Genomic DNA, 144179 nt, shown 5'->3' on the forward strand with positions numbered 1-144179 from the left:
CCAGCCCATCAGCCATGCACCCAGTCAGCCACTTACCTAAGCCCCCTCTCCACCCCGTGCCCCTCTCCTTGGTATTTCCTACTAGCTAATGTAGGTAGCTTACCACTCAGCTTTTGCAGATCTCTTTTTTAGGTGCCTAATTCTCTCCATGCATTGTATGGTGAACCTGGGTGCCTAGCTCGGGGCTGAGAATTTCAGTAGCTGGCAGGGCACCTAGGGAGTAGGTGTTTCAACCCTGGGTTGAATAACCGTTAAGTCCCTTTGGGTATCTGGGCCTTCCCCACTCTATGCCTCCTTTTCTCTATCTATAAAATGAAGATAAGAACACTTTCCCACTCACAGAAGGCTTAATTAGTTCCAAAAAATGTCTTTTAAAAAGGCCCATTTGTTCATACAAAAATACACATGAAAAAAAGCATACTTACATTTCTACATGGGGTAGCACAACAGCAGGTTGCAAAATAGGCACTTGTACAAACAGATGGTTATTTTTGCCCCCATTCCTGCAAACACATATATGCTTTATTTTAAGCAGGTATGTAGTCCCACTGTTTTCCAAATCATGGTTCGTAGGAGGGGGGCCTTTTTGTGCATAATGACATTGGTGCTGAATGGAAAAGTGATCCTTCTTTTTACAGTAATGGTGTAAAGTGTTTTGAGACCTTTGTATGAAATACACATGTAATGGTGTGTGTTAAAGTGGCCAGGGCTTCTATACTTATCCAGCCACATAGCTAACATACCCCTTGCGATTAACTGCACTGCGTATTAGGTACCTACCACTCTACTGCATCACAGATCAAAATGTTGACCTAGCAATTATTTTGGGAACTTGTAAGCACTTATTCTTGGAAGTGCTTTTGCAACTACATCTTTTTGGGTGGGCAACTGGGAATTTTTTTGTCACTGTGATTCCTGTGTCTTACACTACCATTGGCTCAGCTCCACTCGTACTAGTAATGGGGAGAGAGATACCATAGACAAAGCATAGGCTGGTCTACCACAGTACCATCTAACCTTGTTTAAGGGTTGCTGATAGACTGAATGAAAATGTTCTTATAAGGAGAAAGAAAAGGAGTACTTGTGGCACCTTAGAGACTAACCAATTTATTTGAGCATAAGCTTTCGTGAGTACTCCTATTCTTTTTGCGAATACAGACTAACACGGCTGTTACTCTTATAAGGAGAGTTACACCTGCATCTCTTTTGTATGTCAACAGTGCCATCCTGCGGTAGACTTATAAAATTGCCTTGCCACTTCAGGCAGGGGGAATGAAAATGAGAATTATTAACAGCTCTACTTAGGAAACCCTAAATTGTCTTTTACGTTTGCAAAAACCGAGCAGTACATTCACTTTTCCATGCTCAGAGGTTCTTTTTACAAGCTGTTATTTTTCATTAACCTCCTCCTTTGCTGTGGGATGCAGTTTGAGAGGCTATTTTTTCAAATACACATATGATATGAATTCCAAAGCATTAAGATAAATAACACTGGCATAGAGCTAAACAATAAATCACAACACAGGGAAAGAGCAGGTGCAGAGTACTAAGCAGGTGCAGCTGCAGGGCCTTACTCCTGTCAGTGGCTAGGTCTTGTAAGTAATATAGTTTTAATAAACACTGTGATTTGGACATCAACGTGGCCATGAGGTTCTTTCATATTACACTTGTGGTGTAAACAGAAAAAGACCCATGTCCCTCAGTGTGACCTTGGGTAAGTCATTTAGGCTTTTTGTGCCTCAGTCTCCCTGACTATAAAATGGGAATAATGATACTTACCTTTGTAAAGCACTTTGAAAGTTTCGGATGAAAAGTTCAACATATTTGCAAAGTACTCTTGCTGTTCCTGTAACCCACCAAATAATACTAGTGCAGGTGCTCATCCTAGGAATGGGAATATTCTGGGATTCTGAAATCCCAATCAGAGTTTATTCTGACACTTTATTTCAAATCTAGTTTTAATGACCATATTCAGTGCAACCTCCAACTCCTAATGATTTATGAGGTGCTGAGGCCCATAGGGGCTGTCCATAAATTACATAATACCCTTTTTGGTGATTTTTTTGAGACCCAACCCTTGTAACACTGAAACAAAAGAGGCAAAATTGAGGACCTACCTACCCTTCCTGCATTAGGTAATTTATAGACAACCCTATAGGTTATATCTACACTTGGACCTGGAGGTATAAATTGCAGCTCAAGGAACATACCCCTGCTAGCTTTGATTGAGTAGCCCACTAAAAATAGAGTATAGTCCTGGCAGGAAGGGTTAGCCACCTTAAAGATGTGCCTTGTGCCTTGGATAGGTATGTACTTGGGAAGGCGATCCTCCCCAGCAGGTACACTCTATTTTTAGCACGCTAGCTTGATCAGAGCTAGTGCAGACATGTCTCCTCGAGAGGGAATTTACATCTGCTCAAATGTAGACATACCAATTGCTGCCAGATCCCCACCTTGTGACATAAAGTGATGCAGAAACACTGTTCACCACTTGATGGTGCCAGCTGCATGGGGAAAACAAATACCCATCTGGCTTAACACGGCACACACTACTGCAGAAATTAGGCTTTGGTTGGGAATTAATCACAGCCGATGCTCAGGCTACTGCAATTCAGGATGAATTAAAACTTTTACAAGCTGACTTCTCTACAAGACAATTCCACATGTGCTTGAGACGCAAAGCATTAAGCTGCATGCATAAGAACTCAAATGGTTACTGTGATAATTGAGCTATTTCCTAGAGTACCTGATAGTTTGTGTTAAAATCCCTGCTCCAGGGAGACAGAGCAGGCATCCAGCCATCTCGGTGATGTTCTGAATAAACACCTCAGAGAGGGATTTGCTAAACTACTTACCAAACAGCTCCTCCAACAATCCCCATTGTAGTGAACTGCATTTGTGCTACTTCATGTAAGAAAGGAAAGCACAGCTTGTGTCAGTGGAGAGAGATTTTGATTGACACCTGCTAATGCAGCCTGACTTGGAGGGCTTTTGAAATGTTTTCTCCAAGAGCTAGTGTTTGAATAGTTCCACTCAGGTTACAAGGAAGTCCAGGCAGAAGGGGGATCAGAGAGGAAGTAGGGCCCACAAGAGGCACTCTAGTTAAGGGTCCAATGTTTACAGAAATTAACAGTTCAGCTGTGAGATTTCCACTTTCCTGCTGACGCTTAGCAGGGACTGTCTTAGTCTGGGAATAACCTCTGTGTTTTCTTTTTCACTATGGACCCAATCCTGACATCCCTGCTAATTTGTTACTCAAGCAAAAATCTCAGTGATGTTCTTGCTCCCCAAAACTTCCATTTCATTTCAGTGAGAATTTTGTCTGGGTCCAAATTTGAGTCAGTTTATCAGGATCTAGTTCTACATTTGGTTTGGATCATTGTGAACAATTTGCTCTGCGGTGGCTCATTAAACCTATTTACTGGGGCACGGTTAGCATCCGTTATGGTACATGGTGCAATTTGAACCACTGACTCAGGAGTAGCTGCACTTCTATAGGCCTCATCACTCTTGAAGCCAGTACTCTTAAGGGGCTCTGGAGTTGGGAAGTAGGGAACCCTCCGACCTCTTTGCCCAATAGCAAGAAAAGTGCTACTGTGTCTTGTATGAGAAGATTTAGCTAAATAACATCTTAGGGAGCACTGTCTAATCAGAGAGAGGTAGCGTGATCCAGAGGAAAGGGCACCTGACAGTGAATCAGGAAATGTAGGTCTCTCCCTGGCTCTGTCTGCTCTGTGATCTGGGCAAGTCACTTTGCCTCTCAGTGCCTCATTTTCCCCATCTGTAAAATGAAAATGGTGATATTTACTCTTATTTATAAAATGCTTTTAGATCTCTGGATGACAAGTACAATAGAAAAGCTAGGTATTAATAGCTAGAGAAGGAGGCGGGGATGTTAAACTCTTGGGACCTAATGACAGTTGTGACACTTTCTCACTATTTTATTTAGAGTACTTTTTTTAGGGCCCAATTCCCAAAAGTGGGTGCCTAAGCAAGATGTCTGAATCCCTTGTTTGGATATATTGTCATTTAATCAGGGCTTGTTTGAACAAAATATGGGATTTTGGGAATAGATATAACTTTTGCCACATCTTCTGATTGCTTTCCTCAGTCTGCCAGCATCACAGCAACCTTATCTTGATTCAGCCTCAGCCAACTAGTCCTCATCCCTGCCCCAGACACCATATAAAACACTTGATTGCATCAACTGGGAATCGGGAGATATGGAGATATGGGGCTGTTGGTCTTCAGCATAATGAAAGCACTATAGCCATGTTTCCTGACTAACCCTCAAACTGTCCCATATTCCTGTGGAATAAGGGTATGTGTGGGGACAGGGAGAAGGAAGACAAGCTGGAATCTTGTGGAAACGCAGAGAGAGCACCCTATGAAAGAAGAGCAATTTGCATGTGCAGTCAGGGTTGTAGGAGTTTATGTAGTTATGGCAGGAATCACAAGGTGGTGCTGTTACACTGAGGCTATGTCTACGCTTGGAGCTGGGGGTGTCATTCTCATCTTTTGCAGACATACATGTACTAGATCTGCTCAAGGTAGCACGCTAAAAATAGCAGTGTAGCAGAGGTACCATGGCCAGCGGTGAGTGAGGGTTGCACTCAGGGTGGCTAACTTGTGTCATCGCTTGCCGCTGCCCATGCTGTCACAGCTACACTAACACTACAATTTTTAGCAAGCTAGTTTGAGCAGAGCTAGCATGGACACGTCTGCATAAGGTGGGAATCAAACCACCAGCTCCAAGTGTAGATGTAGTCTTAGTCTGCCAACATCCTGTTTTTAGCACATGAGCAAATATTCAGTTTTGGGAAGACTAACTGGGTGGTTAGATTTAGTTATGCAAGATTCTGTGTAGGGGACTGGTCCTTGAAGAGCCTACTGTGTGAGCAACAGGAGAGTTTGCTCTCCTCTTTGCTCTCTGATCAGAGTCAATTCTTGAGGCACAGCTTCTTCCTGGGAACTAGTTATTGGTGTTGGGGCTGAGATTCCTAAAAAAGGAGATTGTCTGCATGCTTTTTTGTGACCACCTCTGTTCCAGACCTGGTGTATATCACAGAATCATGTAGTAGGGCTGGAAGGGATCTTGAGAAGTCATCTAGTCCAGACCCCTGTTCTATGGTAGGAACAAGTAAACCTAGACCATTCCTAATAGGTGTTTGTTCAACTTGTTTTTAAAAGCTTCCAATGATGGGGACTCCATGACCTCCCTTGGAAGCTTATTCCAAAGTTTAACTACCCTTCTAGTCAGAAAGTTTTTCCGAACATCTAACCTTGCTGCAGATTAAGCCCCTTCCTTTTTGTCCTACCTACAGTGGACATGGAGAACAATTGATCCCTGACCTCTTTATAACAGCCCTTAACATATTGGAAGACTGTTATCAGGTCCCGCTGTGCGCTCCCCCCCCCCACAGTCCTCTTTTCTGAAGACTAAACATGCCTAGTTTTTTCAACCTTTCCTCATAGATCAGATTTTTTAAACCAGGGGTTCTCAAACTTCATTGCACCTTGACCCCCTTCTGACAACAAAAATTGCTACATGACCCCAGGAGTGGGGACTGAAGCCTGAGCCCGACCAAGCCCTGCTGTCCCGGGTAGTGGAATGGGTGGGTCAAAGCCAAAGCCCCACTTCCCCAGGCAGGGGGAAAACTGAAGCCCAAGTGCTTCAGCCCCATGCAGGGGGCCTGTAATCTGAGCCCTACTGTCCAAGGCTGACACACTCAGGTTTTGGCCCCAGACAGTGGGGATCAGCCCCTGGCCCCAGCAAGTCTAAGTCAGCCCTGGTGACCCCATTAAAATGGGGTTGCAGCCCACTTTGCGGTCCTGACCCACAGTTTGAGAACCACTGTTCTAAACCTTTTATCATTTTCTTGTTCTCCTCTGGACTCTCTCCAATTTGGCCACATCCTTCCTAAATTTGTAGTACCCAGAATTGGACACAGTACCTCAGCTGGGGCCTCACCAATGCTGAGCAGAGTGGGACAACTACCTCCTATGTCTTACATACAACACTTCAGCTAATACACCGCAGAATCATATTAGCCTTTTTTGCAGCTGCCTCACATTGCTGACTCACATATTCAGTTTGTGTTTCACTATAACCCCCAGATCCTTTTCAGCAGTACGATCACCTAGCCAGTTATTCCCCATTTTGTAGCTCTGCATTTGATTTTTCCTTCCTCAGTGAAGTACTTTGCACTTGTCTTTATTAAAATTCATCTTGTTGAATTCAGACCATGTGAATAAGTGAAACAAGTTACATGCAGAAAATACCTAGAATCTACATCACTGAGTTATCTTCCAGTGGGTAGCTGACCTGCAAGACCCTGGTCATCTGCATTCATCAGAGAGGTTACACTCTTGTTAGAATGGGACATTACACTGGTGTCAGAAGAAAGGGCAACAATATGATTCATATTGTCTGCACAAAATTTCAATCACAAAATTGGAAGCATGGTTATGTCTGGACTGATAATGTAGGCTTAAATGTCAGGGTCCTTCAAAGGGATTAATCCTGTGAATTAGGGTGGCATGATTGGGTCCCACATTCTTCTCCCCAATGTGTAACCCAGTGGAGAAATTAGCTCTGGAGCTATAGACATAAAAAAGCAAATACAAAAGTTTAGTCACGTAAAGGTGCAGACACTCTCCTGGAATGGCTCTGCATGGAATTAAAACTCATCTCAGAAACAAGGGGTCTCTCAAAGGAGGATCTTGTTTTTATTAACTTCATAGTTAAGCCTCGTAAATTACCAGGTGCCACCTGGAGCAGAGACCTTTGTATTGTGTTGTGGTTGATGGTAACTTGTGGTTAGCACCAGAGCGGTACTGGGAGATGGGAGGGACAGGGATAGGGTGAGACAAACAGCACTGCAGTGAGCTTTAAAAATCAGAGGGGAGAGGGGGAGAGAGAGAGATTGAGAGAGATCTTGATGTTTGGAACCAATTGAGCAGACATACAAACGACTCTACACACTGGCAGTGAGAGAAAGGTAGGCTAACAGTCTTAACTGCAATAACCCAGCTGCTTGTGAGACATACAAGAATTGATTCAACTATTTCACTGTATTAATGTACATGTCATTAATCTGATTTTATAAACTTTCTCCCAACAAGTAGCATCTCACTCCACAGACAGTCCCCCTCATTTCAGTGGGGCTACTCACAGAGTAAGGTATTACTCAGTGTGAGTAAGAGCATGACAATCTGACCCTGTTTCAGAAGGACCTGAGATATTCTGAGATGGCCAGAAAAGGAATTTTCTTTTTCTTTCCAAGCTAAAAAGAGGTAACATTAAACACAGCTGTCAGATCCAGTTAAATCACCAGTGTATTTGATGGTTGGGGAGTGGGGTTCATGATGGAGGATTGTTCAGTGCAGCCCAATTAGAAAAAACAGAGCAAAGGCAAATTTCTAGTAATGTCAGGAAAATGTTCCCAGAATTGAGGTCTGTGGAGTAGTCTTCCAAGGGACCAGGTTCAAGCTCCATTGTTTAGGAGCTGGAGAATTAGACTAGATAAAGTATTTGATTAATAGACTGTAGGCAACAATCCTGGACTAGCGGAATGGATGATCAAGTGACCTAATAGGGCTTCTTTGTCTCTCATCTCTTTAAGACATATTTGCTGAAAGGAAACAAATGAATTTTTGAACTTTTTCTCAGCAGGGAGTAAGAGCCATCTGCTATATTTGAGTTGCAGTTTGACAGCAAGGCAATGGTCTTGGGATCAGGTGTGGTACTAAGATGACACACCATACTAGGGTGGGACAAGGAAAGAAGGTATTAGCTACTTTGCATTGGATTTGGAACATACCTATTGCTGGCTGGTTCATCACAATAACTAGTGAGCAAACTCAGGAGTGTGATTTCAGAAAAAAATTATGTGATGGAAAGGCCAAAGTTGTATATAGAACATTAGATGTGATTATATTATATCCTGCAAAGTCGGGGGGGGGGCCAAAAAGTGGAAGACATAATGGAGCATATTGACCCCTGAAAAGTATTTTAGGTACAAACTAAGGTCAGGGGAGGCAACTGCCCCTCGTGGCCCCCTAGCAAATGATACCCCTGAGCAAATCTTAGGGGGCATAGCTTGTTGGCTGCTCTCCAAAGCTGGAGAGGTGCTGATGATGCAGCTAGAGACACTGAGAATCTCAATGAAAGCCCCTGTAAACAGGTTTCTGCTTTAGCTGCAAAATCACAAGACCTAGGATCATTTTTAGTGTGTGTGTAATCAGTAAAATGGAAATAATAATACTTCCCTATGTCACAGGTATGCTGCAAAGATAAACTGACTAATGTGTAAAACGTGCTCAGATATTCCATTGACAAATGTTTTGGAAAAGACTATAGGCAAGCAACAGCTTTATATGTTACTTGCAGAATAAATATTGACCATTTAACTGATGAATAAGTACTATGCAGTAGCAGGATAATTAAATAGAAAAGTAGTATGTGGTTACAAATTCACTACATGATTATGTCAGTCTTTTATAAAACAGACAAGGTGGGTGAGATAATAGCTTTTATTGGACCAACTTCTGTTGGTGAGAGAGACAAGCTTTCCAGCCACACAAAGCTCCTGAATAAGGGCTCAGTGTCACTTAAAAGCTTGTCCCTCTCACCAAATGAAGTTGGTCCAATAAAAGCTATTACCTCACCCACCTTGTCTCACTCATATCCTGGGCCCAACATGGCTACAACTATAATTTTATAGCACAGTTCAGATACCAAATAATTCACAGGTTAGTTGGCCAAATCCTAAATCCGTACTCAGGCAAAACTCCCAGCTTCTGCATTTGGCCTTATCAAGCTAGGTAGTGCAGTATTCCCAGGTAAAACCTTTGGAGGTACCACACAAGTAACTCCATGATATTTAGTGCATTGTGAAGTAGTCTAATACGAGACAGGCCGGCCTTATCTCTGGACTGACAATCACCTAAGGAAAAGACATTTTGTAATATTTATTTAAGGCAATAGAGCAGCTCAAAGGACTGTAGGAGAATAGGGTAAAACAGTGAAAGACAAGAAGTCATTCAGTCCCTCGGCAGGCAGCAGAGTACAGCTCAATAGGCAAGCAGGACTTTGTGGGGCAAGCAGGACACCGCTCTGCTGGTAGTAGATTTCGACAACTAGGTCAGCAGGGTCCACAGCAGGGTCCAGTCAAGCAAGACAGCAGGTACAGCAGTCATACATCTGGGTACAGCTGCACCAGATAGTAGGTTACAGTTTTATAGATAGCAGGGTACAAACAAGCAGGACAGCAGGCTATAGCCCAAAAGGACAGCAGGGGATGGCAGTGCAGGCGCTCATATTCAGCATTGTAGGCAGTGGGGCACAGCAGTGCAGGCAGGTGGATATAGCAATGCAAGCAACTTGTTCTCAGTGGGATAGAATTAAGAGAAGCTGGAAAGAAAACAAACCCTTAATTTGTTTGCCAAGGTCCACTTGAAGGATTTTGAAGTTAAACTCTTAAGGCGAGAGCTGAGCAGGTTGACATGTCACTCTGGATTAGGAACTTAATCAGAGCCAGTAATCCTTTCCAGCTGGCCTTTGGAAGATTGTATTGAAATATTGCTCTATTGAAAGGTTATATTTTTTAAAAAGAGATAATCTCAGAAACATAATGCAGGGAAGACAGATCAAAATTTCAGACACTGAAAAGAACTTGTTCTTGTGTCAGGCATCCTCAAAATAGATACAGTGGTCTAGAGTTTTAGAGAGCACTATAGCTAAGTGAAGATAGCGCCTTTATTTGAAACAAATACTGTAAGGTTAAAATAATATATTCTTAAAATACATTTAACTTTGTTTCTGTTACTAACTGCAACTTGAGTATTAAAAGCAAAAGAAATCAACAAATCTAAATACTTTACACTGTGCCATTTGCTTACTTTGTGCACTTCTCCCACCTGGGCATTGAAAAATAGGCCGGTCGGTTTCACTTTTGTTTCTAGTCAGTGCCTAGCCAATTTCATTTTCAGGCTCTCATCCACTAGCATGTTGTTGCAATGTTTGAATTGCAAGCCACTCTGGGGAATATTTATTTGTATAAAATGTCATGTTTCCACAGCAACAACATCAGTGGTGTATTTGATGATAGATTGTTTTTACAAAATGTAAAATTTGACCAGACATTTTCCATTGTCCAAACCATGTAACTCTTCCAAATAAGGTCGCAGCTCAGCAAGGTATTTAAACACATGCCTGTCTTTAAGCATGTGAGTTGTCCCTTTGGGGTGGATCCTCAGCTGGAGTAAATTGTTATGGCTCCATTGACGTCAGCTGAGGATCTGTTCCATTGAATTTAAGTCGTATGTGGCTAAGTGCCTTCTGAACTGGGCCCCTAAATGAGGTCATGATTCTGCATTGGGATTGGCTAGCATGGAATGCCTTTAAAGGAACCACGCACTAGTGATCCCACTCCAGGATCAGGGCCTAAAAAGTGAAGTGGTGGTAGTGGTGTTGACAACTTAAAAACATGGTATGAGAGATGCATATTTCCACTTTTAGCCTCTGGTTTAACTCAATTCCATATAAGCAGTGATCATAAGTCATCAGATATCATAGTCCTTACTCACTCAAATAGTTCCATTGACTTCAGTAGGACTACCTGTGTGAACATGGATATAGGTGTGAGCAGTAAAGGTTGGAGGATTGGATGCTGCTATCTGTTAGTTGTTAGCTGTCCTGTGGTGTGTGAAGTGAGTTGGTGGTCTCAGTGCACTTTCTATGGCCAATTGTCCACATCAGGATCAGGGCTGAGGCACATAGTAAGGCTGTGTGGGGAAGTGTACAGTGCCCCTACCTATGCTGCTTCTGTCCTGTAGATAAACAGAGGGACGGCCATTTTTAGGGATCTCAATCCAGTACCTGTCATGAGCACTCAATAGTTTAATCCCATCCCCTTCTGGATAAAATCAGAGTATGCATGTTAATCAGTATGACTGTGTATTTTTATTACACCCAAAATGTGTAAGGTGCTTTATGAACATATAAGTAGATAGACCTCACCCAAAAGAGTTTATAATCTCAATAGGCAACATACAGGCAAAGGAGTGTTTGGGGTCAGGGGAGTGTAGAAAGCATAGTGCAAGCATCCTTTACGCAGGCCTGCCAGTGTACCTTACTTCTCAGTACCCTTCTCCCTAATTCCATTTCCAGCCTGGGCAAAGGTTACCAATTGTGCAGTGTTGTATGGCAACTTTGCTGTGTGGGTAAATATCTCAGTTTACACTGAGGTCACCAAATTGATTTTATTTGTAACTAGAGGTACTTGAAAACTGGTGAAAATCTATTGCATTTGCACACAGTCCCATCCATACTTTAATGTCTCTCCCAGTATCTTTAGTCGTACCAAATGTGGCTCTCTGAGGATTAACAGTTGTCACACACTCAGATCTTTACAGTAAATGTGGCAATAGAATCAAATATTTTTCATCCAAAAGCCTAGGCTCCTACCACGTGAACTAAAGGAAACTCTCCTTTAGTTGTTAGCTGTATAGAGCCTATGACACACAGCAGATCTGTTTCAATTCTGTCCAGTAGAGGGCAATGGCATACATACACTAGCCATTTCATTACTCTATTATTACCCCCAATTTAAGATGGTACTATGTTGTAACCTGTGTCTGTTTAATTCAATCGTGGAATTCGTTTCATGGAAACATTTGCTTATTTTACAATATGGGCGAAATTTACTCCTGAGTCCTGAGTAAAGTGGCAGCACAAAGCCTATGCAGCACATAAATCTCACTTTAAACCCTGATCTGTGGGCTTAACTGGGTCTGAAGTGGTGCATAGGTCTTTTGCTGGCCCTCTGCACAAGGGTGAATTTTATTCTTTGTGATTGTCCAGATATCTTATTGGCATGAGATAATTTCTATCTACTATGGTATTTCATACTTTGAGAAAGCATCTACCAGTCATTAATGACCATAGATTTATGCCTCTTAAAAGCCACATGCTTCGTACATTTTCACCATTGTTCGTTTTGGAGTATTTCACTTACCTACAGTGCTCTCTTTTTCCCCCTCAGGTGATCCAGTTCCTGCCAGAATGGACGTGCTGACGTCACCAAGCATGGGCCTGCACACCATACCTGAAGAAATCCAGTACCCGTATACTAAATTTTCTGAATGGAAGTTCAAGCTGTTTAAAGTGAGATCATTTGAAAAGGCACCTTCTGGAGACAACCAAGTGGAAAATAAAGAGAAAGCAGAGAAGGAGGCTTCTTTGGACAATGGCACTCTGATGCAGATGGATGTGGCAGTTCCAGTGGTAGAAAAGCCACTTCTGGCAGATACAGACTTAAATCACAACAAGCAGGCTCTTGAAAAAGATGCTGACAGCCTGAAAATACAAGAGAATGCAGCTCATCAAGCAAACCTGCAGCAGCTCTGCCGCATCTGTGGAGTTTCATTTAAAACTGATCGCTACAAGAGAAGTCATCCAGTGCATGGACCAGTGGACTGTGAAACTCAGGGACTTCTGAGAAAGAAAGAGAAAAGAGCAACATCTTGGCCGGATCTGATTGCCAAGGTTTTTAAGATTGACGTGCGAGGAGATATCGACACAATCCACCCTACTCGGTTTTGTCACAACTGCTGGAGCATCATCCACAGAAAGTTCAGCAACGCCCCATGTGAAGTGTATTTCCCGAGGAATAGTACCATGGAGTGGAAGTCCCACTCCCCAAACTGCACTGTTTGTTATACTGCTCGTTGTGGGGTCAAGAGAAAGAACCAGCCATCCAATTTACAGCTGGGCAAAAGGCTCAAGATCATTGCAGAACGTGCCCGAAAAACTAAAGGTGTAAAAAAACAAGTACAGGTGAACAACAAAAACCTTATGAAAAAGATTGCCAACTGCAAGAAGATACATCTTAGCACCAAACTTCTAGCAGTTGACTACCCTGCAGATTTCATTAAGTCCATCTCTTGCCAGGTCTGTGACCATATTCTGGCAGACCCAGTGGAAACGACATGTAGCCACTTATTCTGTAGAACCTGCATCCTTAAGTGCCTCAAAGTTATGGGCAGCTATTGTCCCGCCTGCCAATACCCTTGCTTCCCTACCGACCTGGTGAGTCCAGTGAAATCCTTCCTGAACATCCTCAATTCCCTGGCTGTGCGATGCCCAGTGAAAGAATGTGATGAGGAGGTTTTGCTGGGCAAATACTGCCATCATTTGTCCAGTCACAAAGAGGTGAAAAGGAAAGAGATTTACACGCACGTAAATAAAGGTGGCCGACCGAGGCAACACTTACTCTCATTGACCAGGAGAGCGCAAAAGCATCGTCTGAGAGAACTTAAGCTTCAAGTCAAAGCTTTTGCTGAGAAAGAAGAAGGAGGTGATATAAAGGCTGTGTGCCTAACTTTGTTCCTGCTGGCTCTGAGAGCAAGAAATGAACACAGACAAGCAGATGAGTTAGAAGCTATAATGCAAGGAAAGGGATCAGGGCTTCACCCAGCTGTTTGCCTGGCAATCCGAGTCAACACCTTTCTGAGTTGTAGCCAGTACCATAAAATGTACAGAACGGTAAAAGCTATAACTGGGAGGCAGATCTTCCAGCCATTGCATGCTCTCCGCGCTGCTGAGAAGGCACTCTTGCCAGGTTATCATCCATTTGAGTGGAAACCCCCTTTGAAAAATGTGTCCACTAATACAGAGGTGGGAATTATAGATGGACTGTCAGGCCTGCCACACTCAGTTGATGACTACCCAGTAGACACGATTGCTAAGAGGTTTCGATATGATGCAGCCTTAGTTTCTGCCTTAATGGACTTGGAGGAAGACATTTTGGAAGGCATGAAAGCACAAGACCTGGATGACTACTTGAATGGCCCATTCACTGTTGTGGTGAAGGAGTCTTGTGATGGGATGGGAGATGTCAGCGAGAAGCATGGAAGTGGACCAGCTGTCCCTGAAAAGGCAGTTCGATTTTCTTTCACACTCATGAACATCACTATAGCTCATGGTAATAAAAATGTAAGGGTCTTTGAAGAAGTCAAGCCCAATTCAGAGCTGTGTTGCAAGCCCTTGTGCCTTATGCTGGCTGATGAATCGGATCACGAGACTCTGACAGCCATCCTGAGCCCTCTCATAGCAGAAAGAGAGACCATGAAAAGCAGCGTTCTGCTTCTTGAAATGGGAGGCATCCTCAGAACATTCAAATTCATCTTTAGGGGTACCGGGTATGATGAGAAACTTGTCCGTGAAGTGGAAGGCCTTGAAGCCTCAGGCTCTACTTACATATGCACCCTTTGTGATGCAACCCGCCTGGAAGCCTCTCAGAACTTGGTCCTCCACTCCATAACAAGAAGTCATGCTGAAAACCTGGAGCGGTATGAGGTATGGAGGTCCAACCCATATAATGAATCTGTTGATGAGTTACGTGACAGAGTGAAGGGTGTTTCTGCCAAACCTTTTATTGAGACTGTTCCTTCCATAGATGCATTACATTGTGACATTGGCAATGCGGCTGAGTTCTACAAGATATTCCAGTTTGAGATAGGTGAGGTGTACAAGAACCCTGACATATCTAAAGAAGAGAGGAAGAGGTGGCAGTCGACTCTTGACAAGCACCTTAGGAAGAAGATGAACCTGAAGCCCATAATGAGGATGAATGGAAACTTTGCTAGAAAGCTTATGACCAAAGAGACAGTGGAAGCAGTATGTGAATTAATAAAGTGTGAGGAAAGGCATGATGCACTAAGAGAACTGATGGACCTTTACCTTAAGATGAAACCAGTGTGGAGATCTTCATGCCCAGCCAAAGAGTGCCCAGAACTGCTGTGTCAGTATAGCTTCAATTCACAACGTTTTGCTGAGCTCCTGTCCACAAAGTTCAAGTACAGATATGAGGGCAAGATTACAAATTATTTTCACAAAACTCTTGCTCATGTTCCTGAAATTATTGAAAGAGATGGCTCCATTGGTGCCTGGGCAAGTGAAGGGAACGAGTCTGGGAACAAATTATTTAGGCGTTTCCGAAAAATGAATGCCAGGCAGTCAAAATGCTATGAAATGGAGGATGTCTTGAAGCACCACTGGCTGTATACCTCTAAGTACCTGCAGAAGTTCATGAATGCCCATAATACATTGAAAAGCCAGGGCTTCACAATCGATCCAGGGCAGAGTTTTGAAGACTCTCTGCCATTGGAAGACTCTTTAGAAATGACTGATTCTATGGAATTCTAAACAAAACGATAATTTGAATTGGGTTTGCAATTAAGTCTTCCTAGACAGGGTGCAGTAAGGCCTGCAAATATCACTTTTACACTGAGTGTTAAAGGGAATCTGTCCCTGCTCAGAGGAGTTTGGTAAACATCTGGATGGTAGTTTCCAGAAAATGGTAATGCAGAGAAACTGGTTGGTGTCATTTTCCAGCCATTTTGTGAGGTAAAAGTGGAAAGAAAGGTGATTAATTTACTTTGGTCTCAGATTATTGTTTAATAAATAGCCAAAGTGAATCAAAGTTTTTAGACTATGTGATATGTGTGAAATGAAGAGGATTCGAAGAGTTATGACAGTTACAAAGAAAGTGAAGATGGTTTTTTTTCTGTTTGCATCATTGCATTTTATTTACTATTTAAGAATAGTTTTCCTTTCTTTAATTGATGGCCTTTTGCTTCTTAAAAGTAAAGATTCAACATGGAGACATTTAGACAACCATTCTGAAGTACAGAGTCAGTATTTTTTGTATAACACATTGAGTCAAGCTCCAAAGGTTGACCTCACCAACAGTTTAAAATATTATTATTTTATTTAACATTTATATTGTGGTAGTGCCTAGAAACCAGTCAGGTGTGGGGCTCATTGTGCTAGATACTGTACAAGCACAGAGAAAAATTAGTCAGTATTTTAAAATAATAATTATAACCTAGTCATTTTGTTCTACAATGCAAGCTTGTGCATAAGCTTTGAAATCAGACCTTAAAATGAAATATTTTTTGTCTCTGTACATTGTATACTTTCAAGCTTTGTTATAAACTTTGCTAACAGCTGGCACCCACAAGGCATTTTGTTCAATAGGCAATCTGTACTTCCAAGATTAGATCCTAACCGGTGTATATCATCTTAGCTCCACTGGGTGAAATCCAATGAACACACTGTCACAATTCATATTGACTTCAACAGAGGCAGAATTTCCCCTATTGACCTTAATGAAGCTACACTTATATACAGCAGCCAAGGATCTGGCCTATAGTGGTTCCCCAGTTCTGTATATTGCTATTATGCTCTTCTATAGGGTATATTTCACAGACTAAGGGAACCTTTTATTGTGTTCTAGTCCTGGTTCTGATATTGACACTGCTGTCTGGAGCATGTCATTTAATTTCTCTGCCTCAGTTTCCATTCCTATAAAATGGAAATAGTTTTTACCTATCTCACAGGCAAGTTGAGATAATTATTTAGTCAATAATGGTGAACTGCTTTGAAAATGAAATTGCTATTTAAGTGCTAAGCATTATTACTTCAATATTTAGACAGCTCATAAGAATAGTTTACATTGTACTAGGGGCATCATTTAAATGGTGGCAATTTTCTTGTACACTGATATTGCTAGATGCCTTATATATATCATAAAAATAGATCAGATAGCACAGAAAACTTGACTCTTACAGGTGATAAATATCCAGTCTTTAATAGTGACCATGGGTAAAATGATTTTAACATATTAGTTGAATATTTATTAAAAATGTTGTGAAATTTGGCAACCAAATTATTCCTGAACATACTCATTAAATTAAAAGCATAGTTTTATGACCCTGATGTGGCAAAGCACTTAAACATGTGAATTGTCCCATTAAACTCAGTATGTCTACTTGGAGGATTAAAGTTAAGCATGTGCTTAAATGCCTTGCTGGTTGGGGTCCAAATTTGGGAGACTGTTTTTTAATTAATTGAATAATATTTTTTTTAATTATAAAATTAATCAGATAAATTCTTCAGGAAATATAATTCAAAAGTACCTAAGTGACTGGGAGTTATGCTCCTAAACACTTATGCTCTTTTGATAATCCCACACTGAATGCTCATTACGCAATGATTAGCTGAGGTATTTTAATATTTGGAGAATTATATATGACACAGGATGAAATGCACAAATAACTACTGCACATGTTTTTTTTTTTAAGCAATTCAATTCTGCTTTTATTTTCTGTTTTGACGTTACGTTGGCTCATTGGCAATTAAACTGTAAAGAGCTAATAGTTTTTATCTTTTGTAGTAGTTTTTAGTTGTGATTATATACTGTATCTTTTAGAATTTGGTATTTACCATATATAGACAATTTATAGGGAGAATTAAGTGCTAGTAATTCCTAAATATATTTTAGTGTTATTCTGACTGATTATTCTGATTTTATTGGATACAATATCTACTTCTCATAAAAGAGTTTTATAATTTAGATTTCACACTTCATATCATTTCCTTAAACAAACTTTAAGCATTCCATCAGAACTTTGGGTTGCCAATATTTAATACAGGGTTTTTTGGAAACTACATGCTTCCAAATAATTTTTCAGAAGTACTGCAAAAAATGGTGCCTTTTATATATGTTGCAGTATAATTTGCCATTTATAGCATAGTGCTGATTTTGATCATTTTAATTCTTTTTCTTCCCAGATCAATTTTTTAACTCTTTATAGACTATAACAGATATTTTCCATAATGTATAAATGTCAGTTTTACATAATGTAGCAATCTTTTCTAATACATTCAGAAACCAACTCAAACAATATTTTTGGTTTGTTTTGGAAATATTTCATCATGCAAATATGCTGTATCCATTTTTTTGCATGTTTATTTGCTGTGATTATCATATACCGTGTATTTTATACTTGAATCTGTTTCATTACCACAGCGCCCAATCTAGCAACCCTCACTCATGGTGAAATTCATCCCTTTGCTGAGGGCCAGCATAAGGCAAATGCAACATTTAAGACTAGTCCTTAAAGTAGAGTTCAAATGGGATTTAAGTAGTGTATGCTAGCCCTCTGCACAGGAGTAGGGTGACCAGATGTCCTGATTTTATAGGGACAGTCCCAATTTTGGGGGCTTTTTCTTATATAGGCACCTATTTCCTCCCACCCCTGTCCCGATTTTTTACGCTTGCTATCTGGTCACCCTACACAGGAGTGAATTTCACCCACATGTAGTCCTTACTCACACATGTAGTTCCATCCAAGTCAGTGGGCCAAATTCTGCTCCTTTTGCGCAAATTATCTCAGTACTTTTACTGAAATTCTCAAATCAAAAAATGACTTCAACAAACTGCTTATGTAAAAGCAAGTGGGTTTTGACTCATTGACTTCAACAGGACCAAGCAAGGATTACTCATGCACTTAAGGATTTAGAAGACTGGGCACATACTCTGGGAAAGTTCAGTACACGGAACAGTACATAGACTGGGACTTAGGAGTGCAATGGAATTTAAACATATTCTTTTGTGAAATAACCATGTGGAACAAGTTACACTATTAAGCCAGCGAGACGTATTACAAATACTAGCAACTATGTATAGTTTGGCTGGCATTCATCAGAAAGGCAATTGTTATTTTTATTTTTTATAACGAACTTGAATTTAGTTTCATCTCTTTTTTCCGTTGTTGTCATGTTATTTAAATCAAGAGACTTTCTGCTTGAGAGTGTTGAACTCATTAAACCAAACAATTCAAATGCTAAACACCTGCTGCAAGTGAAGCTTTTGTACACAGAGACTAGAAAAACAATAGTACAGACACACAGGCGTGCATCTGAATGCAAGTGATTCTTGATTGCTAAAAGGTGCACTGTGTTTTCTCTCCATATTTGAGAAATGACCTATCATTAAGCTGTTTGATTTTGAAGTGGCTTTAAACAAGTGGAGACACTTGTATTCATTTTATGCTTTCAAAAATCACATTTTTTTCTACTCTAATAATTAGTGTAAACACCTCAAATGATTACTTTGTGGGCAATGGTTTTCTTGTTGTGAAAACTGTATTGAACTCTTGCTGTTTTTTATACAATCAAATTCTATATCTTCCTTTGTTTAAAGTTTCTGTAAGGATTTATTAAAGGCATATTCAGTTGTTGTGCTGTGAAATGTTGTATCTACGGTCCTGATTCTGGTCTCAGACCATTTTCCCCCCATAGGATAATCGCCATTGACTTTAATGGAATCAGTCCTGATTTATGCTGGAGTAAAGGACTTCAGAACCAGACCCTAGATATTTGCAACACCATAATTTCTGATTTGAATAAGATGTTTTCAGTGCATTGTAACACAGCATTTGTCTACGGTTTTTATTGTTACTTCTTGTATCCCAGTTTCTTTATTTTTAAAATTGGTTTTAAATAAAGTTCTTAGAAATAGACTTTGGATTTGTATGTCTCAGACAGTTTTTTAGCTGTGCAAACAATTTAATGACAATCACCTTACATTTATTCAGTTCCTTTCATTCAAATCATGAGTATTTGTCAACATTTACATTATAGTAAAGCAAAAAGCCCCAGGCAGGATCAGGGCCCTGCTGTGGTAGTCGTTATACAAACACATATGAAGATTCCCCCTGAAGCCCAAAAGCCCACTCCAGCCCCTCACTCCATAGGGCATTGCATGCACTATAGCACAGTTGAAAACTCTTTTACTTTTCTTGGAATCTCCTACTGCTTCATTTAGAAATGACATCTGATCTCTGTTTAAATTCATCCACCTTGCTCTGACCATGTTCAGCCCTTCTTCAAGTCTCTCCACTGGCTTCCTCACATCCTCTGCTTCAAATTCTAGCTCCCCGTCCTTGACTTCAAAGTCAACTGCAAAAATTAACTCTCACCTACCTCTTAGTTCTTGTCTCTTTTCACTGCCTCCATTAACATTTGACACAAAATGGTGGGTGGAAAAATTGAGGCCATGTTAAAAAACAGCCCAACGAGTCTCCTGTGATTTTGGATTAGCTTAATTCCTTGGCTGGGTTTCACTTTCCACATATACTTATAGCATCAGAATCATGGGGGAACCAGAGGATAAAGAGCGCTTGTAAGGAGGTAGAACCCCTTTCATCTCCAGGGCACTGGTTCAAATCACCAGTTGATGTTTGGTGGCCTGATTAAATTTGACCTGATTTGCAAAGGTTTTGAGCACCAGCAGCTCCCAACAACTCTGGTGCTTATTACCATTGAAATCAGGCCAAATTGTTCTTAGTACTGTCTACATCATACAAATATCAACATCTTAAAACTATACCATTCAGAAAGCAGTAATTGGCCCCTGTGGCAGTCTCAGGAGATGGACCAAGAAATGAAGATGCTTGGAGTTTGAACTACCTTCTCAACCTAAAAGGTAGTCATTGTGATGGTGTAACATGCTAGCTTTGTGTTTATGAGTACACCACAAAGAGACTAAGGTACCTACTACTGCTATGAGGTAAAGAAGTTTATTGGCTCATGTGGTATAGAGTCCTGTGTGTCGGCCTACCGCCCCCACCCTACAGATATAGGTGAGTGTCAGAGATGGAGGTTTATAAAGTAATTGGGGCCTATATTTATAAAAAAGTGACTAGTGAGTTTGGGAGTCTCAATTTTTGAGGCCCAAACTGAGATGCCTTAATGGCAATGGGGCCTGATTTTCAGAGGGCTGGTGCTTAGCAATTTCTCAGAAGTCATAGAATCATAGAATATCAGGGTTGGAAGGGACCTCAGGAGGTCATCTAGTCCAACCCCCTGCTCAAAGCAGGACCAATCCCCAATTAAATCATCCCAGCCAGGTCAGTTCCCTTTAAAAAATAATAGAATCATAGAAATGTAGGGCTGGAAGGAACTTTGAGGGGCCATCTAGTCCATCCCCCTGTAAACCTAGGCCATCCTTGAGAGGTGTTTGTCCAACCTGTTCTTAAAAGCCTCCAATGACTGGGATTCCGCAACCTCCCTTAGAAGCCTATTCTGGAGTTTAAATATCATTATAGTTGGAAAGTTTTTCCTAATATCTAACCTAAATCTCCCTTCCTGCAGATTAAGCCCATTACTTCTTATCCTACCTTCAATAGACACAGAGAACAATCAATCATCATCTTCTTTATAACAGTCCTTAACATATTTAAAGGCAGTTATCAGGTCCCCGCTCAGTCTTCTTTTCTCAAGACTAAGCATGCCCAGTGTTTTTAATCTTTCCCCATAGATCAAGTTTTCTAACCCTTTTATCATTTTTGTTGCTCCCCTCTGGCCCCTCTCCAATTTGTCGACATCTTTCTTAAATTGTGGTGTTTAGATGTTGCTTGTAATTATTAGAATTGGGAGCACTGGCTGTTGGGAGTCTGAAAGGACAGGAAACAGGAAGGAGGCGGGAGGAGTTGAAGAGGCTGAGGGAGAGCTACGGAGGTTGCAACAGCAACTTGGTAAAGAGGTTTCCACTTTAAAAAATAAAGTCCTGTTGAAGTTTGTTAGTACCTTGCCTGGCTACTACAACATAAATGTCTCAAGTGAGGTACCCAAAAGTGGAGGTACCCATAATCACTAGTTATTTTTTTAAATTATGCCTGATTGTTTTGTCTGTAATACATGGATTCTTTACAGAAGATTTAAGGCACCTTGGCAGAAAGATGTGCCTTGGAAGCCTGCACTACCACTGTTTGTGCTGTACCTGTTCTACAGATAGAGGACATGTCAGACTCCAGGTCCCTTTCATAAGCACTAAAATCCATGAATGAGTCTTTTGAGAGCCAATAGCAAAATCATGTCTCAAAATGATATTGCCCATACTTGTTACAAAACACAGAGGTCAGATAGATGCAGATGTGAAAGAGGTTTACTTACCTATACATTAATATCTGCTGTATTTTATCTTCTTAACCAACCCTATATGAAGAAGGAATATTTTCTATTGATTATCCATCTTTTGGAATGAATCAGTACTTTTTCTGAGCACACATCTGCTTTCCAGTGGCATTGGAGACACCACAAAATCAATTATGTTCTCTAATCTTGAATGCTATGTTAAGCATCTTCACAAACATGACTAATGACCACTGATCTCTTATTTCAGTCCATCTGGGATATTATATTTTATACTGCTTATGACTTCCTTTTCCTGCAGTATTTGTATTTTCTGATTTGTGATTTGATACCTGTGAAGCTGCCTCTCACATCAAAGCTGGACTCATGGTTTCACTTACCAATTTTCTTCTCTATTTGAAATAAATGCATATTTTAAAAAGGCACCACACAAATATACAATTTATTAGTACAATGGACTGCGTCACTGGCTGAACAAGAGACAAGGCCAGCTTCTGTGCTATTTTTCTCAGAATGCACATCCCGGGAGTGGAGGGGCACAGGGCGGTGAGTAAACAAAAGGTGGCTGTAAGCCATTTTTTGTGCCTGGCAGATTCTAGTCTTCCATATTATACAGTGCTCTGGAAACTGATGTAGACTCCAGTGTAAATTTCAGCAATCCTAGGGGCTATTTTAAGATATTGCAGCCTCTTCATGTCTGTCAGTGGGCTGCTATGTAGTTCAGAATAGCCTGAGCACAGAGAACTTTGGCCATGACCCCTCCTACCATTAATCATTCCTCTGATGTGATCTCATGCTGCAGGATGTGGTGGTGGCAGTGTGGCAAAAGTCATCTATGCCACCACGGTGTGGGAGTTATTCCCTGGAGATTGTTTCTGGCCGTTTATGTCTCCAGAACAGTGTGGCCTTAGCAGAGTAGAGTCTAACCTACAGAATATGGATGTTGGCAGCCAAATTTCTACCAATTTTCAGGGATATTTTTCATGTTCTTTGGAACAACATATTGAGCTTAATTCTGCTCTCATTTATGCTGGCATGAAAAAGGAGTAATATCATTGAAGCCAATGGAGTTACACTAGTGTAAAATTAGTATGAGAGGAGAATCGGGTTGACTCACTTCTGAGTTATGACCCTTTCTGCACTGCAGCCCCTAACGCACTTAGAAGCTGGAAACTGACGTTTGTTTATTGTAGATCTTTGTTTTCCTCTGTTGCTTATGTGCATACTGAATGTTATTGTTGGGTTGGACATGAGTGTCCCTGGTGACTATAGGGTTGCTCAGGAATGTTTGACTACATATACTGGTTTGTAAGGGTTGAACGTGGCCAGAGCTGCACAGGTTGCTCAAGAGTGCTGGTCTGCTCATGTTGTTTTTCCTTTTTATCCAAGGGCCAGACATGTGAATTGGACTATGAACACACAGCTCTAGTATTGTAGGCTCACAAGTGTTGATCTGATGATACTGATATTTTTTTAAAGTGAACTGGAACAGTAACGAAAATAAAATAAAATAAATTTAAGACTTATAGGGACTTTACAAACAGGTAATATAAGACACCACAAAAAGTTAATAAAATATTGGGCCAGTCAACCTTGACAGTGACTTTTGCAATCTGAATTCAATCTGCCCATTTTGCTTTGAGCACACAACGGTATTAGTTTCCACCCCTCACAATGGCCTGTTGGCAAAATGAACTGCTATGAATTACAATCTATATTTCAATACTTTCACACACTGCAGAGTCATCCTGGGGGTGAGGGCTGGGGGTGGGGGGCAGGGTAAAGAAATAGCAGGGTAGTAGTGGACCCAAAGGAAATCATAAAAGTCCTGTTCAATGTGAGGAACTTCTTTTGAAGTCAATGGGAATTCTGGGCATGGAGCAGCTGCAGAATCAGGCTCTTTATCAGACTTCAGATAGGCATCTCAGATATATATACAATAGCAATTATAGTCATTGTTTGCAAATGAAGACAGAGCTATTTCCAACCTGAGAGTCACAGTACTTAGCTACCCACATAATAGGTGGAAACAAACGTAAAGGCCATTTTTATTATAAACTTTATTAGTTCATTATACATTTTAAAATACAAACACAAATGGCAGGCTGAACAAATTGATCTTTTTTAAATGGGGAGGGCTTGTCCATGAGCCCCACCTTGAAAAATGAAAACAAAACAAATATTTAGGCACCTAAATAAGTGGCCTGATTTTCTGGTGAGCTGAGCTTCCACAATTCCAGCTGGTACTCATCTGTGGCTGCCCAGCACCTTTCAAAATCAAAATTAGGTCCAAAATTAGGTGCCCCAAAACAGAGGCTTCCCAAATTAGAGATCCCTTTTGAAAACTGGCCCTTGATGCCTTCATATTTTTGATACAATGGGCCTGAACTAACACTGCATTACTCCAATTTAATGAATTAAAATCAGACGACTTAAACTGATGTTAGATTAGTGTAAAACTGGAGCAATGCAGTCATGAATTAGACCTTATATTTCTAGTTCTACTGATTGAATAGATTGATTTGCAAAAGGAATATTGGTAACACTGTGCTTCCTTTTGGACCAGAGTCTAGATCATTTTTTACACAGGGTAGTGCCTTACTCTTCAAATGTTTTCTTTAAAGTCAATGGGGATATTTATGAAGTAATGTACTATTCTATTTGAGGAAGGCTATCTGAATATGATCCTATGTGTTTGTATAGTGCCCAACACAATGGGGCACTAATCATGATTAGGAAAACTGGATGCTACCACAATACACATAATAAACATCGATTTGTGAGCTACAGTAAACTGAAATAATCTAATAATTAAAATTAATAAAATAAAACACCATTAGAAGCTCTAATATTAAATTCTGTTGCCACCATCATTAACTATCTTTGGTTTGTGATTTCTTCATTTAATCCTAGCTGAACCTTAATCATTAGCTCAAATCTACTCAAATAACCTCCGAAGAAAAGATTTTTTCACTGGAGTTGCTATCTTCATGGATGTTTTTCTGCGCAATGGTTTCATAGGTTGTTTTTTCACAGGCAGAACCTTCTTTGGGGTTTGCAGCCCTCTAGCAAGATCAACATGCTCATTGCAGAAGTACTTGATATTTGCCTCTGAAAGACGTATGAGCATGCCCTCAGATAGGTCCATACACTGAGCATGGACCCAATGGCCATCTCCATTGGAACAGTAGATCATAGCTGGCTTGTTGAGTTCAGTCGAATAGAAAGGGACCCAAGTGTTGATGTCAATGTCACAGTTGGCAGAGCAGGTGATCCAGTAGCCTGTTTCTGATTCATCTTCTTCATCATCTTCATTATAGGTGTCAATATCATCATCATCAAAACTATTGGCTTCGGCACTAAAACAGAACTCCTCTGAATCTTCAAATGGAGTGGAGTCCCCTGGGTCTTCTGTAGATGTCTGACTGCAAGTTTGTGCAGCCTCCTCCTCCTCATCTCTTGCTCCTCCACATCTCAAAATGTAAAAGTAGTTTGCATCTGAAATTAGCTGCTTGTTGTCCCCCGGTATACCAAGCAATATGGCCCCATTACCCATATCACTACCAAACCATATCTTGCAGTGTTTAATATCTGGTGTCCACTCTGGGGTCTCCCTTTCCACAATCTCTATGTTGTTATCTTCTAAAGTGATTGTATTACAAAACATCCTCTTCTGGTTGTCACACTGGTAGCCCCCAACCATGACAAACTCTTTATCGCCAGTCTGAGTCACAAGAGCACTGGAGACAGAGATCCCCCCAGGCAAGATGGTGCAGCTCACAGATGGGCTGCCTAGTGGCAGGTCAATTTTTAGTCTGTATAAGTTGGGGGGTCTGATGTTATTTTCAAGAGAATGACCCCCTAGGATGTAGATGGTATCATTTCTGGCAATGGAGACATGGAAAGAAAGTCCATCCTGAAGCTCTGGAAGGATGTATGAGGTACAGCATCCAAACTCAAAATCAACCAAAAACACATGGGGCATACAGTCTACTACACTATTCCATTTTTCTGTGGTTCTTTGTCCAAGAGGGATATATGACCTTCCCCCAAATATAACACTCATGCTTTTACCTCGGCTATGAACTGTGTTAATGGTATGACCATATCTGGCTTCAGGAACATCCCCAACTAACTCTTTCTCAGTGCATTTAAAGGTGATTTTCTTGCTAGGCTTGCATACTATACCCATAACATAAATCTTATCAGATAGTTCATTGTTTGGCGTTTTCCCACCATGGATGACATACTGGCATTTCTCAGACTCTGTTCTGCCCCTGACAGCGCAGACAGCAGGGTAACGGAGAGGGGGAAGATAGCAGGAATCCTTAGAGAAAAATGCAGGCTTCAATTTGAGCTCATTTTTTTTTAAGTCAAGGAGAAAAACTCCAGTGGGGCAAGATCTCTTTGGCCAGCCTTTCTGTCCAAAAAAGAAAACTTGCCCATCAAAATTCAGCAGAGAAAAGCCTGGCTGAATCAAGGATGAATTATTAATGGCTGATATCATTTGCAGGGACATTATGTCTGGTGATTGCATCATGGTACCGTCAATATCTGAAAAAAAAAAAGATATAGAAAACCACATCAGGCACACTTTAAACAATGTCAAGGTGATCAGCTCGGTACCTGACTGACTGTAATCTTGGACAAACCATGTCAATTCTGTACCTCAGGATCCCCACCTATAAAATGGAGTAATGATATTTACTCAGCTTTGTAAAATGCTTTGAGATCTACAAATGAAAAGCGCAATATAAGAGCTATTAAAATCTAAATAAGGAATTATGCCAGAACTGGGTGAATATTGTAAAAAATTAACCCCTCTGAATATTTGACTGCATTTGTGACCCTTTTCTGTGAACTTACTAGGTAACAAGTATAACAGAGGGAATGGGGAGAGAATGTTCACTGAAAGGGTGAATATTGCAGAATGTTCGTGAAAGGCAAATTCTGAATTAGTAATCATGACTATCTGAACCAGAAACAGTTCTCAGAGTCATGCCCAGTCGGAGAACAGAAACATACCATGTGACTTATGTGTTCAATTAAAAGTTTGCATTTTGAATATCAACCCTACTTATAGGTGAGCTATAGACCAAGAATTAGTCACAGAAATTATTTGGCGCAATATTTTGAAAAACAAATTAAGCTGAGTAAATCACAATCTACAGAAATCTCCCCTCTCCACCTGAATCATCTGCAAATCAATTTGTTATGAATTTATTTGCTAGACTCTAACTAGGGTTGCCACCTGTCCAGATTGTCCCAGGATCATCCTTTTTTTAACATAGCAGCCCTTGGAAATCTGAAAGAGTGCTCAGTACATACTCCCAACTGTCCAGTTTTGTGGGCTCAGGATCATCCCAGGTGTCCTGTTTTTTTTTGTACCTAGTGCTAACTACCACGTCATGGTTCACTGCATCAGCTTCTCCAGGATGTAGTTTCAAATTATTCTATAATTCAACAAGACTGAGCATAAACAAAATATTTCCTTAAAATGTATTCACAGGCTGAATTTGGTGCTTGGATAATAACTCTGGATTGGACTCTATAACTTTTGCATATGTTAAGTAACATTTACTCCATTGATTGGCACTACTCACTTGAGCAAATACCACTTGTGTGGGTAAAGGTGGGAGAACCAGGCCCGCCCTGGGCTGTTAGTTTGATCTTTAAATGGACACCATCTCTACTAAGTAACTAATCTCAGCCTGTTGGTTGGTTGGTTGCTGAGGTCAGGTTTTGTTGTATTTAATTACTGCTGATACTTCAAATGTTAATAAAGAATATTTCCCCTATTTGTTCACATTCCCAACCCCAATAGACCTATAGCAGAACCATTCTGTACCTACGCTGGCTACCAGCCGGGATTGCTTTTGAAGAGACACTTGGAGTCACAGCCCTTCTGGGAACTGTAGTTCTTTCTCTCTCTTTAGCTTCAATCTCCCAATAGGAACTGCCCGGCGGAGGGAACTACATTTCCCAGCAGCTGCGTGAGCCGGAGGACGGTGCCGCTTTGCCGTGGCCTCCGCAGAGTGGGTTTCAGGTAGGGGGTTGTCAGAGCCGGGGTGTGAAGGGTTCAGCTGCAGGCTCGTGAGGTGAGAGCAGAGGTCTGGTGAAAGCCGTGAGATGGGAGCGGAGGGAGGCTGCAGACCGATCTGGGCTCGGGAGACGCGCTAGGGCATGGGGGTGGCTAGACGGGGCGGGGGGGATCCCTCCCGGTGTTTGTCAACATCATGTCAGGGGCAGGGGCGGCTGCTCGACCGCCTCCCAGCTTCAGATCGCAGCGTGCATTGTCCCGGAGGCAGGGCAGTCCTGTCTGCTTTGGGCTCTGTTTCTGGCTCGGATGCTGACCTGGGACTGGGGGCAAGTGGCTGGGCTGCCTTTGTGCCTTAGTTTCCCCAGGGTAGCGTTCGCGAAGACATCACACTGCAGGCTGCACCCCTGGACAGGCGGAGGGTGTATCTCCTCTCCATTTCTCTCCCTGAAACTCCTAGTACACTCCGGGTGCCACAGAGACTGGTTTATTTTCCTTGCCCTATTTTGCACAGTGCACGTGGCAGAGCACAAAGGGGGCAGAGCACAAAGACCCTCCATATAGTTTGGTTCAGCAGTTCTCAACCAGTGTCCCGGGCCCCCTGGGGGGCCACGAGCAGGTTGAGGGGGTCTGCCAGCCAGGGCTGGTGTGAGATTCACTGGGGCCCAGGGCAGAAAGCCAAAGTCCTGCCACCTGCGGCTTAAGCCAAAGCCTGAGCAGCTTAGCTTCACGGGGCCCCAGGCAACTGCCCTGCTTGTTACCCCCCTAACGCTGACGCTGGTTTTTATATGCAGAAAAATAGTTGTTGTAGCTGTGGAGTTTTTATAGCATGTGGGGCGGGGGGGGGGGGGGCTCAGAAAGAAAAAGTTTGGGAAGCCCTGGTCTGGGTTACAAAAACTTAAACACCAGTATGCTGATGGGAAAATCCAGTTTTGTAGGTTTTTCCTTTTTCACCCTAGTCATATTGTTTAGAACAGGGATCAGCAACCTTTGGCATGCTGTGTGTCAGGGAAATCCGCTGGCGGGCTGGGATGGTTTGTCTACCTGCAGCATCCACAGGTTTGGCCGATCGCAGCTCCAGGCCAATGGGGGCCGCAGGAAGCGGCACGGGTCCAGGGATGTGCTGGTCACCGCTTCCCGCAGCCCCCATTGGTTTGGAACAGCGAACTGCGGCCAGTGGAAACTGCGATCAGCCGAACCTGCAGATGCTGCAGGTAAACAAACTGTTCCGGCCCAACAGCAGATTTCCCTGATGGGCCGCTTGCCAAAGGTTGCCAATTTATTGTGAATTCTCAAATTTCTCAATGTTCAAATGGATTTTCTCTGAAAAATATTACAGTACATCAGGTCTTTTGTGTGTATGGAGAACAGAGTCATTTTTGGACTGCCTGGACTTAAATGTTTCCTTACTCGCAGACTCCAGATTATTGAATAGGGGGCTGTGAATTGTAATCCGCAAGCAAGCATTTTATTTACTCTGCCACAGGTATCTTTCTGATGCCTGGATGGGCCAATATCATGTTTACGCCAAACTCAGTCCATATTCTAAATCAGGGATCGGCAGCCCCAGGCCAATGAGGGCCGCAGGAAACGGCGCTGGTCAAGGGATGTGCAGCCCCCATTGGTCTGGAACAGCGAACCGCTGCCAGTGGCAGCTGCGATTGGCCGAACCTGTGGATGCTGCAGGTAAAACTGTCCCGGCCCACCAGCAGATTTCCCTGATGGGCCGCTTGCCAAAGGTTGCCGATCCCTGGTTTAGAATATGGACTGAGCTTGGTGTAAACATGATAGTGGCTCATCCAGGCATCAGAAAGATACTTGTTGCAGAGTAAATAAAATGCTTGCTTGTGGATTACAAGGGAGCTGTCATGGGCTTCTGTGAATTTTTCTTTATTGCCCGTGACCTGTCTGTGACTTTTACGAAAAATATCCGTGACAAAATCTTATCTGCCCTTGTCTCTTATAGTTAAGGCTAAGTGGGGTGGGGGCAGAGTTATGTAGGCAGTGTTGCCAAATCTTGTGATTTTACTGTGATTGTTATGCTATCTAGTATTTTTATTAAACCCCAGCTTCAGGTCACGTGGTTTGATGAGAATCTCAGTTTTCATTTTAAAAGAAAAAGTAAGTTTGTAGCCCTCATAGTCGGAAGAAAATCGTGAGGGCGTGATCTGTGTGCACGCTAAAGGCTCAAAAGCCAGAAGAAAAATAAAAAGAACCTTGAATATATTACTTTTTAAAATCTTATGATTTTTTGGGGCTTGAGTCATGATTTTGGAATGCTTGGGACTGGCAATACTGTGTAAAGTGTAGAAAGTGGTAATAAGAAGCTTGAATTTGATGTGGTTGAGAAGGGAGAATACGTGGAGGGATTCAAACAGGAGTCTGTCTACATGAGGATAAAGAATAAAGGTGCTTTTTAAAACTGAGTTGGCTGAAATGATTTGAAACATCCTGTCGTGCCTAGTGGATACAGATCTGCATCTTTAAAATCATGTTGTGGGGGTTGTATTAGAACCTAGGGTGAGCCTGTGTTACCAACATGTCCAGCAAAAATGTCTTTGTTTTTTCAGAAATATCCACTGAAAAGCTTGGGATGTATAGTTTTCAGATAACTGGTTTTTTTCCTTAACTGTCTCCTCTTTGATTATAAATGCTGTTTGATTGGTCACCTAAGTCACATGATAATGTTTCTGCTCTCCAATTGGATGACTGAAGCAATTTAAACAGGAGAATAATGAATAACAAGCATTGCTATTTAGTATAAATTTTCAAATATATAATTATTTGGGCTAAAATTCAAAAAAAGTTTAGTACTCATAGCTGTTTTCACCAATACCTGGTAGCTGTCTGGATACTAAGTTGCAAATAATGAATGATATGACCCCATGAATCTAGTGAACCAACTCAGCTTCTAGTCACAAACAGATTTGCAAAGCACTTTATATGCTGTTTGAACAGCTTTGATTAGCATGTTAGCCTGCTGACTCTCTAGAGTCTTAATTGGTAAATGCTCCCTCTGCTGTTTTCTCGAATTCTCCCCTCACTCTGCAATCACTGGCATCTTGGCAGGAACACAGGTGCTTAGTGCAGGGATTAAAAACTACTTCACAAGATTACATCTATTTTCCTCTCTGATGGTTTTGCCATTGCAGCATTTTGTTCAAAAAGATGAACCTAGGGCCTTCTGAAGGACCTCGATCTAACCCCACAGCACACACCCAAGACTTGTAGGCTGAGAAGCAAATGTAACTCCTCAATTCTTTAGGATCAGATTCCTATCTGGACCCCCCAGACAGCTCTAGTCTAAACCAACCAACTACTGAGGCATGTAGATAACATTTCTCAAAGCTTTCTCTAACTTTGGCACCCAGAGTTTGTTTGGGTAAAACAATAAACGTATTAGACCTACCTGGCTGATGGAGGGTTTTTGCTTCCTCCTGAAACCTTTTGTTTGTAACGGGGATTCGAAAGCTCAGCACTTGTGGAATCTTCTGTGACTGCACAAAGAGGGGCTGTGGCATGGACAAGCAGGCAGGCAGAAGGTATGTATGCTTAGCTTGCAGATGTGCTCCTTAGTACTCCTCTAATGTGGCTAACTGTCTGTGACCGTTTTTTTTTTTCTTCAGATGGTGCAAAAAGAAATCCATCTTGCACCTTTAGAAGTTTAACCTGTTCATGCCTAGCCAGCTCAGAGTGACAGTAGACATCTGTTATTTAGATTGTAAATTCATTGGGGGCAAATGCTGTTTTTTATTTGATATTTGTACAGTGACCAATCCAACGGGGTCTGATTTTTGTTGCAGCTTTTGGATACTACTATGTTATAAAGTCACTGCTAAATTCAAAGACAACGTTTGGAATTCTAATATCTACAAACTTAAACAATCCTCAACACTTTGATTGGAATAATTTTTTTCCCCTTGGAATTCTCAGGCTATAAATAGATTATGACATTGAAACTGAGTAAAAGAAGTAGTAAGTGCGCGCAACCCAGTAAGTGAAGGCTTAAACTCTGTTTCAAAGCCCTCTGAAGTCAATAGAAACTTTTCCATTGACTTCAAAGGACTCTGAATCAGGCTCTAAAAGAATATTAGTACTCTGCACACTTCTGTGGCACTTTTAATCAGAGTTCCTCAGAATCCTTTTCACACAAACCGTAATTAAGCCTCCTTACTCCCCTGAGAATAGATCCCTTTTACAGATGGAGCAACTGGGGCTCTGAGAGGGTAAGTGACTTGCCTATATGATCACTCAGCAACTCAGTGTTCGCAGGAACAGTGTTCACAGCTGCCTCACCAGCTCCCTTCTGTGGTTGGCAAGGGATCATTTCAGCTACCACTGAAATACAGCAGCCTCTGAAGGTGGGACACGGCAGCTGTTTTACATCACAGAGCAACTCCACACAACAGTTAAGAACAATCTGGTATCCAATTAGGGTGACCAGATGTCCTGATTTTATAGAGACAGTCCCGATATTCAGGGCTTTGTCTTATATAGGTGCCTATTACTCCCCTCCCACTGTCCCGATTTTTCACACTTGCTGTCTGGTCACCCTATGTCCAATTGAAAGTGCAGTGGGAATTTAAATGGAAAGAGACTGAATTGGAATTTGGCCAGGACATCAGGGTGAATACACTTTTGTAAAAAGTGCCAGGAACCTTTAATGACTATAATGCAGACATAAGGGTGGCTTTATGTCTCACCTGATATATGGCACCTCCAGCAGCACAGTGTCCTGTAACATCCATGTTGATACATTGCTTCAGTGCTGACACTCGGAGGCCATCACATTAGTAAAGATGGACTTGAACCACAATGTTGAGATCCAGAATCGAACTTCCCCAAAATTCTGGGCTGTTCAGATCAGGTTCATTTCTATTCCAGTAGCACCTAGATGAGATTTGTCAGTTTTCCATCCAAGTATTGACCCAGCCTGACCCTCTTTAGTTTGTCTGATCAGAGGAAAAGTTGGTCTGACTGCAGAAGTGGTGCACAGATGTCAAAAGAAAATGTCAATTTTTTTCTAGTGCCTCGCCTCATATTTTAGATTCATTTTACTCTCCTTGTGTCAGTTAGTGTGTCTTGTCCTTAGAAAATGCTTGTCTTTCTGACATGATTAATTTGGCTCAGAGGAAAGGGAGGTTAAACTTTGCCTGCAACAGAATGCTAATTAGAAGAACTGCCTTACTGGATGAGAACAATGGTCTTTTTAGTCCAGTTGCCTTTCTCCACCAGTGATCAGCTCCTTCAGAGGAAGGGGGATGAAATCCTGCAATAGGTAGTTTTAGAGTCACCTGTCCACAAGGGAAATCAGAAGAATCCTGTACACATTTATGTGTGCTCAGTACACTCAGATTCCTAACATGAAAATGTTGGATTCTCCTCCTGAATTTGTTTGGCAGTTAAAGGCATAGCACCATACAAAAACTGTATCCATTTAATAGACCCATTCCTTTAAAAATAGTATTTTAATAAAATGAATTTAGATAGCAGGTCTTTCCCTGGTTACTTGATATCCTGGACATATTGTTTCAATTGGTTTATTTCTTCTACGGGAATTCCTTTGAAATATGTCTCTTACATTTAATACATGATCCTTCATTCCAAATGATTCCAAATTGCTTTACAAATTTCAAAAAACATCTGCCAATGACATGCAGTCACCTGTGAGGTGGAACTCATCAGTTGGCTAACCGTGCACTGCAGTAATATACAGCAGTTTGCTATGGAGAGTGAAGAATGTCTCTTATTCAATTGTCAGAGGGCTGTAGAGCTGACACTGGCTCTGGTGAAAAGTAACATGGTGTCCTGAATGACCTCAGAATAGTGCCCTTTAACACTATACCTTACTGGGCATCAGAGCTCTCCCTTGGGTATGGCAAATTGGGGTGACCACTCCGAGCCCCGGGCTTTGGGGGGCCCGGCGGGCCGCCAGTGCAACTGGCCATCGCCGGGTATGGTCGGTCCTGGAAGTGACGGATTCATCACTTTTGCTCCAGGCCCTGTACCTGCCTAGGGATGGCCCTGCTAGGCATTCAGCACTGACATGGGTTATGTCTAGACTGCCTACAGCAGCGAGTCTCAGAGACAGACTCGTGCTCCTGGCACCGGCGCTATGGCACTAAAAATAGCAGTGTAGACTTTCGGGCTCAGGCTCTGAAGCCCAGGGAGGGGGGTTGACCAAGCTCCAGGCCAAGATTCAGTGTCTGCACAGCTATTTTTAGCTCTGTAGTGGGAGCCCCATCAACTCACGTCTATTGACCCGAGCTCTGAACTCGCTGCTGTACTGTTGCTCACTGTATAGATGTACCCAATGTGAAAGAGTGCCCAACTGCATTCCCAACATTACCTTTTGAAGCAAATGAGGTTTCTTTGGAGGCCTCCCATACCAGAGCTGATGAAACCCACCAGTGCTTAGTCTCTGAGATCTGAAAAGGTCACACCTCATGGGACTGTGACTGCTGGTTTTAGAAAAAACAAGTTTGCTGCACAAGAAATTTACCCTTGTAGCCAGCCCAATTCTTTTCTTTCCCTAAATAATCTTTTAAGTAGGCAGCACTGTTAAAGCCATTTGGAATGCACAACAACTAATTAGGCACTGAACTCAGGCAAATATTTCCACAATCAAATGAGAGCAATATGGTTGCTTGCAGTTAAAGATCTTAGATAGCAGGGCATCTGCAAAGATGAGATTTAGGGCCAAGTATTATTAAAGCACAAGCAAATCCCAGTCAAGTAAATGGGTGCTGTACACATGTGCATCTAAAGACCTGCTCCTGCTCCCACTAAAGTCAGTGAGAAGCTTCCAGTGACTTCAGTGGGATCAGGCCCCTAGCTCTTGAAAATAGTTTGAACTGAAACAAGAAACATCCAAGAATCATTTGAAAGTTTTTCTCCTTCATAACTGAAACATCCATGCTTTGAGTTCGTTCATATAGTTCAGTTGATCTGCACCTGCTCATAACCAGAGGCTTGCTTAGGGTCTTCTTTAAAGTTTATTCCAGGAGCTGCTGTCTAGTTGCAGGTGGCTGGGGGTGGGGGGAGGAGGTAGGTAGGGCAGGATTGTAACACAAGGAGGGGCGGGAGTTTTTCTGTACAACTGTAGTGTTGCAATCCAACCAATATGTGAAACTGCTATAGAGGAATGTAGTTTTTAAAAAGTTGTTGCTCCTGTCTTGAGAAAGTTAGGGATCCCTAAGCATGACCCCTCTTATATCTCTTTTATTCTCTGTTCTCTTGAGGTACCATGCTGTAGTGACTATTATGATATATGGAATCAATTTAAGCTCTTCTTCAACAGGAAGAAAAAAGCTACAACTACAGACAAACAGGCTTCCATTCAGCTTGAGTTCCAGCTTTGTCTCTGTTGTTTACCAGGGACCACACCCTGTTTGGAACTATACAGCACATAGGACCATCTAGTGGCTGAATGATTTACTGTGAGTAAACATATTACAGCGACTGCCATTCTGGCCAAGGTGGATGGACCACAGCTTTCCGAGGAGTTTGTCACTGAGGTTCTTGAGCTGTCCAGTAGGCAGGGATAGGACTGTGAAATGCAGGGTACTTATGACCCATCTGTCAATTGCACCATGTTATGAAGCACACTTGCTTAATTTAGACTAACATTTACTTCTTCCCTACAGAGACCTGATGCTAACTCATTGTTTATTTCAATAATAATAATATTGTAGCAAATCCATAGCCACCTAAGACTTCATGGTGACCTCCATGCTGATCACCATTGTGACAGTGCGGACAGAACTCAGACACTCTTGCTTCAGAAGCATAGGCTAAATGAGAAATGTCTGTATGTGTTAACAGTATAGGGTCCATGAGGCACACTTCAGCTGTCCTGATTCTATGCAACAGAGGACAGTGGTACATTATCCTCATTAAGGAGGTCATAGCAATATCTATATCCAACTATCTATCTAATAATCTATGGGATTTCTATGGTATTCATGTCAAAGGGGTAAATTGTGACATTACAGTCTGCCCTGTGTAAGGGACAGCATATCGTTGCACAGCCACTAGAGGAGCCTGGGAGGGACAGTGTTACTCAGGGAGGTACGATCTCCCTTCTGGTCATACTGCTGCTCTGGGGAGGGAGTAAACGGCATTAGGTCTATACCTGCTACAGAGTATGTTTCCCAATTTGCCAGCTTAGCTATGTAGCCAAGGCTTCATCTATACCCCACCATGTCCCGCCCAACTTCATGAGGAATGGAGGTAACAGACTTTCCTGGCCTGATTCCCCTCCTACGCTGCTGCATGCCTTGCTTTCCTTTAGCCCCTATGGTGCCACCCTAGCCAGGCCACAATTCAGCCCAAAGGAAGTTCCTTGCATGGAAGTTTTGCTGGTGCAAGAGCAAAGTTAGTAAGTTTTACTGATGAAAGGTGCTATAGAAATGTATGTGGCTTATCACTGTCATCTAGGCTGGAAGAGAACAGATTTTGGTTTTATAATCTGGGTATCTCCAGGAGCTTTGGAAAACAATGATTGAGTCCGATACAGGTAGTGGAGTGACTGTGTAGGGGAATGGATCAGGCACTATACAGTGAAAACAGAGCATCAGACATTAAACTAATACAGTTGTGGAGCCTGAGACATTCAGATTTAGATGATAAACTCTTCAGGACAGTGACTCTGTCTTCCTGTATCTCACCATGCATCTAAATAGTGCTCTATAAATAACTATACTAATTAATTACTTGTTTTGATTGAGAATGATTGTTGATAGATCCAAATTCCCAGCATTGGAATGTGACTTTTCCTGTTGTATGAAAATCAAAGAGACTATACCACATAATGCAGTGGTGGAATATTTATTTCTGAACGGTAGAATTATGTAGGATTTTTCTATGTGTGGTTGGGCACTGCTGCTTTTTCAGTTTACAAATTTGTAAGTTCATTTTGCTTTCACTGGTTTAAAAAATATAATGGCTTTAAAAATCATAATGAAGTACTCAAAAATGCTGTATAAAACAAGAAATCCATGTTTCATAGCTACTACATTTTTCATTGTTTAGTAGAATTAATAACTGTGTAATTGAAATCATGCTAATACTCAGCCAACTTGCTTCTGGGATTCACTGCAGACATTTCTGGTCTGGTTTATACAGCTGAGAGGAAGACTACATTTTGGGAAATAAAATTGATTCTGCACAATCTGCTGATGATCAGCAAGTCTTAATGAATGATAGCTTGAAGTGACCTCATTACTGTAACTTGGATGGATGAGCAGGAAAGGAATGCAAATTTTTCTAAAAGAAAAAAATTGGTTTCTGCTTCATCATTTTCAGAAATTCTTATTCTGTTACTATTCATAAGAATGTAAAAACAACCATACTGGGTCAGATCAATGGCCCACCTAGCCCAGTATCCTGTCTTCTGACAGTAGCCAGTGTAGATACTTCAAAGGGAATGAACAGAACAGGGCAATTATCAAGTGACCCATCCCCTGTCATCCAGTCCCAGCTTCTGGCAGTTGGAAGTTTAGGGACACCAGAGCATGGGGTTGCATCCTTGATCACCTTGGCTAATAGCCATTGAGGGACCTATTCTCCATGAAATTACCTAATTATTTTTTGAACCCAGTTATACTTTCCCTACAGAGCTTCTAACAAGTGGAAAGAATTCAGGAGTCGTTGACATCTGCTTCCCCCAAGGAGCAACTTCATAACTCCTTTGATGTATTGGAGGGACCGCCTCTGCGGAGAAAAAGGATGATATCAGTCACCATGGTCCATTCAGGCCTTGTTCTCATTATTAAGACTGTCAGCAACAGCAACATTCCACTAGGAATTGGACTAATTCTCCAACATATTTTACATAGGCAGCCAAACAGCTGTCATGCAACAGTGCCTTTTGGCTGATACCAACCTGAGCTAGATTTGAACTGGTGACCTACCAGTCAAAGTTCCCCCAAGCCAAGGGCTCATCAGGCTGGTGTGATTCAGGCACATTCATGTCATAGCTAACAATACACAAGGGAGTGATGTAGCCAGCATCATGTCCAACTGCCCTAGCCCAATAGATCAGGTATCTGTTTTACAGCTGGGTGAACTGGTGGTGGCCTTTCACTGTGAGATTGAGCAAGACTCACTCATGTCTCTCAGGACTGTCATTGAGCATCTTACCGCTCAGCCATCCTCCTTTGGAAGGCTCTGTATGCCCCTATTCTTCCTTCAGTGTGATTCTCTCCTCTGCAACACAAAAAATTGACTTCAATCCCTGCCAACTTTCTGGTTCTGTGTTGTCTCTTTTCCTCTAGATTGGGTGGAGGTACCACAGCGTAACAAATCCTTAAAAAGTTGCATCCCGAGAAATATGGCACATCAAATGTAGAAATCCTGAAGGATTCTCAAGCATCAGGAGATCCAGAATGTTAAGCTAAGGGAAACTCAGTTGCTTTGTTGATATGAGTTCAGCTCGGTGCCTCTTGTATATTGTGAATTGTATGAATGCACTAGCCTTTCGCTTTTGGAGAGAAGGGTTCAGATATGGGTTAGCTCAAAAATGAAAATGAGAGTTTGCTGGTCAGCCTGGTTTCCCTTGTTTGCACCACAAAACTTCTGCACAGGGCTGACACAGTCTGAAACAACTGATGGTCTTTATTTAAGAGAGACACGGGACTGGTGTAGAAGGGATGCAGCAGGAAGCCACAATGGAGTAAAAATATGCCAGTATGAGAATGTAGGTAGATAGTGTTGGGACAGTTTTCCTAACACATTTCCAGTCATGTACAACTTGTCAATTTCAAGAATGGTAATAGTCCAAGTCTCAACCCTTATTATCCAGACCCATGCAACGTAGAACCCCAAACTTCTCCAGAGTGACTAGAATTAGAATGAACAGATCATTTGGGTGTAGAATCCACACGCAAAGCTATCTGTATATTTCATGATCTGGAAAACTGGAGGTTTTTTATGATTGATAGAACCTTATGCTTCTATAAAGAATCCACCTGATTCTTCCTAGTCACCAACTCCTAATGTTACTAGGCCTGCAGTAGACCCCTGGAAATTTAGGGAAAGTTTGTATCCAGATTGAAACACTACATCTTGGGCCTAATCTTTAGTTCAGGGATCAGCAACCTTTGGCCCACGGCCCACCAGGGTAAGCTCCCTGGTGGGCCGGGCCAGTTTGTTTACCTGCCGTGTCTGCACGTTCGGCTGATCGCAGCTCCCACTGGCCGCGGTTTGCTGCTCCAGGCCGAAAGGGGCTTTGGGAAGTGGCGGCCAGCACATCCCTTGGCCCGCGCTGCTTCCCGCAGCCCCCATTGGGGATTGGGAAGTCACTGATGAACACAGCTGGTGTCTTAGTTTGGTAAAGAGTTACAGTGACTGGGCAACAAAATGGCAGATGAAATTTAATAATGATAAATGCAAAGTAATGCAAATTGGAAAGCGTAATCCCAACTATACATATAAAATGATGGGGTCTAAATTAGCTGTTACCACTCAAGAAAGAGATCTTGGAGTCAATGTGGATAGTTCTCTGAAAATATCCACTCAGTGTGCAGCAGCAGTCAAAAAAGCGAACAGAATGCTGGGAATAATTAAGAAAGGGATAGCTAATAGGACAGAAAATATCATGTTGCCTCTATATAAATCCATGGTACACTCACATCCTGAATACTGTGTGCAGATGTGGTCCTCCCATCTCAAAAAGGATATATTGGAATTGGAAAAGGTTCAGAAAAGGGCAACAAAAATGATGAGGGGTATGGAATGGCTTCCGTATGAGGAGAGATTAATAAGACTGGGACTTTTCAGCTAGGAAAGAGACGGCTATGGGGTGATATGATTGAGGTCTATAAAATCATGACTGGTGTAGATAAGGAAGTGTTGTTTACTACTTCTCATAACACAAGAACAAGCGGTCACCAAATGAAATGAATAGGCAGCAGGTTTAAAACAAATAAAAGGAAGTATTTCTTCACACAACGCACAGTAATCCTGTGGAACTCTTTGTCAGAGGATGTTGTGAAGGCCAAGACCATAACAGGGTTCAAAAAAGAACTAGATAAAGTCATGGAGGATAGGTTCATCAATGGCTATTAGTCAGGATGGGCAGGAATGGTGTCCCTAGCCTCTGTTTGCCAGAAGCTGGGAATGAGCGACAGGGGATGGATCACTTGATGATTACCTGTTCTGTTCATTCCCTCTGGGGCACCGGGCACTGTCCACTGTCAGAAGACGGAATACTGACCTAGATGGACCTTTGGTCTGACCCAGTAGGGCCATTCTTATGCTCTTACCTTATGTTCAAAAGTTGGGAACCACTGGTCTAAGATACTAGCATATAATAGAGCAAAGGGTCATTAGGAGAAATTGGCTGTATTCCCAGCTTTACCACTCGCTCACTGGCAAATCACTTTAACTCACTGTTTGTAAAAGGGGGATAATATTTCTTGGCACCTACCACCCAGGAGGGTTGTGAGTTGAATTCATTCATGTTTGAAAAGCACGTAGAGATCCTTAGCTAGAAGGTGCTGCAGAAGGGCAAAGCATTGTCATTCGTATTTAGATCTTAGATTAACAAATGAGGTTCTTTCATAAGTTCTTACAAGTTTTAGCCTTTTGCACAGTGATATTTACTTAGAGTAGTGACTCTAATAACTGAAGAGTGATGAAAAAAATAAAAAAAAAGCATTGCTTCCCCTTGAAAACCACTAGAATTTGCATAAACCACGTTGTCCGTCTGGTAAATGATTGTCTGCTCGGTCAGTGCCTAGAGTGGTTAATATTAGCTTGTTTTTAGTGAAACTTAAAGTTCTGTGTTTTGGGCTCTATGTGTTTCGGTTTATTTTAAACTTCAGAACAATCACCTCCTGTGACAATCAACAGCACGACAGAGTTAGATTTCACGGTTATTTTGATGCTGTGGTTTGGATGTTCTGGGTTTGCTTTAACTGCAAATCCAAAATAAAGGGATAAATAAACGTAGCCCCATTGAGATGAACGGTAGTATTGCCATTGACGTCAGTGGAGCAGGTTTTCACCTCTAAAGTTATTTCTTAACGCCCCTGAAAATTAACAACCGCATTTCCAAAAGGCAAGAAGGCATGGGCAGCGTGAAAAAAATTGTGCATAATTGCACGCCTAATATGCATACACATCTATAAAAATTGTGTATACAAACTGGGTAGTTACACATGCACAGCTAGGCTCCCACATGGCCACTTGAGTGTGGGTCTGCCGTAAAATGTAGAAATTACTGTATGCATGTGTGCACGCTAGCCTGGATTCCCTCCTTTAGGTAATCGGGTCCCATATGTACTGAATTTCCATAATAATAATACATAGCACTGTACAACATTAACTTCAATGTAGTTGAAATGCAACTGTCTCAGGGGCTGTCACTTTCCCTATGCCCTATTGAAAGAGTCAAGATCAGTTGGAATGCTGCAGCTGTCTAGCCAGAGTGTTAAATTCCTGGAGACGGGCAGAGCATTGTCCATGGAGGTCCCTTGGCATTTATTCTTTGCCTTCCACAATGTGTCCCTTCTGCTGATTGGGGCCTTTGTGTTCTACCTCAATACAAATAAATAATAATGTAATATCACATTCTTCCAAAGCTTGGTTTAGTGGCTTTGAGAATATAGTACAAGATGCACCTATGAAATGAGCTGGTGGATTCAGTCCAAGTTCCCTGTGTACACATGTCCCTATCATTAAAATCCAGCACCACAACTAGTGCTAAGTGGCACCCTCTCAGCAAAGAAGGTAAGGGTTGGACAGGCAGTATGACTGAACTACTTAGACATAGTCCCTCCTGAACAGGATGGAAGCACTTTGGTAGGACGTTCTGGGAGATACAAGCACTGTTGCGCTTCCCATGTAGTACCTGTTCTATGGATAGACACTTTCTTTCTCCCAGGATTCAGATAGGCCACTACTTGTCATCTAAATGTGCCTGAAATAACTATGGCTCTAATCCTACAAAAGCCTTTCCCTGTGCCTCCCAGGAACCCCAGTGAAGGAATCACGGCCTACAGAAGGAGAGAAAAAGCTGATTCTCTGAATTCCAGTGCTTACCTGCTCTATGCTAACTAGAGAAACTCCCTCTGAAGTTAAAAGACCCTCTGATTTGTTTTCTGCCTGCAGAATAAAAAAGGCTTTGTTATTATATATAGTTCTCCCTTTTTTCATTGCAGAAGAATCCGCTTAGAACAGGTATGCCTGTTTGACTGTCATGGTTGTGGATGATGGAAAAGCAACCGTCAAACAACAGTATCCTCCAGCGGTTTATTAATAGCCAGGAGCAGACATATGAAGAATTTCTCAGCATGTTCACTTATCTTTGGAAAGGTATGTCAGCTTCTAGAGTTTCCCATAACAAATTATATTGAGAAAGGAAGAGAGAGTGTAAGCATAAAGAGAAGCAGTGTTATCTAGTGGATAGGGTGCTCTACTGGGTTCTTGCCTGGGTTTTGCCACTGGTTCTGCCACTGACCTACGGTGTGACCTTGGGCAAGTCACTTCAACTCTCTGTGCCTTAGTTTTGTTAGTGCCACCTTTTGTTTGCCGTATCTATTTAGATTATAACCTCTTGGGGGCAGGGACTGTCTCTCTCTCTGTATGTACAGTGCCTAGCACGATGAGGTCTCAGTCTTGGTTGTGTTTTTAAGATACAGTGCCGGTGGAATTCACAACCATACTGCTACCCACAACTTTATGTCACTTGCTTTATAGGCTGTTGGTTTTGACATAATGCTAGATGTGTATTGTAAAAAGTTCTGAATCTTTGTTGGGCATGCAGTTCCGTGAGTTTAGGAAGGTAGAAGATTGCAGGCTGCTTGGAAGAGTGCAGGCTAGACTTTCCAACCCTGGGTGACATCAGTGGAAGGTGTGGGCGTTCAGCACCTCTGAAATCAGATCATTGTTATATAGGTCCCCTAATATGGATTTATTTCAGAGTAGCAGCCGTGTTAATCTGTATCCGCAAAAAGAAAAGGAGGACTTGTGGCACCTTAGAGACTAACAAATTTATTTGAGCATAAGCTTTCGTGAGCTACAGCTCACTTATGCTCAGGTGCCACAAGTCCTCCTTTTCTTAATATGGATTTAGTTTTCCCATGTTTGAAAATTTTGACCACAAAGTATAGTGCATTTCACTGAATTCAATTGCCGGTTGGTTTGACTTTCTGATTGATTTGATCAACCCCTCAGGAACAATGTTAATAAAAATAGCAAAACTTTGTTCCTTTATTTTGATCAATTTTGACCACATTAGTCAGATTTTATTGGGTGATTCAATACCTGTCTTGAGTTTATCACTAATAAGGAGGGGACCAAAAATTTGAATGCACGAAAGATAAAGAACCCAAGGAAGATACACAATAATAAAAGATGCCTTGTGACTCATGGTTAGGACTATGATTTTGGCATGGAAATTATTCAAATTCGTGCTTTCCATGGCCACTGTAAAGTTTGTGAAATCTTGGAAATGGCTGCTAAAAACACATTTGGCTGGGTCCCCAAACCAAATGGTGTTTCGAACTGCTGCACAGCGGCGCAGGTTCAGCCTGTCTGCCACTCCATCTCCATGTAGGAGGGGTGGAGGTGGGGGTGGGGCCAAACCTGAGTGGTGCCGTGACCCAGTAAGACAAGTCACAATGCCTGGTGCGGGGAGCTGGGCCCAGCCCTTCGGTACAAGAGCTGCTGCTGCAGGGTGAATGTGTGATGGGCTCTCTCTCCAATCCCTTACCCTCTGGGTCTCACCTTTCACTATCTGCACTGTATTCCTGTGTATGCTGTAGAAAAAAACTATATTGTTTGGTGACCTTTCTGGGACTTACTGTTTTTTTTCCTCCCTCCTCTCTGCTGTGAAATTTACTAAAAATTTCCTTACTCATGGTTGTGTTATTCAGACACTCTGATTGGCTTATTAATGCTGATTACATGTGTTCTGCAATCTGTGTTATGCACTGAGCTGGTCATATGGATAACTTAGATGGACAATTGATAAGGAAGGATTTGATTATGGTGAAGGAAGACTAGTGAATGAAAAGCTAAAGTGTTTCTTCAGACATTCATGCTTTCTGAATGAAGTAAGCATAGCTGGTGGAGCTGAAACAGTCTTCGAGATCCAAACACCCACAAACTCTAGCAAAGTTCAGATCTGGATTCAAACTCTATAGCTCAGGCTCGTCACTGGTAAAAACTGCACCCCTGGGTTCTTTAAATTAGCCTTACAAAATGAGTATGTCAATTTAATATTCCCCAATTACATTGCTCTTGGCCACAGCTTTCTATTAAGAGTGATATTTTCATCTTATTCCAGAAGCAGAGTATTTTCCAATTACACCATGCGGCATGCTCCATTGATTGGCACTCAGAACCCTGCTCTGTCCTTGTCTGTCAGGCAGAACTGAGTGTCATTCACAGGCACGAGAGCAGAAAAATCAGTCGGGGAGTGGAAACAGTCTCAGCAGTGCTTCCATGCCAGCCTTCCCACTCCCAGAAGACTAGCGAGAAGGTGAGACACTGGCGGTATCAGATAAGAGGGTTAATACTAGGGTCTGGTCTGAAACAAACTTCTTTATGTACAGCTGTTACACTGGGGAGAGCTCAGATCCAAGACTCAGGGTGCATATCGCTTGCAGAAAGCCACAGCATGTACTTCATTCACCTTGGTTCTCAACACGGCATCTGGCTCTAAATGTGTGTATAAAACGTATCTGAAGTTCTAGCTGAAATAAATGATTGTACCAGCCCAGGAAACTGCATTTCTAAACAAAATAACTTGGGTTGCTCCCCCCCCACCCCTTTCAGAATACCCAGAGGCACCGGTTCACATTATAAACTAATGACCTGCAAAAATTCCACTTAAAGCACAAAGCCTTAAGAGCTGGAACAGTGCAAAAATGCATTTTAAACTATTTGAGTCCTATTTTCTTTCTTTGGAAATCAAAATCGTGAAAAAGAGCCATTTGGATTTAATGAAAAGGGCAACTGGGGTAGCTCAAGGTATATCTGACAATGAAGCTCAGAGCTTTTCGCTTCTAGGTCAGCACCAGTTCAAGTCCCTTGTTCGGCCAGATGTAAAAATAAAAGACTGCTGATGTTTTGCACATTTATTTGTATGATTAAATTTGCATGCACTATAAACGTGATTATACTTTTGCAAACCAGGCATGTACATGTGAAAATTCCTAGTTTGTGTCTGCAGTCTCAGTAATTTCACATATACATTTTTAGACCTCTAAGTATCTATTTACATACTCAAATATGCCCTTGTGTGTGCAAATTGAGATACTTAGGTATACACACATTCTTAAAATGTGGACTATGGACTGAAGGGTTAATGTCTAGCTATTCCACCTGGAAGCAGGCGGGGCACACCCTGACTGTCTCCTAGGAGCAATGCACACATTGCTCTATCCAAGGACAAGGGCTAGATATGAACCCTGAGAACTTGATTGTTTGGACAGCAACTGTGGGAGGTTTTTTTAGCCTGGGCTCAAGGCCTGAGAACCAGGATTGTAGTAGATAGAGGATGGTAACTAAGCATATGAATCAACGTCATACATTCCTTTGTGTAGCAGTGTGTAATGCTTAGGGGGAGAAATATAATAAAAGGAGAAGGTGGAAGGCAGGGGGGGCAGAACAGCCCATCTCCGCTGACCAGCCTGCTTGCTTGCAAAAAGCTGTGTTCTGTCTCATCACTGAACCGCAACAACTGGCGCCCAAACGTGGGGCCCTCAGCACTCACCTCGCCCGGCAAGGGTTTCAGACGCGTCACTCATCCACTTCGTGGATCCCGGTGAGTATTTTTCATTGTGGACCGTTGTGGGTTCCAGCCCGGTGCGTGCGACCAGCACTTAAACAACATGGCATGGCACCAGGGGCTGTCGAATCCCATACCAGAGTTTCAGCTGACCTTGGAGGAGACCGCGTTGCCCCCCGAGTCGACAACGGCGGGACGGAAACGGAGGAGGCGTAACGTCCCAAGCCAGCCCGTGACAGGGGGAGCAGTAAAAGCATTGGTCGCCACGGCTCAACGAAAACTGGCAGCAGATCAGCAGCCAGAAACTCCTAAGACTTTGTTTGTGGCGATTCTCGCCCAAATCACTGCTAATTCTGTGATGATTGTGTGCCTTTTGTGCCTGCTATTTTTTGTAGGGGTTGGCTCGGAAGCGCCTCCCCCGTTACAAGCCCGAAGGAGAATAAGATACTGCTCTTTGCTTATGCTAATCTTTTCTCCCAGTATTTTAGCATGGCTAATTGGGGCCCGGCCAACTATACTCTGCCTCGCACGGCTATATTCCTTCACACACCGTACCCGGCCGGGGCTCACAATGTCACCTGTGCGCGTGTAGTTAACTGCACTAGTACAAAGGTGCCATTGGGCTGTCAAAAAATTTCTCAATCCCTTTTAAATTGTTCCCATGCTGTTAATGTTTCATATAATTATGGCCATATCATCCTACCATCAGGATGGGTTTTTACTTGTGGTTCATGCACCTTTAATTATATTCCTGCAAATTTAAGTGATGGCACCCTTTGCTGTCTTAGTAGAATGATACTTATATTGCCTTTTGCTGGTTACAATTGTAGTAAAAGAAGTGTATCCCTTTTAGATGATTATATTGCAGATGTTAAGCTTTTGGTTATTTTGTGTTTGTAATTATTGGGCTTATTTTTTGTTGTTGCTGTGTACAATGTATTCCTTCCTTGTTAAGATTTTGTAAAATTTTTGCCCTGGAAAGCTCCCCAGGTTATGTCCTTGTCTGTCTGGGAGTTAAATAGCATGATAAAACAAATTGGCGGCTACCATGAGATGGCCAATTATCAATAAACAAAAAAGGGGAGATGAAGGGTTAATGTCTAGCTATTCCACCTGGAAGCAGGCGGGGCACACCCTGACTGTCTCCTAGGAGCAATGCACACATTGCTCTATCCAAGGACAAGGGCTAGATATGAACCCTGAGAACTTGATTGTTTGGACAGCAACTGTGGGAGGTTTTTTTAGCCTGGGCTCAAGGCCTGAGAACCAGGATTGTAGTAGATAGAGGATGGTAACTAAGCATATGAATCAACGTCATACATTCCTTTGTGTAGCAGTGTGTAATGCTTAGGGGGAGAAATATAATAAAAGGAGAAGGTGGAAGGCAGGGGGGGCAGAACAGCCCATCTCCGCTGACCAGCCTGCTTGCTTGCAAAAAGCTGTGTTCTGTCTCATCACTGAACCGCAACAATGGACATCTTTTTAAAAACAATTTTTCTTGCAAGTGGTCCCCATCTAATGGCTCTTTGGTGGTCAGACTGCTGGGAAATTAGGGGAACAAATCACAGAGAGTTACTTGGGTCCCATTGGTATCTCAGGGTGTCTGTGTGTTTAGATACTTACTCATGCTGATTCTTGTTCATGTGCATGGGGTCAAACTGCCTTCCTGATTTGGGGTCAGGAGAAAATTTTTCCTAGAGGTTTTTTATTTTATCACTCAAGCATCCTGTAAGGCTCTGTCTGCCTATTATTAATACATTATTTTGTCCTTATTTGCTAAGCATCAGTAGCTCCAACAAAACACTGAAAAATGGATAATCTCTGTCCCTGGGAACTCATGATCTAAACAGACAGGCAAGACAAAATACACTGGGAGATCCAGAGGAAGGGGCCTTTCGGCAAGTATGTCACCCAGGAGTTTCCCATTGTATGCATGTAGGGGTCATCTCTTGGTTTTGTATTCCAAAACCTGTTTCTTGGAATTGTAGAAAGCGGAGTATTAATGGACCTTGGTACTTCCTATTTTCTATGGCTATGATAAAGGCTATGATCCCAATAAAAGGAAACTAATATTTTATAATACTGTCTATATATATATCTGAATGTGTGATGTTACCCTCTATTGGCTGCTCTACAGGAAGGGTAGAGGATCTATTACTACTCCTAGTTAAGGAAATTCTCCTTTAGCTCAAGTGGTCCAGGTCTATAGTTTTGGAGTGGAAGGCTAAGATTCTTGGCCTGTTTCCACAGTTTTGTGTGATTTATGTAGTGGTAACTCTGTCTGTTGTAAGTAGCCCATGGAGCCATGGTAACTTGCTTGGGGAAAAAGCCAGGTGTTTAGTACAAGAAATTAAAAATTTTTAATTTTGGGATTCCTAAGCAGAGCTAGCTTGAATCGATATTACTACATGCATACTACTGGTGGCAGTGTGAGGGTTCAAGAAACCAAGTGTCATACCTCACTTCTACCAGATCAGATAACAACAGCAGATGGTTAAATGTCATTTAAAAAAGAGTGAACTCAGCATTTTAAAGGTCAGCATTCCTACAAAAGATGACCTAGATTTTTTTAATATATCATCTTTTAAAAAATTGAGAATACATGGCAGCACTCCATGCTTAATTGGTAGAGATTGTAATCATTTTTATTGACCCCTATAGTGGGTAGACACTTGAAGGCTAAATTGCAGTTCCAGTAAGTCCTATGGTTTTCCTGTGAATTACTGTCCCAGGTATCTCCTTCATCCTAAAGATAGCATTAACAAGGGGCATGTAACGTTTAGGGCATTGATGGACCTTCAGACAGGCAATATAGTCTAGTGGTTAGTTTGTTTCTGGTAAAAAGAAACTCCTGTGTTTTCCTTGAAGGGCTCTCAGAAGCTTCAGCATGGGCACAATACAACTGCCTGCTTATATAATGGGATTTGAGTAAATCCATAATAAAGGCAGTGGAAAGCAACATTCTTTTATAGATAATATTTCTTTTAACGTATTTGTTTATATTTTTCCGAGTTTCATTGTAACCTGTTGTGCTCATGCTAGTATATGCATTTCTTTTGATTCGTTTGCACTTAAATTTTTAATATATAATTGATGAAATAGAAATAAAAAACTAACATTTATTTCCAGGCTGTAGGACCTTTCTATCTTAAGTTTCAGTGCAGAGCAAATATTAACAACAATACTCTGATAGTGCAATTGGACCCATTTGGATGGACTTTCGTGGCTTGGCGAAATCCCCTTGATGTCAGTGGAGCTCTGCGTGGGTACAGAGATCCAGTTGCAGGATCAGGGCCTGAGTTAGAAGCATGCGAAAAGCAGGTTTACAATAGAACTGGTGACACAGCTGTATTTAGGTTGGAAGATGAGTGATATTTTCAATACTGACCATTCAGTAGAGCTGATTTATGCCCCACATCTCTTTCAATTTGAGCAAAAAAAGTCACATATTTTAACTGCCTTTTCCAGCTTTAAAAACATGTTTTGAAATCTGCTGGTACAAAATAATAAGACAGCATCTGCTTGTTTTTCTAACTTCAGAGTGGAATGGGAAGTTCACTAGAGCAGAAAATATCTTCTTCCTCCCTTCCACAGAAACACGGAGAAAAATTAGAAATGGTCCAAGCTGCAAAATTTGCATCTGGATTTTAAATCACTCTTCTGAAAATGTGGAGGTGTTTTGATCCAGCATCTGGATTAGCCTGTTATATATAGAGAGGCTGTCAGTAGTTAAATTCTGATCTGAATTTGAATTTGAGGATGTTTGGATACTGTGTTTAAGTTTAGTCCATTATAAGAACAAGGAGTCCTTGTGACACCTTAGAGACTAACAAATTTATTTGGGCATAAGCTTTCGTGGGTTAGAACCCACTTCACCAGATGCATGGAGTGAAAATACAGGAGCAGGTATAAATACATGAAAGGATGGGGTTGCTTTACCAAGTGTGAGGTCAGTCTAATGAGATAAATCAATTAACAGCAGGATACCAAGGGAGGAAAAATAACTTTTGAAGTGGTAAAAGAGTGGCGCATTACAGACAGTTGACAGGAAGGTGTGAGTAACAGAAGGGAGAAATTAGTATTGGGGAAATTAGGTTTAGGTTTTGTAATGACCCAACCACTCCCAGTCTTTATTCAGGCCTAATCTGATGGTGTCCAGTTTGCAAATTAATTCCAGTTCTGAAGCTTCACATTGGAGTCTGTTATTGAAGTTTTTTGTTGAAGAATTGCCACTTTTAGGTCTGTAATCGAGTGACCAAAGAGATTGAAGTGTTCTCCGACTGGTTTTTGAATGTTACAATTCCTGATGTCAGATTTGTGTCCATTTATTCTTTTTCATAGAGACTGTCTGGTTTGGCCAATGTACATGGCAGAGGGGCATTGCTAGCATATGATGGCATATATCACATTGGTAGATGTGCAGGTGAATGAGCCCTTGACGGTGTGGCTGATGTGGTTAGGTCCTATGATGGTGTGCCTTGAATAGCTATGTGGACAGAGTTGGCACCGGGGTGTGTAGCAGGGTTTGGTTCCTGGGTTGGTGTTTGTGTTGTGTGGTGTGTAGTTGCTGGTGAGTATTTGCTTCAGGTTGGGAAACTGTCTGTAAGCGAGGACTGGCCTGTCTCCCAAGATCTGTGAGAGTGAGGGATCGTCCTTCAGGATAGGTTGTAGATCCTTGATGATGCACTGGCAAGGTTTTAGTTGGGGGCTGTAGGTGACGGCTAGTGGCATTCTGTTACTTTCTTTGTTGGGCCTGTCTTGTAGTAGGTGACTTCTTGGTACCCTTCTGGCTCTGTCAGTCTGTTTCTTCACTTCACCAGGTGGGTATTGCAGTTTTAAGAACGCCTGATAGAGATTCTGTAGGTGTTTGTCTCTGTCTGAGGGATCAGGGAAACTGCGGTTGTATCTTAGAGCTTGGCTGTAGACAATGGATTGTGTGATGTGGTCTCGATGAAAGCTGGAGGCAAGTAGGTAAGAATAGTGGTCAGTAGGTTTCCAATATAGAGTGGTGTTTATGTGACCATCGCTTATTAGCAGTGTAGTGTCTAGGAAGTGGACCTCTTTTGTGGACTGGTCCAGGCTGAGGTTGATGGTAGGGTGGAAATCGTTGAAATCTTGGTAGAATTCCTCAAGGGCCTCCTTCCCATGGGTCCAGATGATGAAGATGTTATCAGTGTAGTGCAAGTAGAGTAGGGGTGTAAGGGGATGAGAACTGAGGAAGCGTTGTTCATGTATTTATACCTGCTCCTGTATTTTCACTCCATGCATCTGATGAAGTGGGTTCTAACCCACGAAAGCTTATGTCCAGATAAATTTGTTAGTCTCTAAGGTGTCACAAGGACTCATCGTTATTTTTGCTGGTACAAACTAACACGGCTACCACTCTGAAACCTGATACTTCAGTCCATTATAGTTATTATATGTTCTATAATTCACATTCCAAGTATAGGGGTTTAATTTGGATCTTTGATTTTTGATCAGATGCATTAAGAAAACTAAGTCCTTTTTGTGTGCTAATAGAATGACACCCCCAATGCTGTCTGCAGTGCTGTTGTAGCCTTGTTGGTCCCAGGGTATTAGAGAGTCAAGGTGGGTGAGGTAGTATCTTTTACTGGACCAACTTCAGTTGGTGAGAGAGACGTTTGTCTCTCTTCTCACCAACAGAAGTTGGTCCAATAAAACATATTACCTCACCCACCTTGACCCTCAACACTGTTGTTTTGATACTTTTGCACCCAGCAGCAGGCTGGCTAGCAGAGGAAGTTGGAAACTGACCGGCCACTTTTGTGCTTCCAGGTGGCATTTAAGAGGCATTTTCTGTGCTGTTGTGATCAGGTTACTTTAATTCCCCAGTGGATGTTGAGTGGTGTAGTTAGTTCACACTCCATTTAGCAATATCTGTCTGCTTCCTTTTTTTCGTTAACCGCGTTTAAAAAAAACAACAAGTTTAGACTTCAGCATAAGTGGCTATGAAGGTCCTTTACACATGTGAGTTTAACAGCATGAAGCATGGCTGAAAATAACACAAGGGACAGCAATAAATTTACTTTAATTTAAAAAATGGAACAATAGGATGCCATTAACCCCAAGAGAAATTTGTAGTAGGCTTCGTGTGAGTGGTTTTGCCAATAAAAGCAACTAGGCAGTTCAATAAAACTAATTAAATTAATCTGTCATCCCCAGGGAATTTAAGCAGGGCATGAAATAGGGAAACAGCCTCAATTCAGAGCTTTTTATTGATGAGTTTTGCTGGATCATTGGAAAATAATTGGTGGGGAGAAAAAAAGGCTTGCAGTTTTCTATTGATCATAAATTCACTGCCCAAACTCTACGTAATCTCTTTCATCATGGTGTAAAAGCAAATATCATACAGAGTCCTGAAGTTAAAAAACAGCTATGTGGATACAATGGGCTGTAATAGATTCATATTGCAACAATAATAGCTTATCTGTCCTCTGACTGATTTTCATCCTTAGATCTAAAAATATTTACCAAGGGAAGGTAAATAGCATTATCTCCATTTTACAGACAGGGAAACTGAGACCAAGAGTAGGAAAGTTATTAGCCTAAGTTTGCAAAGTGGGTCGGGGCAGATTTAGTGTGGTAGCTGCTAATGGCCATTGAATGACACTGCCTCTCAAAAGTGCATGTCAGCAATTGTTTCTTGCTGTTGTGTGGGATTTCTACATATTATAATCAAACAGTTTTTAAAAAAAGTTATTATTTTGTTTTAAATTGTAAAAGATAAAACATTGCTAGCTTGGTTGCATAACTGACTTTTTTCTATTTCCAGAAAGAAAGTTTTAGAGCAGATTAAGTCATTTCTGGTTTGGATATTTTGCTATAAATCTTTCTACTGTTTTATACATTGTATGGTTGTGTAGTATGCCTATTTATGAAATAGTAATACATAGTATGTAACAATAGATTGGTCTGCCAGAGCACTCTTCCACCAATGATACCAAAATGCTTTGTACATGTCAATTAGCTAAGCCTCATAACAACCAGGTGAGATAGGGAAATATTATCATTCCCTTTTACACATGGGCAAATAGAAGCACAGGGTAAACAAAATTTCCCAAAGTCATATTGTGGATCTGTGGGAAAACCAGGAGCATAATCCCAGTCTTGTGCAGTAGACACTAGACACACTGGCCAAGATTTCCCAAACTAAATCAAGGTGTCTCAAATTGGGCACCTCAGAATTGATGAACTCCAGATCACTAATCACTTTTGAAAATCTTGTCTGTTTCTTCTTTTTATCCTGTTCCCTGCTTGTCTCATATTTTCTATGATAGTAATTGGTATGGGAGAAAGAAATTGTGTGGAACTATTAGTGTCAGGTGATTGGGCCATTTAAATTTCATCCAATTTCGACAATACATGCAATGCTTAATGAAAACAGCTGAGATATCTACCAGTTTATTGAATTCCACCTTTATGAGATCTACATACAACTTTTCAAGCCAGTCTCTGTTCTTATTTGAATATTGTTAGCGTATCACTCAACCGTTCTACTGTCTCTCTTTCCTTGGCAGTTCCCAGTGTATATACATGTTTAGCAGCTAGGAATTGTGCTGGGGAAGCAAAGAAGGATTCTAACTTCTCAAGTAGAGCTTAAAAGCTTGTGGTAGGCTTTGTTATAAAACAGAAAAGTTAATTTAATGAATGCCTTTAGGAACCAAAGACAAATACACCAGGCTTCCTGCAGTCAAGGTGAAAGTAAAGATCTAAACTGTGGCTCTGTCAGTCAAGTTTAAGAGAAGAAGTGGTAATTACCCTTAGGTGTCCTTCATCTTCTTCTGAGAGCCTTTTTCTTGATGCTCCCTGACAGCTTTGTGCCCAGTTTTCCCTAAAGAAAGTTTTCCCCCTCTTACTGTGTTTTTTTTGGAGGGAATTAATTATTTCCCCACAGCTGGCCCACCTGCGGTCAGGTCAAGCAATGGTAAGATCACCCTGTAGACAGAGGGAGCAAGCTAATTTCTCCCAGCCAACTTCTGGAGAGAGTCTATATCCCAACCACATGTGCATATAAACTCTCAAGTCCAATGCAAATTGTACAATATATACCTTTAAGAAGTTGCTCCTGGGTTTTTTCACATAGTCAAGTCACCATTCACTTGATTTTTTTAGCCAGAGTTACGTATATGATCTACTGTTTTAATCCTGCCTGGGCCAGATCCTCAGCTGATGTAAGTTGATGTAGCTCCATTAATAGAGGAGCTACACCGATTTACATCAGCTGAGGTTCTGACGTAATATTTTTGTCTTGGATGTTTTGAACCTTTACAGAATTGTTTTTGGCCATTGTTGTGGCACAGACGTTTGTTTCTGTGTTGGAAAAGGTAGGATCTTGCCCATTCAGGAAGCTGAAATGGTCAGGTGAACATGTGCCTTGTGATTCAACTGAGTGGATGCATATTCAAATATGGAAAGTTTTTAGCAACATCACTGTTGAACCGTGGAAGAAAAATATATTTTTTTAAAAAATGGTCAGATGAGCAAAAAAGTGGCACAAACAGGAAATGTTTCCTCTACAAAGTCCAAACACTGACAACATGCAAAGCAAAGCATAGACAAGGAATTATTTTTTAGATATTGTATTTAGGTTACATAAGGAAAAAGGAGAAACATTGATACGGTAAGAGAATAGTTAGGCATCTGCAAATTTAGAGCTGCATTTGTTACACGGAAGTAGTGTGGTACACTAAAATAAGGTAGGTATGTCAGTAGTGGTTGAATTGTACCTGCCAGCAGCAATTAATTTGTTATTGCAGGACGATAAACAAACAAGACAAAGAACCTCAAAAGGAAAGGACTAAACATAAAGCACTTGGACAGAACAGTCAACGTCTAATACTTAGGATTTGATTCTTTATTCATACCAGTGACATTCAGATGTAATTCCAACACAATCAATTGGCCAGATTCATGGAGCACTGATTTACACAAGCTACGGGTCTGGGACAGTGGAGTCACACCAGAATAAAACTGGCATAAGTGAAAGGAGAATCAGACCCTTATCGGTTGCAGTAGAACTTTCAATGAAAATCTGTAGCTAAGTAATCTTTGCTGTTTGCCTATGATCTAGTCTGGGTAAGACCAAAGGAGTATGAGGGAGAGGTCTAGAAGGGCCTGATTCGCCTCTCATTTACACCAGTATAAATTGGGAATAACTCCATTGAAGTCAGCAGAGGTACACTGTCTTAAAACTGGTATCAATGAGAGGCAAATCAGCCCCATAAATGTCCTTGTTATGGAAGGAGGAGATATAATATATGATACAGAGGGGACTAGTCAGGAAAGATCCCAGAAAAGATTCCCTACAGTATTATATTGATTGTTGGCTCTAGTCTTGTTTTAAAATATTTCAAGCTATAGGGCTTTTGTCATTCTTCTTTGGCTACTATTTAATTTAATAGATTTCACTGTCAGGAAATTATCAGATAATCCTGATACCACTCTTCTCTGACTTTGTGATAACTGATTTCACTATTCTTTGAAATAGGTGGGTGACCAGTGGACATCTCTAGGAGAAGCCAGTCCAAATGGGATGACAATTATTTTAAACAATACAAAGGTTGGATAGATGGGCAGAGAGAGCACATCAAGTTGGATACACTTCTCTGATACTAATGTGTTTATAAAGCCTGGCACCTACTTCTCAGAGATACCTGATTATAATTTATGTACCTCACATACTTTAAGGCCAGAAGGGATCATCATGATCATCTAGTCAGACTCCTAACCATTGCAGGCCACAGTACCTCACCCACTCACACGCCTGAATTAGACCCATAACATCTGGCTGAGTTACTCAAGTCCTCAAATCTTGATTTAAAGACTTCAAGTTAGAGAGAATCCACCTTTTACTCTGGGTTAGACTAGCAAGTGACCTGTGCCTCACGCTGCAGAGGAAGGCAAAATTCCCAGGATCTCTGCCTATCTGACCTGGGGGAAGTTACACCCCAACCCCAAATATGGCCATATGTGGACAAGACCCAACAGCCAGACACTTGGGAAAGAATTCTCTGTAGTAGCTCAGAGCTCTCCGCATCTAGTGTCCCAGCTCTGGCTGTTGGAGATATTTGCTAGTAGCAGTTGTAGATGGGCCATATGCTATTGTAGGGAATCTCATTATTCCCTCCCCCCTATAGACTTATCAAGACTTCCTTAGAGGTTCATATTTTGCTTTCCCACTCACCCATTCCTGTTTGTTGTTTCATTGCTTTAAGATATTGGCAGTGGAAATTATGAAAAGTAAAACCGAGTTTGGAAGACTTTTTGCAAGTCAAATACATGAATCTTTGCATTATTTCAGGCGTCCTGCTTTGCTACTTTTTATTGTTTTATTTTGGGCCTTTGAGACATGTTATAAATGCCAGTGTGGTATATTTGGGTCTTGGAAGGTAGAGAAATATGGCTGTGAATAATGAGTCAATTATTGCTTATCCAGGGGGAAGGCAAACTGATCCTCCCACTGGCTGGAATGTGGTCCCTCCTTCTTCCCCCATCTCCTTCACAAGGAAGGACAAACAAATGGCTGGCTTTCAGACCACTGACAAAAGAATTTAGCCAAAATATGTCTACAAAATGTAGTTTCTTTAGGTTTAGTCCAGTTTATGATGGAATGTTTTTAAATTACTTATTTATAATCTCTACTGCAACTGCTTCAGGGGAGGCCCGTTACTGAGATGAATGTGGTAAGGAAGCTATGGACTGCTCTAGCTAGTATGTACAAATCAAGAGTAAATCTCACTAGCCCAGGGGGACTTGTGCCCTAGGCTACCACCATAATGTTAAAATCAATCCCCAATTTATATGGTTTAGCCTCATTACAGACATAATAGCATATCTTGTATTTTGTTTGCAGCATGCATTTTCAGCTGCCCTGGGTTGCTTGGATTTTTTTCTTCCCTGTGACTTTTGCTTCCTTTCCAGTCGTGAATCTAGCATCACATTGGTTCTGTGAACATTTCATCAAATGAAATGGAATGGAAGGGCCTTGGCAACAAAAATGTTATCTGACAGTACTTCACATGACCCGAGTGCCTGACCTTTGGTTTGGGGAAAGGGACAGTGCTACTGGTTGGTTATTTGGAGTTGGGAATACTACCTGTGGAGATGAAAGGCCTGTATCTGTTGAAATTACACTTGATTGCTTATTTGTTCATTTGATCTGAATAGATTGTCCTTTTGAAATCAAGGGAATAACTGTGCCCCCAGAAAATATATAATCAACATAGTATAATGAGCTTCTGTGTATGTTTTGTGGATTGGAACTGCTCTTCTATGTATCATAGGCCCTATAAGGCTAATGAAGACATTCCTTTAGCTGAGGTTTTAGAGCTGAAGACTGAGTTCTATCTTCATTGCTTCCATGAAGTTCTGAGAGGCTATGCTCTACAGTATAGTAATAATACCTAGCTCTCATACAGTGCTTTTAGTCAGCACATCTCAAAGTGCTTTGCAAATGGAGGTCAGTATTATTATCCCCATTTTACAGATGGGGAAACAGAGGCACAGAATGATGAAGTGACTTGCCCAGGGTCACCTAGGAGGCCAGTGACAGAGCCAGGAATAGAATCCAGGTCTCCTGAGTTGCAGCACAGTGCTCTATGCACTAGGCCACATTGCAGTTTCATACGTTGATATGGATTTGTACCAGGAGGATCATAGAATGTCAGCCTTACATAGCATGGGCTTAATCCTTCTTCCATTGAAGTCACTGAGATTCTTCTTCATTGACTTCACTGAGAATTGGATTGGACCCCTACTTTTCCAGTGTTACATTTGTTGCATTTCTGAAACAAGATACTGGTTGTCCTGGGGGCCCGATAAGAGTGATCAGCTGGAAGTTTGCCTGGTATCAAAATAAATTAAGATACCATTCCTGCAGAATAATGAAACATTAAGAAACCTTTGGAAAAACTTTTGTTTCATGTGTATTAAAATTGTGACCTAGAAATGCCCAAAGAAAGCTCTCTTTGGTCGAGCCTTCTTGTTCCATGAAACACTCAGTTAGATTTTGTAAAACATATGTCTTACACTTCTTGCAAAGCAAGAAATATTAGGGGTGAGATGAAAGAGTGGCACAAAGCTCTGATGAAAAATAGAAATGAAAATGAGATGAGACAGACATTTATGTATCAAATTTATGTTGCCAAATGCATAGACTTGGGAAGCATCTGGCTAACTAAGTAATCAGAGCTTCAGGCCAAACTATTCTGGGGCTCACCAACATCCTTTTGTGACTCGATAGCTCTCAAAAGGAGTTTTTCTCTTTCAGTCCTTAAAGCAGGCTGCTTAACTTTTGATCTTTTTTTTTAAAAAAAGTAAAGCTTTTCCAATTACTCAGCTTTCTGTTTCTGTTATTTTGGGGAAAAGAAGGATGCCTTCAGATAGAAACCAACCATCTCATTTGTAGGATATTTAGGAGAGGTCTTCTAGTGAGATACAAAGTTGTTTCATTGGCTTGAAAAAAGGGATGGTCGTGAGGGGAATAAGTGGCGAATGCCCTTGTGTCATTTTTATTTTGTCTTTTAAAAAAGAAGCCGGTGGAGTTGTAAAAAAGCAGTGCAAAGTCCAGTGTCCAAGCGGGATATATAGGCAGTAGGAAACACTCAGAGAATCTTGAGCCATACATTAGCGGAGAGAGAAACCTTTCTGTTATTTTACTCTGATGTGTAAAGTGCAGCTTATTTCATTAATTCCTAGTAATATTGGCCTACTACTGCAGCCTTTACTTATATGAGTGAGGACTGCAGGGCTGTGGCCATGGTATTGTCACGATTTGTATACAGTAATGACTGGAGCACAGAGGTGCCCCTGGGGATTAATAATTAACTGGGAGAGTTGATTTCTGAGTATACTAACCCTGAGGCCATCATTAAGTTCTTGGAAAATGCTCCATCCACACTGCACATTGAGTGGTGTTACAATGCATGAGTGATTGTAAATGCATGAGACATGTATGTAATCGTGCCTTAGAAATGCATTGCAGATTGCTTCTTGTTGTTATTAGAAAATGTAATTTTCAAATTAAAAATAAGGCAGATAGACTTGTGCATTTATTATGCATTATGAGCGTAGCTGTGCTCTTGGCATGAAGTGAGACATCCATTTGTGCCTGTTGTTCTAAAGCCATTTAATAATTTACAGTGTAATTTTTTTTATAGAAAAAAGCAAAGTCACACTTTACTATTTTCCTCTTGGCAGCCTCCAAAATATTTTTGTAGTGCTGCAGGAAGAAAACCCTCCTATTGTTCAATGCACGGTCAGTCGTCAATAAGCCGGTTATTAAACAGGTCCTGAACTCTCAGGAATGCCTACACTGAGCTAGCATTGCTGAAATCTGGTTAGGTGACACTGCTAGCTAAGTTCTATCTCAGCAGGTGCACCACAGATACAGGTGTTGGGATTTTCAGAAGCACTCACACTTGTCCTAGCTCTGCTCCTGTTGCAATTGAGGAAATTTTCAAAGGTGCAAAGGGCCATTAGGTGTCACCCATCTACTAATGAAAGTCAAATGAGTCATTTGTGTCTTTGAAAATCTTCACCATTAGTGGTAAGACTTCACTGGGGGCAGAGTGAGGCTAGTGCTGTGTACTTTTGAAAATCCCACCTAGAAGTCAGAGTAGCCATACTATTCTAATCTAACTTTCAGTGCCAGAGAAGTCCTCCAAGAGAACCAGCTTCATTTGAATACATCCCCTTAATCTTTGCACGCAGGAACAAGACCAGTACTAGCATCCTGCTGACGGTTGTCTACTAAAGAGCAAATGTTTCCTAGTGTAATTTCCCCCATCCAGTGGGGTTTCAGGAATGCTTTGGAAAACCAAACCAGGAATGTGCCAGTACAGAGGGTGATCTGCACTCTGCCCTGTAAACTATCTTGGAGGGATCCCAATAAGCACTCACACATGGCTCAAATGAGAGGATTCTTTACTAGGGCTGCCAAGAAGGAAAGGATGCAAATAAACTAGGTACAATAGCTTAGTTGCATACAGACAAGGGTGAACATAGTAATTCCCAAGTTAGCCTTTAGGTAGGTGTCCAGTACAGGGTAGAGTGCTAACCTTGTCCCATGGGGTTCCTCAAGCGTAATACCTGTGGTGTCTCTTCTAGTCTGTTCCTTTATGAGAGGGCTTATAGATTGCTGTGGCCAGATCTCAGTCCCTGAGATGTGTCACTGGGGCCCCTCCACATTGTCCTCCTGTTATCCAGTTATAACATTTGCCTCCTGCCTCCTTCCTGCCAGCTGTTGCACTGTGTGTGACAATAGGCTACAAGCCCAGAATCTCTTGTCTGTATGTCCTAGGACCGAGACAGGCAGAGCTAACAGAAACATTGTCCATAAAGGTGCTTGAGTTCCGCAATTCTGTTGTCCTGGGAGACTTCAAAAACCCACAGTAGCAATGACTCTGATGAAGAAACCTCAGAGCTGTATTTCTTCTCTAGCCACAGTGGGATTCTCCCAAATGGTCTCCATATCCACATACATAAGGGTAGAAGCTTGACCTGGCCTTCATTCTATAGGAGGAGATAGGAGGTACAAGAACTACTCCTATCTTGTATGGCAAGAAGATGCTCCCACAGTATAGGGATATGAAGGAGGAGAGGGAAGTTACTTAGTACATTGGGTGGGATATGGCCTTCTGGGTGCAGGGAGCAGCATGAGAAATGGCCAGTGGGATTTTGTGTAAGCAGCTTCCACACTTGTGCATGTATATGCGTTAGATTATTGAAAGTAGACATATAATTGCTGGAGTGTGTACTGGTGTTGAGGAGCAGAAGTCACATTCTGGTCTGAGTTATACTGGTGTAAATCTGATGTAACTCTGTTGCATTCCATGTAGTTACTCCAGATTTGACTGGTATCAGAGAAGATTCTGGTTCTGTCTGCACTGGTGTTTACTTGCCAAGTGAGGGCATGTGCACAAGTGTGTGCCATTTTGCACAGCATATACATGGTGGCCAACCCCTGAACAAGTACCCCAAAGTGTTTAAATGAAGAGCAAAGTAGCAACCTTCATTAGGAACTAGGCTTTTGTCTTTCTGTTTTTCATTCATTGTGCTATTTTATCTAGTTTTCTGAACAACATATGAGACTGCACAACAGTAGTGAGTACTTGAAGAACAAGGGTAAAGGGGAGTTACTGTGTTTTACATATACAAAATGTTTATTCAATTTTATGAAAAAGACCACACAATACATGTCATAACACACATGCATGTATCTTAAACTCCAATTATGAATGGAAAATGATATTGAATAGACAAAGGAAGGAGTTATAGTAATAATGCTTGTTCCAACAGGATACAATGTGCATTTGTTATGCATCTTTCTTTTTTCTTGGAGGGTGTATTATGTTTTCTAATGCACTATGATTTCTCCCTGCAGAAGAGGTGAAAATGAAAAGCCAAGTATCTGAAATGGATTCCATAGAAAATACATTTTCGATGCTTGAGTTGTCAAACCAAAATAAACAGAATGTCTCTCCTGTAAGAAACAAAGAGCCATCAGTGTCTCTCTCATCACAGACTCTGGATGAAGACCAGGTAATGAGACTGGCATCAGTCCACAGAGGCAAACATTAAATTAAAGAGAAGATAGGCAAAAAATATTCATGCATAGAGAGGAAGAGGCTCTCCTCTGGCTCTGAAGGCCCTCAGAGAGTGAAGCAGAGGAGATACACTGGCTGAGTGGTAGTGACTGAAAGCAATATCTGATCTGAAGCAGATTCAGTAGAATCCTATGTCAGGTGTGATGCCCTTAGAGGCACTTGAGGGGAACACACCAGCCATTTGCTCTATCTGTAGAGCAGCTGTAGTATACCGGGGTGTCCAGGCTCCTGCAGGGACCACAGTCCTGTGCGAATGAAACTCAGATAGGAGTTTTAAAAGAATCACAGTCTTTCAGGCCCTTGCATAATACTACTGATAACAGAAGCTTTGTGCTGTTTCTCTCATCAAGAATATGGTTCCATCTTTGGATAAACTGCCTTTTGGTCTCTTGTCTTAGCCACTTGGGAACTGGCTTTGTGCCTTGTAAAGTGCAATGAGACCTCCATGATCTCTTAGTTAATAGAACATCCTAATATTTATCTTTGTTGCTATAGAACAAAAGTTTCAGGCATGATTACACGTTTTTGTCACATTAGTAGTTTAAGAAACAAATCCAGTAATAACTGGATGCACTGGAAACATTGCTACAGTAATAGCACAGAGCATTCGTAATGCAATGAATTGGCTGCTGTAACCTTTACACCTGCCTTCAGGAAAAGAACAGAGAGAGAGACTCCCATTGAAAACATTGCTTCTGTTCTAAACACTGCTGTTGTCCTTATTTTGATTGCTTATTGTGTTTCTCCATTGGACCTAGTTCGGATATATTTAAGATGACAGGTTCCCTATCCTCTGTTCAGAAGCCATTTCATTCACTCTTTTTTTTAATTCTACATACATTTTAAAGGACCTGAACATGCAGTCTTTTTGCAAGTGTAAATCAGTGGGAGCTTTGAATGTGATCTGTATTCTTGCTTCATTTTAATGCATGTAAATATCTCTGCAGATAATGATGGGTAAAGGCTGGAAAGTTGGCTGCTCTAACCAAGGTGACCTCAGTCTGGCAAGAAGAGTGAAGGTAAGATTTGCTTCAGTGCTTTTCAAGGTAGGAATTATAAGCAGAACACATGTAATCTCTGTTTAATGCACTGACTTACAAATTATTTTACTTGGGGTGGGGAAAGTGTCTGGAAATGCAGTGTTTGCTTCCACGATCATTCTGAGGGAAGGAAGAACTCTAGCAGCACCATCTAACCAGTTTTTTTCTGTTAAGTTTATATGTTTAATGTAAGAGTGTGCTCTTTGTAAGGGCTTAAATTGTAAGGGGCTGGTTGGAGGGATTGGTCTTGAACTGGATGAGATGATTAAACCTTTTGCATCTCTAATTTCTCTGTGGTTCTGTGCTGTAAGCTCAGTGCAGTATGGGACAACTCTCCAACTCAGCAATGCTACTTCAAAGGAGCATAGTACGACTGTGCTCCAGTGTTTGCTCTGGTTTCCAGTTCATTTCCAGGTGTAATTCAAGATGCTCATTTTGACCTACAAATCCCATTCTGGATTGTGTCTCTTCCCTTCTTTTAACCTGAGACTTGAGGTCAGTTGAGATGCTCTATCTGACAATCCCTGAATACGTTTGTCTGCGAGTTGGGGGAAAGGCATTCCCAGTGGATGGTTTCTACTGTGAAAGTTACTCCCGACTTTGCTCCTACTGAGCTCAGATTCATTGACCTTCATCCCATGTTGCCAGGGCAATCCATTTTTCCAGGCTTTTTCTAAGGAGCTTGGTTGAGTGGAATGGGAGGGGAAGGTCTCTGTTTTTTAGCATGAGGTTGAGTCATTTTGAGTTTTTTTTGTAATGTGTATGTAGAGACTAGACTGTTCATATGTTCAGAGTTGCAGATAGGCACATTGTTTATTAGCATAGTTTTCTACATCTCCCATCTAAGAAAAGCAAGTTCCAAGCCCAAGGAGGAAAAGTTTCCTGTCATATCTCTTGTATATATTATATATTTAATCAGTGAACTCATTTTATCATTTATAGGTGCTTAGGAGGGAATTCTATTTTGAATGCTTAAGAAGGTTTCAAATGGGGCAGAGGACTTTTTCTGGCCCTCTACACCCCTCAGCACAGAGGGTGAACTTAATGAGTGAAATTTTTTCAGATTTGAATATTTATAAAGTTGTGCCTGACCCTTATGTGGGCAACACTGTAGGGTGGGGAGAATCTTTGTGCCCCCTCCCACTATGCACCCATTGAGAATTTGAATGATAAAGCAATATTCTTACAAAGCACTTTAAATATGCCTAAGACATTTTAAAATGGCCATTGTTAAGGCTAAACAAATAATTTAAAAAGTCCTGATTTAAGTCGGAAAAAAATTAATGTAAGTTGTTTCTTTGCTTTTTTCACTTCAGCCAGTTTGAATACTGAAACTGTAATGGTCAGTTTCTCTTTTCTTTAGAGTCAGTTTCACTTTCTGGGTCTCATGCAGTAGATTTCCAAGACTGCAGAGTAACATTTGACTCTTACTCCATTTACAGAGAAAAATGGTTTTACATTCTTGTAAGTTATGAAAACATTGTTGTTCAAATTAGGCATACTAGAATTTATGAAACATATTTTTCTCCTCCCGAAAACCTAACGTTGATACTAAACTATTTGTTAGTGTTTCTTTAACTACTTTTAAAAATACAGAAAGGATACCAAACATTTCTTTCTTCCTTTCAAATAATATTTTAATAAACTTTCAAACTCCTGTAAAAGCTACAGAGGAGAATGGAGAAACTGATGTTGACAGTCATAATTTTTGCTTTGCTCCAAGTTGCAGTGAGAACAATGGAAAGAATAGACTTCATTTTATTTGTTCAATCTTTTGGTTTTGGGTCTTTTCACAGGTGGGCAATTACTTGGATTTGGAAGATTTTGACACAGATGATGAATTTGGTCAAGGGACATATAGTGGTATGTTTCTTTTCCTTCGCTCTGTGATTGCTCTCTGTCCCTAGTTTCTCCATAATGTCTGGAAGAACCTGTTCTATTCCCTGTTCTAGGCATGAAACCTCTGAAGGATTTCCCTTGCTTTCCCGTGCGCCTGAATGTATGAATTTTCCTTCCTCTTTAGATTCTGAATCAGGCTGTGGTTAGGAAGAAATAACTCACGCCTTCACTCTGGAAGAAAATATTGAAGTCATTTCTTTATCCAAGGTTGTGAGGAGTTCAGTACAAGTGTAACCCCTTGGGGTTAGAAAGCATGGCCCCTTTAAATCTTTTTCCTAACTGGGGAGAGGGAGCAGTGAGAGAAAGGAGGGAAACTCCAGGTGGGGCTCTAGAGCTTGAGAGAGGGAGAAGGGCTGCAGCAAGCAGGCCCTCGCAAAGTGAAGAGAGAGAACCTGCCTGAAGCCCAGGAAGGACAGGGCAGCCGATTGGGGACACCCCAGGACAGGAGCCAGGAGGAGCACTGTGCCGGGGGGAATCGCTTGAGAAGGACAGGCCAGAGCTGGACCCAGTATCACTGCTGCCCAGAGCTGCATGGGGCTGTGAATACTGGGGCTTGTGACTCTGCATTGGGAATAAGGAGGGAGGCTGCTAGCTACTTAAGTGGGGAGGTGGTCGTGCTTTGTGGCTTTGCAGAGAGTGGCAGAAGAGGGCACTGGAGGGGTTTGTTGGGGAAAGTTCACTGGTGCCAAAGATGACCAGGAACACCAAAGACTCAGCACTGGACTGGAACTTTGCTCAGGACTCCTGAACTTTGTATGCATACATATAGCACAGTCTGAAAGGGCAGACACTGAGCAACCACTGGGCCTGTGGGGTCTTGGTTTGGATGCAACCCTGTTCTACTGTTCCCCCTACATATTCCCTTGTTGTTTTTCTCCTCTCATCCCTCTGTAAATAAATATTTCCCTTTGTTATATCCCTTGTACTTTTCCGGTGTGTGTGTGTGTGCACTCTCGGGGATTTGGAACAGGTGCCCCTGGGGTGGAAGGGATTTTTCCTGCTGCATTCCTGCGCACGCCTTCTCTTGGCCAGAGCTGCCTGCAGAGCAGACTCCATCTTGGCCACGAGGTTGTTAAAGTTACACAAGTAACAGCCTAAGATTTATTATTCTGGCTACTGATGAATGGTATTTTTTGATAACTGTTCCTGAATTTTTGTCCACACTTATTTTGTCCAGAAATCATTTTGATTTTTGCAAAATTTCTCAACAAGGCTACCAAGAGATGCAGAATCCTGAAGTTCTGTATGTTTTTACTATGGAAAAACAATTTCACTCAAATGTGGACCCACATTCACTATAAATATTTCATTATAGTGTTAACATTTCACAAAGTTGGACCCATGTTGAATTTGTAGGGACATGCCCCACAAGATTGCAAATATTTCATTGCAGATATTTCATACACCTATAGTAATTTTAGCCCCCTTCCCCCCCCAAAAAATCCTACAGGCTCAATTATGCTAGCGTCTGTCCTAGATACTTGTGTGTCCCCCACCACCCACCATTACCACTGTGCTTCAGAGCACCTTACACAGTCTTTAACATATTTATCCTCACAACACACCTGTGAGATAGGAAAGTGAGGCACAGATAGACTATGCAGCAATTAAACACCCATGGCTGGCCCAGGTCAGCTGACTCAGGCTCACAGGGCTATAAAATTGCTGTGTATAGCTGTTATGGTTTGGGCTGGAACCTGGGTTCTGGGGCCACAAGAGGGGGGAGGGTCCCAGAGCCCAGGCTCCATCCCAAGCCGAACATCAAAAATTGTTTAGCCCTGCAGCCTGAGCCCTGTGAGCCAGTCTGTCCAATGGCACTTTTATTCCACCGTAGGGGTACCTTACGTGTCTTGCCTAAGATCACACAAAGAATCTATGGCAGAGTATGGAATTGAATGGAGGGTTTTGAATCCACAGTGAGTGCTCTAACTGCTTGACTATCTTTCACTTCTCTGTGTGTACAGAGCTTCCATTGAAGCCAGAGGGCCTGCAGGATTGGGCCGTCAGTCAGGAGAATATGAGGTCTGGCTTTAATTCGCAGAAGAAAGCAAATAAAGAGTTAATGTTTCTTCCTTCACCCCTGGCATTTCAGAACACAGGCTCTGATATTGCACTCCTACATTAGGTCCGGATGGCAAAGGTTTCTATTCAATGTGATGGTCCTTAGTTCCCTCATTTTTCCCTTTATAGATTTCTAGGACTCAAGTCTGAATACTCTATCAAATTCTAAGTATATCTGTTAAAGAATTAAGGGTTCCATGACTGCAGTGAGTTTACTCTCTAGGCTGCCTTTTGACTGGAAACCTGAATTCAGATCTGGTTTATATCACTAGTGAAATGAATTAAGTCAGCTTAATCTAGTCCATAGTGAACACCTGTATCTATTTCAGAACAGGTGACAAGGTGATAGCTCTGAAATAATTGGCAGTAGGGCTGTAGATTAATCGCAGTTAACTCATGCGATTAACTCAAAAAAATTAATCGCACTGTTAAACAATAGAATACCAATTGAAATTTATTAAATATTTTGGGATGTTTTTCTACATTTTCAAATATATTGATTTCAATTACAATACGGAATACAAAGTGTACAGTGCTCACTTTATATTATTTTTTATTACAAATATTTGCATTATAAATATGATAAACAAAAGAAATAGTATTTTTCAATTCACCTCACACAAGTACTGTAGTGCAATCTTTTTATTGTGAAAGTGTAACTTACAAATGTAGATTTTTTTGTTACGTAACTGCACTCAAAAACAAAACAATGTAAAAATTTAGAGCCTACAAGTCCACTCAGTCCTACTTCTTGTTCAGCCAGTCGCTAAGATAAACATGTTTATTTACATTTACGGGAGATACTGCTGCCTGCTTCTTATTTACAATGTCATCTGAAAGTGAGAACAGGTATTTGCATGGCAATTTTATAGCTAGCATTGCAAGGTATTTACATGCCAGATATGCTAAACATTCGTATGCCCCTTCATGCTTCGGCCACCATTCCAGAGGACATGCTTCCATGCTGATGATGTTCATTAAAAAAGTAATGCGTGAATTAAATTTGTGACTGAACTCCTTGGGGGAGAATTGCATGTCTCCTGTTCTGTTTTACCCACATTCTGCCATATATTTCATGTTATAGCAGTCTTGTATGATGACTCAGCACATGTTCGTTTTAAAAACACTTTCACTGCAGAATTGACAAAACATAAAAGAAGGTACCAATGTGAGATTTCTAAAAATGCTACAGCAGTCGAACCAAGATTTAAGAATCTGAAGTGCCGTCCAAAATCTGAGAGGGATGGGGTGAGGAGCATGCTTTCAGAAGTCTTAAAAGAGCAACACTCAGATGTGGAAACTACAGAACTCAAACCACCAAAAAAGAAAATCAACCTTCTGCTGGTGGCATCTGACTCAGGTGATGAAAATGACCATGTGTCGGTCTGCTCTGCTTCAGATCGTTATCGAGCAGAACCCATCATCAGCATGGACACGTCCTCTGGAATGGTGGTTGAAGCATGAAGGGATATATGAATCTTTAGTGCATCTGGCATGTAAATACCTTGCGACGCTGGCTACAACAGTGTTATGTGAATACCTCTTCTCACTTTCAGGTGATATTGTAAACAAGAAGTGGGCAGCTTTATCTCTTGCAAATTTTAACCAAACTTGTTTGTCTGAGCGATTGAATGAAGTAGGAATGGGTGGACTTGTATGCTCCAAAGTTTTACATTGTTTTATTTTTTAATGCAGTTATTTTTTTGTACATAATTCTACATTTGTAAGTTCAACTTTCATGATAATGAGATTGTACTACAGTACTTGTATTAGGTGAATTGAAAAATACTGTTTTTTTTTACAGTGCAAATATTTGTAATAAAAATAAATATAAAGTGAGCACTGTACACTTTGTATTCTGTGTTGTAATCAAAATCAATACATTTGAAAATGTAGAAAACATCCAAAAATATTTAAATAAATGGTATTCCATTATTGCTTAACAGTGCAATTAATCACACGATTAATTGGCATTTCTCACTCATGGCAGATCCAGCACTAGAATAGCACAGATGATGGTCAGGAGTGAAGAGCACTGGCAAAGGTGTATAATAGCTTGCACTGCAGCTTCCCACACTTGCCTAGCTGTATCATGCACTATCAGTCATTTTTGTGAGCATTAATATTAATCACATACATTTAAAAACACAGAGTTAAACAGATTGCATTTAAAGAGGTTGAAAACTACAAAAATGATCATCTGCTTGCCCTGCCTAAAAATAGATTTATGGTAGGAATACAAACTATGTTGGGTTAATTTGGCAACTGCTGCTTTTAAGGGTGATTATAAAATAATGGTACCGTTCTACCTTCATTACTGCAGATTTATCACTGGGCTAACAGTTATCCTTTTATGTGACACTTGATTTGGTTTGCAGTAGCTGCTCTCCTCAGCTTGTCCCATGAGAAAACCTTCATTGCACAATACCCTTTAATGCAGGAGTAATCCTTATCAACACTCAACAATCTACAGTGTACATAACTGCACATAGCAATGCTCTGACTGCTAGACCTCACTGACTGGTTTGTATCTTGTATGGTAAAACCATCATAATAAGCCTAATGAGAATGAAGGTATTGTCCCCTCTACTGTAGAATACACACCTGTAAATAGTGTAAATCTTAAAAAAATTGTTAATCAACACAAGACAGTGCAAAAAGCATAATTGATCGCAGGTGTTAAAATGTCCCAGTTCAACCAATACTTTTTTTGGGTTTATCCTGGAAGAAATCACACTCTTTTTCTTTCCTTTTTTAAATTCTGAGTCCAACTAACCTGTCCTTCCAGGGCTGGATGTAGCTGCTGCTTATGAACAAAAGAATTCATAGAAATACAATGGCCTCTATAAATCAGCTGGCCAATGTATAAAAAAATTATAGTTAGTTTAGTTAGACAGCAGTCTTGCAACTGAAAGCCTGGAACTAGTGCTTTGAATTGTGGGAATTTGACATAACTCTGGTTAGCCATGCAAATCTCATTCCCCAAACCATAGCTTTAACCCACAGTGTACAGACAGCACATGCATGGTGGGCCATTTAATCTCTCTCTTTCTCATTAAATTTAATCTCTGACTGTAAATAGCTTAAAGCAACAATACAAAGGATCAGGAATTCTCATGGGACATTGAGAAATACCTGGTTTCCATACTGTGGCAGCATAATTCATTTTACATCTAACCTTTTTCAGGAGTGTTGACAAATCATTTTCTGCACTGCTCCAAGAATGGCTCAATTACTGGGTCTTCTCTCAGTAAAATGTAAAATTAAAAAAAAATCCTGTACGCATAACATCGATAAAAATCTTAAGGACACAAGTAAATATAAATGCAAAATGATTCTGAGTGCTGTATGAGCGGAACAGCATCAGAAATAATACCACTTAGCACTTATATTGCACTTTTCAGCTGTAGATCTCAAATGCTTAATCATTATCCCCATATTACTGATGGGGAAATAGAAGCACAAAGAGGGGCTTAAGTGATTTGTCCAAAGTCACTAGGAGAACCCTCCCCACTTCTAGTTTTAGGGCCTTTTCATGGACCACACCCTCTCCCAGTTAAGCTTAAGCTTTCTATATATAACCTGATTTTTAGGGGTTCATAACTTCATGGTAAAAATGCCCTCCAAATACGAGCTCACTGGAACTTGGCATTCTGTAAAAGACAGTCACTGTCACTTCCAAAACTTCTTTTAAAGGTGATGTGCAAGAGAACTAAAGTAAAATGGTGCGTACACACAGAGACATATTCAAATAATTCCAAGAGATAATAAAAGAGCTATCTGGCTATTGATAGATAAGATTTGGGTTTAAAGAGATTTTATTGCATGATGTGATTCCCCCTCCCCAGGGCTCACCGTCTTTTAAAATCTCTATGGAAAATTAGTGACCAGAAAAAACAGATTTCCTTGTAATAAGTGAATCAGGGCACATATATGGAAATATTATTTTTTTATTGCTAAGGGCCACTCCCAGGTTATGATGCATGAGCTAACACTGCTTCAAATAATTCTTGGCAGTGCAGATTATAATGGCTCTGAAGCCTCATTTCAATTTACTGGGGAGAATGTTCCACGTACTGGGATGGGGAATCTAGTGTGTGACTCATCTAGAGCCTGATCTTACCCCATTGAAGTAAATGGGAATTTTATCATTGACTTAATTGAGAGCAAGACCAGGCCTTAAATACAATGATACCAGTATCAGAGGCCTGTCAATGGGCTACTTGTGTGAATAAAGGTTTGCAATATTGGGCCTTAGGACCGGCAGCGAAGAATAATACAGTATCCTGTTGAAACTGCAGGGTAAATACTGGAATGCAGAAGGGAGTAATTTTCTAAGGCCCCAATTCAGCACATCCCCATTCAGCAAATTACCTAAGGCCTGGTCTACACTGGGGGTGGGGGAATCGGTCTAAGTTACGCAACTTCAGCTACGTGAATAACGTAGCTGAAGTCGACATACTTAGATCTACCTACCGTGGTGTCTTCGCTGTGGTAAGTCAACAGCTGATGCTCCCCCATCGACTCCGCCTGCGCCTCTTGCTCTTTGGAGTACCGTTGACGGAAGAGCGCTCGGCGGTCAATTTATTGCATCTAGACTAGATGTGATAAATCAACCCCCGCTGGATCGATTGCTGCCTGTCGATCCAGCGGGTAATGTAGACAAGCCCTAAGTTTGTGCTTAAGTAAGGAATTTGCTGAATAGGGATGTATGTAAGCATTTACAGAATGGGGCCTAAAGGTCTAATTGCAATACACTCATATTGAGTGGCATCTTCCTCTGCAAATAGTTCCATTGGAATCAATGTAATGGAAGAGTAACAAACTATTCCACATGGGTAAAGGTATCACAACCTAGCACTGAGCTGGTTTAGGACCACAGGACATATAAACCTGATTTTCAAAGGTGCTGAGTACCCACAACTCCAGCTGAAGACAATGAGGGCAGTAGGTGCTTAGTACCTCTGAAAAATCAGGCCAGATATCATCAGTTAACAACCACTTTAAGTTTTTCTGTGGGTGAAACGGATCATTACCCATTATTTTACAGAATCCATGCTTCCTTGTTTCCATTTTGAACTGATATTTACATGCAATAAAACAGCTTGGGGAACCAGATTCAGAGTAAGTACTGTGAGGTTTTTTTAATACATGGGGGAAAAAAATCCACGAATAGCTTGTTGTTCCCAGCCGCTGCAGTTTTAGCACCACTTCAAGACTGTTTCACATGATGCAGCTCTCTAGGGCTGACAGCCCGACACTTGAGAATCAGAGGAGGTAGAAAGCTTAAAAGCTCAGTTTCCCTATTTATTTACCAAATCTCCTGACACCCCTTAGCAAAATATTTTTGTCAGGTGAGTTCTGAAAGTGGTAACCTACTTGGGCCCATCTATAGTTAAACATGGCGGGCTATAATGAAGATAAACAGTCAAGACTTTGAATTTCTTCACACTTGTGAGTTCAAACCAGATCCATAACATTAGCTTTTGTTTTTTTTAAGTTTAATTAAAATGTCAATGCTACATAACTACCTAAGAAACTGGCTCATTTAACAGTGTTCACTGATTTAGCAACCACTTGCTGCTGATCCATCATAACACCGAAGACTAAAGATAAGAGAATTGTTCAGTTTCCGAATCTGCCCTGCTGTGCTGTGTTGTATGTTACTAGAATCCCAGCATTTCACAACCACATCATCCAGGAAGGTGATTCTCCACAGTATTAAGCAAGGTGCATTCCAAATCCTTGCTTTTCTGATATCAGTACCTCCTCAGTTACCTCTATCTATATGATGTCATTGGCAGCGTCCAAGGCAGTCCTGTTGCTAATTAATCACCTCCAGTGACAATGTAATTAGTAGCTTAATTAGGATCATGATCTTCCACTAGTGCTGTAGCATTGGGCTAAGCCAGCTGTGAGGTACTGGCTAGATCTTACAGAATCCTACAGTTCCTGTGGAACCTCCCACTAGGAAGGAAGGCTGTCAAGACTCCCTAATTTTTCTCTCTGAAGGAGTTTCTTGATTAAACATTACCAAAAAAAGCAGCATTTACTGATTAGGCTCTCATTTGCTGTTGCACAGCCAGGGTACAGAGAAAATGCTCATTTCTGACATGTCTACTGGCAAACAAAGGTTGTTTACCACATTCTTATGGTGATAATTGAAAGAAATCTGAAACATTGTTTGCATTACTAACAAGCTTTAAAAAATTAGGACTGACATCCTGAGTATGACAAAGCACTTCTTGCTGAAAGCAAAAATAAATTTCCTTCTGTTGTCCTAATTTGTAAGTGTTGTCTTTTGGAGATTTTGCCAGATGGTTTCATTATGGGGGTTTCCCTCCCCTTCTCTCTCCATAAATTGGTCTATTGGGAATAAACAGTGGTATATTTGTTCTTTATACAGAAATGATCAACGATATACATCAGGAGGGAATGCTCAGGCCTGCCTCCTGCAATAAGTACATTGAGCAAGTGAATTTGAAACAAGTTGGGGGAGATCCCACCATATTTAGATGTTGGCCCACTTCTTCCTTCTGTAGCAAAGGAACAGTTTTGATCCCTATGAGTCATAAACGAATGGGTGTGTTTCTAGTGAGGTCCTGCAGGGATTGGTTCTTGGTCCTACACTATTTAAGTTTTTTTAATGACCTTTAATGAATAAGAAAATATAAAATCATCTCTGATAAAGTTTGCAGATAACACAAAAATATAGCTAAATGTAAATGTATACATCTAGGAACAAAGAATGTAGGCCCCTCTTACAGGACGGGTGTGGAGGGATTGTATCTTGAGAAGCAGTGACTCTAAAAAAGATTTTGCCACCAGGCCCCCCAGTCAGCTGCACATGAGCTCCCAGTGTGGTGCTGTGGTCAAAAGGGCTCATGCAATCCTTGGATCCTAGGAATCCTAGGAAGCTGAAGCAGGAGTTGAGAGGTTATTTTACCTCTGTATTTGGCACTAAAGGTTACTAGTCCCACTGTTTTTCCTGCTGAATACTATGTCCAGTTCTGGTGTCCACAATTCAAGGATGTTGCTAAATTGGAGAGATTTCAGAGAAGAGTCATGAGAATGATTAAAGAATTAGAAAACAAGTCTTATAGTAATAGATTCAAGGAGCTTAGTCTATTTAGCTTAACAAAGAGAAGGTCAAAGGTTGACTTGATTACAGTCTATAAGTACCTATTTTCACGGTTCAGGACAACTTTAACTATATCTCCCCTCTATGATCCAGCAAGGGCACCAACTTTTAGATTTCCAGCTCACAGGTATCACGTCTCTTGGGTGGAGGCCATGTCTGTCTCCCTCCTGACTAGGGTTTTTCTAGGCTGCATGGTTCCCTGCCTACACTGTGAATTCCCTGCCTAGACAGACCAGTGCTGCACTTTGTTTTATCTTCAGAGGCCACACAACCCTATATAATCAAACACAGTTATTCTTAATATAAAAGCATTGCAGAGAAAACATTAAAAACAATAAAAGTACCTACATGTATGCTAATAAGCTTACCTGAGATCATCCCCAACTCCAGGGATGGGCAACCTTTAGCCTGCGGCCCACGCTGCTTCCCGCAGCCCCCATTAGCCTTGTACAGTGAACTGTGGCCAATGGGAGCTGCGATCGGCTGAACCTGCAGACACTGCAGGTAAACAAACTGTCCCAGCCCGCCGGCAAGTTTCCCTGACGGGCCACGTGCCAAAGGTTGCTGATCCCTCCCAACTCCAATAAGAGCTCTGGCAGATGTTAGTCCTCCCTACCCTTCCGTAAGGATTGCTCCCCTCTCCCGGAGAGAAGGTTCTGTCTGTTTGCTGGATCAGGACGAAGACCCTGACACAGTGTAAACTCAGGTTGTTTATCCAAAAGTCCTTTCTTTGTCTGTTGGTCTCTGGAGAATCCAATTTGATCGAATATACGTGAGCCACTCCAGGTGGTGGTACCTCTCTGCAGGTGTTACAACATGAATAAATTGGTCTGACCAGTCCCACATCCCACCACTGTTCTTAATTCCTGAAGGACTGTGGTCACCCTCCATCATGGAATTATATACAATCCCTGGCTCAGAATGATACATAAACATAATATAGTAAGATCTCCCAAAGATCCCACAGGAAATTGCCATATCTATTACACCTACATGGGGAACAAACATTTAATAACTGGCTCTTCAATGTAGCAGACAGAGATAAAACATGATCCAGTGGCTCAAAGTTGAAGGTAGATAAATTCAGACTGGGAATAAAGCATGCTTTTTTTAACAGTGACAGTAATTAACCACTGAAACAATTTACTAAGGGTCGTAGTGGCTTCTCCATTACTGACCATTTTAAAGTCCAGGTTGGATCATTTCCTAAATGATATGCTCTGGGAAGTTCCATGGCCTGTGTGGTGCAGGAGGGTAGACTAGATTATCACAGTGGACCCTTCTGGCCTTGGAATTGATGAATAATGGAAGGAGCTTCCTCTGCAGCATGGGGCAAGGGTCACTTGCAGATTTAAACTAATGTAAATGGTGGAGTCTCTGTAACTTGAAATCTTTGAATCATGATTTGAGGAATTGGGGGGAGGGATAGCTCAGTGGTTTGAGCATTGGCCTGCTAAACCCAGGGTTGTGAGTTCAATCCTTGAGGGGGCCATTTAGGGATCTGGGGCAAAAATTGGGGATTGGTCCTGCTTTGAGCAGGGGGTTGGACTAGATGACCTCCTGAGGTCCCTTCCAACCCTGATATTCTATGATTCTATGAATTCAGTAACTCAGCCAGAGGTTAGAAGTCTGTTATAGCGATGGGTGGGTGAGGTTCTGTGGCCTGCAATGTGCAGGAGGTCAAACTAGATCATCATGATGGTTTTGTGGCCTTAAAGTCTATGAGTGGTTGAACATGTCAAGGCTTAGCACACACCTATTAGCAACCTTATCCAGGTTCTTTCTGCCTTTCAAAAGGCTTTTTCAATCTAATTGACCTAGAAGATGCTTAAATATTATGGAAATGAGAGCCAATACAAACCCCTAAGATACAAAGATTTATGGAACAAACTACAAAGAAATAAGGCTGAAAGGTAAAAACTTTTATTCCTGGACTTTCATCTTCTGGCTCATGATTTGAATCTAATTTGAGATCCCAAGGGAGATGAGCTTCAACTCTTTAATAAAGAAGAGTCCCTTTTACAAAGCCACTGTGTATAATCCTGCTGACTTTGACACAATAAACAATCTTCAGATGAAGCTAGGCCTCCCTGGGACATCCATCACCTAAACGGGACAATGGGACTACATAAATTCATCTCCTGAATTTAAACTGGGAAGTGAAGAGGTGTGACTAGAGCATTGCACCTCCCAGGTGCCCCCCCAAACCCACAAGTCACCCCAGGGGGGAGAAGAAGTCTTTGTCTCCAGGATCCACTGAGATAGGCTCCATCCTATCCAGTTTACAGATGGGGAAACTGAAGTGAAGTGATTTGCCAAAGGTCACCCAGCAGGTCAGAGCTGGGGATGGAACCCACGTTCTCGGGCTCCCAGGCCACTGACTTCTGCACTGGCCCTTGCCTCCTCTTTTGAATAGAGGGGCATCCAGACCCAAACTTCCTGAGAGTTTGGGGGTCTCCACGATATATGGTTTTGATTTAACTTATTTGAGAAATTGGGGCCAGCCATCAAGTTCAAATCCAATTTGACTTCCCCAAAGTATAGGCATTTTTTTGATCTGGCTTTTGGTTCAGGACTGCATCTGCTCTAAGGATAAGTACCTGTATTATATTTTGTAGAACAAGAAAAGTATAACACAAGTGCTACCGAGCTTCTGAGCTCTGCAAGGTTTTAGAGTATGATTTTGCTAAATTATACATTGAGTGGAAGGATTGAGTCAAGTGTTTTGTATTCAGCAGGGTCATTAGTGCTTCCAGGAGAGGTGGAACAGACAACGACTTACTATACACCTTTCTTTGATCAGCCTACTAATCTGGAGTTCGGGACCTTGCCAATTACACAACCGTCAATCAGCAAAACACAAGAGGTATGAGATCAGATTTATTCAAACATAGTTTTCTTTTTCCAGAGTGAATTTTAATGCTATTTCCATACAGGAACAGAGGGCTGTAGAGGGAGCTTTGTGGAACTGACTTGAACGGAGTTAGCAATTCATTTTTAAATATATTAAAAAAAATTAACAAGTTAAAGTAATTATGCTCTTTGATGGAACAGTTCCTGATTAGTGATGCACACTGCTGCTGTATAATAAATGAGCCGGTGAAATATATCACTTTTTTGCTTACCTGTAATTTTAGCCAGTACATTTTTTATAATTGGTAAAGCTCACAGGCTATTCAAACAAACCTTTGCAGCTCCTGACCTTTTAACAAAACATTAGGTTACATAGAATGAGGGACCAGTTAATTTCCTGATGCTTTGGCAGTATTACACTACACTTAAACTCTTGCTGGGGTGAGTGCAGAAATCCATGTCCCAAATTGCAGCTAGCAAACAGTTCCTTTAATGCCACATTAAAAACAACAAAACAAAACAAAAAAGAATCCCTCCCTAGAACATATCTTGACCACAGAGTTGGAGTTTATCTTTTGGAAATTATTGTCATTGAGATGCAATTCAGTATTAGCACAGGCTACCAGGTGAAGTGAAAAGGACCGCACCATGACATGTCAGCAATCACCAACAATCAATATGTTTTAATTTAAATTGCCCCTTCCTCTCAGAATTTCAGCCCCACTCACATCAGAAACGTAGGTCTAGAATGCGTGTAGGCTTATTTCAAGTCTTTAAACCTCCCGACAAATCAGCCAGTGTGAACATTAACTTTAGAATAAGGAATTTTTCTGTTGCAGAGGAGGTGTGGTGGTGGTGTTGTTGGTTTTTTGTTTTGTTTTGGGTTTTTTTGGTTAATCATTATAATAGACGTTGAAATGTAAGGTTGCTTCTGGCTAAAATGAGGCAGCTTTGCTAGTGTCATTTGGTTATTGATGTCCTGTGAGGCTTAAATCAAGATGGTAAAGATGTGTGACCAATGAAGGATTGATGCTACTGCATTGCATATGCAGTTTTGCCTGCTGAGCTCAAATGTATTTTATTCTTTGAAATCAACCCTAGAAAATATACTGTTAAGACCAATTCTGCATTGGAAGGGAGATGGACTAGATGCTCTAATAGGTCTTTTCCAGTTCTAACCCATATGGTTCGGTGATTAAAATAAAAGTCTCTGAATGACCGATAACATGGTAGTTAACCTCCATCTTTATACCTTTAGAAATATACATTTTTACACAAAAATACTATGACATATTGAAATGCATAGCCCAGGATATTAATGTATGGGGATATAAAGAAGAAGGGGGTTGCAAAAATCTCAAGTGTTAATAAATGAATGCACATGACAATAGAAGGTACAACTTATGAGAGGTAGATGGAAAATCCCATTCGCTGCAGCATTTATTTCTATTAGAGGAACAGTTTGGTCATACAGTAGAACCTCAGAGTTATGAACACCAGAGTTACAAACTGACCAGTCAACCACACACCTCATTCGGAACCGGAAGTACACAATCAGGCAGCAGCAGAGACAACTCCCCCCCCCCCAAACTGATACAGTACAGTATTGTGTTAAAAGTAAACTATTAAAAAAAAGGGAAAGCAGCATTTTTATTCTGCATAGTAAAGTTTCAAAGCTGTATTAAGACAATGTTCAGTTGTAAACTTTGAAAGAACCATAATGTTTTGTTCAGAGTTAGAACACCTCCATTCCCAAGGTGTTCTAACTCTGAGGTTCTACTGTACATAAAATAAACTGAGTGTTATAGGGGACAATGGAAGGATGTGAAGGTGTGCCAACATGCTCAATGCTTTACCAGACACAAAATGAAGCTAGTTCCTACCTTAAATTATACATGTGTTTATGTCCATCCACTTAGACAATATAGTTACAGCCTAATTTTCATAGTTGCTGAGCTCCCACAATTCCACTTGAAGTCAATGGGTGCTGCAAGTGCTCAGTACCTTGATAAACAAGTCCTAAGCTCTTCAGGGCAGGGAACCTGCCATGGGATGTGGGAGAAAATTATTTCCAGAGGCTCGAAAGAGTACAATCATTTCCATCCCTTCTTTCAACCCAAACATGTCCCGGCCCATCAAACTGGCTGTTGGAGGAGGGCAATAAAATATGGCTATCTATGCTGTGTTACTAGGATTCGGCTTTTCCATTCCCCACCCCCAAACCACTAGCATGCTACAGGATGCTGACATGAGTCCATGTCCCTGACATTCCATGTGAGGGACTTGGGAGAATGTGTAGTTTTCATCAAATGGCCACAGTTAATGTGTTTAACTGAGGGGAAATTACATGCAAATGTGCCTAGTTGTTAAAGAGACTCTCATCTTCCTGAAAATTATCCCTCTCTTAAATGCAATGAGAACAAGGATGAGTGACCCAGTATCTTGTTCATTTTGGCTAGCAACGTGACTTCCGCTTTCTTCAATGGTTTTAGGCATGTGCGCATCCCCTTAGAGTAAAAGTACCATGTGCTGTATGAACGCTGTCATAAACTGAAGCTTGTGACAGTGTCACTGAAGGATTTGAGTCCATTACCCGAAAATACTTGTATCCCTAGCCCAGACAGTCATCCCTTTCTCAACTCCTACTCATGCCTTTCTTTCAACCCGCCATCCTTTTTCTCCACCCTGTGTATTCATTTCTGCTTGCCCAATCCCCTCCTTCCTTGCTCTCTTCCCCCTACGTGCTCTCTAGATGAGCATAAACTTTCCATCCAATGATACATTTATGCTTCCTTCCCTCATCACCTATCTCTGTCCAGTTAAAGTATTTACATAGTGCCACTCACTGTCATTATTATTATTATTATTATTTGTATTACGGTAGTACCTGCAAGATAAAATCCTGGCCCCAGTGAAGTCAGTGGCAAAACTCCCATTGATTTCTATAGGGTCACAATTTTACTTATAGTCTCTTACCAAGATCAGGTCCCATTGTGTTAAGTGCTGTACATACCCATAGTAAGAGCAAGGGCTTGCCTCAAAGAACCTCCAGTCTGAAGACAAGACAGACAAAGGGTGAGAGAAGAAAATGCCGTATGTCTATGCTGCAAAAAACCCCTGCGGCACCAAGTCTCAGCCCGGGTCAACTGACTCAAGCTTGCGTGGCTCATGCTACAGTGCTAAAAATAGCAGTGCAAACGTTCCCGCTTGAGCTGGAGCTTGGCTTCTGAAATCCACCCCTCTCTCTGGGTTTCAGAGCCCAGGCTCCAGACTGAGTGGGAATATCTACACTGCTATGTTTAGCCCCATAGTGTGAGCCACATAAGCCCAGATCTGTTAAGATGGGCTCTGAGATCGCTGCCATGGGTTTGGTTTTTTTGCAGTGTAGACGTACCTATCGGTTAAGTAACTTGTCCAGTGTCACACAGGAAATCTGTGGCAAAAGTGTGAATTGAAACTAAGTTTTGTGTTGCTCACCTCAGTGCCTTAACCGCCAGACTATCCTTCCTTTCTCAAAGTGTCTTAGCTCATCATAATCTGAGTGTGTACTCTGCCTACACATGTTTTTTCTACCTTTTCCACATGGGTATTGAGCTGATCAGTTTTCCCTTGAACATACAATACATTCAGCAGTGTTTGTCTGTGGGGACAACCCTTTACATAATTTAAACAAGAGAACTGTAGATTGCCCTGAGTTATGCAAAAATAGAGGTTAGAAAGGACAGAATCAAGGCTTTTAGTTCAATGTATCTGCACAGAAATTAAATAAAAAGAAACTGAATTGCCAACTATTAATAGACTTTTGAAACTCTCAATTTAGGGTGTTTTATTTACAACATTACTTCGCAAAGTGGCCTCCAGCAAAATGCTCCAGTTATTAATCTGAACATTACATTCCTTCCTCTTTAATTTGGATTTGTGGTAGCTGTGAACGAAAACGATTCTTCCTTCAGAGGTGTGTCTGTTCGAGTAAATCACATGGGCAATCTTAAGAAAACTGGCAGTTCTCTAACAGAGCACAAATTCTATTCCCAGAGAGCTTCCAGAAAAGATTTCAATTAAATGTTAAATTAGACATACGCATATTTCTCTCGGCTCCTTAGGCAAAAATAACAAGATAATAACTTGATTCACTGTTGTTTTTGTTCAACTGTGAGGGATTCAGTGTTCCGTAGCAGAATTTCTTCCTTTTGAAATAAATCAGAATTTCAGTTTGTAATCTAAAGGCCTTTGGACTGATTTCCTTCATACAAGGCTGAAATGAACTAATACTTGGGAGAAGATAAAAACCAAACCAAACCCACTGCTTTCAATGCTTGCCTGAGAGATGAAGCACACAAATAGACATACAGCTGAATTAGACTTTTTGAAACTTGCAATGAGGAGATAACAGAGTGAAGTCTGGTGTGTTCTACTCTTACATCCAATTTCATTTGGAATTACATGTACATTTTTCTTTTTTACAAACACTTTTCCATTACACATCTGCATGTTCATGAAATGGTTTAGTTAAATGCAAATCATGACAAGGTCATAGTGGCTGAATATGTTTTCTCAATACTCTAATAGCGTTGGTGCAGAGGTGACAGATTTGATTTTGTAGAATTGCTACAAAGGTTCACTGCAATCTGAAGTTTTCTTAATTTAATTACTTGTAATCATGGTATCAGCCGCTATGGCAGCTACAGCAAATGGAAAACACTTTGAGATTAAATAATACTTTATGGGGTTTGGTTTTGGATTTTTCTCTTAACTGAACACTTAGAAAATTAAGATGGATCACTGTTAGATCTCAAGGGCCTCCTCCACGGCATGGTATTTTAACAGGCTTCTCCTGGGAGAATTCATGGAATGGGTACTGAGTGGGTTGAGGGACTAGAACTTTAGTTTTGGTGGGTCAAGAGAGCTTGTTTGTGGATATTGACTCAGCTGAACTTTATTTGAATGTTATTTATAAAAAACCATGGGTATACCATTCTGCACCTAAGGTTTGACCCAAAGCACACTTAAATCAATAGAAAGAGTTTCAGGAAGTAGACAGGTACAACTGATGAATGGAAATTAAACAAATAAAGACATATAACTACCATTCGTGCAGTCTGTTCATATCTAGAGTCAGTAGTTTTAGCTTCTGCAGAGAACAAGCTTTTTGGCGGCAACACTAATTCTTGCAGCGGAGCCACAGTTACTGACCTGCTGCAGATCTGAAATCGGATCCTGCAGACCCTTACTCATGTGAGTATTCCTTACTGAAGTCAGTGGGATGACTCACGTGCAGTATCAGACTCTTATTTCCTAACTCTAAGTCTGTTCAGCACCAGAAGGTTGATGAAATTTAAGCCATTTGCATAGAACAGAAATATAGAAATTGAACTTCTGAAAGTGCATCCAAAAAGAGAAGGGAAAGCATTCTAATTCTTCCAAAGAGACTTACATCTAAGTTTAATGCTAGTCAGACTCATTGAGACCTGGAAGATTCTACTCCCACATATTTAATGTTGTGCATTTCCTTTGTTTTTTTTCCTGCAGATTTTGCAAACTGGAGGGTAAATATTTTTGATTGTAAGCCATCCCCTCCACCAAAACAAAACAAAAGAAAAAAACAGTCATGCTTCAAGATAATGAGGGGACACACATTGCTGCATTGTTAGCTCTGCACGATCAAAAAAACCTCATTAAAATCATCATGATTGCTTCTTAGCCTTGTGACTAAAATCAAGTGTAGAGTATGGTCAGTGTAATATCTACTGTATGATCAAAACCTACTCTTGCAGGAGGTGACTCTGGTGATCTTACAGATCTTTTCTATATCTAACTCTAATGTCTATGATGTATTATGTGAGATTAATTGTGGCAATATGACCTCTTGCATAATCTCAGCAGAAATCCCATGGGATAATGTGACTCCTAAATTGAGTAGCTAATGAACACAAGTGTGAATTTTAAATATGGGCTGGAGTGATTTCCTCTTCTTTTGAGGAAGTCTCTCTTTTCCAGGATTAACCCAAAAGTAATGGAGTGATCCTATGCTCTCAATCCTACATCACTGATGGATGTTTGTGAGTCTCAAAATAAACTTCAGAGACTCCTAAATATTGTTGAACTATGACCCAATTACATTTTGACGCACTACTTTGTCATTGTTCTATGATCTAAATGTCACTTTCCCTTGATGCACAAGCCTGTTCCATTGTACAGTCCTGATTTGAAATTCCGGTTAGCTCCATTAGAACCCTTCAATAGGTCTTGATTGAATTCTGCTGGACTCTGGATTTCAGGTAAATTACAAGTTTGCATTGCATCTAGGAGTCCAGTAGACCTGTTACTGTATTTCAAAACTTTGTTGCCAACTAGAATTAATAGGAAGCAGGAGTATTCTGAACAGGAATTTCCAGTAGATGGCAATTCCTAATAAGACCTTGAGGATTTTATAGCTTTCACCTGTAGGCAAGAAACAAAAAAAAAGCTGAGATTGGAATACATGCTATGACATGGAATTCTTAGCACAGTTTTCTCACACCAGCTTCCATGCCTGCTTTCACTTCTGCAGCTTGAAAAGCTGCTCATCCTGCAAAGACATTGATGTAAGATCTTTAAATGCCACAATAATCAAAATCAATTTTCATCCCAGAAGGCAGAAAACAGATTCAAAAGGTCATCAATTTAGGTGGTCCTGAAAACTTCAAGGGGATATGGGGGGGGAGAGGTGGGGAGAACACTTCTGCACCAGGATTCTGTACCGTAAGAGATCTAAAGTAAAGGCTAGACATTTCCTTCCATAGACTACAATTTAATGAACTTGTTTGAGGAGAAATAGGTGGATTATAATAGAAAACCTATGTGTGCCTGCTTCAAGTTACATTTTACTACTTCTGCCAAGGTCATTGTTGAGACCAGAGTTTCTGTCATGAAAGTGCCAGTGACAAAAGTTAATAGTATCACAGGAATTAGAAATAGGAAAGATCTATGACAGTGGGGTCATCTGGTCCACCCTCCTGCCAGTACAAAATTGTTCTCCAGTGCGTTGTCTGGTCTTATTTAAACTGACTCAAAAGATGGGGCAGTCCTCATTGGAGAATAGTGGGCAGTATAACAGCTCATGCTCAGGAAATTGTTCCTGATATTCCACTCACATTTTCCCATTAATTTTGTCGCATTGCCCCTCGTTACACCATCTGGCCTCCCCTCCCTTGAACAATCCAAGGTTTTACTAATTGATGAAAAAATCTCAACCCCAGTGTGTAAATAGTAAGATGTTGAGAATCTGGCACAAAGCTGCATGTTACACAAACTCAAGTGGAAAACAGAGCAAAACAAGTCTAGGCGGAGATTTTCGAAGGTGCTCAGGAGATTAATGCACACATCTTTTCTCTGTTTTGCACTCAAGTGGGTGTAACATGCTGATTTTTGTGAATTCTGAAGTGTCCCATCACATGCAAAGCATTTGGGGCTCAATCTTGCAAAATGATCTTATCCAGCACAGCACCTAAGCATGTGCTTAACTTTAAACATGCTTAATGTCAAGCATGTGGTTAACCCCACTGAAGTCAATGAGGCTATTCATGTGCTTAAACGCTTTGCTGGCGTGGGGCTGGAGTTTTCAGCACTTTGTAGCATAGATTTCTTGCTGCCAAAAAAAACGTCTTCCTAATAATGAATTGTCTATGATTATTGAAGCCCCATAGGGTGTGTCTACACTGTGTACTGAAGCTGGGCTCTGACTCAGGTTGGAGCCCAAGCCCCACTTCTGTCCACACATAAATCAGTCTGATTTGGGTCAGCAAGCACTCAGGTCCTGAGTCCTAGGGCCCTGCTAGTTGGGTGGATCAGAGCCTGAGTCCCACTGTGACTTGGGTCCAAGCCCTGTCATTTAGCAGTGTGGATGCAGCTTGAACCACAGACTCGAGTCAGAAGGTCTGTGTAGCACAGTATGGACATATTAGCATAACTGTGAGACCCAGGTCCAGCAACTATAAACCCAGGTTTACAAAGCAGTGTGGACACTCAAGCATGGGGTTGGAAACAACAAGCCCATAAACCTAGGTCCAGCACACCCAGGTTTAGAGAGCAATGTAGACCTACCCATAGAAATATTATGCTAAATTGGGCAAAGCACAGGGACCAGTCCTGTACTGTTGGAGAACAGGGAGGATGTAAAAGATGTGCTAACAAGATGTTCCCATCTGTAATTTCTAGGATTAATTTATCTAATGTCTTATTGAAAACATTTTATGCTATGGTCCCTCTGCTTGTCCTTATTAATATGCAGCCTTTAAAATATTATGATTTATTTACTTATCCTATTTATAAATTGTGCCAACTAAAGTCTTTTCAAAACACATTTATAATTTAAAATATTCAGTGCAACATATGTCAGCTGAGCCAATATTGACTAATTCTGCAATACTGTACTTCCCATCAACCAAAATAACCCACTGCACACCTCTGCAAGCAACTTCTTTGGTTAAAGGAAACAGGCCTTGCAGTGTTTTAATAACTGAAAATTGATTATGCTTCTTTGCTCCTTATAGGCATTCCCATTGCTACAAAATGTAGTATCAGTTGAGTAAACAGCACATAAAACTAGCCAAAATCTGAAAGTTGTGGGACCTATCCTTGCAACTTAACATATAGCTCTACATATTTTTTCCATATCCTCACAACCCTGCTGGTACAAGTGGTGGAAATGTAATAGTTGTATGCAAGGGAGGTTTTTTGATTCCTTGCCTTCAGCAAAAATTAGTTAATGATATTCGTTCCAATACAGTATGGTACAAATGGGGCACATTAAATGGCTTCAATTAGGTCAAATTGAATAATTGAATTTATTCTTTTACTTAAAAACAGCTTAATCAGCTGAGAGTGCTGGAGTCTAAAAATAGTTTAATTAAATATTAACCAGGTGTTTATGTTTTGAGCTTCTTTATCGTTACTTGCTGCTGTTTTATTTATATTTCTATATTTTTCCCTGTTGCAGCTATGTGGGGATGAAGTTCAGCTGTTCTCCCTTGATGAAGAATTTGACTATGACAGTGTGGCATTGACCCCCAAGTTCTCTGAGGCTGAGATGAAGGCCATTATAAACTTGTCTGTACAGAAAAAAGTAAGGCTTGGCCTCAAGTCACCAGGATGTGAAGACTGAAGCTGACGTACCTTGCTGGGCATTCTGTTATTCAGCTGGAAAAATATTTTAAGGGGAAAATCCAGCTCCTTCTTCTGCCATCATAGAGGGCTCTTTTGCAATAGAGCCAGTGTGGGCCTGTCATAGAACCTGTGGGATGTTCATATACCCTGTGCAGCATGGGGCTGAAGTAGCCTCTACGTAGTATTATTATTCATTATTTGTATTACTGTAGTGCTTAGGAGCCCTAATGATAGATCAGGACCCCATTGTACTAGGTGCTGTTCAAACACAGAACAAACAGATGGTCCTTGCTCCAAAGAGCCTACAGTCTAAGCATAGCAGCTCCACAGCCTGGAGGGTAGATTCCTCTGTCTCTGCCCCCTTTACATATCCCTAGAACCACTTTCCTAGGTACTCATACTGGATGCTCTGATCTGGATTTGTTCCTATATGCATACAATTCCTACATAGATCAGTGGGTTTTGAAAGACTTAAGCCCTGGTTCTCAGCCCCAGTTCCACTTGCTTTGTTGTTCTCTGGCAGCACAAAGCCACAGGAATGGTGCCTTAAAAGGCAGCTAGGAATTCCTGTGGTGAAGAAAAATCCTTGAGTAGCATATAATGCTCACAGTGCTAGAATAATGACTCCTTAGCAGGTCAGTATAAGCTGGTGTAAATTAGAGCAGCTCTATGGCTGCTCCAACTACATTTTGTGCTGGCTTCAGCTCCCAACCAGCCCAGTGCTGTCTCAGAGCCGTTTTTGCCTGGCTCCCTCAGGAGTGTAAACACGAGCTTGTGGCAACTGAGCATTCAGCCTTTAGTCTCTTTTTCTAGCATTATAAAGTGTAAAGATACAGAACTGTAGACCAGTGATCCAACCCAGGAAGAATTTTGAGACCTTCTGTGTGATTTCAGTTCTTCAGACTAGTAATATTCCTATTTTTTCAGTGTTTTTTCCTAACCTGAGTTTGAATTAAGTGTGTATAATTCCTGAAAAATCACAGTAATGTCTCTTTTTTTTGGTCACAAAAAAGTCTTCAGGGCAGGAGAAGCAGAAAAGCAGTGATTTCACCCATTACCTAACTTGACGAATAAAATGTAGTCTGTAAATATGGAAATTTCATACATTTATATAGGAAATGGTCCCAAGGTTTTTCATCATATGATATACATTCAGCATCACTGAAATGCAGCAGCCTGTGGGGTGGAGAGTGAAAGTGCATACAACATGCTGCATAGCATGTGAGGGAAGGAGAACATGTGGCCAAAGGCCCTGGGGAAAATGCTTGCTCTTACATGGAGAGTCATGAGATATGTAGGACTCAATCCTTCTTGCTTTCCTTCAGCCATTGGGGCCATTTGCATGAGCAAAAGTACCAACACCTGGTCCATAATGGGTCAGGTACATCCTGGCATAACTCCATTAACTTTAGTTTGTGGACCAACAATTCATCTTTGGCATAATACCATTAACTTTGCGATATAAGATTACAGCGATGGGTGTGGTAAGAATGCCTGGGTAGATAGCTTTGGGTTTGAACAACATGCTGTTTAAACACTTTGAATGAAATCCATAAGGCTGGATGGCTGCTCCAAAGCCAACAGTTTCCATGAGTCAAAAAATGGCATCCTCGTTCCAAAGGAAATGATTTGTTTCAATTATATGGCAAATTATAAACAGGCACCACTGACAGCAGGATATTTTTTGTTTTGATTGATTAGACGACATCATTTGAGGTAGGGTTAATAAACAGGGGAAAGGAAGAAGAGAGTGCTCGGATACTATGAATATAGGCAGTTGTATAAAACCCTAAGATAGGCTAGGTAGAGAAGGTAAAAGGTATAGACCCAACGTGGTGGGAGAACATGAGAACATTTTAAAAAACTGTCTTTAAAGCTATGCTAAAGTTGTGGTAAAAACGGACTGAAAACACTCCTTAATTCATTTTGTTTCACCAGGTACAGAGCCCTGTGTATAAAATGGGAGCGGGGGGAGCCATGGCTAGATTTCAGCTGGATGAGAAGGGGGACCTGGAAGGGCATTGTTATAGAAAAGGTTGAGATCCAGTGTATTAAGACATCCAGGCCTCCCTTGAAAAACATTAACTATGGCTCACTGCATCCCTGTGATGTAAGTTCAGTGAAGCTGAATGACCTCAGTAGGCAACTCTCTGTTTAAGAGACCACTGTAAAACATCCCCATAGTCTCCAGACTTTGTTCAACCCCCAGCTGAAGAACCAACACTATTAGGAAACAGTTTTGCAAGTCCATGGGGTGATTTGTTTAGGCCGGGTTTCATTGCATTCGTTGCCCTATTTTCCAGAAGGGTAAACTCAGGCACAGTGAAGTTAAGGGTCAATTCTATTTCCATTGAGGTCAGTGACAAAACTTGGTCAAAGTTGCATAATGACTCAGCGGCAAAGAGTCCTGTGGCACCTTATAGACTAACAGACGTATTAGAGCATGAGCTTTCGTGGGTGAATACCCACTTCGTCGGATGCATGTAGTGGAAATTTCCAGAGGCAGGTATACATTTTCTGGAAATTTCCACTACATTCATCTGACGAAGTGGGTATTCACCCACGAAAGCTCACGCTCCAATACATCTGTTAGTCTATAAGGTGCCACAGGACTCTTAGTCTGGATCTGTAAAAGCAGCAAACATGGCTACCCCTCTGAAGCTTGACATAATGACTCAGTAGCCAAATCTAGCCCTGGTAAATGTAAGCACATCTACTATTGACCCCATTAACAGTTGTGTCTTCTACACTAGGGATGAAGTTAACGACTCCCTTCCCTTTCTTTCAGATAGATACACTTCTCTTACCTACTGCTTAGGTAGGTATGTTCTATACACTGTCATTCAGACTGATCATTACATGGTTCAGTTTGGGATAAAGAAATACACCTCTTTGGTTAATGCTGAACAATTGTTAAACTCTGGTGCAACATTCATCTTGTGCAGAGAGGTGGGATACTTCGCTTAGGCCTCTTGTGAATTTTCCGTTTTCCCTTTGCTTATAGAGATAAATATCATAATGGAGAACAGGCACAGTAAGTTAGACTTGCTGGTCAGTTCATTTTATTGACCTGCTTAGATGTGACTCAGTTGTTAATGTACCATTTCATTGCTTATCTGCTGCTGGGAAACCATATTTCCTATCCTGTAATTATTCATCAAGTCTTTCTTCAGTTGATATTGATACATATATAGATATATATCTGGTATTGTTTAATTGTCGGCATTATAAGACTTTGGGGCCTGACTGATAGATTCCTTCCTCCCCACCCAGTATTTAGAATTTGGCCTGGGGGGAGAAGGGGAGAGAATGACCTAATGCGTGCACACACACACACACACACACACACACACACACACTTTTTATTTGCAGCCAATTGTATTAAATTAATTTTCCTCTCCTCCAAAATCAGTTCTCCTGTACATGGCAAAAATCCACACAAGAAACAGTTCAAGGTTCCCCCTTGAGGATTTTTTCTCTGGATTGTTCCTTGAGGGTGGGGTATGCCCCCCTCCCAAAATGACCAGGATTTTGAAATGCAAATCTCACAGATCTTGGAGGATTCATCAGAATGCAGAAACTATAGGGGGAAAATGTAGAAAACGGAGCTTAAATCGTTCATTTGTTAGTTTCAACACGAAGTCCTCTTGCACTCCTTCTCTAACTGCAGACACTTCAGAACAAAGAAATCTAATGCATTTTCAAATCATGTTTAGAGCAGTTATTTTCCCAAGTCAAGTTAGTGTTAATTATAATATAGATTAATACTTTTTTAAGAGGATAACTTGCTTGCAAGTGGTGCTAACACACAGACACACACAAATAATTCCCATTTCTTTTAAAGTCTTTTAATCTAACCTATCTATATGAGGATTGGGAAAACCTAGGGCAACATTGGGCCTTATGTACACTTTGGAATTTTTTTTAGAAGTCCCTACATTACTCAGAAATAGTGACAGGTTGTTGAAGAGGTTCAGATTTGGGCTCAGAGCCAAACCTTTGTGGTATAGAAATCAACATGGAACCAAATTCCATGTATGGCACAAATCCAACAACCCCATGTATTGCACAGTTTGACTAACCAACAACTTGGATGTCAAAATATCCACTTGGCTTGTAGGATGAAAAATGCCCACTATGGTTTTTACCACTCAATTTTAGTAGTACTCAGTGATAGCCTGATTTTTACTTTGGCCCAGATTCTGCAGTCCAACTGAGGGCAGGAAAGGCCAAGCAGAGCATGGTACCTGTTCAATTTCACTTCACCAGGGGCCTGCAGCCTCTTCAGACTGCACCATGAAGGATCCTAAACGCTAGTTCAGTTGCGTGCAGGTATGCACATCTGCTGGTCAAAACTCCCTGCGTAAAGAATTGTGGTGGAGCAGCTGTGGGTGCTACTGCAGCCCTGAAGCTGTCATATTGGATGCAGAGTGGCAACTGAAAAGGCTGGGGCAAAGATTCATTTGCTCTGATCCCAGCAGACCTCATCAGCACATAGTTCATTTACTGAGGCTGAGTGCTGACGAGAGGACTTGAAAATGTTGGCTTCACAAACCGCAAAAATTCAGCTCACAATAGTTCAAGTGACACATGAAAGATGAGGAAACCCTTGATAATGATTCTTGACAGCCTCACGAGATGAGTTCCCTGCACCACAGAGATGAGCACTTGTGATAAGTAAGGGCATTCCCACCGCTATGAACTTTCTTGTGGTGAACTGGCAGTTAGCACAGGTGGGCGTGAGGTGCCACATGTACCTTGGGGGTTCTCTTGAAGGGAATGTATCCTTTTCAAGGATTGGTTGGTTGCTTTGGCCAATCCCTGACATCTGAAATTCTGCCAGGTGTTAAATGTCTGCCTGTCCTTTCTGAAAACAAAAAGGTCGTTTTCTCTTAAAGGGCTTTAATTAAGTTCTAAACTCTTCAAATGATTATGAGTTTGGTAAAGCCGTTTGAGGAGACATCTTGAGGTGACATCTTGTTGGCAAGAGTATTGTACAGCCATATCACATGTTTATGATACTGTCAGATACTAAGGAAGCAAAGTGGAGATATTTTAGCTTTACCACTTGTTTATGAAATGTTTGCAAGAAGAAAAGCAAGGGTTAAGATGTACTGTCATTCTTATAGTCAAGCTAATTTATCTGCAATCACATGGACTCGCAGCTAAATGGAACTCAATTGTAATAAATTATGAGAATGCAAAACGGTTGTCTTATTTACAGAATCTCTGAAAAAGACAATGGCAATGAAAATTCCCCAGAGCAATCAATTGTGATCTTACACAGGCTATTGGATATCTTCTTCAGAACAACTATTCACATAATCATGTTTCAAAATAGCAAGTAGGATGGATGTAAACCAAACCCGGGTCTGGTTTCAAGCTGAGCTGCAGGGGCTAACCCTACTCACTATATTAAGGGCCAAATCACACTCCTAGGTCTGAACACCCCAAACTTTGGGGAAGTTCAAACTTGGACCTGTATCCAAATGTTTCTTATTGCTGTTTCTAAGGGCCCATCTGTACTACAAAAATAATGGTGTAAGGGGACCTGCCTGTGTAGAAAAGTCCCATGGAATTTAATAATAATGAAAACAATTGGGTTCTATAGAAATGTAATAGTGTTCTATAGATATGATTGTGAAAACATAGAAATTACATGGAAAATTAACTAGCGAATCATATCCATGCTATAGAATTTTTATAGGATGATTCATCTTATAGAAAAGATAATTTTATATAATGGTGAAAAACCTATGGGAAGTTTATGATTTTGTCATGAAGATGATTACAACACATCTGTCCTTAGACCCCATTACAATAAGGTTAAAATCTGTAGGCAGGACTTAATTGTGTTTCATAACCATGCTAAAGTCCAAGGCTTTTTCTTGATTGCATGCAATGGTTACAACAGGGTAAGATCCCATCAGCACAACATTCTCTTTGAACTATAAAAAGAAAAGGAGCACTTGTGGCACCTTAGAGACTAACCAATTTATTTGAGCATAACCTTTCATGAGCTGCAGCTCACTTCATCGGATGCATACTGTGGAAACTGCAGAAGACATTATATACACAGAGACCATGAAACAATACCTCCTCCCACCGCACTCTCCTGCTGGTAATAGCTTATCCAAAGTGACCACTCTCCTTTCAATGTGTATGAAAATCAAGGTGGGCCATTTCCAGCAAAAATCCAGGTTTTCTCACCCCCGCCCCCCCTCCAAAAACCACACACACAAACTCACTCTCCTGCTGGTAATAGCTTATCCAAAGTGACCACTCTCCTTACAATGTGTATGAAAATCAAGGTGGGCCATCTCCAGCACAAATCCAGGTTTTCTCACCCCCCCGCCCCATACACACACAAACTCACTCTCCTGCTGGTAATAGCTCATCCAAAGTGACCACGCTCCCTACAATGTGCATGATAATCAAGGTGGGCCATTTCCAGCACAAATCCAGGTTTTCTCACCCCCCCCCCCCGCACACATCTTGGGAGACAGGCCAGTCCTTGCCTACAGACAGCCCCCCAACCTGAAGCAAATACTCACCAACAACCACATACCATACAACAGAACCACTAACCCAGGAACCTATCCTTGCAACAAAGCCCGTTGCCCACTGTGCCCACATATCTATTCAGGGGACACCATCACAGGGCCTAATCACATCAGCCACACTATCAGAGGCTCGTTCACCTGCACATCCACCAATATGATATATGCCATCATGTGTCAGCAATGCCCCTCTGCCATGTACATTGGTCAAACTGGACAGTCTCTACGTAAAAGAATAAATGGACACAAATCAGATGTCAAGAATTATAACATTCATAAACCAGTCGGAGAACACTTCAATCTCTCTGGTCACGCAATTACAGACATGAAGGTCGCTATCTTACAACAAAAAAACTTCAAATCCAGACTCCAGCGAGAAACTGCTGAATTGGAATTCATTTGCAAATTGGATACTATTAATTTAGGCTTAAATAGAGACTGGGAGTGGCTAAGTCATTATGCAAGGTAGCCTATTTCCCCTTGTTTTTTCCTACCCCTCGCTCCCCTCAGACGTTCTGGTTAAACTTGGATTTATGCTGGAAATGGCCCACCTTGATTATCATGCACATTGTAAAGAGAGTGGTCACTTTGGATGGGCTATTACCAGCAGGAGAATAAGTTTGTGTGTGTGGGGGGGGGGCGGAGGGTGAGAAAACCTGGATTTGTGCTGGAAATGGCCCAACTTCATTATCATACACATTGTAAGGAGAGTGATCACTTTAGATAAGCTATTACCAGCAGGAGAGTGCAGTGGGAGGAGGTATTGGTTCATGGTCTCTGTGTATATAATGTCTTCTGCAGTTTCCACAGTATGCATCCGATGAAGTGAGCTGTAGCTCACGAAAGCTTATGCTCAAATAAATTGGTTAGTCTCTAAGGTGCCACAAGTACTCCTTTTCTTTAAAAGATGGAAGCTGAGATGCATTTTTTTGGTTGGTGTCAGATTTACAACCAGCTTACCTAAACATGATAAGACAATACATTTGTCGGATGAGCTACTTTCCTGCTGGATACATTTTTACAGTAAAAGAAGATGGAAGGCTAGTGTCTGTCCCAGGCACCATCGATGCTGCGTTAGTACTTTTATGCATAAGCTTAATATTCACAAAGCTTTCAAAAACAAAGAATCAGGAAAGTACAAATTATGGTCAGACTGCTTATTGAATGAAAATTTAATGCAGGATTGTCCTTTGTTTAAGTCAGATGCTTAGACTTAGTTTCCCATCTCACCGAAAGTTCTGTTAACTAGTCTAGTTCAAAATCCAGGCTGTCAAAACACTGGCAGCTAGCACTGGCTGAATAGTATTCACTGAATCAAAAATTTTACCAATTTAAAGACTTCTTGTTTTGTTTATGTAACACTTGCAAACAGTTCCTGAATTCTGCAGATGTCTCACTCATAAGCTTTCATCAGATAGACTGGACGAATAATTTCCTGCCTTGGGCTTGTTTAAGGACTGGAGGCAGAAAGATTTACTTTTCCTGTTTGCTGTTTGTGGCATGTGATTTGTCACATGGCATATTTTTCACTCTCTGAGTCATTGGATGACTGAAACGCTTTAATCAGGAGAATATGAATGAGGGATAGTGGATAACAAGCGGATAATAATGGAAATGAGATGCAAATAGTGAATAATGCATCTCGGGTGTAAATTTGTGGAAATTTTACTGTCACTAACACCACCGTGAATACTTACAATGATATGAATATTCACAAACAAGGCCTAATCCTACAAGATGTCGAATACCCTCAACTTCCATTGTCTTTAATGAGAGCGCCTTGTAGAATGGGGCCCATAATGAAGGACCCCCATAAATAGCTGCAAATTGAATTGCTTGCTGATATATTCAGTCATCTGTTTTTTCATTACTCATGCAGCTGTATTGACACCCAGGACTCTGATACTGATATTTTAAAGGATCAAAAAGTGGACATCAAACTTCTACAAGTCACATTTGCAACTCAGTCAGTATTGTGCTTTGCAACCCATCCCATATGCTCCCTTCTCCTAAGCCACAGCAACAAGGTAGATATCTACCAGGCCATTACTTTTTCATTAGTAGATGTTTGGCATAGTCCAACAAGGATCAGATCAAATGGCCACATAAACTGAATAATTTCAGGTGGTTTGAACAGAAGTAATGGATGAAATTAAGCAAAGTTAAATTTATAATGAACATCAAAAACATTTCCTGAATTAAACAGAGATCTGTGTTGATGCTGGAAGTCTCCCAAGGGAAGTAATAGAAGCTGACTTGCTGGTGTTATTAAAGCTAGCCTGGATAAAACACTGGAATATACTATAGAGATTAATGCTTTACTCTAGCCAGAAAATGGACTGAATAACCTGACACCGCTTTTCCATCTCTAATTTACAATACTATGAGAGTCTGAATGGTTTTAAATATGAGATTTTATTTGTTTAGATTTTCATCACCAGGAGATTTCAATTCAAGTGGTGGGCTCAGTTTGGAGATTTTAATTTTTTTTTCTGCTCACAAACCCAAAGGAATTGTTTGCTAGCTGCTGATTTGTACATAGATTGGACATTCTGTGACATAAAACATTGCCCCCACTACACCAAAAAAGACATCACACTGTTGAGCTATTTGAATAATCTATTTGAATGATCGGTAATTTGAACAGACCTGGTATGTTACAATAACCACCTAAGACACGAGGGAAGGCTTCATTTTTACAACTACTGTAGTGCTTAATTTACAGGTGGGCCTGAATTAAAATGTTAGATCAGACCCACTCAGAATTTTTGGAAAGCTCACATCTGGAACTGGATCCAGACATGAACTTCATGGCTCAGGCACGTAGCATGGATCTGAATAGAAGTACTGGATCCAAACCCAACTGACCTTTGTGATTCAGCTTTGTCTTGAATTTAATTAATGATTAGCCTGACTTTGGGACACCTCAAACTAGACTTGCTCCAGAATTCATAAATTACTGGTGTGAATCAGCTTTAGATTTAGAAATTAGCTTCTTTTGTTGTTTATTTCAGCATCCACTTGTCAGTGTAGCTATCATAGGTATATATTGGACACCTATCACCACAGGCTTACAGTGTCAGGAGATGGCATCACTACCTTTTCCAGAAATGGATTCAGCAAGAAATAATTTCCAAGGGAAACAATAAACATGTCTCTTAGTTGGACGTCCTTTCCCTCCCGTGCGTTCCTTTTTCACCAAGAGAAGTTAAAGGTGGACTGTAAATTAAGAAAATGAAAATCTAATTAAAACTGGTTCAGCCCATTTTCTGCTGAATGGTTGATGCCAACCAGGCTGTGGTGATGGTAATGATAATGGGAGATCAGTACAGAAATAAATTCAATTAACCCTTTAAAAATTATTTCCCTAATCCCTTATGAAATCCTCCTGCCCTTCCTGCTTCACTGAAGGTGCCCCAGAACCAGCACATGAAATCAAAGAAGTCTAATTTCAATCCATGGTATTTATGATCTCATATAATGAAACATTCTGGAATATCTTAAGTGATGTACCAAGAGAATTTCACCGAGGGAAAAGACTTTTTAAAAGGTGAATCTGATTTCCGTGCTAACTATACACCTCTATCTCCACCCCCTAAAAAGAAAAGCATGGTTAGAAAGTGCCCACCATTGCTATGGTAATGGGCATATCCCAAATACTTTAGCCAGCTCATTCAGCATATGCACCTACTTTTAGCTCAGTTTTCAATTTTGCTTTGCAGATCACCTTTCCTAACCTTTTGTTCCTACATGGAATTTACATAACCCACAAGCACAGAGGAAACAAAAAACTGTGGGTCTTTCAAACCATCACCATCTTATTAGCACTCTGAAAGACGTTTGCTGAAGAATTCAGTAAAAGGGGGGTGCTGATTGCTACCTCATGTTAAGGTTTCTCTGTTTTAAATATTAAGTGTTGAGTGCACTCGAGATTTCAGTGGCCTCTGAGTCACATTTTTTATGATGGCTGATGCAATCTGTCACAAGATGGGAAGAAAAAAGTAGATTGACCGTCTAATTTGAAGTAACCTCTAAGTTACTCTGAGTGGGAGCTCAAGAGGACTGATTACACGTAAAAGCACCACAACTTTTATAAAGCTTCATTTGAATGCCACAGGAAAAAATATGTTAGAAATTCAATTAACTTTCTGCATGAAAAAATGCCTTATATGGTGGCTAAGCTCACCTTACATAGTTTCTTGATTATGCTTGGAAGCAAATTGCCTTGATTATACCTTTGTCAGGAAGGGAAGTCTGTTAATTAATTTGATACATGCTATCGTGGTGCTAAATTGTATCATGGAATGATTAAATTAGCCCTCACCGATATTTGTCTCCTGTAGAAAATAAATATTGCTCACTCAGTCAGTCTCACTTTTTGCTGAGTTTGCACATCTAGCTGTTGATTACCATGTATGTTAAAACAAAAATGATTACTGTGTTATATTCAGAAAGGTAGAAGTAGTAAACAAATTGCCTACATAGTTGAAATAAGATTGAAACAAATCTCCCTGGTTCAGAGAACCTCTGAATTTTAGAGAAGTTTGGATTTGAACTTCACAGCTGGCTTGCACGTGCTGAACCAGAACCTCAGATTCAAACACACGGGAGTTTTGGAAACGTTCAGGTTTGGATTTAAATTCTTATTTTGCCTGGTCAGTGGCTGAACATGGTTCAAGTGAGAAGTAAAATTGGTTTCTAAATTTGTCCTATCACTACATAAGAAAAAAATCCCCCAAATAATTGCACAATTATTATTTTTATAATAGGCTTAATACTATTATTATTTTATTAGTTTCTGGTGGCATACACAATATTGTAGGTACTTTCCAAACACAACAGAAAGTATGGTCCCCAACCCACGGTGTTAATAATTTGAAAGATTTACATACTGTCAATTCCTTGTGCTCAAAACGTGACTTACATGTAGAGACAATGCCAAGAGTAAAATGCAGTATTTACAAAAATATGTCCTTGTATTATTAATATCATAGCAGATTATTAAAACAAAAAGAATGTAAAGAATCTCCTTTACTTATCTCCACTGTTTGTTTGTTTTCACACTTTGTTCAGTTAGGGCAGTAAAACTAGACTGGTCAGTTTCACTTTCCGGTTCTTATGAATTGGTGCTATAATCATCTGCACAATCTCAAAGTGCAGCTGTGGGGGCTTTCCTGCTGTACTGTGGGATTAAATATTCTGAGAACCAACTAGTGGGATTAAATGTTTGGAGAGGCAGATTCCGCACAAGAACATTTCTCGGTTTTATGAAATTGTCCACAGAAGTCAAAGCTAGGAGAACTCAATATCTCAGCCAGTCTAATATCCCAGAGCAGGCACCTTTTGTATAATCTAGCTGGAAAAATAAAATACTTCACAGTTAGGGAACAATACTCTGACTGTAGTACTCTGACTATTATCAACCATTTCTGCTTTCTTAGAGATGAGCAAACCAGATGAGAGTTGAAAGGGAAGCTAATATTCATAGCTAGGGAAAAATCCTGCAGAGAGAAAGGTTTCTTACAGCATGCTCTCAAGGTGAATCTTTGGCAGGAATGAACTCTAGAGCTGAAGAACCGTGACTGCAAAGGCCTTACCTTTGGTCCCTAACACAGTCACACAGGGCCAAATTCATTCCTGCGGTAACTCAAATGTAATCTCAATAGAGTTACACTAGAGATGAATTTGGGTTAGAGTTTCAGCAACTATATTATAGGCAGTGTCCTTTTATTTGTTTGTTTGTTTTGAGAATTACGGATGTAGTATATTTTGGTTTATGAGTTTCCCACCCAGCTCAGGGATCATTAATTAATAACTCAAATTGTGTCCTGAGAATAGAGGAAACCAGAAAGATAATAAGAAGTGTTATTCTAGTGTTGTTGAACTTCCATAAGAGATTAAAGAATGATGGACAGGCTTTCAGGGAAGGTTGATTAAGAGAGGGTTGCACAATGGCTACTAACTGGGAAGCTATTGTCTGTGGAGGAAGAAAGATTAAATGAATGACAGCAAAAATGTGAGTTTGAGTGTGGAAAACTTGATTACAAAATTAATATTGGGCTCCTTTGATTGGCATCATTTCGCAGTCCTAGGACACTATTTTCATAGTTCTGTGCCCTGATTTCCTGCTTCAAAGTTCAAAATAAACATCTATGTTGTAATGGAAAAAATACATCCTTTGGAAGCACTGAGTTTTTTTAAACTACATAAGATGGAAAACAGGAAAATAACATTGGCATCTCAAAAAAAAAATCTCATTTGAAAACTCCGGGTGGCAATGTTGCACCATTTCTGACTATACAGTAGTTCAGAGTACTTACACAACCAATATTAATTTACTAAGCAATAAATAGGGAGATGCAGTAGAGTACAGATGCTTTAACCAGGGAACATTATACTTGTGCTTGGTAGCACAGACTATGTTTTCTATTAAAATATAGAGTATGGTATGGGAAAAATACATTTTTGTCTTTTTATAACACTTGTATAATTCAAATGCATAATAAACACAGATACAGCTTGAATTCCACAGTAATAACATACCCAGTTTTGCAAAAAAGATCTGACTAATTATTTTTATTCCATCAAACCAACAGTACCTGCCTGAGAGGCACATTTAATGTAATAAAACAAACCACCCACCAAGCACACAACGAAACCAGTAGCCGCATCGCACCAATGTTACAAGGCAGAGTACTTTTACCTCTCAGAAGAAAGATTTACTGCTCTGATGTGCTTACCATGAACACTCTCTCTTTCTCTCTCTCTCTCTCTCTCTCTCTCTGTCAGAAAGCTCTCTCTTCTAAATATAAACTTCCCCCTTAACTTGAATACCCAAAAAAGTCTTTGAAAAAATGGTGCCACTGCAAAATGTTTCACACAGCTCAACAGGAAAAGCTTCAAGAGGGAGGTTAGCATGAGTTTGCTGGTCCAATTGCCAGCACATAAGTGTCCATGTCACTTAACCTACCACCCTTGGTATTATAATTGACCATCCTTGTTTGACAAACTCAGAATAGCAGCCAAAGAGTTGATGGGCCATGGATCTTCACTACACTCTCAGCCCTGCAGGAGGTTCCTCTAAAGCCAAAGCCAGAGGAGAAAGTAAGCTGGTACGGGTTGGTACGGCATACCGGTAAGAAAGTGGCCATCAGTATGGGCTGGTATTGGCTGGTACACGCTGCTGTGACAGCGCTTTAAGCACCATACCAGGAGGGCTGCTGATTGGGGGGTAGGAGGGGAAAGGGGCAGCTGCCCCAGGTCCTGGCGATTTAAAAGGGTCTGGGGCTCCTGGCAGCGGCCAGAGCCCTGGGCCCTTTAAGTCGCTGCTGGAGCCCCGTGTGGCGCAGGCCAGGCAGCACTGAAGGGCTGACTGGGGGAGTCTGGCTCCAGCCCCACCCCTTCTGCCTGAGGCCCTGCCCCTTCTGGGGGGCCCAGAGCCACCCTCCACCGTGCCCAGCATGGGAGAAGCTCGCACTGCCATGGCCAGTGCTGTATAGAGGATTTCAGTTTCCAGGACTGTCAATCTAACACCTTTCATGATGTCCTGCTGTTATTGTACCTCTGACTTTACACCTGTGCCTGTCCCTTGTTTGGTTATCTCCCATATTAGCTGACCTCTATGTCTTTGTGGCCCCTCCCCTCTTGCAAAGAGGAGGCCATTGCTTTTCCTGTAGCTCCATGCCCTGCTTAGATGTCAAATAAACTGATATCTTCCACCACCACTAAATTAACGTTTTAAGGGGGCGTTTTTTAAGGCTGGGTAGGCTCTAGGGGAGAGCCTACCAGCCTTGGGTTACTGCAATAGCCCTTCACCTCTATAGAAGTGAATTCAAATCCTGAATTCAGGGATGACTTACACCAGGGATGACTTTGGACCAATTGGTTTATAAAAATAATGTAAAAGGTGAAGACTTGCAGTCCTAGAACTCTTAAATTCTCTCTTTATCTACAGAACAAGCAAAGCATTAGCAGTAACAGGGCAATGTTCCTCATTTATCACTGCCTCAAATTTTAGATGGAGAGGCCACTTTGCTAATCAGGAGTTCAGTATCTATAGTCATTGGTCTCAGTTCTGAAAAAGAAAACTAGAAATATATCTCTGAATTTACCAACTCCAAAAAATATTCTTCATGCAGGAAACTTAAAATGTCATGTAGATTGGTGTAGATACCAATCTATGTAACCTGAGTTTTAGGATTCTTTATTTCTGACATCAATAACTTTGAACAAGAGAAGTGAGAAGCCAAATTTGTGTGGCATGGTGGTAACTTTGGGACTAAAATGAGTAACATTCCCTGAAATGAACTGTACTTGAGAGGTATGACTAGAAGAAATTGGACAGAGACCATCACATTCATTTCACAGGTTTCAGAGTAGCAGCCGTGTTAGTCTGTATTCGCAAAAAGAAAAGGAGTATTTGTGGCACCTTAGAGACTAACCAACTTATTTGAGCATAAGCTTTCATGAGCTACAGCTCACTTCATCGGATCACTAAAGCTTATGCTCAAATAAATTGGTTAGTCTCTAAGGTGCCACAAGCACTCCTTTTCTTTTCACATAGGCCCACAAATAGCCTTCAGATGGCGCTATTTACCAGGGTTGATTGATAGTGGTTACTACCTTTGTACCCGGCCCAACTGTTTTCTTGTTCTTTGAAACTTACCTTCTCAGCTCTTTTCAAAAAACAAATACCTCTTACAGTCCCTTAATCAAAGGTATTTTTTCTTTTATTTCCCCTATTCACCCTCTTCCAAATTCCCATCTGCATTACATCTCCTTAAATACTACCTTTCAATTGCACGATACTGTGCAATTTTCAACATCTATCGCCTCTCAGACTGTTCTTTTGGTCTTGTGAGGATTACAAATGAGCAGGATTTTCATTATGTGCTGTTGACCCTCGTCTGGACAGGCGCGAGGCAAGGAAATATACAGCTTCTGTATTTCCAAACAATTTGACTTACATGCTTCCTCTTCTTTTTTCTTTTCTTTTTTTTTTTTAAATAAAGTACACTTGAATTGAAAATAAGATGGAACACGCTTATCTCCATTATTAAGAAAATAATTATCCTTTTGTAAAAATTACTATCTGTGATCTACAGCATAGATATGAGGCCTAATATTTTTATCTTTAAAAGCGACATTAAGATTCATTCCTTACTACTTCCACTTCTTCTCCTCCTCCTCCTCCTTTTTTAAAAAAAGGCTTTGGACTGTCTTTCTCCCCCCCAAAAAGGAATTGGTAAAAGATAGTAGTTCTGTAGTCTCAAACAAGCACTAAGAAAAGTAGCTTTGATATTGATTAAGAAAACGAATTGTGCCCTTAGGGCTTTATATTAATGGCATGATGATCCTCTGCAGTGGTCTCTGCCCATCTTGCTTAAAGGACAGTGTGAGTAATGTTAGACAACAAGTCCCCAGAATCCCTTGCAAGGATTTCTTAGCATGCAGATTTATTTCCACTGTGTAGCTGGAAATACTTCAGGATGTAAAATATACTGTAGAGAAATACAGTAGTTACAGATAGCCTGGCTTTGAGGGCTGGTTCTGTAAAAGCAGTGCCTGAGGGATAGACAAATACTGAGATTGTTGAGTCTGGTCCTGACCATTATTTCACATCTGAGGTAGCCTCCCTTCCCACAGTGGTACTGTTTTACTTGGATGTTGTTTGAAAAAACAGTCTTTGTTTTGTGTGATTTTTCTTTTTGAGACTATTACCCAGAAAAGAGTATGAAGCTTACTAGAGTCTTCTGGATCTATCATCTTGTTTTTATGGAAGCAAAGACTACTAAGCCTGCACAGGGATGCATTGCTTGGGTTTGAGAACTTGATTTTCCAGGGAGTCACACAAATGGTTTTTGAAGCTTAGGGCCAAATTCCTTCTCAGCAGATAGAGGGGATGAAAACCTAGTAAATTCCCAGTTGTGGGGCAAAGAAATAGAGTCATCTACCTCTGCACCAACATAATCCCCTTTGCTTCCATACATTAAGCGGATCCAGACTAGGAAGGGATGGGGGAAGGAGGGAAAGAGCTGGTGGAGATATGATGGTGCCATATGGATTATCCTTCTCCTCATTCCCCCCACCCTCAATGTCCTGAAACCACTAGGCCATCCACTTTGAAGTTAATACCAGCTGAGGCTGTATTAACTTTTGTGCTCCTCCATTCTGTACTAAGAGGGTTCTGGAGGCAGCTATCTGCATTGGAAGCCCTGTCAGCATGGCTCCATTGGAATCATGCTCAGAGGGAGCGGAAGAAGGCTGGAATTGGATGTGTGGACAGTCCTGGCCTCCCATAGACCTGCACATTTGGGGTGGTTAGATTCCCACCTCCATCCCCCCATTCTGCAAGGGGAAAGCATCCTTTCCTGATACAATGATCAGATGGAAATTCAGTGAGGGGAACCTCATGGTATTTCCTGAGTCCTATATCGGGGCAGGAGAACAAAGAACACAATGATGAACGGGTTAATAAGTGATAACTGATGCATTGCACCACTGGAACAATTCTCATCAGTTGATCAGTGTCCTGCTTTCAGGACACCGTTTCCTTGTCACTTTTGGTTAGCCCTTCTCCTCACCCCCCAAGATGGAAAAAGCCATCTCATGTCATCAGGTGGTTTCAGAAGCAGCAGGTGGGAGGTATAGGGGTATAACTGGGAAAACAAAGGGATCCTTTGCTTGAATTAGATGTCATGGCCCCATTTGAAGCAATGTTAGGAGTAAATCCACCACCTCCCTAAAGAAGGTTCTACTGCAGCAAGCTCTGCCACCTGTACTATGTTAGCCTGGCCTTTCCAGAAGATATAATACGAAAAAGAGGCATGTGAAGATGACAATGCTGCTAACCCTGGAGCACATGTGCACCTAGAAGTGAGCCCGGGCATGTGCTACATCACAATGACACCAGAGTCCAGTGCTGGCATCAGTGCTGTCATATCATAAGAACTGTACTCTCTGCCTTTCCCTCATATATCTTGGGTTGTTTAATTCTGTGGACAGATTTCAACACTAGGTAAAATGCCTATGTTTCCTTTCATCCTTTTGACCAAATGCCTGAAAGTTTTAACTATTTGTCCAAGTGAAAGGGAGATTTTTGATTTGTTTGACGGAGCAAGTGCAACAGAAATACACTACAGGTTACAGCCCTGTCCTGCTCCTTTCATGTGTCATGTGGCATCTTAACAGAGAACATTCTGGGATATGCCCCTCCCAGGATGGAATGCCTGTTATTTTCGTTTCTATGAAGGATGCATGGTGGTATTGCTATCAAGGATTTTTTTGCTGTTCTAGACATTTGTAGAGGAGAAATGGAAAGAAAAAACTATCCTCAATGCCCAACTTTTGTTTAATTTAAATGTTATCCCTTGAGACGAATGAGGATGTTTGAAAAAAAAATTAACAAAATGTCACTACACTGGTTTTAACTTTTATGCTGCCTGGATTTCAGGGATAAAGGCACTAATGCTGCTAGTAAACTTTGGCCGAGAAATACTCTGTCCCTTTCAGTTTCTAACACATCATTACATAAGGAGTATTTCTGTCTAGCCTACAGCAGCAAGAGTTCACATTTATTTATTGCCCCTCACTTATATCACATGAAGTCTTCAGATGCTTTACGATTAACTAGTGTAATTGGCTTCTAAAAATCAAAGAATTCATATGGGAAAAGCCCTGTAATAAAATAAAGCCTGGATTTTATCCAGCTATAGGGTAGGAAAAGGAAGAAATAGGCCTCTAATACCATGAATAAAGGTAATCAGTGACAAAAAATGGCACCCCAAGTTGTTAAACCAGGAGACAGAGGGGTCTAATATCACTACACAGTATGGAGAATGTAAGTAAACATAGAATGATTAAGTCATCAAAGAAATCCAGGAACTGGGCTTGATAGGGTAGTGTTGTCAAAATAAGCAATAAGACTGCTGTATTCAGGAGGCACGAAATTACTCTTATGAGTCATTTTTGACTCAGCCTTTTGCTGCTCAGGACTTAAGCTTAGTGATAACAGTCCATTCCACTTTGTAAATTTGTCTTTCTCATAAATCCACCTCACAGTTGGCTGCACTGCTGCGTGGCTGGCAGTCTTTGTTCAGAAAAAGTCCAAGAGCAGTCACCATAGGTAGGGACTGTGCAACATTGCCAAACTTGAGCCTGAAATTGTACAGGCAGGTGCTGCATGCTGTGCCTTTGCTCTAACCACTACTATGAGTCACTATCATTAATTAATAGTAAAATTCAAGATACAAACATGGTTAATCAGTCACTCTCTACACCAGAATTAATCATATGTCCCAGAACCATTCAAATACAAGGGAGCTTGACAGCTGCAGAATTTTGCATGAGTTGTATTCATGCAAAGTGTTTTCATGGGAATCCAGCATGGTGGAAAATACCAGCATCAGCATCCACCCAGACAACAGTATAAGTGCAGTAGATAAGCTGTTAAATGTTAATGGCTTAGTCATTTAAACATCTTCTCTGAAACAGCTAAAATTCCTAGAATTACAGCTTCAGAACCTTCCAAAGCAGATAAATAGAGTGCAGTTTACTCTGGGTGGTATTTTGGGGGAGGGGGGGTGGGAGGGACAGGGAAGGGTGAGTCCTTAAAAATAGTACTCCGTCTGCTCTGCTTGGATATTTAAGATACTGCGGCAGTTTTTGTAAGACTAGAGGTTTTCCCTAGTGTCCTAACTAGAAGTCTTCCCCTGCCACTTTTCAACTACTATGCAGTGTACCTTTCCCCAGCCACTGTAGAAGTGGGTAGATTTTCTAACTGCTTAGTAACAAAAGGCCTTAAAATTAGTCCTGGCCTTCAGGAATGCAAAGTCTTTTAAATGTTTTTTTTAGAGGAACTCAATGTTATTCAATGAAATTCACCCTACAGAAGAGAAGGAGTTGTAAGGTTTTTGGAATGTATTCAGAACAGGAGTCAAGTAAGTGTGATTTTGTTGGGGGGGAGCACAGATCCTTCTCTGCTTAGAGTATAGGGCAGTGGTGGGCAACTTGTGGCCGGTGGGCCACACGTGGCCCATCACGGTAATCCAGTATTTACATTGACCATCCGCAGGCATGGCTGCCTGCAGCTCCCAGTGGCCGCAGTTTGCCGTTCCCAGCCAATAGGAGCTGCGGGAAGTGGCGCGGGCGGTCAATTTAAACACTGTCTCGTGGCCCGCCAGCAGATTACCCTGACAGGCCGCAGGTTGCCCGCCACTGGTATAGGGCATATCTACATTGCAGTTGTGAGTGTGTTCCTCAGTGTAGGTAGATAGACACATGCTAGCTCTGTTTGAGCTAGCATGCTGAAAATAGCAGTGTAGCCATGGGTAGCATAGATAGCAAGTTGGGCTAGCTGCCTGAGTGCAAACCTGTTTGGGCTAGCCTGAGCAGACACCCATGCTACCCCAGCTGTGCTGCTATTTTTAGCACACTAGCTCAAGCAGAGATAGTATATGTCCATCTACCACTCTGGGAAACATGCCCCCAGCTGCATTGTAGATGTATCCATAGGGAGAGCATGCACTCCTCTTTCATGGTGTGCTGGTGAGAGCTCCCCCTCCTGCTTCAATCCATTCTACCCAGTAATATGGAGTGATGGACTTTGGTGAACTCCAGCCAGTTGGGTTTTTTTTACTACTGAACTGCATTTTAGAGATGGGAAACAAATAATAATATGGCAGGGTCTGAAGAAACATGACGATGTTCTCTTGTTAATAAAAGAAAATTGAATAGAGGAAGGGATAAGACAGAGGAGATTAAATAATTCCTTACCTCACAGCGCACTGACATTTTCCCATCCTGATTAGAATTCTAGACCACATCTAAGAATTGTGCTCGTAAATGTGTATATTAAAATTCAAAACTACTTGCTGAACTTTAAATTATTTTTCCCTAATGCTCATTAGATTGAAAATTGAAAAAAAAAATCTGCATTGCGTCTTTATTTGTGAATAAAGCTGCCTTCAGCTGGCTTTATTTTGTGAGTTGCTAATAGCCAAAGTCTTGCTTTACCTATATTTAGAATGGCTAGACTTACAGAGTGATACATAACATATTATGAATTTAATAATAATTTGTGAATAGGTGTATAATATGCAAAAATGTCACAGAGTTTGCAGAGATTAATGCAGGAGCCAAGTGCAAATATATTAACTTAACCAACTATCTGGAAAGCAAGCTTAATGAAAACTGGAAATGAATGCAACTGGGGGAGAAAAAAACATTGACAGAATATTTTATGTAGAATATATAACCTAACATGGGGACGTGTATGACGTAAGGGCTCATCTGTGACCTCAAGTATGCAGACATGTATCATGAGCAGGAAAGGACATATGGTCCGGGATGAGCCAACTGCATCCGACTCTGACAAACACAACTCTAATGCTGGAGGTTTGGAGCAAGGTCTTTTAAAATGTTGTGCCATGGCAACATGACATCACACCTCCAGTTACCGATGCACTGTTGTGCAACATTGTCAAGCAAATACCCATGTCTCATGCCACCAGCTCCCATTCTACAATGCAGGTAAATTTAAAAGGCTGGGCCACATCTGAATGTCTCCAGATCTGAACAGCTCTGGTAAATTACTTCATATTGAAAGAGCTGCTCATCTTCTCATGCAGACGGGTGCAGATTGCACATCTGAGCTCAGAATTGAAGCCAATCCCAACATCTTCAGGTGTCTGGGGTACCCTCTAATACATGCGTAACACCGAAAGTTCCCAGTCCGCGGCAGGCAGAATTGAACCTGGGACCTCTGGAGCTTAGTGCATGAGCCTCTACTGCATGAGCTAAAAGCCACATGGCTCTTAGATAAAGCTGTAGAGCAGACTCATTAATCTCTGTGTAAGTGGTCTCAGTGCCACTAGATGGGACAGAGCACCACACCCAGGAGGTGTGTGTGGATTACACATGGATGTTATTTGCATGACACTTTTCTTTACACTGATGGAATTTGCCATGCAAAAATTCCTAAACTATTTTGTAGATATCAGAAAGATGGTTTGTGTGGGCTATTTTGTGCCTATACTTGGCATGGAATGACACACTGCGATTGTAACCTTTTCTGGTAATAGGAGATAGTGATGCTTAGGCTTAATCAAGACTACAGCTACCGGGGAATGCTACCATCAAGGGAAAAAGTCCTGACTCAATATCCCTCATATTTTTTCTATGGTGTGAGGCCAGTTAACCTAATTTTCTCCAATACTTTTTGATTTCAGGTATTATAGATGGGTTGTGCTACAGGAGAGACCAGACTACACTTCAGTGTCTTACCACAACAAAAGACCCAGTGCTCTCCTTTCTATATGATAGTATAGGAAAGAAGGGGGACTGGAGGATGGGGGTGATGATGCTGGCTGATGCTCTCCTCTTCAAAGGGGAGGAGAAGCTGGGGAGCAGCACTCTATTTGGCATGGTTTTCTAAAGCTCATAGTAAATTGCCCTGAATGACAATATTGGTCAGAAATGTTTTAACTCCCACATTTCAGTATTAACTGCCTATGAAGATGGCCTAATGTAGCCTGGCACAGGAGCTAGCCATGTTGTCAGAGGGAAAGGAATTTCCTGAGGATCCCTGGCCTAAGTGCCACCCCCACATAGAGGAATAATGCAGCAGAGAAACCATGCCAAGTTTCTCACATTGATATATTTAGCTAAATAACTGTAATGATCCTGTTTTCTGCCGATGGCTCCATTACATTTATGGGATCCTGCTGTGTATAGAACCGGCTGCCATTTTGTGAGGTAGAACAGATGCAGCATGTTACAGAGAGACACACACTGCTTCATTATGAAGACTTTTTATTTTTTCTTGTTTTGCTGTTTACAATAATCTAAAATAAATCACCCAGACGTGATTACCTTTTGGGACATGGAAAAACATAACACATACACTCTTGCTAGACTAACTCTTCTCCTTCTAATGGGGTTCATGTTCCTCAGAAATCATAATGTTTCCCCACATGACATTTTGTCTCTGTTTACAATTTTATTTGCGATTTTCCATTTAAGGAAAAATCTCATCCTGCTCCATTTACATATATCTTGCATTTTTTTATAATATTTTTTTCTAAGATCCTTTATGTAGGCAGACCACCACCAATTTGCCATAATAATATTAAGGTATTGTTAACTCAAATATGCACATCACTAAGTAAACACTCCACACAGTAATTGACCATATGTTTTAAAAAAACACAGTTTTAAACTTTGGTATGTGTGATTTCTTAAAATGATACTGAAGAAATCAAATACTATCTATTTAATTAACAATTTTGTATGGAACATAAAACAGAACTGTTGATAGTAAAAGCTATGTTCTAAATAAGCAGCCAATGTGTGGCTGTAGATGTAAGGGCATACTGTAGAGTTAAATCTATATGGGTTATAGTAAGCATGCCTGCTTTTAGAAAAGTTGTTAATTATTATTTAGTATTTGCCAAGCAAAAAAAAATGTAATTGGTTTATTTTTTAATCAGCTCTTCTATCTTGGGCCACTGTTTTCTCCAATAGTTCTAATAAGAGAATGAAGCCATTCCATTTTGTTTAATTCTTTTATTCTTGACTACCACATTTCTATAGTACAGGGATTGGCAACCTTTGGCACGTGGCCTGTCAGGGAAATCCGCTGGTGGGCCGGGCCAGTTTGTTTACCTGCAGTGTCCGCAGGTTCGGCTGATCACAGCTCCCACTGGCCACGGTTCGCCGTTCCAGGCCAGTGGAGGCTGAGGGAAGCAGCATGGGCTGAGGGATGTGCTGGCCACCACTTCCCGCAGCCCCCATTGGCCTGGAACGGCGAAGTGCGGCCAGCGGGAGCTGCGATCAGCCAAACCTGCAGATGCTGCATGCAAACAAACCGTCCCGGCCCGCCAGTGGATTTCCCTGACGGGCCGCGTGCCAAAGGTTGTTGATCCCCGCTATAGTAGGTATTAGTTATTTGAAGCCCAGCAGCAAGATTGTCCCTTTGCTTCCAGCGATGACTAAAGGGTGGTGAGTACTACTTTAGAAGCAACATATGGAAAGAACTGTGCCTCCCCTGCTGTCCCCTTGCTCCAAGGGGATAGTAAAATACTACTGGTACGGCCCACCAGTATATTCCTATTCCATCATGTACTGGCTCAGTTGCACTGGCTGGTGTGTTGGAGGTGCAGAGCCCAGGTTCTGCATATTCCCCACTCACCTGCTCAGAGAAAAGTGGGTACACAGTGCCCACTTACCTCTGCACACCTGGATCCAAGGTCTGACTCCCTCTTATGCATGCAGCAAGGCCCACATACTGGCCTGTAGCTATGAAATACATGGATTGGCTTCCCCAAACCATCAGGTTCCTTCCAGCATTTTGCTGTGAATTCCATGTCTATTTTCTTTTGTAAGACTGTTGTGTGACAATATCTAATGAAAATTTTCTACTGATTCACTCCATGATGGATCATAGTGCTATGCATTATATTCTTCCAATACCCCAGAGAGATTTGTTGGTTCATTTCCTTCTACCAACCTACCTGCACAATATCAATATGGCCTTATAGTTCTGTAGAGAAATGTGAAAACAATGTACCTATTTTTATTTTTCACTAGAGACCTTATTATCTTCTAATTTCTGCACATAGTTCTCTACTGAGGATAAATCTGATATAAACTGACTCCAGGTCTTATGATTTTGTAAATAATGGGTATGGTTCTGATTTTACCCCAGAAAATGTCCATTGACTTCAGTGGAGTTACTCCTGATTTACATGGGCTGGATTCTGTCACCATTTATCACTGGTTTTAATGGGAGAGATTGCCATTTACACTAAACCCCCTTAGTACTCCCCATGCAACATAATTGAGTCCTGCAATAAAACCCCTTTATGCTGCCAGACTGGTGTAAAGGGACCTTAGTGTAAATGAGAATCTAGTTCAATATATCTACTTATTGAGTGAGGTACTACAAAATGAATTTGATCCAAAGTCCATTGGAATCGATGACAGTCTTTCCATTAATGTCAATAGGCTAAGGATCAGCCCCTATTTAAGTGTGGCAGGGTCCGAGTCTTGTATATTCTAATCATTCTGTGTCCATTTTTCCCTTACATCTCTGGTGAAATTAAATATCAATCATATGGGACATTATAAGAAAATGCTAGTGCTTTTGATCACCTTTTACATTTTCTGCACACTGGAAATCCACAAATTATTTCCTGAGATTTTGTGTTTGTTTCTGATTTAGTTGATCAATACATACCTGTTTCAATGTTATTAATTGTGTCTCTTCTTTTCCAATCTGGTAACCATTTTGATCTCATCATCTTTGATTGAGTCTACCATAAATTTGAAGTGAGATACACAATAGCATAATCATACATTTCACCCAGATACTCTTCCATAATTTCTGGTTCATATGAATCTTTCTATGTGCTTATCAATTAATTCTGTCTCTGAAGTATTGTTAGTAGAAAATATTGGAAGAAACCCAGTATTCCTAGTCGCTTTGATTATGTCTATTAGATCTAGTAAAGATAAGGGCAGATGATCCCATCTATTTAAATAATCTTTTATTCCTTGGAATAATTTACTGTAATGTTCTTTAAATGAATCATTGAGAGCTAGCTTTATTTATGCTTCCTATGTATTTCAGTCACCTTCGGTTCTACTTAACTATACCCATAATTCCAGTATTATCTGTTTACCTGTTGTTTAGCTTCATAGCTGCTGTTCTCTTGTCATTTATCTTATAGCCAGAAATTGAGTCATGTTCCTTTATTGTTCTGAATAGTTCTGGAATTGATTTTGAAGGGTTTCAAATAGACTATAAATCATCATCCCCATAAAAGGGAATTTTTATGTAAGACTTTTCCTCTTATTATCCCTTTTATTTTTTTTTCTCTCTAATATTTGTCACAGTTAAGGGCAACTGCACCTGTCTTCCCTCTCCATAATCCAGCAAGAACACCCATTGCAGGTTCCCGCCTCCTCAGTCATCACCTCTCTGGGATAGAGACCCAAATCTTTCTCCCTCCTGAATGGGGATTTTCCAGGCTGCAGAGTTCTCTGCCTACACTGTGTTATTCCCAAGTCAGACTGCCTAAACAGGACAGCATATGCTCTTTGCTCTGTCTCCAGAGGCTATAAACAGCACACAGTTATGAGTTACCACACAGCTCTTTCTAAGCAAGCACATTTATTCTTAAAATGAAAGCATTACAGAGAAAATAGATCAAAAACAACTAAAGAATCTACACACATGCTAATAAGCTTACCAGAGATTGCACCCCCAGCTCCAGCAGAGACTCTGACAGGAGCAGTCCTTCAAACCCCATAAAGGGTTATTTTCTGTGGTTACAAATTCATAACAGCCTCCGCTCGGAACAAGCACATCCATTTGGTTAGTCTTTCCTTTAAACAGCGTAGGCCTTTGATCTTCAGATTCCTGGAACAGGTAATCAGTAGACAATGGTCCCCTCCTCAGGGCATAGCTTCAAAAGACTGGGTTTTTGCTTTTGGAAGTGAGAATTTACATCCACATCCTCCTAGAGCAGTGTTTCCCAAACTTGGGACACCGCTTGTTCAGGGAAAGGCCCTGATGGGCCGGGCTGGTTTGTTTACCTGCTGCGTCCGCAGGTTCGTCCATTGCAGGCCAATGGGGGCTGCGGGAAGCGGCGCGGGCTGAGGGACGTACCGGCTGCCGCTTCCAGCAGCCCCCATTGGGCCCGGCCTGCCAGCGGCTTTTCCTGAACAAGCGGTGTCCCAAGTTTGGGAAACACTGTCCGAGAGAGTTCCCATGCAAACACTGTTTGTCCAAAAGTCCATTGATGTCTAGCCCTTGTTCAATATAGTCAAATAGCAAAAAAAGGAAAAAAAAAAAAGGCAAAAGCTGGTATGTACTCCTGCAGGATGGTGCTCAGAATAAATGAAGGCACTTCAGGCAGCCTGTTCCCCTCCTGCACACCTAACATCCTTCCTTCTGCTGCAGGTAGATCTTAGTTCCAAAGAGAAAAACTGTGGTTGGAGATAAGGGAGGCTGTGTCAGTGGATGATAATGGAGGTGAGTAGGGAAGTAGAAAAGAAAATGGGTGCCCTTTCCCGTCCCCCATGCTCTTCCACTTTCAGAATGAAAAACTGGGACACCTGAGAAAAATCCTCAGCTCGGAGTCTCTCCTGGTGATGGAACTAATGTGGTTCTGCTACGCAAATGGGTGGATGGGGATACATAGGTACACAATCGTATGGTATGGGGTTCCCTGTGCAGTAGGGCACTGGTGCGGGTGAGCCCACATCTGCCACTAGTTCAGTCCTCCACCTTCTGGAAAGGGCAAATAGAAAGTAGGCTGAAGAAGACTGCATAGAGGAGGGCTCTGTTGATTTCAACGGGAATTCCACATGCAGAGCAATTACAGGATCAGGCACAGCTGAAAGGGTGAAATAGATTTCACTGTTTTATTTAGCTCTTCACTTCATTATATTTCCCCCTCAAATATGTTTAATGTAAAAAAAAAAAAAAAAAGAGAGAGAGAGTCAGTTAAATATAAGAATAAGAAAGAAAGCAAACCTTGTTCCAAGCAGATGTCAGGCCAGCTGGTGTTCTTACGTGTTTTACAGTATATTACAGTCTAGTGTACTTTACTGTTAGAGCACAAAAGAAGTCTTTATGTGATGTCCATTAAATACTGTGATTTTTTTCTCAGTGTATCACAGTTACAGAAACACCCTCACTAAATAACTATGTTCAGTGACTTTCAACATTTCTCATTTCATACGTGTAGTGTGATGGTCTAATTGGTGCACTGGGTGGATGTATAAATCATGAACAGAAATGGAAATCACTAAAATTATGTATTTACACAGCCTACAAGTTAGACATTTCTTACTTTCTCTCTCTCTTATCTCTCTCTTTGCCCTCTCTCTCTGATATGTCTGGCTCAACCCTAGCCTAAATTTATGATGGATCTCTCTAGATTCAGATCTGATTACTGCTTCACTGATCCATCTCTAATATGAACTTTTGTTGGACATTATTGGGTGACCTTTGAATATCCATATATGTTGTACCAATAAAATAAAAACCAGCAGGATCTTATTAAAGGGAAAAAGGCAAAATACCACATTTATTGTGAATACAGAAAGAATCATAGTAAGCAGTTAGTTATAGTTATAACATTCCATTCAATCTCAAATTTATTCTCACATTCATTCATTCATACAAACATACACACACACACACACACACACACACACACAGGTTCTGCAAGGTTGTTATCATAGTTACCAGCCTTAGAGTTGCTCATGCCAAGTCACTGGCCAGGTGGCCTGGACATGAGGAGGGAGCAGGGCCTTGTCAGATGCTCATCTGATGCTCCTGGAAGTTGGTTTGCAGAATCAGACCCCAAAGTTCTCACTTTTTAGAGTCTATTTTTATAGGAATTTCTTCCTATGCCAGTCTATGGGAATTGCTTCATCATGCTGTTGCTGAATCAATCAGCAGATAGCACATTCCTGACGGCTCCAAGATGTTATCTTGTTCTTTGGTTCTCCCATCCTTGAGGCTGTTGGGTGGATTCCAGTCTGCCCTCCGGGGGGTCCTCTGGTTATTTCCACTTGACGCCTTCTTCAGCCGATGGACACTGGATTCTTAGGCTGGCACCTCCCTGATCATTCAGTTATTATCCACACCAAGCATCCATCCACATACATCCTCTATCTCTATTTTAATCACAATGGTTAATACAACAAAAGGGCGGGGAGTCTCTGGGTGCTGTTTCTGTTGTTAGAGTATTGTTTTGAGTCTCTCTCTCTGTGAATTGCTTTGAGAACAGACTCTGTCTTAGAATGTACTAACACAATTAGCAGCTTGCAAGTTTCACACAGAGAGGGAGAGAAACAGTACCAAAAACCAAGAGACCTCTTCATTAGTAATACCCTGGAATTGAAACTCTGGGGAATCAAACTCATTTGTGATTTTAATACAGAACTTCTTTAATATGATCCAACATATACAGCCCTTGTAATCTTGCCAGAATTCTCAGAAAGGAAGCCCTCAATTGTATTTGTAATACAAGTTGCAGTGGGGGAGGTTTAGATTGGATATTAGGAAAAACTTTTTCACTAAGAGGGTGGTGAAACACTGGAATGCGTTACCTAGGGAGGTGGTGGAATCTCCTTCCTTAGAGGTTTTTAAGGTCAGGCTTGACAAAGCCCTGGCTGGGATGATTTAACTGGGAATTGGTCCTGCTTCGAGCAGGGGGTTGGACTAGATGACCTTCAGGGGTCCCTTCCAACCCTGATATTCTATGATTCTATGATTCTATGGTTAAGTGTGTATGATTATGGCCTCCCCTACTGGCTGGTCAATGTATAGAGGATAACAGTTTAATATTGCTACCAGTTAATGGATTTTTTCCTTTAGCTCAAGTGGTAGAGGCCTACACTGAAAGCTGCATGTTCAGTACCCCACTTACAATCCATAGTAAGTGTCATTTCATGTGGGAAATGAATATGAAGTTGGAGTTTACCATTTGGAATTGGAAAAACAATTATAGACCACATACAGTCTTATTTATTACTCACAGTTGGATAGAAGCTCAGGATTTTATTTTTTGGAAACAGTTTATTTCTCAAATTATACAGCAAATATAACAGACTATTACCGAAGATACTGGTGTTTAGAAACCACACTAGCTTTCTGTCAGTACTTTTGGGAATGTATTAAAATCTAGACAATTTGGGTAAAAATATAGAAGGATCTGTCAACCATGATTCAAGTCATTACACCACTCCATCCATCTCTAATGGCCCAGAATGGAGGATCACGCTTTCAAAAATGGAAGCTCAGAAGGCTTGTGTTTTGGATGAAATGGGTACCTAAGATATTTAGATGGTCTGGACAGCTGAAATGGAATCCACTTTCATCACAGGGGGTTACACTGGGAGTGGACTGGTCATGGGCATGCTGGTACTTAGGTGGGGAGATACTGAAGATTCGGAGGGAGGGCATGGTGAATGGAAGGTGCTTGTGGAGGGGGTCATGCTGATGCAGCAAGAAGGTGGTGTTGCTGGGTGGTAATATTGATGAAAGAGGATGGGTGGAGACTAGTAGTTGCTTCCTCTCCTCCACTCCATTCTTACCACACTCAGCTCCAAGGAAGCACGCTTTAAAATATGGGGATGAGCTGACTGAGCACTGAAAGCAATAGAGACTGGAGTCAGTGAAGTGACTCCAGAGATATATTTGGCCCTAAGACATGAAATCATTTCCAGCCATGTTTGTAACATAACTGTACAGTTACAAACCCCATCACAACTGTGATCAGAAGGTACCTTAGGCTCTGGTAACATGGCTGTTCTTTATAAGAGAAAAATTCGTTTCTATGTAGGTATGGAGAATGTGAGAGAGATCTCTATTTTTGATAAATATTATATGTGACTCAGTTTACTTGCTAGATACTATTATTCTGAAAAAATGGAATTGAATTAAAAAGGGCTGTTAGGAAGAGCAAACAGGAAAGAAAACAACAGTCAGAGTTAGGCTAGAAGAGCAATGGGAACAATATCTGAGACATTAATTGGGAAGGTGCCCTTACCAGGCATCAGCCAAAGAGATGCGTAGTCTTTTATTCATCCTCCTCACAGCATACTACCTGGAGATTTCAAATGAGTTGTTTAGGTCAGCTTGAAATTTTCACATGGCTATACATACAAGGCTAAATGCCCTTTCTGTAGCTTTCACATCAATATACCCTGCTGAGTTAATGTTTTGGATTCATTCATAGGCTCTCAAGGGCACATGTAGACACATAAGAACCTAACAGGCAGTGAAGTAGTGAATCTGAAAAGATGAGATGCAGTGAACATTAGACCGTAAATGTGCTTCATTTTTAGTTTCCTGGATAATCACAGCTTGGAACAGAGCTGTTGAAATATTTTAAAATGTTCTGTAGATTGAAAGCACAGCTCGTGAAGCATAGACAATCGTATTTAAAGAAGTTGGCTGAGATCTGCCATATTTTGTAGCAAACCAATGATGGCATGTTACAAATAGAACCCTTTATGCTACCTTAAGAGAAGGAGAGCAATGCAAAGATAACACACTGGGTTTCTGCTTAAGGTTTCTTTAAAAAGGTAAATTTGGTATTGGATTATTACTGTGTGTAAGTTATATGCAAAACAAGCTGCAGAACATGGGACTGTTTCCATTGTTCACCCTTGCGAAAAACAAGAGCATACAAGCAACACACTGGGGCTGCGTGTGGCACCAGCAGGATTCATTCATCCAGGACATTCATTTCGGGAGGCCATGCATTTTTATTTCCAATCTGATGAACTAACTCTCCATAATGCAAATGGAACTGAGCATGTTAGGGAATGCAATAGTATTTTAGCATACAGTAAGCAGATCCATATTAATAACAGACTCATAGCCCAAGGCAGATTTACTCTGTTTAATTTTGTTTGTTGCAAAGGAGAGGTTAAATCTAGATACATTATTAAGCAGATAAAGCAAATTGTTATACAGTGTTTACAGGAGCAACATCAATTCCTAGGAGCTCCGTCATACTGCATAAGCAAATCACATTTATATGAAACAGCTCTGTGAACTGCCTTGTTAACATCTAGGGCCAGATCCGTGATCCTCCATCTGGCTACTTTGCACTGCTCAGGCAATGCAAAGAAGCCAAAAGGGACCACTAGATCATTTAGTCTGACTCCTGTATATCACAGGCCACCAACACCACGAAACACCTGCACTCTAAACCAAGTAACAGAAATGAGACCAACCTACAGGAGACTAGACTATTATATGCCACAGTCTGCTAATAGCAGAGACTGAGATGCACCAGTGTCTGAAGCCCCGCAATAGCAGGGAACTGATTGAATGAGATATACAAAGATAATCCTGGCAACAGGTCTATGCTCACAAGCTACAAAGAAAGGAGGAGAAAAACCCCAAGGTCACTGCCAATCTGACCTGATGGAAAATTCTTTCCTGACCCCATATAAGGAGATTAGCTAGACCCTGAGCATGTGAGCAAGATCCAGCCAGTCAAGCGGCTCATGAAGCGCCTGGAGATCCCTCTGAAAGAGATGGCTTAATACAGCGCTACACTACCTGCTTCCGACCTGACATAGGAGGCATATTAGGAGAGGTGAAAAGGGGCATTCTGAGCAGATGAAATGATTACAGCCCAATTTGCTGCCCAGAGCTTGTCGGAATTTTTCTTCCCCATGAAAAACTTTCAAAGAAAAAACATTTTTCTTAGATTTTTTTGGATGGCTTTGTTGAAAAAAAAATCAACCCTTTCCCCAAATTTTATAATTTTCTGCCATAATTTTTCAGTTTTTTATGGTTTTTTTTGGTCGAGAAAAATCTGAAAACTTTTCTTTGAAAATGGACATTTCCCACAGAAATGTCCATTAAGACAAAAGAGCCATTTTCTGTTGGAAAAACTTTGTGACAGAACATTTTCAATGAACTAAATTAGAGCAGTTATACCACAGTTCAAATTGGCCTCTAGCCAGCTCCAGAAGGGGATGGTGTGGTAGTGGTAGAAAGATGATGTCAACTCACCTTTTTCTTCCTTCTTCAAGTGTTGCATGGAACATAGCTCAGCTGGACTTAGCTCTGCTCAAGCTAGTGCTTATAAATATTAGAGTGCCTCCGGGTTAGCCGCTTGAGTATGTACCCAGGGGGTTGGGCAGTCCTGCAACCCTCCACATAGCCCTTCTCTCCCTGGGGCCAGGGATACAGTCTACAGAGCCCCTTTCATCATAAGCCAGCAATGGAAGTTGGTGAGAGAACTCCCACAGTCTCTGTTGCTCTTACGGCCTCATGCCAAAACAGTTTAGCCTCCTGTCCTGACAGGGGCCTGTTTTCCCCTCCCAGGAAGTGTTTCTGTAGTGGTGGGTTGGGGGGAACCCGGGCCCACCCTCTACTCTGGGTTTCGGCCCAGGGACCCTAATGGTAGCAGCTGTTGGCAGCCAACCTTTTACTGCCAGAGTTGCTACATTTCCCTGGGCTACTTCCCCACAGCTCTCCTGCTTCTCCCTTCTTCATCCTTACCTTAGGGCTCCCTTACCAGTGACTTGAGGGTGTCTTCATTAACCAGCCCTTCAGCCACACTTCCGCTCCTCTCTGCCAGACTGGAGTGATCCCTTTTATATGATCAGAGGGGCTTTAATTAGAGTCAGGTGGTCACATTAGCTTAATGGCCTCACCTGACTCTTTGCAGGTTAATTGGAGTCAGGTGTTCTCATTAGCCTGGAGCAGCCCCTGCTCTGGTCAGTCAGGGAACAGAAAACTGTTAATCCAGTGGCCAGTATATCTGCCTTCTGCTACTCTGCTGTACCCAACTGGCCTGGGTCCATCACAATATACATAGTAAAAATACCCCAACACCACGATGAAAAAAGTCAAAGGGTGGTGGTACATGGGGGTTGCAGTCAGATGGCATGTGACCAGGATTCATCACCGAATTTGGTCCTCTGGTTGGATTTTCTCTGGCCTAGGTACTGATGGGGACCGTGATGTGAATACTGATCCATTGCCCCCCAGTCATTAATCACTCTCTCCTCACTGACCCAAGCAACTGTGTGACCAATCTCTTTAAATGGGGTTTTTCTAATGACCTGCAATGCAGCTGTGGTCAACTTCAGACTATGTTGCATATCATCGTTGAGTGCCCACTGACTTATTCTAACAACAGGGCTACTGGTTCTCTGCCTGGCTGATGATGACTCCATTAAATGGCTGGGCACATTGCGCATACGCTGATGATGACTATGAAAAATAGCCGGGCCGCTTTGGCAAAACCTTTAGACTATATCATTTAAACTATTAAAGCAGAATTTAATTTCCGTTTATCCATGCTGTTGAGTGTAGAGTTCTGATCCTGGAATCTTCCAGGTATGACCCTGCTTATTATAGGCTCAGTCCTGTTCGGTACAGAATATGGAGTGTCCTTAGTTCCCATTCACTTTCAGATCAAACTATAAGTATTACCTCTGTTACTCAGTGTGCATGCTAATACCATCTGTGAGACATCCCTATAAGCTGCTTAGAATACACAGTGCTGACTCCTGGCATCCTCTCCTAGATGGGAAGTACTGTGCTCTGATTTGTAGTAGCAGAGCCAGACAACTGATCAATCAGTCGCCAGTATTACCAACTCTCATGATTTTATCACAAATCTTGTGATGATTAAAGAAGTTTTTTAAAGCCCAACTCCTGGAGTCATGTGATTACATGAGAAACCCAGCTTTCATTTTCTTTTAAAAAATTAATGTTCTAATCCAAAGAAAAACCCTAGAGAGGCTCCAAAACCTAAATGAAGTAAATGTATTTATTTATATATTAACAAGTCATGATTTTAATGTCATTTTCATGCTTTTGGAGGGCCCTGACTCATGATTTTGTAATTATTTGAGTTGGCAACACTGCAGTTCTTACTAACCCACAGAACACTCGGATGTCCAGTTATCCCATATGTCAGTCTTTGCACCATTTGTCTGATGCTGCCTTCCACTCCAGAGCTCTGCTGTTCTCCCAACTGACCCCTCTGTTTCAGATTCCTGCTGAAAAAGTTCACCCTAACTACCACATTAGCAAGATCTCCCTCTCCAAGAGGACTACTCATCCTTCCATCAAACCTCCCGCCTCCACCTCTCATACATCCTCTCCATCACTTGATAGCTGCTCTTCCACTTGTGTTTTTTATAATCTGATTATCTTACCTTATATATTAGAACCATCATTTGGCTGGATCTGTAATAAGGCTTGCTGTAGTCTGTTCTTCCATTTCTTTAACTGTTTGTTTACCTATCTTCTCCTTATCTACCCCTATTTTAGGGGCCTGGTTCTCATCTTTCTCACACTAGTATAAATCCACTGAAGTCAGTGGAGTTTCATCAGTGTAAACCATCATAACTGAGATGAGACTTAGGCCTCAGATATTTAAAAGATGCACAGTCTTTGGTATGTAGTGTCCTTTCTTTCACTTTTTCCACCAGTGTGTGGCCTCAGCAGTTCCTAGCTTCTCTAAGAATATTTTATTCCAGCTGGCAGCTTCCTCCAATAGCTGCTTTCTTTGAAGACCATCTTCTATGTCAAATGGGTATCATATATGCCTGTGGAATATGGCTACCACTTCTGTCTTCTTCCATTCTGGAACACGAACCTTTCTTCTTTACTCCTACCTGTGGTTTGGCTGACAGAACCTTTAGAAATCCATGCCTACTTTGGCCTGACTATCCCCCACCTGATCCAGTGCATATGCTTTCCTCACTCTCTGGCTTCTTCACTGAAACCCTTTATATAGGATGTAACATACTAGATGAACGTTGCTGAGCTGATCAGAAAGGAACAGGATGATAACAAATCGCTCAGCTTCACGATAATATTTACTTAACACATTTCCTTTCCAAGTAACATTTGTGTCTTCACATTAATTCTTAACTTTGCTCCTTTCCTTTCCAAAGGAAATGTAATAATATTGGTTGCACAGTTCAGAAAATTAAACTCCTTGGGAGTATTTCTTTAAAATAGCTCAGATAGCTTGGAAGAAATCAATGTTATGTTCCTTCACCCAAAGTATATTGTATTAGGCCAGTTTTTTAGTCAGCTTGAGACCTGGTGGTGGTTTCTGGGGAATGTGGAGAATTGATGGCCTGCTACATACCTTCTAGAATGCTTCTGACACTTCATAGAAGCACCTGGGGTCTGATTTTTTCAGAAGTGCTGAGCACCACAGCTCCTGTTGAAAAGCTGTAGGAGCTCAGTACTTCTGAAAAGCAGGTTCAAGGTGTCAGATGAGTTCCCAAAAAATGAAGCATCCCAAATTAATGGGCATTTTTGAAAATGTTGGCCTAAATTTTCCAGAGTGACTAATGACTTTGGGTGCCTCCCTTTTTGCGTTCCCTTAAAAAATGCTGGCTTTCAGAGGGTTGATGATCAATATTTTGTGAAAACAGCCTGTTTCAGGTGTCTCAAAATGTGTACCAAATAACTGAAATACCCAAAATGTCTAGTCACTTTGGGAAATGTAGGCTTTTTGGCCTGACCTGCAATTGTCACAGCACTCTCTTGACACACCGTATAACAAATTATAGCGTTATTATATTTTTGGTATTTGTCTTTCTTGCTATCAGTCAGTTTAATCAGATGCTAAGCATGAAATAATTTTCTTTGCTTCTGCCTCATTTTATGACATTTCTGTTATAGCAAGTAGTTTACAGTAGTGTCACTGGTCTGTATAGCTGCTACACGTAGCCTACATTATTTATGTACTGTGTCTCATTCGTTAATGTAAGGCCTTTTGAACTTATCATGGCTTGATTTCTCAATGAGACTAATGATAATCCAAACATGGTACTGAGATTTTAAGGGGAAAAAAATTGAGAGTAGGAAATACTTGGAAGTTCCACCAAACCTTCTGGTTGCCATAAACGGAGAATTTAATTTCCAGTCTTTAGGGAAAAATTTCAAGGAGCAAATCCCACAATACAGTACTATTCACTTGACGGTGTGTTTTTCAAAAGCTATAAAAGACCAACGTCTAAGAGAGAGATGGGGGAATGTGAGGAAATGGGAAGGAGTTGGCAGCATTAAATTAAATGTCAGAAAAGAGCAATATTAACTGCACTGCAGCAGACTCATTCAGGAGCTGTATTTCATGGCCTTAAAACCAGAAATGTGCAGTATAGGGGAAAAATAAGAATGGATGGCAACTTAACACAAGTATGTCAGCATCACATAGGCATGTAGCAAGCTTCATGAAAGATCTGTTTATTTTTGCATGGACTGTTTTACAGGGAGAGAAAAAAAGTCTGTGTAGAGGCCGAAATATAAAGGGCCTAGTTTTGTAACAACGTCAGATGAGTAGCCCTCCATCACACACTAACCTCACTGACTTCCATGAGCATATTCCCTGAATATAGATTGCAGGACTGGACCCAAAACATTTAAATCCACAATTATTAATTAACATGTGGGGTTTATTTCGCAGAGGGGCAGAAAGCAGAAGTTGAAACATATAAAAGTGATTTCTTCCTTTCCCCTCTAGACTTCATGTACTGGCTTGGCAAGAGCAAAGACCAGCCATTTGTAACATACAAAGAATGATTTTATGAGGCCAACAACTTTCAGAAAGTAACTGAGAAGGGAGAGGGGAAAAATTGCATTGCTTTAAGATGTTAAGCTATTTGATGAGATTGACTTTTTGGCTATTCTAGTCAGACACTGGATCTGTGCTAGATTCTGCACAAGAAATTCCAGTAATTAATCCATAGAGACACCTCTGCAACTAATCAAATTTAATATAGGACATTTCTTGGCACAAGTAACATTTTATCATTGCTTAAGACTTGTATAAATTGGCATTATAGACCCGCTAGTTTGATTGTAGCCAACACCTGTACTGAACATGTGAACTCTGACTTGTCAATAAACCTGTCTCAATCTTTCCTATTAAGAGAAGGAAAGAAGAGTATGTAATGAGGAACTGGGAAGCTCTGAAGCCTTGTCCCCAGCTCTTAGAAATAGGGCTATTTAAGAATCTATTCTACACTTCTTGCATTAAAAAATGTTCAACCAAATTATTTTAGTGCCAGCTCTTAGCATTAAGAAGAGTGAGCAAAGGTGATTCAAAATGTGACCGCTATGGGGACATAGAGATGAGATGACTGGAGGTCTCGTCTTGCAGTGCCAACCCCTCTAATCACAGGAATTGTATCTCAACACACATCTGAACCAAATGGCTATTCTGTGCTCATCACTGAAGGGGAAGATGAAAAATCTCTAAGATTACCATCAATGTGTCTTTGGGGAAAATTCTTACTTCTCCAAGTTGGGTGATCAATTTATCCTCCAATTTATGAGTAAAAACCTCTGGGGTTAAGTGTCTAATAGTAGTAAGGGTAGTGAAAAACCTTTGGCATCTAAGAAAATGTCATATTTTTTCCTTTTGAATTCCAGCAATGGGGACTCTGTGGATAACTCCTGGAACAGGTGTACTGCAGCATGAATGTAATGTTGTAGTCAGAGTGATCAGACCGGTGGTATATATCTTGGGCAGTGCCAAGTGATGCACTGCAACTTGATGGTGGTGAGACATCACAGGTAGTGTTCTATCCTGTAGAGGTTTGAATGAGGGGTGGGAGAGAGCCATGCTGAAACACCAATGAGGCTGTTAACCATGCTGCTTTGCTCTTCACAATCCAATACATTTATATAAATTAAGAGAGCAGGTACTACAGGATTATTATTATTATTATTATAGCTGGGAGAGGCTCCAGCCAAGACGAGATTGAGGCCTCATTGTGCTGGGCACTGTGTAAACACATAGTAAAATACAGTTCTTGCCCCAAAGAGTTTACAGTCTAAATAGAAAAGACAGAGTGTGAGAAAGGAAGTCTTATTATCCCATTTTACAGAGCGGGAAATGAGGCACAGAGAGATCAAGTCACCTAGGGAATCTAGGGCAGAGCTGATAATTGATCCCATTTTTCCTGAGACACAGTTTAGAACATTAACCCCAGGACCATCCTTATCCTCTCTTGGATGGTAGGCTGCAAGGCCATTGTGCCTAGAATAAGCCATTGGGTAATGAATATTGTCCTGTGAGAAATACAGCTTTCTTAGGATATGTCTACACTGGAATGCATACCTGAGTACTGGATTGTGTCCATGTTTGTGCATGCTCCCCATACCTCAGAATCCACATATGCTGTGCTGGACACAGGTATAATGCTGTGTATCTGAATCCGCATTGCCACTCCAGTATGTGGGGTTACTGCTATCATTTCAGAGGTTGTATCGCAGGGTCCTTTTTGGCACAGGAAGATACTCTAGGAACTGCTTTATCATATGTTTTTGGTACCTTTCCCTGCCTTCACACATGTGCCAATGGCACTTCTGGATCACGTAGTCCTTCACTTGTTTCCCTGAAAAACTATGTAGAACTCATGGATCAACTGGTTGATGACGTTCTGCCTCTGCTCCCTCATTGCGGGAAAAATCTTTATGCAGTGTAGGAATGTGCCCTGGTAGATGCCAGATGCCTTTTCAGAAGCAATTTCTGACTCATCAAAGATGTCAGGCCTTGAGGTCAATGAAAATTCAGTAGTGTTATAGATGACCAATATATTGATTGCTGCTATTGCCACAATATGCTTTTCAGTTCACTGTTGCTTCATGGTGTAGTGGAATCATAGTCTTACAAAGCAGGGATGACCAGTAGTGGCTGCAGAACGTCTGCATGAGGACACAGACCTTCATGGAGTCATGTGAGGAGCTGTGTAAGGAGCTCAAATCAACTCTCCGACACTGGAATCCTGAATCAGTTCAGAAGCTGGTTGCTAAATCAACTCTCCGACACTGGAATCCTGAATCAGTTCAGAAGCAGGTTGCTATTGCCTATGGAATAGACCCCAGACCAGCTATATGGTCATTGCAAACAGCTTTGGGGTTGGAAATTTCACTGTTGGGGTCATGGTTATGCAGATTTGTGAGGTAATTAGCATTGTGGTTTACTCACAGGAGTTGCGATAAGAAACGTTCCAGAAATAATAGCTGGTTTTCAGAGGCTGCGATTGCCAAACTGTGCCAGAGCCATCAAAAACCTCATATCCCAACAGTTTGCCCACTACAAGAAGCGAGTGAGTATGTGATCCAAAATGGCTACTATTCATCATTCTGCAAGGCATAGTGGACATGGAGGCTGTTAAGGTTCCTTCCCCACTCTGAACTCTAGGGTCCAGATGTGGGGACCTGCCTGAAAGACCCCCTAAGCTTATTCTTACCAGTTTAGGTTAAAAACTTCCCCAAGGTACAAAGTTTGCCTTGTCCTTGAACCCTAGGCTGCCACCACCAAGCGTTTTAAACAAAGAACAGGAAAAGAGCCCACTTGGAGACGTCTTCCCCCAAAATATCCCATCAAGCCCTACACCCCCTTTCCTGGGGAAGGCTTGATAAGAATCCTCACCAAATTGTACAGGTGAACACAGACCCAAACCCTTGGATCTTAAGAACAATGAAAAAGCAATCAGGTTCTTAAAAGAAGAATTTTAATTAAAGAAAAGGTAAAAGAATCACCTCTGTAAAATCAGGATGGTAAATACTTACAGGGTAATCAGATTCAAAACATAGAGGATCCCTCTAGGCAAAACCTTAAGTTACAAAAAGACACAAAACCAGGAATATACATTCCATCCAGCACAGTTTATTTTACCAGCCATTAAACAAAAGGAAATCTAATGCATTTCTAGCTAGATTACTTACTAACTTAACAGGAGTTGTAAGGCTGCATTCCTGATCTGTTCCCGGCAAAAGCATCACACAGACAGACCAACCCTTTGTTCCCTCCCCCCTCCAGCTTTGAAAGTATCTTGTCCTCTTATTGGTCATTTTGGGTCAGGTGCCAGCAAGGTTATCTTAGCTTCTTAACCCTTTACAGGTGAAAGGGTTTTGCCTCTAGCCAGGAGGGATTTTATAGCACTGTATAGAGAAAGGTGGTTACCCTTCCCTTTATCTTTATGGCAGAGGCAGACTATAAATACTAATGTGGGGGATGCTAGAAAGGTTCATGATGCCAGGATACTGAGGAGATCAGGATTTTACTTGATGCAGGAAGAAGGGACTTTATTCTCCATAATGGAGATTGGTCTGTATGGTGTATCTGAGTCTGTATGGTGTATCAATTGAGGGAACCTGCATACCAGCTCCTTGCCTTGGGTCATGAAACCATACCCTGATGTAAATGGCCCAGGAAAAAGGGAACTTAATTTCAAGCTAAGTAACTGCAGAATGGTTGTGAAATGCACATTTGGTAGGCTCAAGGCTCATTGGCACTGCTTACAGATCCATCTGGATGCTAGAGTGGTTCATATGATCATCGGTTGCTGTGCTGCACAGTATCTGAGAGGGTAAGGAAGAGTATTTTCATCCTAAGTGGGCTGAGGCCACATTCAGTATGCAAACTCTGTACTGGCAGCCAGAATCCATACACATACATATTGGTCCTGGGTCCCAGAGGGAAAGGGAAATTAAGGACACTATATGTGCACACATCCTGGCACAGCAGGGAGGTAGAGGATGACATTTGCCTTGTACCTGTGGCAAAGGACACCTTCCCATCTTTCTGTGAAGCTGCTTTACATCAGGGAACATACCTATGTTCTTATGGGGTTATATATCTTTTTAAGGGTTTTGTTTCCACTTTATGTGCTGTTGCTGAATTTTGTTATCCACTCCTGCATGTTACATTGCAAACATTTACAAATACAATTATTACAGGGCACCTACATTGTGTTAAGAGTACGGGTCTGGGTTTCTGCTGTTGAGGATGTTGGCTGTGTTGTTATGCACTCACTGTTCAATATATTTGTTCTTCTCACTATTGATGCCTGAAAGTAAGCCAGTTCCTCACTTGTGGTTCATTGTAAAAAACAAATGGTGTAGGTCTGAAGATGGCGACTGTTTCATCCATATGACTTTTTTGTTTTGTTTCTCCTCTTCCTAACTGCATGTACAGCTGTATAAGGAGCCTCACTTAACCCAGTTCACACAGTGGCTTCTGCTTGGAAAAATGAAGGACCCATTTGCACTTCTTTTTGTGAAATACTGGGTTTCCAAATGCTTTAATCAATAAAACATTTCACTGATAAATGCAAACCCTAATTTCAGCCTTTCGAGCTGTTGAAGCTGTTGAAGGTGTGGGATTTTCCTAGTGATGGAGACAAATGCTGTCATTGTGTGCCTGAATAACTTTTCAATGCCTCAAGTGCTTGCCACACTTCACATCTCTTTTAAAATCCCTGCTATTTGTGAGTATTTAAACTTTCCTAAGGTGGTGTTGATTGCTGTTGGTGGCAGGGGCAGATATAGTCTCCAGATTCCATGGGTGTGGGGACAGAGAGGGCCCAGGCCTGTGGGATTTCTGCTCTCCCTGTGTGGGGAGGGAGAAGGGTGGCAGTGTGGGCTCTGGCCTGCATGCAGCCAGGTGGCCACTTCTGGTCCCACTTCTCAATGAACTCCAGTCCCTTTGCTGGTGGAAGCGGTATCCCCAACCTTGCTCCTATATCTGGGCTCTTGATCAGATGGGTTGCCTCGGGCCTGGCACAATGACATTAAGTGGCAGTTACAGAGAAAAGGTAGGTGAGGCAATATCTTTTATTGGATCAACTTCTGTTGGTGAGAGAGACAAGCTTTTGAGCTACACAGAGCTCTTCTTCAAGTCTGGGAAACTAACTCAAAGTGTCACTGCTAAATACAAGGTTTGAACAGATTGTTTCATGTAAATAGTTGACAGTGAGGCCTGGGCCTTGCTGGGGTCAGGGAGTTGCTCCCTGTACTATCAATGACAGACACTAAACCTGAGTGATGCTACCACCTCATGCACCAGGTTGTGAGGGCACTCATTCAAATTGCTGGCCCAGCCTCCATGAAGAGGGGCAGCCAAGCCAAATTTGAGTGAGTGGTGTTGCAACCCTGAATGCCAAGTTGCAGTGCCACTCGGATTTGACCTGACCTGGCCTGATTTCTGTGGGTGCAAATGCACCCAGGACCCCAGCTAATGCCACCTCAATGGAGAAATATGGCCATTGTGTTAATTTATGGATTAAGAATGGTCACCAGTGCTAAGTACAATTCACAGTTGTTATATACCCTGGCCTTAATCCAAGGTCTGCTTAAGGTTTGAGGGAAGGTGGTGATTTCAGTATAGGGTACTGACAGATGCTGTGTAATTGCAAGTATGGTTTTTTCTCTCTCTTTTTGAATTTCAACATGTTCGATAAAGTCATTAAGAAAGACATGAAGCCACCCTTAGTACCTATGTATAAGACATCTGCTGTGGTGAGAATTAGTAGAGGCTTTTTATAGCAGAGAAAACATACACTCCACGTTCCCCATTCTTCCTGTGTATCCCTAGGACTTCAGATATTTGTGAACCTAGAGGGAAGACTCAAAATTTACACTGTAATGGCACCAAAACATTACACATGATACCATTACATTACTCACAAGACTTAGGGCTCATTCACGAACTGAAAACAACCCCCCCACCCCCCATCTTAAGTTTGCCACATCCAGGAAGGAGGAGACACACAATTAAATAAATTATAAAATTTATTGAAACTCTGAGATAGAAGGCATATTTTCTAGAGAAATGTGAAAAGAACAATTAAGGCAAGATATACAACTAATAAACTATTGAAACTGTTTCAAAAGTGAAATTTTCTTTGAAATATTTTAAATGACATATTTTGAAAGTACTACAATATCTTTTTTAAAATGTAGCGATGACAACCGAGAGGACCGCCTACTCTTCAATGGCTGCACTCTGTCAGACACCAGCCCTTTTAGCCACTGCATTCCATTCCTAATTTAAATGGAATTAATTTGCAAACAGGATATGATTAAATTAGGCTTGAATAAAGACTGGGAGTGGATGGGTCATTACACAAAGTAAAAACTATTTCCCCATACTAATTTCTCCCCCCCACACACACACTGTTACTCACACCTTCTTGTCAACTGTTTGAAATGGGCCATCCTGATTATCACTACAAAAGGTATTTTTCTCCTGCTGTTAATAGCCCACCTTAATTAGTTGGTCTCATTACAGTTGGTATGGCAACACCCATTTTTTCATGTTCTCTGTGTATATATATATATCTTCCTACTGTATGCATCTGATGAAGTGGGTTTTAGCCCACGAAAGGTTATGCCCAAATAAATTTGTTAGTCTCTAAGGTGCCTCCATGAAATTTGCCTTTACCGGTTAAAGTTTCTGCCACTCTGGCCAGAATCATGGAGGGTGCTGTGGAAGGATTCCATCAATCTATGCCAGAGACATGTTTCTGCTAATGGTCACTCTATAGATTGCTGAATGGAGTATGTTGGTCAACTCTGAAGGTGGTTCAAGCAGATCTGCATTGCTGGTGAACCTCAAGAATGAGGTTTCTGCTGCAAGATAAAGTTGCTGAGATATGCTTACAGGAGGCGGAGGGAATCAGAATGGAAATCAACTACATTCTGACCTAGAATATGAAGATTTCATGCAGAGGTAGCTCTGAACCACAACCTGCCCCTCCATCCCAGCTGCAGCAAAACATCCTGCCCCTATGCCGACATGAGAATGGTGAAATGGACAGGGAATGAGAGACATAGAATACATCTTTATTCATTTTCCTGAAAATCCAGGTCAGCACTAGGAGTCTTTGTCTCAACCAGAAAGGGACACTAAATTGCTTTTTTTCTGATTACCTGACTGGACACTTATCCCCCACTGCACCACCTGGCTTAAGCAGCATGACTCCTTGTGGGGAGAGTGCAGACAAAAGGGACACAGCTCAGCACCGCAAGCCTTCACCTCAGACAACAGGAAAAGGAAACCACACTGGTTTTGCTATGACCATTGGACAAGACACTTGTCTCCCTTACTCAGCCCAGCTTATGTGGGGAGAGGGAAAAGAGCAGTGACAGACACTTTAACTTTGCAAACTTCACAGGGACAGGAAGAAAGCAATGTTGTAACTACCCTTTCCTGAGAGAACTGTAAATTCTCTTGATAAGTGTTCCCGCTTCCACAAGAATGACCTTTTTAGCCACTCTCCGCCCCCACCCTCTAGGTTGTGTGGCCCTAGAACCATCACTGCCTGACAGGGGACGGAGAAATAGACAGACATGGGGGCAGACTGATTTTTAGTTTGCAAACTTTTAAAAAAATTGCATAAGAATCCCACGCACAGACTTTGTAACTGTAGTTTCTCAAAAATCAATAAAATCATTGATTTGTAACCCAGGGTATGTCTAGGTAGAACCACCTACCCCCAAAAACCAACCAAACAAAAAACTCCCACAGCAGTGATTCTCAGACTTGGATCTATTGATCTGGGCTTTCCCGATGGTACTAAAAGTAGATGTGTAGACATTCTGGCTGGGGTCTGAAACCCAGGGAGATGATGGGTTTCAGAACACCAGCTCCAGCCTGAGCCAGAATATCTACACTGCTATTTTTCAAGCTGTAACATGAGTCTGTAGACCCAGGCTCTGAGACTTGCTGCCATGCTTTTTGTTTGTTTGCTTTGCCATATAGATGTACCCTCTGTCTCAGGTGACGGCCATTTTGGGGTAGAACAGAGCAGGGGCTAAGAAAGTTGGAGGAGTTTGGTGTGGGTATGGGGCATCACAGTGGAGTGGCTTCAGGTAGCACTGATAAAGCACTGGATAAAGCTGCAGAATAACCCCCTCCTCACCCTCCAGGTTTTTTGGGGGGGCCTCCACAGTCCCTGCTGCCTCCTCAGTCTGGCCCTCATCACTGTCTTGTCAGACAATGAGACTGGCTGAGCTGAGGAGGGAATCATGAGCCACGTTTTAGGCTCAATACTGGGGGCCTTGACAGCACCTGTTCAAACTCCTTAGGGAAGGGGCTTCTACAGTGAGCACCCCTGGAACTGTCTGAGTCCTTGGCCTTCCTGAACAGGAAACTCAAGTGTTGTGCAATGCATTGAATGCGAGTCTACCCTAGCCTCCATGAAATTTGCCTTTACAGGTTAAAGTGTCTGCCACTCTGGCCAGAATCATGGAGGGTGCTGCACTCCACTCAGACAGCGACTAGTACCTCAGGTATTCTCGGCAGGCCAAGCAGCTGCTTGTGGAGCTGGATCCATTGTCACCTGTAGCGATCTGTAAAGAATGCAGTGGAAAGCTATTCTGATGTGGTCTGTGCAGCATGCTACTACCTGCAATACAGGGGTGTCGGAATGGTGGGGTGGGGGCCATGATCCCATCACTTTTTACTGGTGTAAGGGCAAACAATGAGGGGGATGGAGCGGAGAGGAGCACGTGGGGGGTGGGGTCTCGGGGGAAGATGTGGTGTGTGGACGTGGCCTCATGGAAGGGGCGGCATGGGGGTGGGTCTTGGGAGGGATGGGCAGTGTGAGGGTGGGGACTCGGGGAAAAAGGGGTGGCATGAGGGGTGGGGCCATGGTTCAGGTGTTTGTGGCTCCCCCATTTTTGATTATTTGAATGTCCATGTTTCACAGCCATAATTTAACAGAGACCAAATTTAAGTTTTTCAGGGTTGGAATTAAGTCTTCAGAATTATGTCCTTTCTCACCAGATGTTTATTCTTTCAGAACGTTTTCTTCTCTTGTTATTCTGGTGCTGGCTTCAGTATCTGATCTTCCATCTTCTGTAATGATGCTTCCTAAGCAACAATAATTTCTCACTTGCTGTATGGCTGTGTCATTCATTGGAATCTAGCATGTTTTCCCAGCATCATCGCATACCACCATAGTTTTTGTCTGTTCCACATTCAGCGCTAGACCATATTCATATATAATCTCTACTAACTTCATTAGACTTTATTCTGAATCTGCCAACAGCACTGGCATCTGCATAGCAAATGTTATTCACCCATTTTTCATTTATCTTAATACCTTCTTCTCTTTCTTTGATTAATTTAATCAAACACTTGCTATAAATGTTGAATGAAGTTGGTGACATTATACAACCTTGTCTCACTCCTGTCTTGATCTCTATTAGATTTTCATTTTCAACTCCCATTATAATCACCTGCTGATTCCAATATAATTGTTTTATTACTCAGAGTTCATATCCATCAATCCCTATAGATCTTAATATATTGAGCAATTTGTAGTGGTAGATTCTGTCAAATCCTTTTTGGAAGTCAATAAAACACAACTGTACTACTTTCCCCATTTCAGGCACCTTAGACTTAGTGAAGGTCAGGAAGAAAAGAGTTTAGGGCATTGTGGGAATGGGTGTGGAGGACTACTGACACTCAGTGTCATGACTCTGTGGGTCTTGAATCTGAGGGTTCCAAGTTAACTGATGTCATCCTGCTCTCACCCAGCAGCTCGCTATCAAGCAACCAAGGGTGGAGAGACCATGAAACCTGAAGCTACATCAGGGAGGCTTCCCTTGGGCCTGGACTAGAGGAACACTGCGGCCTCTGATTGGTCAGGGCTTCCTGTTTAAACCCAAAGAGAGGCACAGTCACTACCTAGCTGCTGCTCAGGTCCCTTGGCAGATGCTACGGACTCTGACATGCTGAATTTCCAATATCCTGACCTTGACCTAACTTTTGGTAACCCAAAAAGAACTTGTCCCCATCTGGATTAGTTTGAATACTGCCTGATTACTGGTAACATGAACATGACTCTGCTGAATGAAGTCGCTGATCACTAGACCCAGCTGCCTACATCCTGATCCTGACAACTTGTTTGGACTGCATCCACAAGAGATGGGCCCAGCAAAAGAATGAGAATGGAGCCAATTGGTCAACCTCAGCTTCAAGAAGAACCGGGCTTGCCTGAGTGGGCCACCTGTCTCCAGGCAGACAATCAACCACTACAGGCTTGAGTTGCACAATTGACCACTGAGACTGTTGCAAAAGCAGGTAAGCCAACTCTGCAATGAGAATACAATGCTGTGGGCATGACCTGAGCAGAGTACCTCGAAACTCCTGCTGGAACAATTTGATTTTAATCTGCAGTCGTTCCAGGATTTTATGAATCAGTGCTGCCTCCAGTTCTCACTCTGTCACCAGGCCTATGCCTCTAGAACAGCACAAAGTACACCTGAATCTAGTTTACTGTCTGGGGAAGCTTTGGATTGGGCCTTTCCCCTTGCTGAAGGGCCACAGACAAGTGCTGATAAACTGGGACACTTTTCTTCAGGAAATACTGTCAGTTAATGATAACCCTCATTGTGCTCACTTGGCAGAAAGAACTTTAAAGAAGCTTCAGCAGGGACAGGCATCATTGCGTCTCACGCAGTGCACTTCCACGGCTTGTCATGGACACTGAATGGAGTGAGGCAGTGCAGTGATACCAGTTCCAATGGGGTCTGTGGGAGGAAAGCTAAGGATAAGTTAGCCTAGGTAGAGAATCCTGCAGGCCAGAATGCTTTTATCAACCTTGCTATCCAAACTGGGGACTGATTGTGAAAATGAAGAGAGGAAAAAATGGGGTCCCCGCAACAACCCTGTCCAGGTCTATTGATGGATGACCAGCCTATTATGAACCAAAGCAGATCAACCTAGCTCACCGGCAGCGTGTCCTCAAACAAGAGGAATGGTACTGAAAAGATCATCTATGGTTCTATTTTAGCAGTATCTTTAGTATAAATTAGTGACACGCCTTGTAACAGAAGCCACTGGACTTGGTGGAGACTGATTATAGTCATGTGACAGGGGTAGTCACCTCTTCCACCTTGACCCATATCCTATAACTGGAGCCAGCAAACAAAGTCCAGCCTTTCCCCGTCACTCCTGTGTGTTAGACCCCTACTACAGGTCTGAAGCAAAACCTCAGATTCAAATATCACTTTCTCCATCCATGAACTTCGGTGAGAATTTAACTGAAGATCTAGACTTTGCTTCGTGGGCCCACCTGCAACAAAATTAAAACAAAAGACCCAGTTACTGTAGTCTCTACCTAATTATTTCAAACCTGGTCCACTCAAGATGGATATATATGGAACATACACCACAATTGAAGTTATAAACTTACTTGGATTAAGCGAGCAGAGTAATTGGATGATGATCATTCTCTTAACTGAGCTGAATGATTCATATGGTCTAATATGGATTAATATATATGTAAATCATCTTGGTTCAATTACAACTTCTGCTTGACAGTCTGTCTTTACAAGGCAGAAACATATTTTTTGTTATTACAAGGATTTTGTATAATATGAGATTTTATCACTCCTGTCCTAGAAACCTGATACAAAAAGCCAGAGGCCTACTCTTTTTAATTCATCAAAGTTGTGATAATCACATATATACCACTCCAAGCCTGTTATTTTGCCCAGTTGTTTGATCAGGATCGTTATATGGAGACAGGAAACAACAAGAGATCAATCAACAAAACAAATTCATTCTTTGGTTTCTTGTGACAGGATAGTTGTTTGGTCACTATGAGCATTTTCTAGTTATTCACGCCATCTGGTGAGTCATCTAAGTCACATGATATTCGTTTTATTCCCTGATTGGATGACAAACTTTATAAACAGGAGTCCTTTCTTTTTGTTCACAAATTACCCTTGAATATCTGTAGTTGTTCAGTAAAACCACTGTGTGAATAATAAAACATTATATTCAAAGTGGCTGAGAGAGCATTTCTAATGCAAATAATCTGATGAATATTTTATACACACTAGTACTTGTGATATTAATATCCACAAACATTCTTGCATATAAAAACTTGCTTACCTGAATGCTCATGGATAGATGAAGAAAGAGGTCATGAATATCACTAAAGTGGGTGTTATTCACAAAAATTGTTACAGATCCTTTTTTTCTTCTGTCTACCCAGCTCTCTTTCTTATGGGGAACAATTGCTGTGCTCCTAGCTAATGTTCTGGGAGGAAACAAACAACAATATTATAAGGAATAGTCAATATTATATATAATATATATATTATAATATGCAAAGCGAACCTGCACAGCATCTTCAAAAGACATGTGTGTGAACTTAAATTCATAACTCTGCTAGACACCAAAAAACATGGGCTCGGGCCTGGTCTACACTACAGAGTTAGGTTGACATAAGGCTGCTTACATTGACCTAATTATGTAAGCGTCTACACTACAATGTAGCTCCCACCGATGTAACTCACCCCCTACATGACATAATAACTCCACCTCCATGAGAGGTGTAGCACTTAGGTTGATGCCATGTCAGCGTAGACACTTCATTGCTTACGTTGACTGTTTCTGCCTTTCAAAAGCTGTCCCACAATATACCACACTGACAGTTAAATTGGTGCAAGTGCCCTTGGTGAGGATGCGCACTGCCAACACAAGGAGTGTGTGGACATGCAAAAGCAATTTAATTACTGCTGTGGCTGTACGTCCACGTAACATAGGTCAACTTAATTTTGTAGCATAGACTTGCCCTTAGAGTAGTTTTATAAATCACTACAACAATTTGTAACAAACCCTACTCCTACTAACTCTCCATTGACTTATGACTGCAGAGGTATTACGTGTCCATTTCATCTTAAGTCGTCTCCTACAACATGCATTAACTATTTATGCTTAGCAACCTGTTCCAACTTGTATTTATCTGTGAAACTCTGGTTACCTTCTCCAGACCTGAAGAAGAGCTCTGCGTTAGCTAGAATTTTCTCCCTTCCACCAACAGAAGTTGATCCAATAACAGATATTACCTCACCCACCTTGTCTCTCAATATTAGATACACATAGCAACAATAAAGTCTATTTTCAACCATGAGTGGTAGATTTATAGAGAAACTTTTTTTCATGTACATTTTTAGTGACTTGTAAAGTACAAAACATTTGCTGGCTAGTATAAGTTGAGATGATTTGGCTGAGCCCAGCATCCTTTTAACTCCACCATTGTTAGTTCTGCCCTTATCAGAATGTATTACCAATAGTCAGATAAAGCTGAAGCATTATACAAAATATAATAATGCAATCTTTGCATTAATAATGCCATTTTCAGTTGTTGAGTAGGACAAAATCACTCTTTACAAGTCCCATCTGCAGTTGCTATACACAAAGATACCAGCTGCCATAAATAAAACATGCAAAAGCAGACCCTGAATGACAGCCTAACTCTATGATACATAGCTCATGGCCTGTCAGCCACCTGTGGCCCTCAACATGTTACTGCAGCCTCTTGATGATCCCCCCCGCTGCGCTGGCCACCAGTTACTGAAGACCTGAAGCTTTCATTTAAAAGAATATTAAGCTTCCAGCTCTTATGGCTAACCACAAGGGACAGCCATTGACACAGAAATGTGTTTGAGTTTTCCAAGGGTACGTCTCCATTAGCAACTAGACATGTGTCCTTGAGTAGGTTTGTCTCATAACCCCCCACACTTAGATCCCTGAAGCACACATCACAAGGTGTACAGAGGGTAAGGAAGCTAGCATGCCTGGGTGGTTAAGTACATATGTTAGCTTGTATCCATGCTGGTTTGCAGTGCAAACAAGGATAAGGGGTGTCTAGCAGGTCTCAGGTGTATGGACTGGGATGTAGGTGGCCAGCTTGAGTGGTTAGCAACCTAGTTCAAAAGAGTCATGTTCAGGTTATTGGGAATCAGGCAGGAGCCAGTAAAACTAATCCAAATGGGATTGGGTGCTATCGGACCACTAGATGCAAAAATGATTAAAGGTCTAGAAAACATGACCTATGAGGGAAGATTGAAAAAAACTGGGTTTGTTTAGTCTGGAAAAGAGAAGACTGAGAGGGGACATGATAACAGTTTTCAAATACATAAAAGGCTGTTACAAGAAGGAAGGAGAAAAATTGTTCTTAACCTCTGAGGTTAGGACAAGAAGCAGTGGGCTTAAATTGCAGCAAGGGAGGTTTAGATTGGACATTAGGAAAAACTTCCTAACTGTCAGGGTGGTTAAGCACTGGAATAAATTGCCTAAGAGGTTGTGGAATCTCCTTGGAGACTTTTAAGAGCAGGTTAGACAAACACCTGCCAGGGATGGTCTAGATAATACTTAGTCCTGCCATGAATGCAGGGGACTGGACTAGATGACCTCTCAAGGTCCCTTCCAGTCCTACAATTCTATGAAGTCAGGTCAAGGTCAGGATACTGGAATCAGACAGGAGCCAGTCAGACTAAACCGTCTGGGGTCAGGCACTGTTTGGGTCACCAGGATTCAGGCCAAAGTCAGGATACCAAGGCAGCTCAGAGTCTGTAGTGCCAGCCAGGCAAGGGGTCCAAGCAGCAGTCAGGTAGTGCCAGTTGTGCGGACAACTTCCTGTGCCTCTCTTTGGGTTTAAATAGGTCCTTGTGTTCCTCCATACAGGGACCAAAGGGAGCTTCCCTGATGTAGCTTCAGGTTTTATGGCTTCTCCACCCAGCTGGTTGGTAGTGAGTCACTGGGTGAGAGCAGGGAAGCATTAGACAATGGGGAACCCAGATCTGAGACCCGTGGGGTCATGACCATATTCACTCCCCTTGGGGTGTCTTTGGAGCAGTGCCAGACCAGGTTTCTCAGGGTGCTTTTGTGGAACACCTTCAGCAGAGCAGGGCTGTGAATGTTTTTATAAGCTCCCATGTATGCTTTTATGGGCCATATCCTTCCCAGTCTATTAGGTACCAGAATTTGCCTTGCCTAATTTTGGAATCTAGTATGGATGATGTACTCTTCAAGGTTTCACACACGTACTGGTGGAGGAGGTGATTGATCACAAATGAGGGTAGGGGTTTCTGTGTATGGTTTTAATAATGAAACTGGAAAATAGGATGGATTCTGAGGGATTGAGGCAGGTGTAGCTCAAAAGGTGACTAGGTTGATCTGTCATTAGATTTGATAGGGACACAGCAATGGGTGGTCCAGCTTGTGGGAAGGTTTATCTGTACAAAGATGTTCTGATGAGAGCCACACCTTATTGACACCCACCAAATAAGGGGAAACCTGGTTGATGCTGCTGCTCTGCATGCTTTTGATAGCTACTGTTACAAGGCCTATCTCTAATTTATTTTAAAGAAAATGCTAAATTACAGTCTTGGCATTGGAAATTTAATTTTCCTGACACACATTCTTTTCCCAGGCGTGGATGTGCCCAAGTTAAAGGAGTGAAGGTGTTTGGAGAAACAGAGAACGCTAACTACTAGAGCGATGTGCCTGACAGTTCCTACATCCCCCAAACCCCTTCTGGGAGTACCATGCCACTTTCCATGATATAGGATACTGGCATTTCAGAGTAAAAAAATCACCCTGATCAATCTTTACTAATCTGCTTCTCTAGATGCAATATGAAAAATGCATAGCAATAAGGAAGGAGCTTTCCTTTCTTTTTATTCTCTCTCTGGAGTCAAGTTAAAATGGAATACAGTCATTAAAAGGTTATCTAGTGTAACAACCTAGCCAGTAAAAGGCACAAGCAGAAGGCTATATTCCTCTGTGAGTTGTTTTATGAAGTATCTCATGGCTGACAATCAGTGAACTAAATCCTTCGACAAGAAGAGATTTACAAGGACTTGTCTACAGAGACAAAGTGTTTCTACAGACTGCAGGCAGCTCTGGGACCAGGGATTAGTAGAACTGCACATAAATACAGCTTACAGCTATAGAATGCCACAACTGGGAGCGTTCTGTGGGATGCTATGTGTAAATACGCCTATGGAAATGGGCTTTAAATACTGATCATGGAATATATAGGTTTTTAATAGCTCTACAGGCCTTTCGATTGGACTTCTAAATGGTGTTTTTCTTAATTAACTCACAGTATTTAATTTATGCTCCCAGAGTTTGGAAATCAGGCATCTCTTGGGTATGAGCCTTTTGCAGCGGCCACCCTTTTACAAAGTGTCTTACTTGGGAAATTCCAAGTCACCATATGGCTTTTTGGATATGGCTGATCATTGTCCTGTGCACTGCTATATGGCTAACTTTCTGTGTTTTTATGAATGGTGAGCATTAGAACATGAATAAAGCTCTTAAATATTACACGCTGTTTAATATTTAACATTCAAACAATACTTAATTAAGCAATAAGGCTCAGCAGGTAGTCCGTTTCTGAATGGTTATTGCATGCCTTGGATGGTACTATACAGGAAAAGCAGGAAGTCTGATTACCTTTACTGAGCACCTCAGATGTGCAGTAATCAACTGCCACAGAAATTCACTGCCTGAAGAGTACATTATTATCAGTGAACTGAAGGGAAACCGTGCACTGGCTGGGTATTACTTCCATGCACAAAACAGCACTTACAGAATATTAAATATCTCAGTTGCAAACAGACAGATCTAAAGCTGTTGCATGATGCTGAGTCTAAAAAGGGTTCAGCTGGGCCAGTAATTGGAAGGGAGCCCCCTGCCTCTGAACATTTAATTGCTACAGGAAGTGGTGTAGGTGACTCTGTAGAGATTCTCTGAGAATTTAAGTGCTCAGTCATCATAGAAGCCGATGTGTGGTGTTGCTGAAGATATCCTACTGTATTTCCGAGCAAATGTCACAAGGAATCCCTGAGTGCTAATGATCATTACAGATCACATGACATTTTTCTAAGAATAGGGATGTTAACCCCTAGGCCTGAACAAAATCTAACTTGGCAATTACTTTCCACCCAGGCGAATCCCTGATTCAGCAAAGTATGAAAATATGTGCTTAATTTTACTTGAAGTCAATGGGACTTATTCACATGCTTAATTTTAAGCACAGGCTAAGTGCTTTGCAGAATTAGGGCCTAAATTCTCCCTCTCTAGTTTCAGTTGGATATACCATTCTTCACTTCTTGCTCTGTCTAAACTGTAATGTAGTCTGGTTGTCACTGTTAAATAATTAGCAAATCCACCTCAGATCACGTGGTTGTAATTCAGTGATGGGTGAAATGATTGCTCCTTTTATGTATTTTTACCGTGCTCAAGTATATTATTATGCTACACTAATGCTCTGCACACTAGTCCACCATCCTGGGAATGAAGCAATAATTCTAATCCCCTGAGAAGCTCCAAACACTTAACATTTCTTTTAAAATCAATTGGCTGGAGAAATGTTTCCTTTTTCTTCAGTCAAAGGGATATTTTCCCTCAACATTACCCTGAGGTGGTCAAGATTCGTCCATGGGCCATTGCTGGGTTTCCTATATGTAAAAATGGCAAAATCTGAAGCCCATTATCTCACAGCCCTGCATGGCTAGAAGTGGGAGCATTATTCAGTTTGAACGGGAAGACTCCCAGCTCCTCTGGCCCTTGCTTCTAGCCCTGGAAGAGCCTGAAATAACAGATTTAAAGTCATGGCACTGCTATGCATAGAAAGCTATTTGGTTATTTTAAAAGGATTTTAGAAGGATCCAATTTAGATCACTTTGAATCTCCTCCCCCCCCCCCAAAAAAACCCCCAAAAAACCCAAAAAGCCCACCATACTCTAGGAATTATTTTGGAGAAGTTCTGTGGCCTGTGCTATACAGGAGGTCAGACCAGATGATGACAATGGTCCCTTCTGGCCTTAGAATTTATGACTTCTGCTGAGCCCTCTGAAGTTGGACCCAAAGGGTATATTTACACTGCAATTAAACGCCCACAGCTGGCCTGTGTCAGCGGCCTTGGGCTTGGGGGGCTAAGGCTACAGGACTGTTTAATTGTGGTGTAGACATTTGTGCTCAAGCTGAAGCCTGAGCTCTGGGACCCTCCCACCTCATGGATGATGGTTTTATTGCAACTCATTTGGGTTACAGCCATCTCAGACAAATACCAATAAACCCTTCATACCATAGCACACTATAATGTTTTCCCTATATAGCAGATAGGTTTATACAGAGCTTTGGGATCCTTCAGAATGGAAGGCATTTCATTAAGGTAAGGTATTATTATTTAATCATATCTTTAATACATTTCTTGTTCAATAAGTTGATGCTATTAATAATACCCATTTTTTCACATGATCCATGCTTCCTAGCAATAAAACATCAACTTGTTTATTTATGTAAGTGGTGTGAAATAGACAGAAAGCAAAGACAGTAACTTGGGATCAGAGAAATGCTACTTAAAAATGTCTCTCAATAATATTGCTATTTTTAAACTTCTGCCTTTGGCAACCTTTCCTCCCTCAACATGATTACTGATGAAGATGCTATTATTATTGTGTGTGTGAGTGGGATGTAAGACATTCTTTAAAAGATTTAATTTAAAAGAAATAGAGACAGTGAGTATTTTCATTCCCCAAAGTACAGTGAAGGCACATCATAGAAAGAAAGCAACAAAATTCCAGGGACCAAGCTTCCAATGCATGGGGGAAAAAATAAATAAAAATAAATAAAGTTTCTTCTTTGCTCTTTGTACTATTTGTTTCTCATTTTATTGTGAGGAGAAACATGTGTCCCGGAGCTGGGACAGTTAGCTATTTTGACAGTCAAGACTGATTATAAAAATAGAAAAATCACAATGGACAACTTGAAATCCATCTTAGTACAGAAAGTGCTGCACCACAGGCTTGCTGTGTGTATAGAGGAGTTTTTCTTTCACTTCTCAAATACCTGTAATTATTTTGTTATTTTAAGACGAACACTTATTGAATAACAATTCCAATTAAAAATGAAAACATACATTCTGAGATGCATGCACTTGTGCTCCAGGCAACTGGTAGAAATAGTCCTCTTTGGCTGTTGCTAAAATGTCTGTATACTGTAAGGTGGCTTTTCAGTTTGAGCCTTCTTGAATCTTTTGTGCTGAAAGTTTCCAGCCTGTAGTTCTGGAGTACATCAAGCCTTGTCTATACTGGCAAGTTTCTGCATAGTAAAGCAGCTTTCTACATTGTAACTGCCGAGGTGTACACACTGCCAAGACACTTAGTGCGCAGAAATGCTCAGTTGCAGTGCTATAAAAACACCCACCCCAACGAGAGGTGTATAGTTTTCTGTGCTGGGGGTACAGTGCCACAGTGCCAGTGTAGACACCCTGATCAATCACAGTGCTGCGATTGGCCTCTGGGAGGTATCCCACAATGCCTGTTCTCGCCTCTCTGGTCCTTGATTTGAACTCTACTGCTCTGCCCTCATGTGACCAACCATGAGCCCCACCCCTTAAATTCCTTGGGAATTTTGAAAGTCCCCTTCCTGTTTTCTCAGTGATGCATGCAGTGGCCTCAGCGCATCTTTCCAGGTGACCCTGCCTGCTCCATGCACCAAGCGATCCCCCGCTTGGAGCAATGCCGAGCTGCTGGACCTCATCAGCATTTCGGGAGAGGAAGCTGTCCAGTCCCAGCTGTGCTCCAGCCATAGGAATTATGATACCTATGGACAGATTTCTTGATGTATGACAGAAAGGCCATGTCAAGGTTCCTTCCCCACTCTGAACTCTAGGGTACAGATGTGGGGCCCTGCATGAAAACCTCCTAAGCTTATCTTTACCAGCTTAGGTTAAAACTTCCCCAAGGTACAAACTATTTTACCCTTTGCCCTTGGACTTCCACTGCCGCCACCAAACATTTATCTGGGTTTATTTATTAGGAAAGCATTGTTTGGAAACTTCTTTCCCCCCCAAATCCTCCAAACCCTTGCACCCCACTTCCTGGGGAAGGTTTGGTAAAAATCCTTACCAATTTGCATAGGTGAACACAGACCCAAACCCTTGGATCTTAAGAAAAATGAAAAAGCATTCAGTTTCTGAAAAGAAGAATTTTAATAGAAGTAAAAAGTAAAAAAGAATCACCTCTGTAAAATCAGGATGGTAAATACCTTACAGGGTAATTAGATTCAAAACATAGAGAATCCCTCTAGGCAAAACCTTAGGTTACAAAAAGACACACAGACAGGAATATCCATTCCATTCAGCACAGCTTAATTTCTCAGTCATTTAAAGAAATCATAATCTAATGCATATCTATCTAGATTACTTACTAAATTCTAAGACTCCGTTCCTGTTCTGTCCCCGGCAAAAGCATCACACAGACAGACTCTTTGTCTCTCCCTCCCTCCAGCTTTTTAAAGTAACTTGTCTCCTCATTGGTCATTTTGGTCAGGTGCCAGCGAGGTTATCCTAGCTTCTTAACCCTTTACAGGTGAAAGGATTTTTCCTCTGGCCAGGAGGGATCTTAAAGGTGTTTACCCTTCCCTTTATATTTATGACAGGCCATGACTGGGACACACTGCAGTGCAGGGTCAAAGTGAAGGAACTGCGGAACGCCTACCACAAGGTGTGGGAGGCAAACCCCCACTCCGGTGCTGCGCCCACAAGCTGCTGGTTCTACAAAGAGCTGGATGTGATATTCGGTGGTGACCCCACCTCCACTGCAACGGCCACTGTGGATACTTGGGTGGCACACATACCAGTTGAGAGTGGACCGAGCCAGGAGGAGGAAATCTTGGATGAGGATGTGGAGGGGCAGGGGGACCCAGAGGCAGAGGATGACTTGGAGGTCAGAGATGCATGCAGCCAGGAGCTCTTTTCTACCCCGGAGGAGGCTAGCTAGTCATAGCTGTTGGAGCTTGGTGAAGCGCAAACAGGAGAGGAGGTCCCTGGTAAGTGGCTTTGATATTGGGAATCGCTGAAGCGAGTTGTTGGGGGCAGGAGGGTTGCAGAAAGAAGGCTTGTGTCTGTATGATGCGAGTACCACTACATGCCTAGTCTGAGTGGCGGAACAGGGTGTTGATTGACTCCCTCACTTCACGGGAATCTGCCTCAGAGATCTCCACAAAACTCTCATGGAGACACTGGGGAATTCACTACTGCAGGTTCTTTGACAGAACTGTTTTGTTTCTTGTCCCATTACAGGTAACTTTCCCATGCAACTCTGCCATCACGGGGTGGGCAGGGGGAGGGGGAGAACCATAGCTGCACACATGTGAGCCACATAAGGGCCAGGGCAGAAGCTGCAGTCTTGAAGAAGACCCTCCCTTGATTCCCTGCTCACCCTCAGCAATGAGATATCTTCCATAATGAACACAGCCTGTAGAACACGTGTGGACAGGAATGATTATAAGGCCACCTCGCTACTGCGCTGGCTCTTGCCAAGACCCACAAGCTCAGTGGACAGTATGGTCCTGGAACACTCATTTCCCCTGCCCCTGTGTTACTCACCATTTTGGGGGTCTTGTGGCTCATGTGTACTTCCCTGGGGGTCAGCCAGTCACTGACAAGTATGTGAATAGTGGCTGTGTTTTAAATCAGTGGTCTGTGTGTTGCAAAACAATACTGCTTCTGTAAAATGTTGCATTTTGGCTTCACAGATATGACCTTGGAAGCCCAGCCTCCCTCTTTGTTATCGCTGGCTGAACGGCTGCGCAGAATTAGAAAACAACCATGAAGAAATAAAGAGGACTTTTTGCGTGAGGTCATGATGCACTCTGCAGCCGAAAAACAGGAACTGAAGGAGTGGCGGGACAGCGAGAAGAGGGACTGAAAGGAGAATGCGGCACGCCAGAATGAAGCCATGGACCGGCTCTTAAACATTATGGCGTGCCAAGCGGACACATTCGAGGCACTACTACCACTGCAAAATGAGCAGCTCCGCACCCACCCTCCCCTGCAGCAGCTGTCACAAAACTCTTTCCCATGCGCCCCCCAGACCCCACCAACACACTGTTATCAACCTCCTGGCTCCAGTCTGTACTCGCTGCATTCCATTCCTGCCCCGTCACAGTCCAGCCTTGCGGACTCCCAGTACCCACTGCACTCAACACCCGTCCCTCTTCAGTTTAGCCCCCTGCTGAAGTACAGTACCCGCTGCACTGTACTCCAAAGGAGTTGGTTGGATAGGATACCTGCACATACATAAATCTTTAACCATCCCAGGACCCCACCTCCTCCTGGGACCCTCCCTTCTCCCGTCCCCGACAGTGCTGATGTATTT

The 144179-nt window shown here is 41.5% G+C and overlaps 3 protein-coding genes across 9 annotated transcripts; 2 read left to right on the forward strand and 1 right to left on the reverse strand.

The window, feature by feature from the left end:
• Positions 1 to 12067: 12067 nt before the first annotated feature.
• Positions 12068 to 15211, forward strand: RAG1 (recombination activating 1; the record flags this gene model as incomplete). Its single annotated transcript, XM_084629799.1, has 1 exon — positions 12068 to 15211. One exon carries the CDS (start codon positions 12068 to 12070, stop codon positions 15209 to 15211), a length of 3144 nt encoding a protein of 1047 aa, XP_084485925.1.
• A 9363-nt stretch (positions 15212 to 24574) lies between these two features.
• On the reverse strand, positions 24575 to 32840 carry RAG2 (recombination activating 2). 2 transcript variants are annotated; one of them, XM_084631661.1, is made up of 2 exons: positions 32528 to 32840; positions 24575 to 26341 (listed from the first exon to the last, which is right to left on the reverse strand). In XM_084631661.1, exons 1-2 carry the CDS (start codon positions 32580 to 32582, stop codon positions 24726 to 24728), a joined length of 1671 nt encoding a protein of 556 aa, XP_084487787.1. In that variant the 5' UTR covers positions 32583 to 32840; the 3' UTR covers positions 24575 to 24725. The 2 variants fall into 2 exon arrangements, with proteins under 2 accessions (XP_084487787.1, XP_084487786.1); XM_084631660.1 differs by lacking the exon at positions 32528 to 32840 and adding an exon at positions 31234 to 31361 and having other exon boundaries at positions 24576 to 26341.
• Positions 27739 to 90526, forward strand: IFTAP (intraflagellar transport associated protein). Of its 6 annotated transcripts, none has more exons than XM_084631662.1 (8): positions 27797 to 27885; positions 35125 to 35263; positions 41990 to 42143; positions 60968 to 61125; positions 62138 to 62209; positions 64027 to 64093; positions 76067 to 76197; positions 85162 to 90526. In XM_084631662.1, exons 3-8 carry the CDS (start codon positions 42038 to 42040, stop codon positions 85324 to 85326), a joined length of 699 nt encoding a protein of 232 aa, XP_084487788.1. In that variant the 5' UTR covers positions 27797 to 27885; positions 35125 to 35263; positions 41990 to 42037; the 3' UTR covers positions 85327 to 90526. The 6 variants fall into 6 exon arrangements, with proteins under 6 accessions (XP_084487791.1, XP_084487788.1, XP_084487790.1 ...); XM_084631663.1 differs by having other exon boundaries at positions 27803 to 27833; XM_084631665.1 differs by lacking the exon at positions 35125 to 35263 and having other exon boundaries at positions 27739 to 27833.
• Positions 90527 to 144179: the final 53653 nt, after the last annotated feature.

The sequence above is a fragment of the Lepidochelys olivacea genome, assembly GCF_965140295.1.
Source record: "Lepidochelys olivacea isolate rLepOli2 genome assembly, chromosome: 6".
Taxonomy (NCBI): domain Eukaryota; kingdom Metazoa; phylum Chordata; order Testudines; family Cheloniidae; genus Lepidochelys; species Lepidochelys olivacea.

Bases quoted from the DNA above. Each gene is read 5' to 3' on its own strand.
- RAG2 (XM_084631660.1), bottom strand. From the start codon at position 31,345: ATGCCACAGCCCCTCTTTGTGCAGTCACAGAAGATTCCACAAGTGCTG. The intron at 26,342-31,233 runs GTAGGTCTAATA...TTTTTTTTTCAG, and splicing joins AAAAACCCTCCATCAGCCAG to ATATTGACGGTACCATGATG.
- IFTAP (XM_084631665.1), top strand. From the start codon at position 42,038: ATGATGGAAAAGCAACCGTCAAACAACAGTATCCTCCAGCGGTTTATT. The intron at 64,094-76,066 runs GTATGTTTCTTT...TTTTGTATTCAG, and splicing joins TGGTCAAGGGACATATAGTG to CAGGGTCATTAGTGCTTCCA. The intron at 76,198-85,161 runs GTATGAGATCAG...TCCCTGTTGCAG, and splicing joins CAATCAGCAAAACACAAGAG to CTATGTGGGGATGAAGTTCA.